This window comes from Apostichopus japonicus, chromosome 2 (genome assembly GCF_037975245.1).
Source record: "Apostichopus japonicus isolate 1M-3 chromosome 2, ASM3797524v1, whole genome shotgun sequence".
Classification (NCBI taxonomy): domain Eukaryota; kingdom Metazoa; phylum Echinodermata; class Holothuroidea; order Aspidochirotida; family Stichopodidae; genus Apostichopus; species Apostichopus japonicus.
Genome location: NC_092562.1, coordinates 17824401 through 17968579, shown reverse-complemented (window position 1 = coordinate 17968579; position 144179 = coordinate 17824401). Strand labels below are relative to the sequence as shown.

The following is a 144179-nucleotide window of genomic DNA, read 5'->3' as shown; positions in this document are numbered from 1 at the left end:
TCAATATTAACCCCTAGAAATTTAGTAGTTGATACTTGTTTAATTACTTTACCGTCCATTATTATGTCATTACTCCAGTTAAGCGTTCCTCTTCCATTAAATACTATATAGTTAGTTTTGTCTGCATTAAGTGATAACTTATTAGCAGCAAACCAGTTAGTAAATTTAGTTAATTCAGTAGAGACAGTATCATGTATTCTATGTACGTTTTCGAACTCGAAGAAAATATTGGTATCATCAGCAAACAGTATAGTCTTGGCAATTTTTGACACCTGGCAAATGTCATTGACATATAATGAACAACAGTGGTCCTAATATTGAGCCCTGTGGAACACCACAACGGGTTACAGCGTGTTCGGATTCAGAGTTTTTATATGAAGTATATTGATGTCTATTGGATAAATAGCTGCTGAACCAGTCAAGGGTTGTTCCCCTTACACCATACAAAGATAATTTACTTAGCAAAATGGTATGGTCAATAGTATCAAATGCCTTGGAGAGATCAAGGAACACTCCAATACATATTTTGGTGTTATCAAGACTAGTACATATTTTTTTCAATGGCATTTGCCAAAGCAAGTTCTGTAGAATGCTTTGGGCGGAAGCCATATTGATCATTGCACAGGATATTAAACTTGGTTAGAAACTTATCGATATGATTGTACATAAGCCTTTCAATAATTTTTGAAAAACATGATAATAAAGAAATAGGACGGTAATTTTCATATACATCTTGGTCACCTTTTTAAAAATTGGTATAACCTTAGCAATCTTTAGTTTATCTGGAAATGTACCAGAAGTAAAAGATAAATTACAAATATAAGTCAATGGTTTGGCGATAAAGTGAATAACATTTCTTATTATATCTGGTTTAAAATCGTCATATCCCGCTGATGTTTTTGGTTTCAGGCTGGAAATAGCAACTATTGAAAGTTCTTCCTCACTGACAGGATTAATGAACATAGATTGACTGTTTCTGTTATTATTATGAATAAGATATTCTGTACTACCTTTATTTGTAATGTTTCTTGCAAGTGAGGGTCCAATGTTTACAAAATATTTGTTAAAGTAGCTGGCAATGTCATTCTCGTTGCTGATTTCTCGATCACCAGTTTTAAAAGCAGCAGGATATCCACCTTTTTTCGGTTGGTGTTTAGAACTTCGTTAATTGTTTTCCAAGTTACACTTACATTATTTCTATTATTTTTGAATTTATCATAGAAATACAATCTTTTAGAAAATCTAATAATATGGTTAAGCTTATTGCGATAATGCTTATACGTAGCCTTGTTAACATCAGTAGGTGCTGTTAAATAACTTTTAAAGAGCATGTTCTTTCTTTTGATAGATTTCAACATTCCAGTTGTAATCCATGGATGTTTCTTTTTACGTCGTTTCCTTTTGCTTACATAACATATTGGAAAACAATTATTACAGGTGTAATTAAAGGAATCAAAGAAAGTGTCGTAAGCAGCATTAACATCAGTTTGGCTTAAAACATCGTTCCAGTTTTTGTTTTCAATTTCATAGTTAAAACACCTGATGTTATCTGGTTTATAATTTCGCCTGTACATGAAGTTCATTGGTCTGTTATTCTTGGTAGGAATCAAAAGGAATATTGGAAAATGATCACTAATATCGGTTACAAGAATTCCTGGTATGGTTGTGGATTCGATATTTGTTACAATATTATCAAGTATAGTTGCTGAGGTTGCAGTGATACGAGTGGGTTTAGTAATTGTAGGATTGAATCCGGTAGATTACAATAAGTTAAGAAAACCTGTTGATTTGTTTACATCAGATAAATCAATATTAAAATCTCCCATTATATATGAATCATAATTGTGATGACTTATTATATTAGATTTATGTTGTACATTGAAATTGAAATCGTCAATTGAACCGCTGGGTGGTCTATAAATACAACCAATAATCAGTTTCTTCTTAGTATGCGTTTCAGTTACTTCTATAAATATAGATTCAATACTCTCATTAAAAATGGAGAGATCTACCCGCTCCTTAAAACATAAATTATTATTAACAAACAAGCAGACCCCGCCACCCCTTCTCTCGTCACGGTGATTTTCTACTAGAGTATAGTTATTTAATTGAGTAAGGGGGGAACTACGTTTATTGAACCACGTTTCTGTGAAACCAATAATGGAAAAGTCGTTACTTAATAATGAGATAAAAGTTGTTATGTCGTTGAAATTTTTGATAAGACTTTGGCTATTATGATGGAATATCGTGAAACCGGCTTTGTTTGCTAGACATAACTTGTTAAAAGAATCAATATCAAAGTATTTACATGGAGTATGTACCAGATGGTTGACATCTGGATTACTCCGTTCAATGTTTATGTTATCAGCGGGTAATGCCATGGCAATTTGAAGTTAAACAAAGACTTTGGAGCTCTGTGAGCTGTTTTCTTTTCTGACGAGCAATGCGAGTACCCTGTCGAACGGCAAGCAAGCATTTTAGTTCTAGTTTTAACACTCTCCCACCAATCACCTAAAGCATTAAAATTAGTATTCGGAGTAGACCATAGCTTATAGTAAGCCCGTAATTCTTCCATATTGTCCTGGACAGGTCTATGGTCAGAATAAGGGATCGGCGACGTAGTCGCTTTGTTAACAACAAATTCTTTCGGGGAATAGATCCGATCAATTCTAGGACGTTGGTGGTGGGATGAACATCCCTACAACAATCAATAAGATTATAATTGGCGTTAAATACCCGTAAAGTACTGTTATGGGAAGAACAACAATGGCGCTTGAAAAACTCAGGATCAGCCCTACATGACATATACAGCACATATACAGCCCTACAACAATCAGTAAGATTATAAGTGATGTTAAAGACCCATAAACTGCTGTTATAGAAAGCACAGCCTTGATGTTTAAAAACACCAGGTTCAGTACTAACTGGATTATACAGCACTACATAAAATAAACACGACATGTACAGTATGATATTAAATTTAAAAATCTTGGTCCGTTGTGGAATCTGTGAACATTTCTGGTTGTCCCGTAGTCTATTTACGTTGAGTGAAACAAAAGTAGTCGTTGTTAATGAGGTACGCTCAAACTGAACAAGATGAGTGAAAATCTTTGATTTGTTCAGGCATTCTTTAAAAAATACCCGTCGAAAAATTCTGTCTCCTTTTGACTCACAAATTGTGGGTGCTCTTCAGCCATGTGCGTGATCCAATCCCGGGGGGACTCACACGTGAACTTACATGACTTTAAGGCACAGGGATACTTTGCAGGTTTCAGCTTAGGGTGGGTTTTGGACGCGTGTTCTATCAATAAATCATACCTGGAAAATTTTTCCTGGCACCCCTTCGCATAACACGAGTGCCATGGCTCGTCCTCTAAGAAAATTTGAGTCATCTTTACACTGTCGCATGGGTCCTCGGCGGGGAAGCGAAGGCTTGACCTTGATCTCTCCAATCTCTTGACTGACTCAGGTTGAGAAGCACTTTTTCTCTTTGTTCTTGAGCTGGGACGGGAAGAGTTAGCTTCAACACTGTCCTCTTGTGACGATATTTTCGGTGGTGGTTGACATTTCATTCTTCCACTGTTAGATTCTTCGAGGGGTTCAGCTTGGGGGGTGGCCCAATTACTTGAGGCTGATGACTTAGATTCAATTACCTCTGCGTTTTCGAACAGATTCGTCTGACTTTCTGTGATGGGTAGACTCTCTTCTGTATTTTGTGGGTCCTGGGTCATACCATGATCATCGTCCATATTGGCATTGGTGTCGAGGGATTCAGCTTGGGGGGGGGGGGTGGCCCAATAACTTGAGGCTGATGACATAGATTCCGTTACCTCGGCATTGGTGTCACCATCAGATCCTTTTGCCGTTATCTCATCACTTTTTTCGGCTGTTTCTGCTTCTTGTTGCAGGACAGCAGGGCCCTTAACCCAAGCTCTGGCGGTAGGGCTGATCTTACTTGCAAATGAAATTAGGCAGTTACGAGAAGTGTGCCCCGACTTTTCACATACCGTGCATTTGACTTCTGTAGTACAATCTTTCGCTGTATGTCCAAATTCATGGCAGTTGTAACATTTGATCTGGTCGCAGTTCTTTGCTTCGTGACCATTTAATCCGCATTTCAAGCAGGTTCTTGGCTGGCCTCTGTATCTAACCCAGCAGTTCCTTCCACCGAGTCTTAAAGATGAGGGAATATCCTTTGTTATTTCCACCTGGTATTGTCGAATCCCATTAAACACCTGTGGGTAGTCGGCGAGTGTGAGGAAACGACCGCTTACTACTTTACCGTATCGGCCTAGAACGTACCTCACAACGTTGACCCCCAATTCATACTGTACATGTAACACAGTAACAAGCGTCGTGCAACCAGTGTACGTAGTCGCAGTGCAGCAATCTGCGCTGGACAGAGCAGGCCAAAACTTCTTCTTCAAATCTACGGTTTTGAAGGTTACATCCCATACTCTACCTGGTAGTTCCTGAACCGCCGTAAGATGCTCTCTTGGATCGATGAATCTCTCCTTCAACAGTTTAAATAGAATTGACTTTCCTTCACTGGAATCTAAGTGAAGCTGAACAGACGTGTCTCGACTAAGAGCAGCCATGATAGCCATTGGTTTTCAAGCCAGGTTTTCAAAAAGCATGGCGCAAAAACTATTAGACGGAAGAAAGCGATTAATCTTCTTTTCATTCTAGTTCGTTAACACACCATTTAATACTTTAATTGTTTCATTCCTTTCCTAGATTGGTACAAACTGGAAGAGGTGAAAATGAGAAATTGAGAGAGGCTACCAAGTAACGCAGCTTTGCAATAGTGAAAGGATGTCTTTGGCTTGGATGATGCACATCAAGAATGTGATTGTAGCTGTTTTTATGAGAAACAATTTGATGCTTTGCATTTCAATTGATCTCTCTGTCCACAATTGATAATACCTGTTGGTACAACTTCAATGAAACTTGCATAGAGATGGCCTGTGATGAAGAGACTTGTGGAAGTGCTCAGGAATTTATGTCGAAGGTCATTTAGGGGTTTGGTTTGGTTAATTGTTTGGTCCACGGACGGACATGTGGATGTATGCAAAACGTGATCATAATTATGGTCATTCGGGGTCGGAGTATCACAAATTTCATGTTCAAGGTCACTTTGGTTTATACTTTAACTACTTAATTGTTAGCTCAAAATCTTTTCAAATTAATCTTTCTTGTGATTATAATAAGCTTAACTTACCACTTTCTATTGGAGTTAAAATAATTTGCACAAGTACTGTATGTGAGGTCCAACGATGAGCTTATTACTAAAACATTAATGGTATTGTTGGAAGCCTAATTATTATCTTGCAGATGTTCGGTTTGCCTGTGCAAAGTGGTAAACATAATTGTAATTAAATTAAAAATATGAATTAATTACCAATAAGTAAATAATTAAATTAAATTTTTTTTTGGTATTAGGTCATCCTTATCAACAACAATGTGAACAAAGATCTTTTAAGACCTTCCTATCTGGTTTAATGGTAGTCAGTATATGCCCCAAATATAGCACGCTATAATGGCAAGAAGTTTTCAAAAAGCACCTTCCTATGTTCTCAGACATTTTTAAGGTACACACAAGATGACTGAATGGGAAAATTTCCTCAAAGGGTTGTAATAAAACAGTTTAAGAATTCTGACCAAAGGTGACCACATTTGAATATCTAGCATATTTGGGGCTAATACAGCATACCTTTAAAGAAAAGAAGCTACTGACACAGGGCTGAATTTTGTCGTAACAAAGGTTATTGGGAGAGAGGCTTTGATCAAGTATTTCAAGAGACAGGTATAGGGTCCATTTCTTGTTCTGTACTGAAAACTGTTCAAGTGATTTTCAAGTTGTATCCTTGTGCAAAAGTGCTGATCAAGGGCTTGGTATCCCTGCTACATTTCACAGTTGATGTCGAGCAATCAGAGCTTCAGCATGTGACGATGGTTATGCTGTAAATATGTCCTCAAAATTTTGATTTCAGTATTGCATTTCTTATATTAATTCATTGTATTAATATCTGAGGAATCAAACTAAATTGCAAAAGTTCACTTAGTACTCAAAATTCAAAAGTAATGGAGATGCAAATAAAGTTAGCTATCAGTAACATTGATGATGTTGTTTTATAATTTATGTTTTGCTTTTTCTCAATTTGAATGCATTGCAACTTAAATGGAGAATAAGGTGGCATATTGACAAGGAAAGAGGTGATTTAACCAGGAATAAGGTGGAAAGTCAGCTTAATATTAACCAGGATAATGGTGACATCAACCAGGAAATGTTTAATTTAACCAGAAAGGGGTGGAACATTCTGTGATATTAACCAGGATAGTATTAGCACCAACCAGGAAAAGTGTGGTAAATTTGACCAGGAAAGAGGTGAAATATTTCATGATATTAACCAGGATAGTATAAGCATCAGCCAGTAAATGTTGGTTAATATCACAAGGAATGAGGTGAATACCCATGGATATTAACCAGGACAGTGTCAAAATTTCACCACGAAATTTAACCAGGCTTTCCTGGTTATATCTACCAGGATTTTGTTAAAGTCTCATTCACCAGGCAACTTCGTGAAAACAACCAGGATATATAAGGTAGCATATAAACGCAACTCCTGGTAAAATTTCACCAGGTTGGTTTTAGAGTGTAGGCCTATACGTAGGCCTACATTCGTTATAATTATTAAATACGTACGTGATAATCACTACATAAGTACGTAGTAATTATTACGTACGTACGTAATAACACTACGTACGTGCGTAGTAATTATCACGTACGTACGTAAAACATATCACGTACGTACGTGATATTATTACGTACGTACGTAGTATTATCACGTACGTACGTGATAATTATTACGTACGTACGTAGTATCATTATGTACGTACGTAATATATTTTTTTAACCATGTCCTCTCTAGATCTTCGTATATTTGCAACAGGTTGGTTGATCTATTTTGTTTTGATCGCCGATCTATGTTGTGTCATTCTCATTCTAAGAGTGTTTTTTGACTCTCCAATGTATTGTTAGTTACAAATATTGCAGTATAAGGTAAATGACATTTTTGGATAGGCAGTTAATTTTGTGCCGAATTTGGAACGTGCGTTTTGCTTGGTTGATCTGAAAGGCCCCAATCGAATCGACAAGTAAGCACGTTTTGCAATTTTGTGTACAGGGCGATGATCTTATGGTTTCTGTTGGGCTTTCCCCTAATGGGGTGTCATCCCGAAAGGATGCCCGAACTAAGATATCCCATTGGTTGCTGGGTCTTTTAAAAGCGATGACAGGTAATTCTGGGAAAACTGATTTCAGGCGTTCGGTGCCTTGAAGTAGATGAAAATTCTTCTGAATGATAGCCAGTGGAGGGAGACCAGGGTGGAATTCAGTAACCAATGGTACCCTTTTGGAACTGGTTTGACGAGTTTTTTAAGTCAATATTTCGGTACGGGGTTTGCTTTTAAGCTTTAGCCTTTTTGATGGCATTTTCAATAGTACCCTGAAAATAGAAGATGTTGTGACAGTTCTTTGGTGAGGGAATCAAAATCGACTTCAGAGGAGCAAATGAGTCGAATGCGCAAGGCTTGACTGTACGGAGTATTTCTGGTACAGTGACGTGGATGGCAACTGATTAGTAAAATGTTGTTGTGCTTGTTCGTGGGTTTATTTAGCAAGTGTGTTTTGAGTGAACCATTTTGTAGGGTCACAGTGGTGTCCAGGAAGTGAACGTCATGTACAGAAGACTCTGCAGTAATGTGTCATGAAACGAGTTTATGTCATGAAGAGTTTTAGATTTGCCTCGCCATGGGTCCATATCATGAAAATATCGTCAATGAAACGTAACCATGCACGTGTGTGGTTTCAAGTTTTCTCTAGGTTTCTAATAAAGATGTTGGCAAACATCTTTCTATCTCGACAAACATTGCAAAAAGTAAGAATAGTTTAACAAATTGAAACACATGTGGCTCGGTGAGTCAAATATAGACTTGATCAAGTCTTCAGCCCTGCGTGTGAAGAATCATTAAAATATGTATTATGCGGTATGAGATACAGCTCCCTGGAATCTGAAAACTTACTTCCGTCTTCAGTGTGTTTAAATAAAGTGCTCTGACTTTGAACTGAGTTCAGGTTTCCTGGTTCAAATAAAGTTGATATTTTCACCATGAATGGCATTGACAGCCTTTGTAGCTAATCTATCCTTCCTCATGTATGCATGTCGTTAGTCGAGCTTAACACGTGTAATTGACTCGTGATGAAAGATAAAAGCTTCCTTCAAACCAAATTTAAAAAAAATACGGTTCAAATAAGGTTCATATTTTCTCCATGTCTGGCATTGATAGCCTTTATAGCTAATATATCCTTCCTCATGTATGCATGTCGTCAGTCGAGCTTAAACACATGTTATTGACTCGTGATGAAAGATAAAAGCTTCCTTCGAACCAAATTTAAAACAAAAATTGTCCAATGTTAACTGCTAACAAATTGAAACACAAGTGGCTCGATGATGTCATATTTAGACTTGATCAAGTCTTCAGCCTTGTGTGTGAAGAATCATTCAAATCTGTGATATCTCCCAAAGAGAATCATATCTTTGGGTGTTGAGTTTGTGTCTCTTTTAAAGTAAAGCTCCATCAGAAAAATGAACAAAACAATTTCAATAAAATGAAATAAATACAACATTCCAAACTTCAGCTTATGTGGCTCAAGTTGTAACCTCTTAAGTTCTGTATATGAGTTAACATTAAGAAAAGTGTTGTTTCTAGTTTGTTCAGGTGTTCATCAAAATCGGTTCCATCCTTAAAGTTAGTGACAATAGCTGGGTGTGCTTCTTTTTTAGTTTCTTTAATCATCGGCGCAGTGCCAAAGTTTAACATTTACAATTAGATTATTCTGTGTTTCGAACAATTATTTGTATTTCTCTTTACCTTTTCGAAACATAAAACCCTGAACAAACCTGAGTGGGCTTGTTTGAGTTTCTGTGTTAATGGTTGCTATACACTTGTTTTTCAGCCGCCTTTATTGATGTTCTTAATAATTGCGATAGATAATTGCGCTTGTTCCAACACAGTTGCCTTGTATGCAAATTTATGCGATCAGTGAGCTATGTTCAGGTTCCTGGAACAAGTAAAGTCCATATTTTTAGATGAATGACATTGAAAGCACTTTTAACTCGAATAATAATAATAATAATAATGATGACATACCGTTCTTATAAAGCGCAAAAAACATTAAAAACATCTCGATGCATTCCTCGCGTGTGTATCAAGCCGTATGTCGACTTTCAAAACATGTAATCGACATATGATTTAGCCACACAAACCCTTTTTAAATCCGGTTTTATTAAACTAAAAATAATCATCGCCATAATCATTATATTCAATTCCATGGGAAGCCAAAGCCGACAAATATGCATTAAAAAATTATGTAAACCTTTGTCATTATGTGAACACAAAGTTATCGCCACATCATGACCAAGAACAATTTAAGTCCTTATGTGGCACTAATAGCAGCCCCACATAAGGACTAACGATGTACGTGAGTCCTTATGTGGCGACATGCAAGATCCCCACATAAGGACTATTGTCGGTATTGGCGGTCATTATGTGGCAGAGTTAGGATCGCATGATAAGTAAAATGTTCTTGTTCATTATGTGGAGGTGCTATTAGTGCAATATAAGGACTTAAATTGTTCTTGGTCATTATGTGGCGATAATTTTGTGTTCATATAATGACTTAGGTTTACATAATTTGTATCTGCATTTTTGTCGGTTTTGACGTTCCATACAATCCACGTTAAAGTTTCTAAAGGTTCTTGAGTGAGGTCACTGAGGTTAGAAAAAGTACAATAGAAGGTTAGCGGGAATACATTACAGTAGGCTAACGGGAAGACATTACAGTAACGTGCAAAGAGGCAGACCCTGGCTTGATGAATGAGGCGATGTGGCCTTGGGGTCGTTTAAGCAGACAAGGGCGTAGGAACCGGGGGGCTGGGGGCGCCAGCCCCCCCACAAGTGAAAAATATGGGGGGCGGAAGTATCATTCCGCCCCCCGCTCCGCGAGTCAGAAAACCCCTTTTTCATTTCCAAATGAGAAAAAAAATCTCATTTGGAGCACCAAATTGCATCTATAAGGCCAGGTGAAAATGCAAAATTATTTACAAAATGGATTGGGTGTTGAAGTGTGCTATATTGCACCAAATTGCATCTGAGGCCACCTGGAAATGCAAAAAAAATCCAAAGGGGAGGGGGACACCCCCTCCCCTTAGACCCCTCCCCCAGGCCTGCCATCAGTCTTCAGTCCCCCCCCCACTCAAAAGTACCTTCCTACGCCACTGCAAGCAGACCTTCACTTGAAGAAGGAGGAATGGGAATGTTTGGGATCTTTAGGAAGGACGTCCAATGGAAAGTTTAAGAGGAGCTAGGATGGTGACTCTGACATAATAAACGCCACCCACGCTTACAATTTCTTACCTTTACTTACGAACAAACCTTGGCACAATCGCTATTAATAAAAGTATATACGCCCCTATTGGTGTAGCGGATAACAGCTGTATTTAGTATCAACATGTTTTGTTTTTCTTTAGTACCGGTGACCTATGGTTGATCTTGGGGATTTCCGAGAAGTATGATGGTACAAAGATACCAGGGTCGATTTGGCTGTTTTTATATTATTTATTTGACAATAATATGTGTTTCTATAGGTCCCAGGTACCCAGCCAGCGTCATCAAATCTTTAATAAATCCTTTAAAATGTTGAAAACTAAATATAACATGGATCCGGTCCTCTGTTAAATCACTTACGTCAGGAACACATGTAACTAGGATTTTAAGAGAAAAGTAAGCATCTCAGAAAGGATAAAAGGAGCTGGGATGGTGACTAGAACCTAATAAGCGCCAGCTACACTTACGAATTCTTCGCCTGGTTAACAGTTGTGCCAAAAATCGCTGCAAGATATTTCATCGCTATGGCTCAAGAGATGCGAGGAAAAGATCTTTCCGTGGTGATGGATTCACCTCCTGCGTATCAGGTAAGGAAATCACTCAAGCTTTTCTCTTATTTTCTTTGTTGTTTCAATTGCAAATAACTACTTCAAAGCTCATTCAAAATGTGTTTTTAATTGATCAAGCCAACTCACAGCCTTTTGTAGATTTTTTCACCACTCGGATGAGCGTTAAATATTACGAGTAATGAATGTATACTTTTTCGATTAAGTAACGTTTTCGTCGTCCAGACATTTTATCCGTGTCATAATCAACACTTGCAAACTCAAATCTGGACTATTTACAAGTTTGCTCAATATGTAACATCAAAATTGACAAGTAAATTTAATGAATTGCATTAATTATTCAATTCAATTTCAACCAACAATGTTCAAAGAATTTACAGTGATGTGTTCAGACCAGAGATTTAAACATAATAAATGGTTGAAGGGATTACACAAGGAAGCTACTAAAAGCTTGTGGGATTTCCTTGTCAGGTCATTTTGTCGAATCCTTCATTCCCGCCATGGAAATGCTTATAAACTCACGGCAAGAGAAAGTCGATAGATGCTATGCCGTTTGAAAGATTAATGTTAGTTCAGACAAAATTTTAGTACTTTGCTTATGCCTAGATGAACCTCATTGTTCTTGTCATCAGAGGATCAGATTTTATGATCTGATTGTGTCTTTAAAGGCGACTAGATTAAAGCAAATAAGTGAGTAGTAACGAGAGGAAAATTGTTGGTTAGTTGAATGGCATCAGAGTTGCAGTCCTAAACTGAAAGCGATTTTCTCCCCTCCATTTAGTTATGTTCTGTTGAAAATAACAGCTCATTTTCTTATCGATATATACATAGAGAAAGGGTAGGTTACAATAGACCAAAAGGGTCTGAGTATAATTTAACCCAAACAAAACTTATGATATAAACAGTACAATGGTATGGATGAAACTGAATGACTACCATAATTCGTCCCCGTTCTGACGAATATACAAAAGGTGGTTTTGAGAAACACACTGTACCATTTTGACTTCAGTATTTAAATATATATATATTTTTTTATCGATATAGCAAATAGAAATTTGAATTCATTAATATTTTATTGCCGATCGCAAAATGCGGGTAGCATGGAGGGTCGGATGGGAAGGCAAGGAGGGCCGGTTGCTGACAAGTAAATGAAGAAGTTGAAAGCATGGATATATTTTAGAAATCATGTTAAGTTAACGCCTTTGTGAAATCCAGTTAATTAATATATATAGCTATCCCCTGATATTAGTAAATAGTAGATAATGATAATAGAGTTGATAATAGTGATGATAAAAGTGATAATAATATTGATGATCATGATCATGATAACGACATAGGATGCCGGTAAGGGTAGTGCTTGCTTCTCCTTAACTGTCCTCCCTACGGGTACCGGCATCAAACAATAACATTAAGCGGGTCTAATCAAATTCCTCCTATGCTTGGAAACAAGTTTTCGAAACAAACTTAAAGTACAAACGACTTGTTTGAGATATTATTTCTTTTGCTACAGTTGAGTTTTTGCCGAATCAATTCTTAGTTGTACAGGAAACATAGATATTGTAACAATGTCACAATGATTGAGTTTGGTTTCCGTAAAACTGATATATCGTTCCCCAACTGAGCTATAGAAATGTGTAGTTGTCGCGTACTGTAAAAAGCAAATACTTTTAGAACACATTTTCAGATTTTTTAGATTTATCCAGCATAATAAAAGTAACATGTCAACTAATGCATTAACAAGTGATTTTCATGTCTTTCCACTGTATACAGTCACAGGAGCCGAGTAAGACAAACCTCTATGTTATCGCCGTAACAGTGACAATTGTCACTCTGTTGATGTTATCGTTTGGTGTGTTCTACTCAGTGTTTTCTGCGCAGAATCCAAAGGTTGTGAACAACTTGACGACGGGAGATGAAGATCAAGTAGTTATAATCAGGGTAAGTCAAAGTAAAGAAAGCTAACGACAATTAAGTGCAAAACAATATGTTATCGCCGTAACAGTGACACTTGTCACTCTGTTGGTGTTATCATTTGGTGTGTTCTACTTAGTGTTTTCTGCGCAGAATCCAAAGGTTGGGAACAACTTGACGACGGGAGATGGAGATCAAGTAGTTTTAATCAGGGTTAGTAAAATTCAAGGAATCTTAACGACAATTAAATGCAAAACAATATGAAAAGTAAAGGAAATCAATGTATGTGAACAACTTGACGACGAGAGATGACGATCAAATCGTTATAACCAGGGTAAATAAAGGAACGGTCTTCCGTCAATTCGATGAAAAACAAAAAGAAAGCCGAAAACAATGTAGGACTGAAGTCATTTGCTGTCTGGACGTGTTAATCAAAAGTTACTTTTACATCGATCCATGAAAACAATATAGTGGAAGGGATATGGGAATGTACAAGACATGGGTTATTTCGTGCCAAAACATCGTAGATATCATTCCAATATGAATTAAATAAATTGTTATCCTTACAGGAAATTGCTTTTGAAATGTATGATGGTGTACCACGAAACGAGAAAGTGACGCTTGAGGGAAATATTCTGACCGTAGAGAATGTGAATGACGGATACACCATCACCATAGACTATGAAAAGGTAAAAAACGTTGATGCATGTTTTGTTTGGTCGGTATCTGTACCGAACATAGCGATATAACTCAAAATAAGATTCACTTGAACAAAGTAGGATACTCGATCAGAAGTTTAATTCATATTATATTAAATGGAAATTGATCCACAATACAGTGCCTTCGATTAGAGACTTTGTTATCAGTTGTTATCAGAATTCTTGTACGGTGGAGGAAGGAGAACAAGTTCCCCTTTTCACCAATTACATCTGTTTTTGGCCGACAACATATAATATTTAAATAGCGGAAAAACATGCTGATAAACCACAAAGTTGCATATCTCATCCCAACCACCCATCATCAACAACTGATTATTGGATACATAATAGTACTGAATGAAACGATGGTTAACTGTTACCACCTGTGTGCTGACCTTAGTCGTCATAGTAACCATGTACTTTGATAATACTTAACTTGATTACGTTTGTCGTTGTATACATAGCAGAAAATAACTTTTCGCTCATCCCACATTTGACCCCAGTCTGACCTTTCATTCTGAAGGTCTTCAACGCACACTTTCCTATCACGGGACACCTTCCTACCAAAGTTGGCGTTCGATATATTTGGTAAAGTTGTAAACAAGATTGTTTACATATATCAGCACATAAGTGATGCATTTTGGCATTTGACGTCAGTTAGCATGGCATCTTCATATTTCAACGCGCAATACGTGATACCTTCCAAAACACCGTTCATATTCATGGTATTCCTATTTAACTTGTGAAGGTTGCAAGTCACTTTAAGTAAACTAGACAAACATCCATTTTACTTAACTTGACCTAAGACCTTTCGTTTTTGAAAGTCTGCCAGACTCAAGTTTATAGCAAGGGGTGTCTTCCTACCACTGTGTCAAGTTTGAGGACAAGCGACCGTTCAGCAAGAGTATAACAGAAGCACCCCCAAAACGCAACTACACAAACGCACAAACGGGCAGCTTTTCACCTCTCCTGCAAGGCAATCGTTGCTATAGTAACTGATATAACCATAATAAACCACAATGACCAAAACATTAAAATGTATCATTTTCCATATAGAGGTGGTGAGACAACAAATATAGTAGATGAGAATTATTTGTTCATCAGCCTATAGAGTTTATATAATCCCAGGTCTACATCACATCTTCAATGAAACTGCTGGTGACCTATATGGCTAAATGTTCACATTGTTTTGACTTTATTCATTTAATATTCAGTAATTTTATCAACATTGATGCACTTTGAAGATATTACTACTAATTGTAGACTTGTTTACTTCAATGTGGAGCTGGAGTGGGAGTAATTTAACGCTCTTATCTCAACCAGCTCCTTTAAGGAATGCTTTCTTAAGAAGTTTGATAATGTTCTTCTTCTTCTTCTTGGTGTTTCTTTCTATTATAGAATATGATGATGATCAAAAATCTGACAACGAGCGCTTGCTACTTCATCTCTCTTGACAACATACCTGTAGACATGGATCTGGATAATGAAGACCAAATGCTTCCCATGTTTTTCCATGAGGTTTATGATCCATCCGATAAGGTACAGAAAATCCACTTATCAGGAAGCAGGGGATAGAGAGGGAAGTGTTGTATCACAACGGCTTCCCTTTGATTCTATTTTGTATAATAAGATTTGCTGACGTGGAGATGTTAGAGTTTGATTTTTTGACTAAAATATTTTGGAATTTGAGTTTTCTTCTAAAAATAGTTTTTAACAGTTTCTAGGCTCAATTTGGTTTCTCATTTATAATTTTCTCTAAAATAAAAGTAGCCGACAACGAATGACTCAGATTTTTTAATTATATATTTCTTCAATAATAGCTGCTGACCCATACCAATACAACCATAGTGATGATACCAGCTGGTGACATCATGACGACCAATACTGATCAATGTATCGATTCCATCAGGATTGAGCCAAAGAATAGTCAAAGGACGCGAAAGGTACGAAGAGATTCTCGTGACCAAGAAGAAGAAGAAACAGAAGATTGTGGCACTTGTATTATCTTGATTTCCGGTAGTCGTTAATTAATATAACAACACATACTTGACTGTAAGGTTAAAGAACTGAGACAGGATTTTTAATCCTGAAAATATGGTTCTTCTTCAGTTTGTAGAAGATCATTTATCTGGTTTAAATATAAGACAACATAATTTAAAACAATTCCGATGGAGTGTAAATTGTGTGTACAGATATGGGATTGGGGTATCGCTAAACCTTATTTCAGGTTGTTTGAACCAAGTCTATATATTAATAATATTCTAACAATTAATTTCTTCCTTTTCTTTGGGGAGGGGTGGGGTGATGTGGGGAAGGGGTTTGCTTTCTTTGTTAACTGTCTTATTTTGCTCACTTTTTTGTTCTTGTTCTGCGAGTAATCTATGGTCAAGCCCACAAGGATATTTTAAAGTTCCTTTTTTTCAAAACGATTGCAATTTTCAGGGTAACACAGTGTTTCCTCATGAAACGGTGAAAAAAGGAACATTTTAGGTTAGGGTGATTTTAGGGAATGATCTAGTATCAGCTTAGCTTTTTTGATATGTAGCCATAAAAGTCACGAAACATGTATCAGGCAATAAATGCTCTCACTGACTGTTCAAGTATGCGGTTATGTTTCTGTCTTTAATACTTTTCACACTTTGTTTACTTTTTTGTATTTCCTAAGCTGTGTTTGTTATGTATTATGTGAAAATGCAACACCAACTAAAATACTGGACTAAACTGGATTAAGAGTAGATTGAGAGAGACAAAAGTTATCATGACACGTGGATTCAGGTAAATGCGGTTAAACATATGTAATATGATAAGAATAAAGTGGTGATGGCGGTAACCTTAAATATAAATGAATGGAGAATAAAAACAAAAAGACCAACAATAGTATAGTATATGCAGGGACGTATCCAGGATTTTCTAACCCGGGGGTCGCGAGTTACTATCTAAGCGGAGCGCCACCATCAGTTGGCGCGCAGCGTACAAGAAAATTTCTGGTTTTTGATACCCCCTAGATCACCGGAAACGGCTCTTCTCGGGCTTGAAATGACCAACAAGATGTACACTTTCCCCTGAGAACCAAGAATTTCCCAATATTTGTTTTTTCATCCATAACATTTTTGGAGATTGTCACCAGTCACACATCATGTTCGACCTCATCGCATCTCCAGTGGATCATTGCTTTATGCAGGTGATTCTACGTCGCGGCCCACAATACCCGTAAGCCCCACTTTTCTAGGTTTTTAAGCCCATTATTTGTTCAGAATTTGGAAATTCACAATTCTCGTGAATAAATTAACTTCAGAACATACCCATCATGTTGCAAAACAATTTCATCTATGTAAAACCAAGATAGAAACACCTCCTTCATCCTCTAACAGACCGGTCAAAGTTGCACGAGCAGAGGGAAGTATGATGAAGAATGGTGGTCAGGGAATTTTCGAAAATTCAGACACAGTTAATTTATTGGTGTACAAATATTAAAACCTCTTATAACGGCTATTATAAAACTTCGTTGAAGGAAATGAGAAAATAGCAGATATTTCCGAAACCGAACACTACACACATCTTCAGTTTGGAGGCTGTTCATCCCTGCACTCCTGGCCCAAAGGGCCCCATATCTGTAGGTCTGTAGGTCCAAGGGCGTGCGCAGAAATAGTTACAAGGGGGGGGGGGAGATCAGTAGGTCATATAGGTGTAACACACCAAATGATACTATCTAAGCGGAGCGCCACCATCGGAGCGTATGACGATTTTTTTGCCAACAAATACTCCTTGATCGTTGTAAAAGACACTTCCTGTTCAAGTTGCATTTACACATCGGTTATTTTGAGATCTCATGTGTTAAGATTTAGACTTTCAATAATTTCAGTAATGCATTATGGGTCCGTATGCAATGAACATAACTAGAGAACTGTTGCTAATTGGTCGGGGAAATCATTGAAATGTCACATGCTTAACTTTTTTAAATTTTTTGATTTACAAGAAACAAAAACAAAGCCAAACAAGGGAAAAAATAAAGCACTATAGACAGAGCAGGATGCAATATGCTAGGTATTTTGTCTCATCATGTTTTCGCACACTTTAAATACGTCATTCTTGTTAGAGATAAGTTTGTTCAAAGAAAGTAAATGAAGTAAAAATCAAAACATGAAATTGAATAATAGTCATGCATAAACATAATATTCTGAACTTATATCAGACTGGGCAAAGAGTGAACAAATGCTTATACATGGGATCGGGGGGGGGGTAGGAGCCGGGGGTGGCACTGTCTGCACATGATATTTTAAAAATGGCATAACATATGTTTTCGTTGCACGGTTAATAATGAACAATCTCAATAAATAGTATAGATAGCATACTAACACATCATGTATATTTAAATGATATGGCCGGTGTGTATCGGTTTATAGCATAACGAGTGGTGGTTGTGGAATGAGAATGTGTCCCTCTGATGATGTGTGCCAAACCCCACATCCCACCCCCTCCCTGCATGGGATAATTCATGAGTGAATTTAACTGGAATGAGGACTCTCTCTTTGTAGCTCTGATGCAACTCAAGATAATTCATGCTTTCTAGAGCATCCTCCAAGAAGGGAGGTATTACAGATGTAAGATAGTCAGCTCTTACATAAAGTTTTCTTTTGTACCATAGTTTTACTTGTTTATTAGTGCACTATGCAGTGCTGACTGTACAGAGGGCTATACATTTGTACAGTATTTTTGTATGTTGTCTTGTGGTAGTGAAAGGGGGATTAAGATCTCTCCTTCTGGGTTGCTAAGCAACTATCTTTGTTCTTCCTGGAAATTAGCCCTCACAGGAAATGGGGTCTGTGTATATATATTATAGGAACAAAGGAGTTTTGTGAGGGTATAGAGAGTTGGCAGTTGGCCATAAGTATTGGAGCAAGACAGTTGCAAAAGAGGAGAATAAAGTTTTAATGCTGGATAGTTTGTTTTAAACCTTAATTTTCAAGTTCAATTTACTATAGTCCTTATGATTTTATGGAAGGAGTGATATTCTACTGACAGTCTGGGACATTATTTACTATAAAGAATATTATTTACCTAGAGGATATTATTTTACCATAAAGTATATTCCGAGACACCATTTGTTATAACTGACATTATTTTACCACAAAGATATACACATTATTTTACTAGAGGATAGCCTGGGACTATATTGCTTATTAATTAAAGGATACTATTTTGTTGGGATCAGACAATCATTATATATACGTATATCTAATCTGCTGTCACTGTAAACTATTTAGAGTCTTATTATTTTGTAGGGTCTTATTCCGTGTGATGATAAATCTTGACTTAGCATCCTTATTGACTGCAAATTGTTGAGAAATATGAAATATGTGTGACATCCCTGATATGGAGAAACAGCTAAATAGGAAAACTGACTATAATTTGTTTTAATCATTACCACGGTAGTTTTAGCCCGAGGAGTGTGAGCTCAGTGGTTATCGCCGGTCTTTCAATCATAAGGTCCCGAGTTGGAGTCACCCCAAGATTAATATATGTCGTCCTGTTACAGAGTTGTTGACAGTTGACAATTCAAAATCGTGGACGTTAAATATGAATGTAAGAGACTGACTTCGGTCAGCTTTCGGCTTTGATAAGCCAATGAGGCTTCTTCGCGAGTTCCTGCTTGCATGAGGATCTAACAATACAAATACATACATACCCCTAATACTGCCAGAAGTATATTAAAAAACAATAATGTTAGTCTAATGAACTAGCCTGTGCGACTGCAGGGCATTCTCATAGAGTGTGAGAATCTAGTACTGCTGAGATCATTGAAGGAAGGTCCAAAACACAATACCTTCTTTTGCAATCGAAGATGATTTTTATGACAAAATATAATGACAAACTAAGGACGACATTGGTAATGTTTACACTTCCTTTGTAAACAGCTGAAACTTTGCTATGTACACTGTGTTGTGGGTAATGACCGTAGCTGCATGTTTTGACTCTACACTATAGTCTAATTACCATCGGTAGCAAGCTGTGTGTGTATTTTCTGGGATCGATGGTGGTGTAGGCTAACACTTCTCTTACACCTCATTCTAAACTAGGTCAGATTATCAGCATCAGACGCGCGGTTCTTCAATGCCTTTAACTTTGATGTAAAAATGTTGAATATTCTTTATCATTTTATGGTACTTCTGATCTCTAACAAATTACAGAAAAATTTAAGAAATTGGACTTGATTTTATAATTGGTATTAATGTTGAGGGTTCTTGTTTTTTAATTTAATGAGTTAATCTTAGAGGTACGAAATGTTAAGACAGAATGTCAAAGAATGAATAAAATATATGACAGATGCAATATAGTTACAAACTTGTCCTGTTGATACTTAACAGTTCATTGGAATGTAATTTTGGGCTGATTATGTTTGAAAATCTTTTTGGGTGGGTAAGATATAGTTGAAAACTGTAAAACTGTATATAAAAAAGGCATTATTCTCGTAATTCCTAAACCATGGTTGAAAGAAACGAAAGGAAGCCTACATTACTTAAACATAATATATTATTTATTTCTATCAAAGTTGCATCAAGAGCAATGAAATGTGACATATACTGCACAGAAAAACATTGAGACGTTAAAAAATTGGGGTGTTCTGAGGCATATTTAGACTACTAGTTGGTCCATCGGAAGCTCTAAAAGGTTCTGCTAATAAGTACCCTGGATTGTTTGTGTGTGGTTGAAAATTCTTCCTCTGATGATGTGATATTTATTCCAACTGAAACATTTTCCCCGACTACGCACACCACTTCATTGGAGAACCAAGAATGTCATTGGACACCAAAATGAAACTTATCACTGCACAGGTCCCCGGTTCGAGTCACTCCAAGATTAATGTATGTCGTCCAGTTTCAGAGTTGTTGACAATTGACAATTCATAATCATGGACGTTAAATATGAATGTAAGAGACTGACTTCGATCAGCTTGCGGCTTTGATAAGCCAATGAGGCTTCTTCGCGAGTACTTGCTTGCAGGAGGATCTAAAATACATACATACATACACATCACGTTTAAGCATGGTTGATGCACTTTATAATTAGCCCTACCTTCGAATAAAACATCAAATATTTTCTAGAATATTATTTACAGGCAAGTTAGGTCAACACATTAGCTAGGTTCACCCCAAAGTCATTGTTGATACTTGGTTGGTTCGTAAACAGACTGACGGCGAGGAGCGTTTATCTCAAGCCAGAACAAAATGGCTATTGTGATCTGCTGTGGTGTTCTTTCACATTACACAAAAATGGATTTCTTTGGAATTCATTGATATGTTAAACAATATCTTCCCACGTACAAATCCTATGTAAAAGACCTTGAATTGATTCTGATTAATTGTTTACACTGCATGAACAAGAATGGTTGTTAAGTTTTGCGTGATCACCATATCTCTGTTTTATTTTTCTACGCCCCCACATGATTACCATTTGAGTTTTTGCTTGTTACTTCAGCGAGACTTCAGCGATACTTGAAACTATCGCTTGAACATATTATTGTCAACCACGTCTTACCAGGGAGTTGTTCCAGGGTGTTATTCTTGTGTGTATTTGTGATTAAGATCATTATAAAGATTGTTAGGATTGTTTATTAAGATTATTAATTTCAATTAGCGTCAATTCGATTATTTCATCATTGTAGATGCTACTATTAACTTTTCTTTTTCTATTCTTAAGTTTTTCTTTCTTTTTTTCTTTTTGGGGAGTCTCCTACTTTGTTAAGCCTTACAGGCTTTATAGGAGACTTCCCTTCACACTGTAACTTGTGATGAAACAAATAAATATACAAATACAAATAACAACATCCTGATCTTACGTTCCATCCAAAGTACTGTAATGACTATGTAATCCATTAAATAGAATGTTGAGTTTCTTCGATATTACTTAAAGTAAGGGGAAGAGATTTGGTGAATATTGTGCATTGGAGTTACTCGCTTCCTCCTCTTTTCTCTACTTGATTGCAAACACAATCCTCAAAAATCATTTAAACAAATCAGAAATTATTGACTGTGTTTTGGCCTCAACAGTCTCTTATCAGCGTCGATGCATCTTCTATTATACAAGAGCTTGGCGGGTAAATTAAACTTCACCCTGTAGTGAGAAAAACATACCAAGAGTGTTAAAATACCTATATATAACTATAAAGAAGAGTACGCAACACATTAACAGTGCAACAGTTACATATCAAATGCTGATTCTTAGCTGTAGTAGGGATGGAATGTTACGCATGGCATCTATTTAGTTGATTTTACGAAGACCGCACAGTTTGGCGAATTACCATAATTTCCAAGAATTAGATGGAGTCGTTATCAATTAAACAATATATGATTAACATAACTCAAAGAACCTAGTCCTACAAATTAATTAAATGTAATGTTAATTCAGATGAACCTATCAGCAACATCTACTTTAATTTTAAACGAAAGCAACCTCAACTTTTAACTTTATACCTAACCTAACTGTAGAAATGCTTATGAAATACCTCTCCGATACCTATAAGAAAAAACCCAAAATTTAAAAAGGTGTAATCGACGCGGGATTTAGCCAGAAAACCCCCTTTTAAATCCGAGTTTAAAGAAAAGAAAATACTCATTATCACAATCATTGTATTCAATCCACGTAACAGTTTCTATAGGTTCAGAGTGAGGTCGCTGAGGATAGCAATAGTACAATATTATAGGTTACCAGCAATACCCGATAACTTGTTTGTGCAATGTTTTTTTTTCCATTAACGTAACGTGCAAATGATTTCAAATAAAAAGGTTGGGGGGGGGGGGGCACTATTCCAAAATCCCAGATTGATTTGACAAGGGCAGGAAGATTTATTAAAGAGACAGAGAGATCCTGGTTTGATGAATTAGGTGATGTTGCCTTGGGGTCGTTTAAGCAGGCTTTCCCTTGAAGAAAGGGGACTGGGGATTTTTGGGGACTTTATACAGGGGAAAGGGGGGGGGGAGGATAAATGTTTATACGTCCAATGGAAATGATAGAAGGAGCTGGGATGATGACTAGGACATAATAAACGCCACCTACACTTCTATTTCATGAAGATTGGTTACGAACAACCCTTGGCACAACCGCTATTAATAATAATATATTTATGTCTTATATATATATATATATATATATATATGTATGTATATATATATTTCATTGACAAAGAAATCCCTAATTAATGCAATTCACCAACTTTACTTGTCAAGTTCTATGTAAAATATTGAGTAAACTAGTAACTATTCCAGATTTGAATTTACAAGTGTTGATTATGACAATGATAAAATGTCTGGACGACGAAAACGTTTCTTAATCCAAAAAGCATTACTCGCTATGTTTAACGCTGATCCAAGTGGTTAAGAACATAAATCTACGACGCTGTGAGTTGGCTTGAAGCTTACTTTTCTCTTAAAATCATAGTTACACGTGTCACTGACTTAAAGGTTTAACAAAGGACCGGATCCGTCTTACAATTAGTTTTCAAGATTTTAAAGTTTTTATTAAAGGTTTGATGACGCTAGCTGGGTACCTGGGACCTATAGAAACACATATTATGATAAAATAAATTATTTCAAAATAGCCAGACTTGTATTCGACCCTGGTATACCATTAACGTCACGAAATGCCCCTGAAAAATAGTTTTACAATTTTCAGGCAAAAGAACCACCAAAGGTCACCGGTACTATAGACATACAAAACATCTTGTTATTAAATACAGCTGTTATCCGCTACACAAATGGGGGCGTCAACTAGTTTAAACCGCATGTCCTTTTGTCGATATGACACAATGAGATATATAAGAGTCATGAATATATTATTATTAATAGCGATTGTGCAAGTGTTGTTCGTAAGTAAACGGTAAGAAATTGTCAGCGTAGGTGGCGCGTTTATTATGTCCGAGTCACCATCCCAGCTCCTTTTATCCTTTCCATTGGAAGTCTAACCATTAATTTTATTTTTTCCCCTTTCTAAAGACCCCAAACATTCCCCTTTCTGCAAGTGAAGGTCTGCTTAAACGACCCCAAGGCCACATCGCCTAATTCATCAAACCAGGGTCTGCCTCTTTGCACGTTACTGTAATGTATTCCTGCTAACCTACTATTATCTATCGCTAACCTCAGTGACCTAACTCTAGAACCTATAGAAACTTTAACGTGGATTGAATATAATGATGACAATGATTATTTTTCATTAAATAAAACCCGGATCTAATAGGGGTTTTTGTGGCTAAATCATGTGTCGATTACATGTTTTTAAAGTCGACAGGTGGCATTATACACACCTGAGGAAGGGTATTCCAGTTAAAAGGGCTTTCAATGTCATTCATCTCGACACTTTCATAATATGGATTTTACTTGTTCTAGGAACCTGAACATAGCTCACTGCTCGCTGAAATTTTCATACAAGACAACTATGTTGGAACAAGCGCAATCATCTATCGCAATTATCGAACAACATTTCCCCCGACTGACATTCCCCGCCCCCTACTCTTGCGCACACCACTGTTACAGTAAACGATATAGGCGTCGTCGTTCAGTCGTTGTTAAAGTTGTTATAGTGGTTTATTGTTGCCTTTTTGACCTTCCTTCTACAATGAGATTACAGATACACCCTAACTCACGAAGTCACTTTTTCACCATGTAGGCTATTTCAAAATCATAGGTATAGTAAAAGGGATAACCGTTTCTTGTTTTGTCCACCGGACCCACAGCTAATTCCGTTAAAAGAATAGATGTCATAATTCAGTCGTTGTTAAAATTGTTGTATTTTTCCTCTTTTGTTTTTGTCTCATTTGTACTTGACCTTCGAACATGAGGTCACCGATATCACAGATGCATGCATTCTTCATATACAATTTCACTTCATCAGCGTGAAGGCGATTTCATAATGACATGGTTTATCATGAGGGAGCTGGTATAGCAGTATATGTAACAACCAAAACCTTGTTTGTGCACTAAGACTCACCATCTTAACATACTTTTAACTGACACGCTTTTAGCAGTCTTCCTTACTTAGACATTTAAGTATCTATTGAAACACTTATCAATCGTATCTGAGAATAACGTGAGAGATCAGACACCTGCGAGAAATACTTTTGGAAGTTTTCAAGGATGTTAATTTGCTAAAACTTGGGGGCCGATACTGGTAACCTTTGACTATGTTATGTGTCCCATGGAAGCCTCAGATTGTTGTACTTTGTTGTTGACCATGTTGGTAAGTCGTGACTGTGATGTCCTTCTGTAAACGTCCTTAATTCATGGAATTGTTGTATGAATATTCTAACTTCGTTATGGTTTATTGATGCAGAAAATATAAAACCAAAAGTATGTATAATTATACATAATATAACTTAAAAGATAAGACAAGAAAAAGACTGTTTCCATTTTAAGGTCTATAGCTTACGTACTAAACATTGTTTTGGTCGTCCTAGGCAACCAATCTCCGTCACTAGATATTTCCTGTATCCGGTTTATTGTTAAGATAGAAAAGGTTCAAATGTTTGATTAAATCACCTACGTCAGGGGCATTCAAGATCAAGGGTGCTGCCAGTCTTCAAAAATGCATAAAAGGGCGACGGTACGGACACTGCGACCACAAAATCTGACGTTCCTTCTATTACCACAGTTACAGTTCTTCTGCAAGAATTCGACTGCATTCGATTTTCATCGAGATGGCTCAAGAACTGCAAGTAAAAGGAGCTCTTCCAGTGGCCATGGGCCCACCTCCTGCATATAAGGTAAGCCAACAAGGATTTTAAATTCTTTTATCTAGATTGAAAGTAGATTAAAAACGATTTTGAGAGCAGATACCACTCGTTCTCTAACAAAATCTTCAAGCTGAACGGCTCAATTCATAAGGACATCATTTTCGAGTGGTGATGGGAATAAGAGTTTGGAAGGGAGGGGGGGGGGGGGGGGGAGTGGGCGGGTTGGAGATGGTATACACATATTTTTAAGTGCTAGTACCAATAGCAGTGGCTAATACTACTTGAAAAAAAAAAGTTCATCGAAGGATGAAATCAACCACCATCTGTGCTTGAACAATGTTTTTAAAGTGTTTGTGTAACGGGTTGATTGTGTTCAAAGCAAGTGTGTTTGGAACAAAATCATTCAAGTGTTCTAAATCATTTGAGTGCAATCTGTGAGGCGTTGACGTAATCGTAATTATATATAAACTTGCTTCTCCAGCCATTATGATCGATTATTCTACTGCAGGAGTTCTCGATTAGGAAGGTCATAGAGCGATACTATTTGGAGCAAAGAGAATTTCTGGATAGTACAAGAAAAATGTGTTTCATCTTCAATAATAATAAACTTCTATTCATTTTTTTTAGTTAGAGATTATGCATAAAAAATAAAAATGCAAATTGAAATATTTTTCTCGAATCATAGTTTTTATTTCCAGTTATGAATGCTTATTGACTAGTTTTAACGGTTCTGGCATGCTCAACTTTATTGACATATGAACAATTAAACGCAACTTAATATCCTTATCGAAAGTTAACATGAAGTGCACTAGTGTCAAGAGAAATATAATGTATCAGTACTGCTAGTTGCAACTCACTGTTTGCTTAAATAAATTCACGTTTAACAGTTTTCCACATGGTTTTTTGTTTGTTCTCCTTTTAAACTCGCTCTTTTGTATTATTACGGTTAGTTAACAGCAAGTCAACAGGAGAGTATAATGTCTGAAACCATTATCTGTCAAGTATGTTAATTGGGAGATGTCCTCTTATACCCCATCCCATACCATCCCATCATTACTCCCTCCCCCCCCCCAACCCATCCCCAACCGTTAAACCGAATACAGTTCATGTCCATTGAATTTTTGACAAATTTAGGAGAGGCGGATATAAAACGATCAATAAAGAGTGTGTACACAGACAATCCCAAGGGACTACCCTATCCATGCCAATCCCTAATAATAAATAATTGCGAAACGAAACACAGAACACATAACACAATAGAAACAAATGTATCACTGATGTGCTTTTAATGTCATATTGCTTTATTATTTGCTGTTCATTTATTGATGCAAGAAGTAACAACCGTACCGAATGATCTGGGAACTTAGGAACAATACATTGAGTAATGGTAATTTGAAAGTGGAATATCAATTTCCTTTATAGGTTTCAAAGCTGTTTCGTATGAGTTGAGATATCTTTGTTTCGCTATGTTTCTCATCATTATAATGTTACAACAAACGTCTTCAAATGGTTACTTGAATTTAATTTTCCTCTTCTTGTTGTTTATTTGCAGGAGACGAATAAAACGAAACTCTATGTGATCGCCGTGACGGTTACCGTTGTCACTTTGTTGGTGTTATCATTTGGTGTCTTCTATATTGTGTTTTCTGCGCAGACTCCAACTGTCGTCAACAACCTAGCAACGGAAGATGACGATCAAGTCATCATAATTAGGGTAAGTAACCAAAATTATATGCGGTTATAAAAGTCGAGTCAATGATTTTGGTGGTGGGATGCGCGCATATCCTGTTTTCGCTTGCAAGGTTTGCATTCAGATTAAAGGAAAATCAACAGGAAATGCCTAAATTTATGAATAGTGATGTACACGAGGAGCAGACTATTCAGAACGTAATTCGAACAGTTCGCGCCAAACCTTACTCTTCTGTGAAGTACCAAATCATATATGGCCTGCTATTGTCACTTTTTTTGTGTCCAATTAGGTCAAAACATTTCTGAATCTCGTCTAGTATAATAATAATAATAACAATAATTATATTATTAATATTTTTAAATAATAATAACAATAACAATGATAATAATAATGATAATGATGATGCTGATGATGATGATGATGATGATGATGATGATGATGATGATGATGATGATGATGATGATGATGATGATGATGATGATGATGATGATGATGATGATGATGATGATGATGATGACGATGACGATGACGACGACGACGACGATGACGACGACGATGACGATGACGACGACCACGACCACGACCACGACCACGACGATGACCACGACGACGACAATGATAACGATAATAATAATAATACATTTTCGTTTTTTCCCATTTTATTTGCATTCATCTCTTCTGCACAACAAATTATGTAAAAAAAGAAAAACCAGTTTATTTCATGACATCAAAAGCTTAATTTCCGTTATCAATAGTGCAAGGAATCTCTTAGCAGTTTGATTTCTTTGTGCTTTTTGTCATTAATAGGTATATACAGTTCAACTCTCAAGAAAAATGAAAGCTTATGCTTGAAAGTATCATAATTTGGAAAGCTTTTGTTATTCTACAAAGTTAAATGTAATACTTGGCGTAAACAATTGTGAGGCTCTACCATTTCATTTTGTTCTCATAATCATAACCAAAACACATATGTTCGTACTCGACTGCAACTTTTGAATTAAATATTTCGAGATATATTTTATTCCAAATATCTCCAACTGCGCTGCAACGCCAAAAAAGGGGGTCTAGGGTTTCACTTAACTCGTCACAAAAAAATCAAACTTGGGTTATCAATAATCTTATTTTTACTAAGGAAACTTATAGCAATTATACGATGGATAAACTTATACTAAAAGTTTCTTATCTGTACATTGGTCTTTCTTTTAAAATTAAAAAATAACAAAAAGCAAACAAAAAATATTGTTTATTTCTCTTACAGGATGTTGCTTTTGAAATGTTTGATGGTGTACCAAGAAACGAGAAAATGATGGTCCAGGGAAATACCCTGATCATACAGAACGTTAATGATGGATATACCGCTACATTTGACTATGACAAGGTAAGTTACATATACTTTGGCAGTTTGAGGGCTTAGACGGCATTTTAACAGCCAATCCAAGTCTATGGCATTGTATCGCTAGACTCCAATATTCATATATTCTTATAATAAGATATTCTTTCATAGCAAGAAATTGTTTGTGGTACTTATAGTGTTTTCACTTAAATAAATTATAAATCTACGTTCCGATTTCCACCAGAGACGATCAATTAACCAGAAGAAGGAAGTCTCTTTGAGAAATGTATGAACTTAGTGTTTTTTCTTTCCCTGTAGTACGTAATTAATTATAGCGCTACCATGAATGGTTAATGAATGGTTAATGACGAAACATTCATTTATTGCCCAGATTCTTATGTACGCAACCTAGAATAAGCTTTGATACATCCGACAAGTGATATTAAAATATAGGCATGAAAAAAAATGACTCGTTTCATTGCTCTGTAAACATACACACTTTCTTTCAGATAGCCTATGAACCAAAATTGGCTGTGAATAACACTCCAGTACATTTTAAGCTTTCACGTATTTAACCTTGTGTAAAAACGCTACTTTCCAAACAGAAAAAACACTCATTAATTTTGTTTATTCTTTCTGATACAGAATATTGTCATGATGAAAAATCTGACGACCAACAGTTGCTACTTCACCCCTCTTGACAGCATTCCCGAAAACATGAACGTCGAAAATTTGGATAATATTCTCCCGTTCTTCTTTCGCGAGACTAATTTAACGACAGACAAGGTATACGGATAAACATTATCCGGCGTTGCTGGGGAAATGGGAGGGGGAAAAGGGGGAAAACATGGTTAGATACGCCTATATAATCTTGCTGACATAAGGATTCATAATTTAGTACTTATGCACTCTCCCCCCCCCCCTCCCCTATCGTGTTCTTCCAAAAGACGGCGCCAGTATCTAACAAGTTAGGGAAGTTTCACCATTAGTAGAAGGTGGGACCATGGGGCGGGTAATGGGAACTGATGAGAGACTTTCTTTATATGAGTACCTATTATTTCATCCTTTAACATATAAAGGTGAATAAAATGAATAGAATAACAATGTTCAGAGCTTTTTCAAAGTATAGTACCACACATACCAGGAGAGTGTTATGCGAGGAGTGGTAAACTTCGATAGAAACCTTTCACTTTTTTAGTAAATTTTATTCCAAGTAAAATATTAAAAGAGTATACCTGCCACTTTTTAATATATCTTAGTTTGGTAAATTTCATGTGTTTGTACCCCACTCGACATATACATTTAAAGTAACTAGAATGAGGAATTTTCTTGTTCCCCATGACTGGAAGTTTAGTTTAGAATTTAATATTTATTATAAATGAGTATTTTTTTTTCAGAATCAATTTTCATGTGAAGTTGTGAATCGATAAAATTCCATAGCAGTGATAGCTAACATATGGTGGTTTTATATTGATGGTTGTAATTTTAGTTATATTCATTTGTAAACATGCATGTTAACAGACGAGCCTTAATCGACACGTCCTACATTTTTGTTTCCAAATTAGTTGTTGAATCATTCCAATGCAAGGATCCTTGCTACAGAAATTGAGCCGATACCAGCTGGTTACGTGAAATTGACCAATACTGATCAATGTATTGATTCCTTCTGGATTGAGCCAATGAACACCGAAGCAACAAGAAATGTACGGCAAGCAGCGAGTCCGATTGGACGAGAAGTACAAGAAGTACAAGAAAGACCAGAAATAGCATCAAGAGCAGTTTGGATAATAGTAACCGATTGCGAAATAATCATTATATTCTTTTAATGAACGTTTGTTACTCATTAAGCAAATTTGCAGGACTCTTGTTGAGTCATAAATTCAGTTTCAATAATATGATTTCAATCCTGGTTAACTAAATGTAAAAGAAAATATCGTGCTCAAATAAAATTAAAGGAATTATGGTAAACTTTCAAATTCCTCAATAATATATTACAGTCGGTTATCATCATTCTTCGATTCTCCTACATATGTCTTTCTTATCATTATCACAGGGCGCTTTCGGTTGTATTTAATAAGTTAGCAAATATAACTCTCAGACAACTTGAACCATTCGATGTTATATTAAATAATCATGGTGAAATATTCTACAATTGTTCTGTCTTTGGAGTACAGATTTGTGTTCTTGGTAGATTTAAACATTGGCATTTATCCTTTGTAATAGCGCTTTTCTTTAAACTAAGGTTAACGTTAACAAGCTCCTGTAGTACAGATCGGTAACCGACTGCTGCCAAGTCCTTTGTGTCGTGATTCGACTCAGTAAAGTAGTGACGACACAGAAAGTTACATTTTATATCCCAAAACCAATGACGTAACTAAAAAAGATCATAAGTTTACCGTTGAAGCCGTGCTGCAAGATACAGACTTGTTCAGGATACATTTACTTGACAATAACGGCGTTCCATGCACTATTTGTGACATGTTTGCGGAACAAATGGTTGCTGAAATTAATAAAAGTTCTGCTTTTGATATTTCTTTTCTTAAAACCCATGTGTGTCAGTTCGTATTGATGTGTATGACTGTTCAGGTTGGAAACAAACACATTTCTTTGTTCTTCCAAATTTGATAAAATTCAGACTTCGAGATAAATAAAAGTAGTTTCTTGTTATGTAAATTAGATTAAGGATTAAGAAGGCCCTACCTTAAATACTAACACTTCATCAGGGCCGCAATCAAGATTTTGAAATAAAGGTAGTGTGGTCATGAGGTCGTTGAAGCTGACTAAGTAGTAGTGGCGCCTCATATCCCACCCTGGATACCTGTTCATGCGATTTGATGATGGTGGTGGTGTCAACAAGAAAGCATAGGGGAGGGTGTTTCATTACACTTATTTTTAGCATGTTTTATTTTTATACTTGTGCGTACCTAACTCATGTACCGGTGCAAGATGAATGTTTTGATGTAAGTTTGGTGAATAAATTTGGTTACACATTTCATAGACATTTGGAAATATTTCCTATTTTTGTTTGGGGGAGTATAGGGGGGGGGGGGTAATTTGACTCATCATAACAATGATAGTCCAACGAATGGTACTGATTGCATACTTTTCACAATCTACATTTATATCACCCAAATTAAAACGTAAACATCAATTCACAAAATTATCACTAGTCGAAGGTTTATATCCCAGGCCCACAACTGCAACAAGAATGAGGTAATGGAGGCTGTTGGACGGGGGAGGGGCGAGGGGAGGGGTGGGGTGAGTAGCCGGTAGCCCCGGTACCAAGATACCGATTGAAAATCAATAATACCAAAAGTTTGGTAGATCCAATCGTGAAAACTGTCAGCCAGATTAATTTGTGAAAACCGGAAAAGGTTTGCTGTGTCCGGGTATGCTGTGATGTGAACCCTTTCTGCACTGCTTTCCCTATCCTCGGCCCATTTGCGCAATCCGTGACTCATTCGGTCAATAAGGGGGGGGGGTGAGGAAGGGGTTGGAGGGGAATAAGGAATCTAAATTGCCGACGACCAACGGATAATAACGAATTAATTTCACTGAAGTTACTGCAATGTATTCAGCAAGCGTTCCCTTTATATTTTCAGTCCGTTAATTGGAATGTAGGGGTCCTTAATCACTTTGTTATAATTGTTTTCCTGTCCTTATTTGGGCGATTTGAAACGACTTCATACGAGAATTGTTGATATCAACATTTCCTGGATGTTTTCTTTTCCACCAGAAGAATTAAAATAGGTATCGAAAATGATGTATTTTACGTTTAATTTATGAGACTATACGTGGGGTACCGGCCGTACACGACCATCAAAAGAAAGAAAAACACAATTTGTTTCATCAAATTCACCCAATAGACAAAAGTCAAAGCTTCGCAAAGATAAAATGAAGATGATAGAACACAAACCTGGAGTATAATGACGTATATACCTATAGGACAGATCAGCCATGTTTTTTTTTTTTCCATTTTCACGCGTAAATGAGTTGTGTCCAACTGAGGGTTTATACTCTCCGTTTACTACATTCCGTATTGTGGGTCTGTTTTCAACCTATACGGCCTTCCCTCCCTGCCTTCTTTTTTTACCATTTAAACGGCACATACCAAACAGATACCAAAGATACATAAGAGACATTTAAAGCATGCATAGAATACAAAGGCGTGTAGATTGATTGCGTCACAAGTGTTTATATACCATGGATGGATGTTATATACAACAATGTAATCGATACTCGAACTTTTGGCTATAAGATTATGTGTAGTATCTGATGGTTTCTAAGGGAATCATGACTATGAACACACAGTCTCAGTCTCGATGTCAGGAGGCTGGTGAAGTTGAGAATGTATCAGTAGTTTGGTTGTTTGATTGTTTGACTAACGTGCGCGGGTTCTTTCTTGGGTGACTTTTCTGACAAAGGACCTGTAGCACTACACATACCGATTAGCTAGTAGATCACTAGGGTATCGAATTGAAGGCGTGTATTCTTGGTTTGGTCAAAGTGACACTAAGTAACGACATAACGTAATTTGCAGCATTTACGAGACAAGTAGTCCTGCCTCTCATCGTTTGGAGTCACATATCAAGTTGGTATTTTATGATGATTCAGCCATTAGAGTATATACGTGTTCTTCTATAACACGTTCGAAATACATGTTAAGTATTTAAAGGGATTGTCCAAAGGAAATTTGATCTTTGACTGACGAAGAAGGAACATATTTTGAGCATAATGCAAACTTTCAACAAGTACAAAATGACGTTTACAATACCACATGTTACTCTTAAACTGTAACATATACAATGTAACAAAATTGTATACACCAGGTATAACAACTGTGTTAAAACCTGTTAATTCAAATCATGTTACTAGAACGGTAACATATATCGTAACATCACAATATATGATAATTACATGAACGGTATCGACCTAAACCTTAAAAGGATTGTTCAGAGGGAATTTGGTTATTGACTAATGAAAGATGAAAATGTTCTTTTCTAAGTATGATCCTGGTAAAATTTTCAAACAAAAATTCCTATACATAGCTTTATCGAGATATTGATAATTAAATTTGTCACAGATTATACAACAAGTGAACTTGAAGCAAACAGGTGTGATGTCATACTGTACAGTAATTGCACACTGGCAGCAAAATTTCTGTTTTTCTTTATTTTTTCACTTTATTGTGTTGACCTCATGGATAAGATAACTTTATCCAAACTTTCAGGGGATTTAAAGGAAATAATATATCAATAACTGTAGTGTGCATTGATGTAGATCCCGGTTTTCTTCGTAGGGAATTGGGATGTTAATGTTAAAGGAAAACATGCATGTAATATATCACTGTGCTTATATTAGACATTATGCCTGTGTGCTTCAAGTTTATACATTGGGTTGAAAACGTGTCAACTTCAAACGTATCTTGTAATCGATACGCAGAAATTGAATCTAAAATTCCAAATGTTTGCTTAGATTATGTTATTCCTCCAGTATAGGTCAAAATCATATTTTTTCTACATGTCAATGATTACTTGTCGGGACTGCTCGAATACATTACGTAGTACAATAATACCAAATGAAAATTGAATGGCAGATGTTAAAATATTTGTTCAAGACATTTAAATGGATTTATCATTGCTACACTAGATATATTTTTTTATATGGGGAAGAACACAAGGCCTCCACAAGGACATCACAACGATGAAAGAGCAAACACAATGACGTCATCTATTTACTATGGAAAAGGCAAGGAAAGATATTGGGAATTGAACTATTATATGTTGTTAAGAGTATACAAGCTTCTTGCTCTTTTCATCAAGGAGTAAGACAGAACGCAAGATGAAATGTTCTAATTGCCAACTCACACCAAGCCAAGAAGTGTCCCGCTGTACCTTACATTGTCTTTTTTTTTTTTTTTTTTGGAACCGTTGGCGTTATGACCTTTCAGTGTGAATACATCCCACCGCCTTTTGCAGCAAAAGCAATAAGGCCGTTTATACATTTTCGCTAAGTTTTAAGAATCTAAAATGTATAACTATATGTGAAAGTGAAAAGAAAAATCAAAATATTACATCAGAATGAAGTTTCTAGAAAATATTAAACATACGTGTTGGAATAACTACAATTAAATCTTGGTGACAAGATTAGAACTTGATAGACTAAGCTTAGACTAAATTAGGCATAGAAAGTACAGCCTTGGTATATTACGAATCATGGCAAGTGTATGTAGGCTGCACGGCTTCCACATAAGAGCTGTGTGATTATTATCCGTAAATAAACGTTGTAAAATGTGACGACATTCTTCATCTGGTGATATGCATGGACCACGAAACAGACGAGAACAAACATGGTTCTCTAATCCCATTGAATTTTGATGTTAACATGAACACCTACGACAGTTAAGTCTATTTCAACAGTCACATCTCGTCGAACAAGTCCACCATTTTGTGGTGTCAGCCAATACGACTCACCACCGCTGCAGAGACTTGAAACTGCGAGGCTGTTAGTCAACTTCATGTAATCCGTCGGGATCGGATCTGATTGCTCAAAGTTAAAGACTTCGACTGATGGATCAACATCAGACATCTACACATAAAGCAAGACAAGGGAACATATAGATAAGTGTTTATATCAATGTGCTTAATGTAATCTCTAGATGTATTTATGATTTCCAGCCTTGATCGTTGTCATATCTTATTCCACCCAATAAAATCACCATTATGACAGCTGTGCGGCCGGCTTAGATGACATTTAACAATAATTTCTAAAATGTATCATTGTTACCCTATAACAAAACTACAGTTGTGATCATTATATCTTACTTACCGAATCTGATCCCAGCTCTATTTCTCTAAAGTAGAATGGATGAACGTTATCCATGTCATTCATTCCCATGTCAGGAATTTCGTCCAAATGACTAAAGTAACATCTAGAAGACGTCAGGTTCTTAAACATAGTTATTTCCTGCAGAAAAAAATAACAGGAAATATCTTAGATATTCGGATTAATTTTGTTCATTTTATGAGAACTAAATGTTTCACAACCGGAAACAAAGTGTTCAGGTGGAGAAAAGAGGACCGTTTTTCTGACTGATCGAAGTGTGATTACGACATGGTGGGGAAAGGGGGGGGGGGGTCATGACTCCCCCGAGAGAGTCCCTTTTCTCCTTTCCTATATACTAGTAAAGGAAATCATTAAAAAAACCCATCAAAGCATTTACTTAGAGATGACTTCTGAATCATAAATAGCCCGAAAATTGTAATGACTACATACCCTTACACCCCCTCTCACTCTCTCTCCATCGCATAATATACCACTTCATAAACCCCAAAACTTGCTTGGTTACCCTTCCATGGTCAAATATTGCAATAAAATTCTCATCAAGACTCTGGATGGTAAGCATATCACCATCGGCTGTCGTTTTCTCCCAGTGTTCCACACCATCACCCATGTCGAACGATACACTCTGAAATAAAGGAAAATAGATAGCAGTAAAATTTCCAATCTACAACTTGACTTTTGATAGATGCGAGAGATAGTGACAATGAATAGTCGGATGTGCCAAATAATGCACCTTTTGACTTCCACGATTTTACTTTTTGTCTGCCGGGGGCGAGGGGGGGGGGTCGGACCCCACACCTACATGTGAGTGGGCTTCAACGATCCCATGTGCCACACTCCACCTTGATAAGTCATTGACTCGCCTCTGGTCCAATAATAAAGTTCACCTAAATCAGTGGGAGGAAATTTATTTTTGCCCCTTTTCCCCCACCTTTGAAATCCTATGCACGTCACTGTACGTTCGGACGACACCGTGTAAGCGTGCACTGAATTGTCGATCACATACCCCTCTTCTTCCAGCCCTCTCCAACTGCCAGACTCCCCATCAGGACCCTCATTCACACTGTGATCATGGTATACTTACCCGTGAAATGGGAGCTGGGGTTTCGGATTCGACCTCATTTGACAAGTTGTTAATAACCGTTGGTTCTGGTGCTGATAGCAGCAAATAAAATACACCAAAGAATCCCACCAGGATAGTCACAACAATGACTGTTATGGCCACCACGTACAGCGTGGTCCTATCCTTACCCTAAGGGATACAATGAAAACGTTCCTTTGCATGAAAATCGAATGGTTATACAGACTGCCAAGATTTTGATTAATTCTTGCAGATCACATTAGGGTTCACCTCTTCCGGCTTTGACCCGACTCCCAGTTTCACCACCCGAATCCCCTTTATGGTCATCTCAATCCTCTGAAAATCGCGAAAGAATTGGTTAAATTCTAAGGGATCTTTTTTCTGCAAAAATAATCCATTGTTTCATTTTCTCACTTTTTAATTCTCCCCTTCCCCCCCCCCCCCCTTAACCTCAACAAACACAAAATTCACGCACCAGCACACACACGCACACCGAGAGATAGAGAGGGGATGGGGGTAAAATTTAGAAATCGTCGGTAAATCGGGAACCAAAAGATGATAGCTTGAAATTTGCAGCAGAATAATTTAAATATGGACATTTCCCTCCTTTGACTAATGTCTAATAGAGACCAAGTCATTCAGTGTGCATGTACATATCGTATTGTGTGACGTCACCTAATAACTTATCATTTATTAATTTATTAAAGTAAATGTATGCATTTCATACGGCCATATACAACTGTATTGCACCACTGAAATGTCCCTGAAGAGCAAGATAACACAGTTACATATATTTATATGGACAGCCAGTTAGGACAAGTTTTCAAAGCTAATACCACGCTATATATGTGTCCTCTCTTATCATGCTTCAATACACAACGTATACTGACAATATGAACAATTACTAAACTTAATGTGATACAAACATGATGTTCACACTGTCAGTACAATGTTTTTGAAGCATGACATATAAATATATAGTCGTTACAAAATTGTCTCTACTATTTTTATGCAGCTGCAGGTAGGGTATATTTATTTGACATGCTGAAAGATCAGTGCAGCTGCAAACGTCTCCGAAATGCAACGACATTTAGATATAATGACAAATCTGCTCTTTGGAATTTGATTAGAATCTATACGACACTATCTTACATGATGATTAACAATACGTCAACTCGGTCCGGTTAGGCTTCGAATCTGCGGTATCGGTCAGCTGTTCGACCGTACGACTCGCCGCAGTCGCGGCGGAACGGAAAAGTTATTGGGGGGGGGGGGCTAATGTGTGGAGACTATCTGAGCGGAGCGCCACCATCGGTTGGCGCGGAGCGTACAAGAAAATTTTGGGTTTTTTCAAACCCCCAGATGGCCGGAAACGGCACTTCCCGAGTGTTTTATGCTTCGAATACCTAGCCCTAAAATATGGGTCTCAAGCCTGCAATTTCTCAGATTACACGTAAAAGTCTGTAAAAACATTGTTATTTGTATATCCGATGGTGTTTTAAGAGAGTAGCTATTACTCGTAGTGTTCTCGCAAAGACGTTTTTTGAGTGTAGTAAGGGCAGTGGCGGAGCTAGGGGTATTGGTCGGGGGGGGGGCAAGAATGGTCTGTAGGGGCACTTTCGACACTATCTAAGCGGAGCGCCACCACAGGTTGGTGCGGAGCGTACAGAAATTTTTTGAGTAAAGATACTCCCTAGATTGCAGGAAATGACCCTCTCCGGGCCTTGCTAATTTGCAGATAAACGGAGAATAAATAGGTGTCATCGCCATTTTGTCGGAAAATTACACCAACAGAATATGACAAATGTCAATAGATAGATGAGAGCGCAATCAAATAGTCAATAATCGCGAATAAGTTAAAAGTAGTGAAAAGCTGAAAAGGGCACCAGCAGTCTATTTGAGTCCGTCAGGGGGTGGGGGGGGGGGGCATCCGCCCCTGACTGTATGGACGCTTCGCCACTGAGTAAGGAGATGTTGGAGAACTGGCTGAAATGAGGCAAGTCATTGGCCTAAGACGAAGTTGTGTTGAGCTTACCGGTACTCACACTCACTGCTTCCACTTTTCACGGGGCGTGAAGAAGCGGTTGGGGTGACAATGTGGTCTATAGCCAGGGGACGGGCCGAGGGTCCCCCAGCATTTACTAAAATTATTACACTTGTATAGTATACGTGTGCATCGGACAGATCGACAAGTATGCATTGAAAAATGGGCAGATGCACGTTTCGGAGCCTTGGTAAATATTGGGGGGGCTTATCATGCATTTGCCCCCTCAACTTTTTTATTGGGGGCTGAGCCCCCCCCCCCCGGTTCCGCCGCCACTGACTCGCCGGCGATTGCGCTGCACGCAAGGAAGCAAGCATTATCATTTCTTCTCTCCATCAGTCGGACATATGGCTTCATAAAAATACATACCTTGTATTCAAGTCGAGGTTCATGATCCATGGTAAAGTCTGCTTTTTGCATGTCTTGAGTCTATCGATGAGAAGTTTCAAGTTCGGCCCAAAAATAATTCAACTTTGTTTTTCTAAGAGCGCAATGATATTATTGTGAGAGATTCACATCCAGAACGCATCCTTTTAAGCATTTGACTTTTCAATAAATCTATACGATGGTTTATTTAAATTCTTTGATCCCGGATTCAGTCTTATCGATGATTGTATGACCTATGTATGATTACATGTTATATATAGAAATATAATAAAATCATCATTTATTACTTTATTTACATAGGAAATCTCCATTTATGACTTCATTTAGGACTTCGTTTAGGACTATTTATGACGATCAGTAACTTGAATATATATCAGCAAAACAACGTTGATTTTAAGAGGCAAATACGTAATAAAGACGTACTTATCAGTGTATTACGTTTGTATAAGGCACAGCAGGAAAGCCCCTTTTACAACAGTACTCAATGAACCACTTAAAAGATACAATACTAATATTTCACAGTGGTAAAGGTTATGTGTAGGCTACTGCGTGCCTTTTCCCTTCAAGCAAAACCAGAAACTTCTCAAGTAGCCTACATAAAATCCTTCTTTATTGGTTTATAACGTTTATCACATACAATCATTAAATATGTGAACGAAGCCGATATGCTTTCTACATCAGTTACATATAGAAACATGTGGTTCACTATTCCCAACACTCCTACATAACTCGCCCGACCCCGACCCCCCCCCCCCTTCCTCTCCCCAACCCTGCCCATCTTCCTCGTGTGAAAAAGTGTACAACTCTATACATTCTGCCAGTGTTTTCTCTTTTTATTTTGACAATCGAATGGAATCACAGTATAAAATCGTTCAACGTTCAATCGTTTAATCGTACCATCGTTCAAGTAAACAACGTTCAACTATTATAGTGATAAAGAGATGAGCGAGTGTATTTAGTTCTTCAATTGCAGTTACGGCTGATAGAATATGCGGTATATGTTGTCAGTTATAAATTGTCAGAAAGCTTACGAGCAATGATATATATCACTTTGTAACTTGCCATTTAACTATCACATAAAACTGTTTCTACTGAGCTAACTATATTTTCCAGCTGGTTTGCAGCCAACAAATTATCTCTTAACATAGAAAAAACTAACTATGGTGTTTAATGCTAGTCACTCATTCAGATGGGATCACAATATTACCATGAATGATAAAATTATTAATCGGGTTAATACTACTAAGTTCTTGGGTGTACATAGACAGTAAACTTAGACAGTAAACATAGACAGTAAACATAGACAGTAAACATAGTACATAGACAGTAAACTTTCTTGACGTGATCATATATCAGCAGTCTGTAACAGAGTGGCTAGAAATACTGGTATTATATGCAAATTAAAACATTATTTACCTCCAAATATCCTCAGAACACTTTATATAACTCTGATTATACCCCAATTAACTTATTGCACGACTATTTGGTCAGGAACCTATTCTACAAATCTTAATCACCTATGTGTCCTCCAGAAGAGAGCTATCCGCCATATTTCACATGCTGCACCACGTGATCATTCTAGCCCACTATTCAAAAGATTAAATTTATTAAAACTAAATGATTTTATAAGAGTCCAGCTTGCAACATTTGCATATAAAGCATGGGATATATTGCTACCCGAGGCTTTTAAAGATTTTATTTATAGTAATAGACTAATCCACAACCATCAAACACGCCATTGTAATAACGCACATGTTTTATCCCATCGAAGTACTATGGGTTCTTTAAGCCCTCGTATTCGTGCCATAAAAACGTGGAATAATCTCCAAGATAATGTTAAGAATAAGTCTTCTTACTCTGTATTCAAAAGGAATCTCCAAACTGAAATTATTTCTCACTATTGATGGATTTATTCTTGTGTGTGTTTGCGATTAAGATCATAATAAAGATTGTTACTATTGTTTACTAAGATTATTAATTTCAATTAGCGCCAATTCTATTATTACATCATTGTAGATGCTACTATTAACTTTTCTTTTTCTACTCTTAAGTTTTCTCTCTCTTTTTTTCTTTTAGGGGAGTCTCCTACTTTGTTAAGCCTTGCAGGCTTTATAGGAGACTTCCCGTCACACTGTAACTTGTGATGAAACAAATAAATATACAAATACAAATTTAGAAATAATGCATGTGTTTGTATCATTCTCTTGCCAGTATAGAGGTTGTTTCAGAAAGCATTTGACTGATCGGCTTATCAAAGCCGCAAGCTGACCGAAGTCAGTCTCTTACATTCATATACAACGTCCATGATTATGAATTGTCAATTGTCAACAACTCTGTAACTGGACGACATACATTAATCTGGGAGTGAATCGAACCGAGGACCTTATATGATTGAAAGGCACCGGCGTTAGCTAACACTCCTAATATAACATACAAGGTTTCATAAAGAAGCCTCTATCGATAGCCATTATTAGCCGACTGATTGCGAATTTGTCTTGGCTTAAAGAGAAACTTTCCCGTTCTCAGTATTTTTATAAAGTTGATTCGGTGAATCTAACCCCCTTCTTTTGCCTGTTTGTATTATATATTTACACCAAAGGTAACAAATACCGTGTTACCCCGGGGATTCGGGTGACCTAGGTATGAGCCAATATATAGGCCACCTGAGGGGTAGAAAGGAACAAAACTCAGAGCAAAATGAATAGTACAGCAACACAATGTCATATGGTATATCAATGTGTATTTACAACCCTTTAATCTAGAACATAATTGTCCTTTACAGCTCTCTGTTATATCATATCAACCTCAGTGCAACATCATGCATTTATTGATAAACAGATAAACCTAATCAACCTACAGATAACACACACTCACGCATAGACCAACAAACATATCCACCAAACTAACTGACATGACCCACACAGCTGCACTGAAGTGTTAATATTTATTCTAACATCTTAATCCTCTGTGCACCCCTAGACTAGCAACATTTCCCTGCATGAACTAGGGAGCTAGCTTACGACTTATTATTAAAACAAAGGTTTCAATATAGTTGTACCCACACACTACCACAGCACAGGCAGTATACAGCTAATAAGAACAATATCTCTACCTGGTATAGGATTGCCATGGTAACCTAAACAGTTCCACCAATCCTGTGCACCCAGATCTCTGTAGGGGGTCTACCCTATGCAGCTTGCTGTGTAGCTACTTTAATCAACCCCTCTTCCAATAGAACAATCCATCTAAGTAGTCTATGCAGCACAGGTTATACCTGCTAAGTAATTTGACACCATGGAACCACCTCGTTCCTGGGCGTAGCTGCAGTGGCTTCACCATATCAAATAACAATGTACCATACAGGTAACATACAGCTTAAGGCTATATTAAGAACATATAAAACTACTAGCATTGATAAAAAGGTGCACTTCAATTAGTGTTCAACCGATTATGCATAACAGAAAATACCGATTACCGATTATTTTTTCCATAATCGTACCGATTCCGATTCCGATTCCGATTATTTGAAAATGCGAAAATATCGCGTATATACGAAATCGGCAATAAAGTTTGACAGAAACAATAATTGTTGTGATTTTCCCCTGTTTCCTTTTGCTACGTTATTATACAAGGCTCTAAGGTATCATTTTGTATGTACCAAATTACCTCTGGAGTTTCTCGGAAAGAAAAAAAAGTTTTTTTTTTTTTAAATTTCCAAAATACGGAAATATGACATCCTACCTAGTCAGTACTGTGCTAAGCGAATGGCCTAACCACCTCGACGTGAATGTCACCTGTTGATGGCTTGAAATGGGCTAAGAATAGTTACTCAAAATATCCATCTCAAAAAGTATCTCAGACAAACCATCCATCTTCAATCTTTACCAAAGTGTAAATTTTAATGACATGTTGCCTTCATTCCGACATTATTTTCTACTTATTTTCAGTATTATACTGTTTATGAACAAATAGAAATGTTACGAACTTCAAGTTAAACATACCTATTCGTTACCTATTTAACTCTATTCAGGTTCAATTAGAAAATGTAAGCTTAGGCCAATCAAACTGAAAAGCAAATTGTACCATCGTAACTTGTTTAAAATTACTCTAAAATGTAATACCAGATTGATGTAAAGAAATAATAACAACTAGAAACTACTCCAATATAAAATATAACATTCCCTCTATAAGACATATCACTTACAGTACCTTCCAAACAAATGCCGATTTCCAGCAAATTTAAAGTTTGCTGCGCATTTTTTTTTTTTTTGTGCAAACCGATGGTTAGGCTACATTTCTCATTGACTTAGTGTGGTTGTTAGGCTTACATGTGGTCGAAGATTGCAGTTTCCGTGGATATTTTTATTTTGTATTTGCGACACAACTAGAGCGAATAAAAAGATGGCAAGGTTAGATTTCCATGCAGTTGACTTAGTGTGAAGTAAGGCTACCATGTGGTCGGAGATTTGTGAGGATTTTAGGTTATTTTCGCTGGTACTGAAATTGCTTCGTGCACGCCGTAATTTTCCACGGTAACTCCCGGGGATTGTGCGCGACCCTACCGCACTGCTTCAAATTTGATGCGAGATGTGAAAACTGTTTGCGCGATTCGCGCTGCAACTGCAATTCCTAGCTAAAGCAAACGCATGTCACAATTAATTTTACATAGACACCTGATATAACGAGGGCGATTTTCTTATATTTCTTTTTCACACTCGTAATTGTGCTTTAGGAGGGCTTTTTAGCACATCGCTCCCGCTGATTTTCGACCCTGTCAAGCACATTCGTTAATTCGCGAAATTGGTATTGCTGCTATGCCTACTGTGCCAAGAAATTTGAAGTCACTAACCAAGAGGGAAGCAAAATCGGCGACCCTGGCAGCGTAAATTGATGAAAGTATACACTGTGAAAGACGTATATAGAGGGTGTCTTATTTTAATATTTCGTAGTAAAAGAACAAACCTAATACATTAGTTGATATTTTCAACTTCCATATGTTTTTGAATAATGATATTTTCACCTTCCATATGTTTTTGAATAATCGGTATGAAATAACTGGTATTCCACGTAATTTTTACCGATTCCGATTACGTTCCGATTATGCAATATTCGTACCGATTCCGATTCCGATTAGGTTAATCGGTTGAACACTAACTTCAATATCTTGACATTTCTAGTGAAAGCCGACCATGAATACTAATAAGAATACATCAGTTAGATCCTTTAACTATTAAAGATAAGAGTAATAAGTACAATAAAGTAAAAAGAACATACCTGAGGGGTAAAAAGGAACAAAACTCAGAGCAAAATGAATAGTACAGCAACACAATGTCATATGGTATATCAATGTGCCACTGACAGGTCATTTTCCCCTAACCTCTGAATGGCTGTACCACTATCTGTGAAGGTAACTTAATAAAAAATTATAGGGGCCTCTGTTTTGTTCAAATCACATTCCTAACAACCGTAACTTAGTATTTTACGGTTCATGCAGGGAATCCTGTACCGTCACTAAATCCACAACAGGTCATATTTAGGTCCGATTTGACATTATTAAATCTCCCCTGAGTATATTAACGGAGGAGGGGCGGTGTGTGCGTGTGAGGGGGGGGGGTGGTATTATATATAATTAAGCTTAAAACATTCTAACGGATAAATTACCTTCGTTGTATAATACCTTCTATATACTCAGTGTACAAGGCATGTGATCAATGTTGTCCAAGTTCCCTAAACGGAAAGAGGTAAATTTAGACTTCATTGATAATCTTCTTCGGTACAATCGCGACATTAGATTTCCGATGTGATGGCTGAGCATAGTGTGTATATGTTTTGCAATTAATTTGCACAAAACCCACCATCAAGTAACGTAATGCATGGATAGTAGTAGAGAAGTTCCTGTGTGCTACCTCCACAAACCAGTGACTTTCATAGGCTAGATATAGCAAGGTACACAAACAATTAAACTATACGAGGTATATACGTAGTTCAAAGTAAGAATGCACTGTAGTAATTTAGGAGAACCATTTTCATAACGAGTTTAATTGGTGACTGATTCCATTAATGAACAATGTATTGAGAAATTCCGTTTCTCTGCACTTCCGTATTTTATGACTTTGTTAGAAAAGAAGAAGAAAAGAGTATTATAAGAATGCGGAGGTGGGGAAAAGAAACTATAGGAGTAAACATCAGAACCAAATTCAAAATTTCTCTCCTGACTGCATGATTAAGGCAGGGCGTGGACCTTAATAGTGAAATAACCTAGCGGAGAATCAAGGCTTTTCTAAAGGAGGGGATGCCTCTTGTGCGGCCATGTCTAATAGAAAGCGTTGTTACTACTGTTTAAATTGAAAGAACCTTTCAGGGAACTACCCATCTAAGACCTAATGAAATACATTCCAACAGTCTTTAGACACCAAGTTAACTGATTACCCCCCTTCCCCTCCCCCTTCCTACTCTCCAATCCACACCATTTGTCAACAAAATGACATGTTCCGGGCTTGAGTGAGAGTAAATTATGATAATAATTAAAGTTACTGATTTTCAACTTAATTCAGTTGCTACGCTCATTTTATTTCACAAGGCTTCAGAGTACAAGATGACTTATATGAAACTACAGAAAGAACTGTGTGATTGGGTATAGGGAGGACTGGGGCGGGAGGAAAATGTCAAATTATTTTATTTGCAGGTGGACTGAAGTTGATTGTTTTATAAAAAACATTTCCAGGTACCAAGAAAATGGAATGCAATGAGTTATTTACTTGACTGATATCAATATCATCAACCTATTGCATTCACATTTGTATCAAGAATGTCGATATGGCTGTTATTTTATTTTCAAGTGTAACTTTTGAATGACGTATGAAGAAGTCTCGGGAAGTCCCCTTGTTCTAACAGTACTCATTGATTTACTCAGAAGATGTAGTACTAGATTCTTGGTAGTAGAGTTTATGTTTACTGCTTAGCTCCCCCTCCAAACAAATATAAATCTCTCGAGTACATAAAAACTCTTTCCTTATTGGTTCTTGACGCTTATCACATGAAATCTTTAATCCATTGTGCGACGTCGTAACATCACTTGCGCAATGAAAGAAACAGTTCCTATAACACGTTCCTCAAAGCACTACCTACCCCAACCACTTCAACTGAACCCTCCCTTCTAATCCTCAACTGACAAAATTGATAATACGGCCTAGTATAACATACCGTGACAGTGGGGACGATATTAAGAAATCAATAAAAAATAGGGTACACGATAACAATACATTTCAATTGATGCAGAGAGGGAAGGGGGGGGGGGAGTAAAACAAAACTGGTTTGGTGCCATGCAGGTAATCTTTGGTAAAATTGTTCATAAATGACCACCAAATGAAGAAAGTTTAGCTCCCATCATCAGTTTAAAGCAGTCTGGGTTGTCTTTGTTGTGTGAATTATCTTGTCAACAAAAGGGATTGAGGAGACACTATACGTGACTTGTTTGTGTAGCATAACTGGTAGACCACACTATCTTATATATTTATGCATAGGTACTTAACTTAGCCTAATCTGCATATACTATTTTCTGCATCTTCCAAGAAAAAAAACACATCCTCGACGCATTTTGTATGGCGAAGATGTGATTTCTTTTTAAATTTGGTGGTATAGTTTGGGAATGCATCTGGCAATAGCAAAGTGAATTGTGTCATCACGAGAATTCAGTGAAAAGCTGTTTTGCTTAGTTTCTTTTAATAATGTTTATCTCACTAGAGGAAAGGGTTATAAATACAGAGAACCTTGAAGGTTCCGCAAACATGACCAATGCATCAGGTTTCAAAGATAAATCATCAAAAGATTATTATAATATTTTATAATATGAAAGTAAAGCGTTTGAAGAACATTTGCCGTAACAACATCACTGACCTTCCAATGTGATTAACTCTATAAGGAAGAATCGAGGTTTTAGCCAGTTCCACTCCAATCAACCATATTTTGAGTTAGGAATATGGTATTGTGCTGGAGTTTTCAACTTAAATGTGTGACATATTTTTGTTCCACTTTCAATGTATATGTATCACATTGTATGTCAATCGGAGTATCCCTTTAACTATACTTGTCAGTGTTAACAAGCTCTTGACATTTTACGCGTTACTGAACTGCAATAAAGAAATTTCGACAAAGCAATGTCCACATTAATTTAAGTCCCAAACACTTAACAAACAGTGATGCAGACGAAAATAATATTTTATGACAGTATTTAAGGAATTACTAAGGAGGAGTAACAAAGGTTATGTTTCCAGCTATTAATCCCCACCACGGCTGGGCACTGTGATATCATAGACAAGATCCTGTAAACTATTTATGATCATTAACTGAACTATACGTGTTAATGTTAACAACATCTTGACACTATATGCATGTGTGTTACTTACCTGGAATGAACGATGGTATACACAAAGATGTCAATGATTGATTTGCTTTAAGTCAATAAACACTTATTAAACAGATCAGAATTAGTGTCTTACGTATGAAGTGATGCAGCAGAAAAAGTTATCTTATAACAGTATTAAATGGGTTACAACAATATACTTAAAGTTACGGTATGTTTGCAGTGTAGTGTAGTAGAAGAATGTCCAGGCTTGTGTTACCTGTGAAAAAGCTAAATAAGTTGTTTTATTTAGTGTATTACATATATATTGGTGAAGCCAAAACAGTGAATAAGGACTAAAAGATGCTGTGTTCAATTCCGATATATGCATTATGCTCTGGTAGCGTGGTGATTTCCATGTAGCCTACCAAGAAAAATAATGGAATGCAATGAGTTATTAACAATGATCAGTAACCGTGACTGATATCAATATCATCAACCTATATATCACATTTGTATTAAGAATGTCAATATGGCTGTTTTTTATATTTTCCAGTGTAATTTTTGTATGACGTATGAAGACGTATCGGGAAGTCCCCCCTTTTCTAACAGTAGCCTACTCATTGATTTACTCAGAAGATGTAGTAGTAGATTATTTGTAGTAACGGTTATGTTTACTGCGTATATAGCTTCCCCCAACAAACATACTCTCGAGTTCATAAAAACTCTTTCCTTATTGGTTCTTGACGCTTATCGCATGAAATTTTAAATCCATTGTGCGAAGTCATATAGCATCACTTGCGTAATGAAACTATGGGACTATCTAGCTATCGCACTATCCTCAAGCCCTACCCACCCGCCCCTTCCAACCCCTTCCATTCCTCAACTGACAAATTTGATAACACGGCCTAGTATATAACTATTCCGTGACAGTGGGGACGATATTAAGAAATCAATACAAAACAGTGTACACGATAAACAATTTCAATATATGCAGGGGGAGAACTAAAACCAAACTGGTTTGGTGCCATGTAGGTAATCTTTGGTAAACTTGTTCATAAATTACCACCAATTGAAGTAAGTTTAGCTCCCATCATCAGTTTAAAGCAATCTGGTTTGTAGTGTGAATTATCTTGCCAGCATAAATTTTTTGAAAAGAAACTATATACGTCACTTGTTTGAGCAGCATAATTGGTATACCACACTATCTTATGTATACATCAGAAGAAATTAACCTAGCCCAATCCGCTGACACGATTTGGGACAGTCGTTATAGTCATTATCACCATAAGAATCGACTAATTGCGCGTTTTGCGAAAACTTTCACAAACGATTCACAAAACTTTGATAAAGTCTCTTTGGTAAATCTAGCCCAGCCTTAGTGTGATATGGTTACAATGATGTAATGCAGCCTGTCACTTCAAGTTAAGCATTTTATTACCCACTGAAGAGGGAGCTCTCCCTTCACCAAGTTTAAAAGTGTCGTATTTAGGTCCGGGATTATCTCTTGTAACACCCGATATACACACAGAGAACACATAGTAACTACTGTAAATCTTAAAAGTTTTGTTCCAAAGTTAACACTGGATCGTATTATAAATCGGTAGCATGTGCTATTAGGTTTACAGTAATTAACTGAGGATAAGTTTAATCCCAACAAATCTCGTTTGATGCATTTGTTGGTAGTACACATATCCTCAGTTCTTACTGTTAACCTAATAGCACATGATACCGATTAATTTGCTTTATCAGCACGATCCAGTTTTAACTGTGGTACCAAACTTTGAGATTAACAGAATAGTTGTAATCTCTGAGTGAATAGGTTGCTTGCAAACACCGTTGTTGCTTCTAGCTATCACCTAAACCATTATATATAATCTTATAATGCAAATTAACCGACCCAATAATAAATGAATACATTCCATTGACAATACCATAAACATTTACAGATCTTTACGTACTAAACAAATGCTGAAAGGTTAAATACTACCTATTTCTTTTTGCATGTAACGTTACAACAGACCCCGTGCCTGATGACAGGAATTGCAGAGGTCCGTGGTGGAAAATTTCTTTGTGGTCCTCGAGATTTATTTAATATGTGGTGGTGTGGGTGGGATGCAGAGGCTATAGAAGGGATAAATATCTATAACTCCTTACCGGTTCTACCAAGGACAGTGACGTGCCCAACCGATGGGATTTATTTTTTAAATGTAACCAATACGGGTGTCAGCGCCCAGGTGACGATAACAGGCGCGGATCCCGGCCGAGTGTTGGGGACTTTACACCCCCTTTTAACCTCACACAACATTCAATAGTATTCAGTACATTGAGCCTCCTCGGAAGGAGATATACCCTTAAGGTTATTCAATATTGACTCAAAAGTTTGGTCGGTGGATTCTAAGTTTGCTGACACGGTGTTTTAAAAATACCTTTCAGGAGGACATGTCTTTTCACTGGCATATTATTCTCCGACATTATATAATATTCAATCAGACACTCGAATAGGCCTATCGCAGCGAGGAAGAATGTTAATAGGTTAATAGCAAAACATGTGTTCAACTTTTGGACATGAGCGACCATCATACAAGCCTGTCACTGCCCTGTCTTTCACAATCATGAACGCGATTTACAATTTTCTAACCCCCAAAATACATAGTGATTATTGTGCAAATTCCAACCGCTATACATTTGGGGTTTGATATTTAACATCTGAACGAATATAAGCTAACTAAAGGTAAATGTTCCGCTATTATTAGCGCTGCATAACAAATGTCATGATTTCCCGTAAAACTAAGTGGATTTCCCCCACTGCCCATATCTGATCCATAAAAGCTGATTGCAGGATAACGGCAAACCTCGGAACTGAAAATTAAGTCCTCTAGCCTGCCAATATAGCATATTCTTGAATTAAATAATAGTCAAAAAACTGACATGGGTTTCACTCCGATTGCGTAATTGGCAACGTGACATAGGTTTTGCGGAATCGGTTCCAATGATATTTAATACTTTGCGGTAACACTACAGTACAGTAAGAATATCTTTGTACTCTCAGGAAGTTAGTAGAGTCGTAGAAACAACCTTTCCACACAGAAGACAGCTATCGTAAGAAGGTTCGCATGACGTGAAAATTGTTAACATTTAAAGACGAATATCAAATTAAAAGGACTAGTCTAGGTGGTCCATGTCTATCAAGTACACCTACTTTGTTATAATACCATAACATACTTAGCCTAGGCCTAGCCTATTTCCATATTGCACTATGACTGAATTTGATTCTGAAGTTACACTTACATCACGGCTCAATTTACTCCTACTATGTAATGCTTACATTCCATATTAGCAAGTTGGTATGCAACACTACTGCACATAACAGAAATATACACTGCAACTGTAAAGCAGTCTTGACCTCTGTTACAGCCTTGTACTGGTAGTCAGCTACACAGTCATTTGATGGGGTAAGCATTTTGAGGGGTGTTACTAAAACGAATGACAAAATTTGGGGTACACATAACGAATGACAATATGTTTTACACACTAAAAAAATGCGTTGACTAAAACGAATGACAGTAATGCCAGCACAGACATTTGCTTCAACCGGATATCACAGTTCAGACTTCATGGGTATCTAGATCTAGTATAGTACGGACAAGATTAAAACGCACCTTATATTAAGCGAAATTGTCAGTTAGATTTTAGAAAGTAAATTTAACGTCATTTTTCCGATATTAATTGTTAGAAACTTACAATACTATAATCTTGAAACGGCTTCAGTTATATATAAATCTACAGAGGTAAAAAGCACAGCACTCAAGAGCATTCTCACACAAAAACTTTCCCTGTGGTTTCTATCCGTAAATTACACAAAAACCCTGCAACCACGTAACATGCAATTTTCCTCAAATCATTTTTACGCAGAAAACTGATAACCGCATTTACTCCACTCCGTTAATCATTCTATCTCTCCACTCAACACTGTCCTTCGTTGTCATTCGTTGTCATTCGCTGTCCACTGTCATTCGTTTTAGTTTGTCCCATTTTGAGGACTTACACATTAGCCTTCACATACATCATATGATCACAAAAGTCCGGAGGAAGTTTCTTGTGTGACTACACTGTCAGCGTTTGCTGCGTGGTCATGGTGCATGAGTGAGAATTTAATACTTGTAGTAGACTTTGTTTTTCTTGAAAAAAAAGAAGTTCAGTCAAATGGGTGAACACATTATCAGTAACCTTTAGATGTATTGTGAATTGAATTAGTGCACATATAACTTAAAAATCTCTGACATAATGTTAGGTCAATTAAATCAGGTGTATCAAACAGTATATTGTAAGTCTCCGTAGGTTTGCATTAACGTTGTATTTTTTAATCAAGTCCACATTGAGTTATGAAAAAAGGTGTGTCTCTCATTTCTAATTTGGATGTGGAAACATCAGTGTTTTCTTTTGTATGAAAATGCATGACAGGTGAAAACTGACACAAGAATGCTACAATTGGCTATGTGGTCATGGCTTTATAAGCAATGCAAGCATATAGTGCAGTAGTATTTATTAAAAAAAAGTTCAAGCATTGTGTGACTATGTTTGGCTCCATGGTAATAAATTCATGTAAAATTAAATTAAACTTATTTTAAGATTGATTCAAATTACCCTGAGAAGTGAATTGAATTTATTCCATTATGTATAACTTACAACTAGCATAATAGTAGATCAGTTTCTCTCAGCTATCAGGTTTTAAACATTTATATATGTAATGAATTTCCTATCATTAGGTAGAGATGATGGCTCACTGCCAATCTGGATACTTAAAACAATCACAAATATGACACAGGAGGACTCAGTCATGCATTTATATGTAGTATGACCAGTTTGAATTGAAATACTGCATGAAATTTTTTTAAATTAATTTATTTTTAAATCCTAATTACTGTTTAGTTCACAGATTGAAATTAAGACACTCAACGAATACTTCACCAAAATGTTTCGAAAACCGTTTCATGTGAAGTCAAATACCAACATGAGGGGCTCTGACAGGTACTGTATTTAAGATATTAACTAATATGGTTTTCATGTTGTTTTCTTTGGTGTGGCTGTCTCTTTTTCCTCTGTTTATTGTGTGTGTCTATAATTGGGGACTCTAATATTGGACTCTAATACTGCAAAAAATGGAAATGATATTATCACCTCATCTGTGGATTGGATATCATTTAATATTTACAATTATACTTTTCTTCTCTTTCTTTTCTTTTATTTTAATTATTTTGATATTACGTACTGCTTGAAGTCACCATCATGTACACGTACATATATGGAGATTGGAAGATATAAATATTCACCACTTGTACTTCATTATATGACACTCCGATAGTCAAACTAATTACCTAATCTGCAATGAGACATTGGTGTGGCATGGCATCAAAAAAAGGTTATCAAAATGAACCCAAATGCTGCTTTTAAATACAAACATTGTTTTTTACCTCTGAATGTTCTTTGCTGTCAACATATAAGTAGAGGCCCCACAAGATGATTGAAACAAGTGGCGAAAAATTCACTCGCCATTGATGAAAGATAACGAAAAAATACTTTTCTCTTTTAGACGCCACTTGAAAGGAAGACTTTCAGAATGCTTTCCGGTCCTGACTCCCGAAGTCATGGCTGATATTCTTCCAAACAAAATGACTGTCAACGTGATGAAGCTCACCACGCATTCAGGCGAAGACATTCTGGTTTACCTCCTCGAATCTCAACCTCTCTTTTTCGAGTGTAACGAGCGACTCTATCCTACTGGTGAATATCTTCTGTTGACGTTAGAATATTTTGCTTTGTCTTTTGTAGCAGCAGTATCAATTAAATCTACATATTATGCATACCTACCTTACTGCAAGCAGGTTCAACTGAAAAAAGGGAGAATGTTGTATAATTGATCAGATCTAGATCTATACCAAACTATTGGCAATGTAGGTAGAACTACAAGGTTTAATTCAGTGGAACTTATTCTCTGAATAGACAGCTTATTGTTGTTAATTTCAATCATCTCTGTCTGGGTCGTGTTACTTCATCGTGCCCAGATATTGCTTCTCTGTTCCCTCCAAGGCCCACTGCATGGATCCACCTCTACCCCTCAGCATTATCAAATAATCCCCGACCTTCCCCCACCCACCCTTCCAGCCACCCACCCGCCACGGCTCCCTCTTGTCCGATTACCCTCCACTTTCAACCTCTCCTTGGCATATACTCTTCACTTTTTTCATCACATGTATGTATGTGTTTTTCTGTTACCAGTGTACATCCTCTGGTCACTGCCTGATCTAGTTCCATCGTTGAGCACGTGGCCGCCAGTCTTTGAAAAGTTAGCCAAAGGGGCAGGTGAGTAATAGATTTGGAAAGTGTTTTCTCACAGAAGAGCAACAGTCATACACTAAGTACTGTTAACTTAGAAATATGACAGTATTAAGGCTGTAATGTCCAAACAGAATGCAGCATGTACATTCAATTTGACGCATTTGAAGTTTACAAATAAAAAATAAAATACTTTCTGAGTAAGGCTAGATTCCCCAAGTGATACCACCAGAAACTCTACTTTATAGTGTAGATGCTTAGTTAGAAATTAGTTAGAAATTGTAATTGTCATATTGTAAGAGTTCTCATTCACAAGTTCAAAGATGTAACCTCATATCCTCATTTTGTGGATCTGTGATGAAAAGAGATTAATGTAATGCTAGTGGTTTCAGGTGCGTAGCCAGGAATTTGCCAAGGAAGGGGCGAAAATGTTGGCAAACTATCAGAGCCGTAGTTACGGCATTGTTAACTATCTAAGCGTAGAGCCACCATGGTTGGCGCGAAGCGTACAAGAAAATTTTGGCTGAAAATGCCTCCCAGATTGCTGGAAATGGCACTTCCCAGGCCTTGTAAGTCATCTCAGCATTTTCTCTTTTGAAATTACTAGCGATATCCTAAAAACATAAAATAAAAAAATAAAAATATGCTCAAGGGGAGGCGGCTGCGCCCTTCGCGCCCTTGGCTACGCGCCTGAGTGGTTTAATGTCTTGTTTTCTATCTTGCAAATCTTATCACCCTCTAGATTGTGCAAGGTGCTCAAAATGACCACGCAAACCCTTCCATTGACATGAATCAAGTATGGCTCGTCAAATATGCTAATGGAGGTTTTACATCAGTCATTCAATTGAAATTTTAGGGATTTTAATGTTTTCGTTGAAGCCTTGAAGATAATTTGAATTCTGACTGATATAAAATACTTTTGTTTCTCTAGGTTAGGGACAACATTTGTGGGAAATGTTTACACTGATGTTCATTGTTGTATTTGTTGTTTAATACTTAAAATACTGTTGACATGCTGGACTCACATCCCAAAGAATTGATTCTATTAGCAGTACGTGTAACTTTCAAATACACTTGATCAAATATATATTGTAAGTGTGTTGCACCAATGCCACAACAGATTCATATAATTTTGTGAAGTCCAGTGAATAAACTTATCCAGTTTTGCATTGCAATATGCTACACAATATGAGCAAAGTTGCTATACAAACGCAAAGATGTATAGCAGGTTTGTACACAGGATCCATGATACTCTATATGAGACAAAATTCAGAGATTAAAAAAACTTCTGTAAACACTATACACACAATTTGAGCATTAAATTAAACTCTCCAGGATGTTCTGCTAAACCTCAGAATTCACAAACACACTTCTTCGTGATAGCAGATATCAATGTATAGATAGTTAGAAGCATTTCTAGGTCTTCTGCTTCTTTTCTCATCCAAGTCGTGTTCTGTCATATTAAGCCCCGAGTTTCTACTATTCTCTTTTGAATATTTATATACAATTAACCTTATTTTCTGTGTGTACTTTCTCCATCATGGAAAAAACTAAACATGACAAATGTTGTGAGTATTTTTTTAATTCCGAGAATCCTACAAAAAGCATAATTTTGTTTTCAACTCATAGATCTAATGTTACCTGGAGTGGTGGTTCCGGATACCGGACTGCCCGAATTTGTGAGAAATCGTCCATGTGCGGTGAATCTGGAAGGCAATGCCGCAGCCATGGCTGTGGGGAGCACGTCGATGGCAAGCGGTGACATGACCAGCTGTGGAATGAAAGGCAAAGGGGTTCTTGTCAAACACTGTTTCGGAGATCATTTGTGGTACGTTTCTTGTTCCATATGTATATATTTATACAAATCCTGACTTGGAATCTCAGAGTTTTCAATTTGTCACAAGTAACTACTTTATGTATACTTCATGTATCGTTATCCATTTCAGATGGCAGTGAGAGATACATTAGACCCCCCCTCATCCCCTTCCCTCCACTCCCACTCTCCTTCCTCCCCTCACCTCGCTTCCCCCTCTCCTGACTTGCAGTTACTTTGAGTGGGGTTTTTGTGTCCAGTTCTAAAAGGAGGTAGAAGAAAAGTCTCCTCAAGTTTGCATTTTACTTTATTGTTTCATCCACAAAGTCTGCAATGAGTGAGGAAAGAAGGCATGTTACTCGTTTCAAATTTGGATGTGGCAATTTTTTGACTATCGCATCGAATCATATAATTTATTTTGGCATGGAAATACATATCTTTGGTGAAAACTGACACAAGAATGCAAGTTTTCACCCTTTCCCTAATATTATTACTCCTTTTTTTTTTCTTTTTGTAAGAAAAAGTGTGGAAAGACCATAACACTGGCCGACACAAAAATCTCCAACAGACTGTGACAAAATATCCAATGCATGACTAGGTGTGAACTTGCCCCAGAAATTGCAGACTTATTGTGTGACACAGAATTTTCAAACAATTTTTTACTGCATGTTTCCTTGAGTAGAAACCCATTGGGCTTACTACAGATATAAACACACACTTTTTCAAACTTTGTCACAGGTTATCCATACATTTTAACATGTTATTGAACATTCCAGTTTTTGAACATTCATGTTATTGAACATTCAAGTTTAAGTGTGAAGTTGGTTCCAGAAGTGTAGGTTTTTTCACATGTGTTCTCATGGGTAAAATGGACATAGGTAAGGGTTGCCACAGCCTTTTTTGTGTGCAAGGGGTAAACCCAGCACTTCCACCTTCCACCCCCACTTTCATTATGCATTTTCATCTTGTTCATTAATCCATCCCACAAGGAAGTGGGAAATTTTACCATACCACATTTCCTTTAAATCATATTTCTAACCTATTTCACAAAAAAAAAAAAAAAAATAGTAGGAGATGACCGGAAGACCAGCACATTGCATTGACTTTTGTTTTGTATAAAATCCTATCTTTTATAGGGAAGCGGGAGATAAGTCTACCCCGCCTCACATTCCACCAGGAGATCTCAAAAGCCAAGAGTCAACCGAGAGTCCAGAAGCATCTCTAACTGACAATTTGGCAGAGAAGGAAGAGTCTGGGGAACTTAAACTGGATTCTCTATCCTTGGAGAATAGAGTGGCCACTCAGGAGGAGGCATTGGAGAATGCAGAACAGCTAGCTAAGGATGCAGAAAATGGAGAGGAAGAAGAAGGAGAATCCTTATCACCAGTCGGTAAATATTAATATCAATTATTAAATGAAATTTCCATTATGGTGTCACTAACAGTTTTAGTGGTGTGATATCTGCATGTTAAAAGGCTAATAGAGGGATCTTCTGGTGGCAGATTATGTGAAACTTATATTAAAAATGAAAAATATTCAGGATTTTTAATGCCTGACTTGATATCTTGTCCCTAACTGGAGGTATGGTTTATTGAATGTATATATATGTTAAACTTTTCCCTACTTCAGGAAGTTCCTCACAGTGAGTGATCTGTGATGTCATCAGGGAAGATATTCTTCATAAGTTTTGACTTATGCTATTGTTAATCTTCTTGATACCTCATAACATTTGCAATGTTTGCTGTCTCGAACAATGATGTGAAGACACTTTTCAATGCCTATGCTGGAAGGTTGTTTATTTATTTATGTATTCTTTTTGTTTGTCTAACTAATGTTGACTTTTTTTTCGTCACTTTTTTGTTGTTGATTATAATTCTGAGTATGTATCATCAACTAATTAATGTGGAGCAGCTGTTATCTTCTACACAAAGAATTATTGTATTTAATGTGTAATGTGACAGGAGGATTGCCTCTCATATGGATTGTTCATGCCCACCATGTCAGGTTGAAGGTAAATGTACTTATGATTGTTTTCTGTATAACTTGCCTATGAGTAATCACTTTGAACTTGAACTTAGAAACCATGGAAGAATAAAAAAACTTGAACTCACCTCAGCCTACCTCAGCCCACCTCAGCCCACCTCAGCCTACCCCAGCCTACTCCAGCCCACTCCAGCCTACCTCAGCCTACCTCAGCCTATTCCAGCCTACCTCAGCCTACTCCAGCCTACTTCAGCCCACCCTAACTGGGCTCATCTCAACTCAACCACAATTTGTATCTATGCTATTTTTGGCATACAAAAATACAACCAGAGGGATTTGCTTTTAAGATGGCAATAATGACACAGGGTGAACTGTAGCCAACCGGACAAGTGTTTATCAGTAAACAGCTCATGAGTAACCAAAATCCAATCCCCGCATAAGTTCCATTGTTTTTATTTTACTTCCAGAACAAATGGATGCTTTGTTCTATCAATGCCTCCTTCATAGTCTGAAGACAAAAGTGAAAGCATCGGATTTACCGATGACCACCATCATCTTATACAGAACACACATGAGATCTGTTTGGTAAGTTAACCTATAACAGCAATACCTTGATATGACCTAGTACCTCATTATGATCAGTGACCAGAAACGAATCATGATTCATCCCTTGCCTCTGCTATAAAGGGTTCAAAGTTGTCAACAATTGCAATTTTTTTCCCACAAAAATCACCCTAAAAGTTGCTAAAGTATAAAATATTACTCTTTCTCATTTATCTTTATCTGTTTTCTTTTTTTCTTAATACAGTCCACCATCGATGAACTTAGATGTTAAAAAGTCTAGTTACAAAAAGTTGAACAAGTTTCTAGGGTACGCAGAAAGTAAAGGCTTGATTGAAGTTAAAGAAACGTCCAGAGGTGTTGACAGTCTTGTAAACTTTGATCGTAGACACAACGAGTAAGTACTTGTTTGCCAATGATTGTTGGTTACTATTATTTTATTATTTTTGTGTTTGTACCTTTTTTCTTTTCAATTTTTTTTTAAACTAGCAAAACTGATATATAGCAAATAGTAAACGTCACATTTTCTTTAAGTTTTAACTGCTCACTTTCATTTGCTGAAGAATGTACTCTAGATAAAAAGATTTATTTATTTTTTAACTGTTTAAGTTTTTCATTTATCACCATCCGGAATTAATAACTCACCACGGTTTGCAACAGACAAAGAATAGAACCTGAGATATGTTTGCTGGTTATCTGTCACTTGTGAACCGTGGGGGTTTCACTTTATGTCAATGACATGATGAAACCCCTGAGGCATCGTCGTTAATTAAACATACTTTAAAATATTTTTCTAGATAAGCATGTGCCTGACAATAACAAAATTCACATGAATGTCACCACTCCCCACATGAATGTCACAAACTCATAGCAGTGGCAAGATGCATATGAATGTTACACAGTCACAGGAATGTCTCAAGACTCTCAGGAATGCCTCAAGACTCACAGGAATGTTGCAATAATAATAATAATAATCAACAGTTATTTTTTTACAATGTTTTAGGGACCCCAAATGTGGGAGAAGCCCGTAAGGGCTTACGGATTACAACTTACATGCCTGGTGGGTTTCAATTCAACATTTTATCTCAAATTTGGAGACTCACAGGAATGTCACAAAGTCACAGGAATGTCTCAAGACTCACAGAAATGTCACAAGGCTAACAGAAATGTCACAAGGCTAACAGGAATGTCACCAGGCTAACAGGTCATCCATTGATATCGATTTAATTTTACTGAATTTTTCATTCAAATCCCTTTCAACCTGTTAAGATGAGAGATAATTTAGCTATTCACACATCTTGTTCCTTTTATCTTCGTGTCTCTACCAATAGCTTGCTAGAATTTCAAATTCCTGAAAATGTCTTTTCGGAAGATGTGAAGGAGGAAAGAAAGTTTCATATACCCCAGGAGGCTAGCAATGACACCAAAGGTAGTTGGCAAGGCACGTTACACCAGATGTACAGCGTAACCTCAGCCATGGCCCGTGTTCTTGAACCAATGGGATACAGGTGAATGGTCCTTCCACATTTCCTACCATGTCTGGCTGCACAATCTTGCTTTCTTACCGAAGAGTATCGCTGTGGCCAGGAATGCGTCTCTGGAATACTGATGTATCTGGTTTTCAGCCATTAACAGTATTCCACCTCTGCTCCTCCAGTTACTTGAGCAATATACTTTACACAGTCGAAGAAGTTTTCCCCAGATGGCACAATTAGTCAGTACTTTGCATAAACATCAGTTACCCTTCTGTATACAGTAATTTACAGTTAGTAGTCTGAGGGTGAGGAAGGATGGAGGGGGGGGGTTCAGTGCAGGGGTGACTCTTTTGCCTGAATGAGAATTAGTTACCTTTCTGTTTACAGTACTCTACAATTAGTAGAGGGGTTGGGAAGGGGAAGGGGGGTGGGGAATTTAGTTGAAGGATTAGTGGTTTCCCTGACCGGATAGTTTCTATACTAAGGAATGTAAGAATATTAAAATAAATAAGATGCAAGCATTTGGATACTCTTTAGTATTTTATGATAATTGCTACATAATCGGTTAAACCTGCAAACAAGGTGTGTTGCCAAAGCTTAAATATGACAAGGAGGTAGTTGGGAGGGAGAGTGGGATAACTTTTTTGGCTTTCTCTGAGAATGGGGTGGGGGGGCGGAGTCTAACACATCGGTGAAAGTAGACTGGTGAAGATACCATTGACTGGGCAAGAAAATTGTACAAATGAAAGTGTTCCATACTTGATGTTTTCTTCTCCTTTTTTGTATTTATTCAGGAAAGGTTCGTGGATGAAGGCAGAAGAAGTTAGATCTGCTGTGACAGAATACGTAAAAAGAAATGAGTTGGTTGATCCACTGAACAGAAGGTAAGTTTACTGATTATCTCTCATAATTACTTACTTACAAGCATAAAATAGTACAAAGAGAAATATTATATTATTTTTCAACACAGTTTACACTGTAGAACTGATAATGCAATCAATTAAGTCACCAAATTCTAGAGACCAGATGCTGGAAATTAATACTAGAATGTAATATTGAGGATTGGGTTACCTTCAAAGTGAATTTGAAGTTATTTGTCTCACTAATTATTTATTCAAATCAATTTTGTTGGTTGCAAAAATTTCTCAAGAATGTTCAAGATATCTTTGTAGATAGCCCTTATAGGGTTTGGATTAGGTAAAGTTGTCTAAAGACTTATTGCTAGTTGCCACTCGTAAAGAAACCTAGTACTTATTTACAGATTATATTATGATATGGTGTTGATAAAAACCTATTTTTTCCCTACTGTCTCATTGAAATTGTAAGAAATTGAGTTTCTCCTGAAATTATATTATATTCACAAATGTAAGTGTTAAGTAATTATCTCATTGTGTTTATTCCCCAGTCAGGTGATCCTTGACCCTCATTTACATGATGCGATCATGGATAAGTCAGAAGGTTACATAACTCATTTACCTTGGGATCAGGTGTTTACAAGGTATGACAGACAGACAGGTCAATACATTCTAATTCAATTATACATCTATTTTCTGACCTTTGACCTTCAGTTTCCATATCTATTCTATAAATAGTACTGTCAGATGGTTATGCATGTAAAGTTCTATTTACAGGGTTCTTTCACTGATAATTTTTGCTGATCGTTGTACCTCCTGGTTTTAATATTGTAGTAGCATGCCCAGTAGTACTTAAAATTATACCAGGGCTTCGTAATAACTGACCAGCGGGTGTATTTCTCTGAAAATATTGCTCTTAATCCTTTATTTATTATTTATTTATTTCTCACTTTTTTTGTGTCTTTGGGTATTCCATCATCAGGTGTTTTGCTAAAATGAGTTCTGGCTACCAGATGTTACCTTCAGAACAGGCTTCCAATAGACCAGTCATCAAAGGCAAACTGAAACCAATAAGTCTGAAAATAGAGAGAAAAGCTGGCAACAAGTTGGTAGGAATAAACATTGTTTCTCTTTCATCTTTCCTCTAGAATGTATGGAAGAACAAAAGGCATGTCTCTTAACATTGTACAACATTTTACAGATGTTCAGTACAACTGGTTGTTCAGGGGACAAACAGCATTAGAATTTGGAGTCTTCAGAATCATATAAGGTTGTGGTGGTGATTATTGTTATCTCTGAATGTTACCAAGAAAGCTATCTTTACGTAAAAAATATCCAAGGAATGTGAGGAGGGTTCAGTTCCCTTCCCATCCCTTATTGGACCTCACATGAATTCTCCATGAGATGGTTCCCGCTGTATCAGACCACACTCCTGTAGTTCTGTGGTAGGTGATGGCACACCACACATATAGTTTCCGATCACTCCAGTATAGCCATGATCACAATTCATTAATTATTTCCAACTTTCTTTTAATTTACCATTTCCTCTGACTTCTCCCTTCCTCATTCCCTTTTCACAGATGACGGTCATCCAGAATCTCGATCCGTATGGTATTGATATAAAAGATTTTGCCCATCGGCTACAGATAGGGGTCGCGGCCAGTGCAACCATCTCCCAAGGACACGGTCAAAAGTCTGGCCAGGAGGTCAGAGTTCAGGGCAACCAAATCAACTATTTGAGCAAGCTGTTATTGGGTGAGGTCCAGCATCATACTTATACTGTTGATTTTTTTCATCCACTCTCAGTCTGCAAATAGCATATGTAGTCAAACATTTTTTTGCCGTGAAGGTCGGCCTTTCCATAAAGGGCATAAGGGATATTTTGGCGGTAAAGAATGTAACATCTATCGTAAAGAGAGAACTATTCTATCTTGTTTGCTGAAAACCCAATATCTTGTTCTGAACTCAAGATATGGTCGATTGATTCTAACCTATTTTGACAAACTAGCTGTAATATTCTCTAATACACTAAGAGGTGGATGGCAATACAGTACATATTGTAGTTTGTGATGTCATTATGGCAGAAAATATTCAGTAGTTTTACTTTTGGATTTGAAATATATTATCCTTGAAAATGTGACATTTTTGGAATGTTCGTTTGGCAATCATTGTTCTAGAAATGCAATTCTTTTTGTAGAAATGTTGTTTTCCGTCTGTGGACGAAGGATCGTACATATTTGTCAGGAAAAACAAAATCATTTTTGATTCAATTGCTATGATAACATCTTCTACTCTGCTGCTTACCAGCAACTAAAAAAATTAAATATTTCCTGCATAAAACATGGCATCAGCTTTGACTCTTGACCTACTGTTACAGCACTTTTGTTATTAAAGCAATGAACTTCAAACACCAAAGTATCCATCCCTCTTAAAGAATAATGTATTGAAAGGGGGGGGGGAGGTAAGGTGTAGCATAAATACATGTTTGGGATGTGTAATGTAACCTTCTTGAGGTAAATAAGCTATTACAAACCATAGCAAAAGACTGCTCAAGGTATGTTTTGTATGTATGTGTTTTGTATGTGTGTGAGAGACGTTACCATGGAGACAGAACTTTGACTTCTTTGACTAGTGCGAGTGAAGATGCTCGCAAACGAATTGTTACTCTTTCCTTTCTGCATTCACAGAAGAGTACGAGATTCCAAGAAGGTTCGTACAAGGTTTGGACTTAGCACCTAAGAGTAAGAAGAGGTGACCTTAACAACAAATAAACAACTCAACCGCAAATCAGATCGGCTTTTTTTTGTTTTTCCATCTTCCGTTCTGAAGTGTATTGACGATGGCTGATGATGGAAGAATTGTGACTCCACATATTATCCAATTTTTTTTTTTAAATTTAACTCTTAGTTTTGTCTCTATAAGGGATTTGACTTTAAATATCAGCATTATTACATTGAGTTATATTGAATAATAATCTTTGAGGTAAAATTAATATTTATGTGTTTTGGTTGTTTCTTTACACCTGGTATTTCAGACTGCAAACAATTTCTAAATGAGTGAGTAATAAAAGATCTAAAACCACTTTTACTTATTTTTTAGAGTAATTTGAGACACACCCCATCACCACACCAGTGGTATAGCCACGCTCATAACATCCCCTGCACCAGTGGTATAGCCATGCTCATTAGTTTCCCTGCACCAGTGGTATAGCCATGCTCATTAGTTTCCCTGCACCAGTGGTATAGCCATGCTCATCACATCCCCTGCACCAGTGGTATAGCCATGCTCATTTACATATTTAACTATTCCCCTTTCACCATCTCTCCTCCCCCCCCCCCCCTCCACTAATGACAACATCCTACTAACCCCACTGCTGTTGGTGCTCTATCTTGCTTTTGACAGAGTATGAGGTTCCAGAAATCTTGGTCTCAGCTCCACCCCTCCATACATTTCAAAATAGCCTCCTTCATACCTGTCTTAACTGAAATGTATTTTTATCGTAATGTCATTGTAATGAATGCTAACAAACAAAAAACAAAATCAAATAGAAACTTTGAAGATTCTCTGTCCCTTTATATTTACTGACGAAAGCATTCTGCATAAAGATGAGCCTTTACAGAAATTAACTTCAGCTCATTAAAGATCATAAGTACTAGCCCATTGCCCATTATATGCTAGAAAGTCCAATAATGGTCGCCCATACTCCAACTTCAACAACCATTTTACTACCACCCTCAAAGTATTTATCCTCATTCAAACATGAATGTCGAAACGACTAAAAAAAAGCCTCTGAGAAAGGTCCAGAAACGAGATTACAAATGGAAAGTTACTTAATAATACAAAAAATCATTCTCAGAGATTTCACAATGAGCTGCCGGATTTGAATATCTTTTGTAAGCTGAATTCTTGCCTTGGATTTCACAAATGTACTGGAAACATACATTGACTCCTTGAAGTCTCCAATAGATTGCCAATAGATTCATAAATTAATTGATGCAATTGTGTCATAGATTTTTCTTTCTCCTCTTGGACAATACCACCCACTACCCCTCCCCCCACCCAAAAAAAAAAGAAGAGATCAGGCATGGTTACATTTGCTATTCAAAAAGAACTGCAGGTCTCCGATATTAAGTTCTTGTACGTTTTGTAGAAGCAAACAGATCCCATCAAAAGTTGAATAACGACATAAATGATATACCGTATGCATAATACAAGTGTATCTCTTTCATAGCTGTTAAATTCCATCCACTTCCAGCCAATATAACTTTTATTATCATTATTCCATTCTGGGGGTTAAATAGTTTTCATTCCTCCCAAAAACTTTCATCACTCCTGCATACTGTCTAGGGTACAGTCACAGTAAACTGATCTTCCAAGTGAGCAGCACTGTCATATATGTTCATAGGTTACGTATGACAAGTTTATCACAAGAAACCTGCCTTGCTTCAAACTTAGTTCCGACACATGAAAATGAATCAATTCTTGACTGTCTCCTAAAAACATTTGTAACCGTCCTCCTTACACTGACATTATTATCTGCCTTGTCATCAGTGACGATGAGACTTTCTGTGTCTGAAAAGGGAAAAGTAAAAAGAACCAAAAATTGAAGTATATGTCACAAACTTGAAAACAGTCACAATTAATGACAGTCTATGATTTTTTTCCAAGGAGAGATTGGAAAAATACTGTTTTATCAAATTGGAAAGGTTTTACTGTACAGTCTAACAGTGCTGGATTCATTCTCATTCATATTTCATTCTCAAATAACCTTTTGACAACAGTACCATGACAAAATCACTAAAAATAACTTTTTGACGACATTCATGACAGGGGTTTAACCTAGGACATTGCTTTCAAATAATAATGGAAAAGAATGAAATGACTCGTTTGTCTTTGTTTGTGTGCTTTATACTGATATTGAAAAGTATCTGGCTGAAAAAATGTCTATAGTAAAATGGTTTCATTGAGTGCTCACAACACCAAGGTTCGTTAGTTGAAGAAATCTGGGAGGGTGCCTTGCAGCAGGTTACAAATGTTTTGCTCTTACCTGTCGTTTGGTGAGGTAGACCGGTGTCTTCTACGATGATGGTCACTATCTCTGACATCTCTGTGCCTATGATCTATGTAAATAAAATAAAATAAAATAAAATAACAAGGATGTGAAAATACCATTAAATTATACAAAAATATCAGACTTGAATGATGAAATTGGCACTGGGTTATTACACTGTAATTATTGATTACCGACTGACTGGCTTGCCTCTCATACTCACCAATTACAACTGTTTACTCAAAAGCTCTCTCATCAGATCTGCTCAAAAGGCAAACAGACTAAATGCAGAGAAAAATATCCACATTTCTGACATGGAAGTGGTTATCTGCTGATACAAAGTCACTAATAATGCCAAATGTGGAGTTAATGTTATTTAAGGAAGAATTCAATCAAACCCCCCCCCCCCCAACCAATTCTTCCCCATCACAATTGTACATTATCATCATGATATGTTTTAGAGACTGAAGCAATGTTTGTGACTTAAAACTGTTTCCAATATCCAGTGTGTTTCACAATCACTAAAATTTCCATTTCTAAGCAGTTGATGGATTGTTAACCACTGCCTGTGAACACACTAATTGACAAGGGAAAAGGCCTGAATTCACTAAACAGAATCATGAGTCCTGTATGTGGTGGCAATAGAAAAAAAAATCAAGTGTGGGGGCTTCCACTGTTGGGCTTAATGTGCACCTGTCAGCTGAAATATGCCACTATCTTTTTTTACATTAGAACAGCCACTTGAGAAGAGAAAGTACTTCAATTTTCCTGCTTTCTATGTACCATATCCTTTGACAGGGGGTGAGGGTAGGGGGGGATATCAATCTCATTATAAGAAGACTCAGGTCAACTTTAAATTATATCTCCAAGATACAAGTTATCATGGACATGTTAATAATATCTGTAAGTCTTCTGTAAATATGAAATCTGTAAGAAACTCCATCATTTAATGTGAAAAACATGCATGCCACCCGGGAGATATAAAACAGTCATATGTAGTTATGACTGGGGTTTTCAAAGACATTCTCAGCATCTGTGAAAGTAAAGAAGGATAGAATCGGACAGAAGGGGAAGGAAGATAACTTGCCAAGTGCTTTATATCTCACGCTTTCCTTTCACCCCCCCCCCCCCTTTCTAGTTCTAAAGCAGACAATGCTGTAAATTTCTACTTACCTGGTGATCTGGACTTTCTCCTCCTCTCACGATGAGGACTCCTGCGGCGTTTGGGTGATCTACTTCTTCGTCTTTCTCTTCTCGGGGAGGGACTTCTTCTTCTGCAAACAGAACAGAGCTCATCTTTCTTTACACATTTACAACCAAAAGAGAGAGCATTGCAGATCTATTTTTGCTCCTCGCAATAAAATGAAAGCTTTGGAACAGTATCAGCAGATTGCAGGATGCTAATGTATGGAGTGGATGCGGTTGGATTTCCAAAGAATGACATATATCAACTAAGAAACTATGAGGGTCAAGTCCTTAAGGTCGTCTTTGTTCTGTCACTATTTCAGAATTCATCAACAAATTCCTATGCAATTCACAAAATGGAAAGTCTAGATAATATTTTGTCCTATTGAAAGAAAAAAAATTAAAACTGCACTATGAAATTTTTCTTGAAAGGTAATGAGAGTAGTATTGAAGAACTTAGCATGCATAGACTCCGGATATGTGACCTGATAAATTCACTTTGGCCTCGGCTTTGAGTACAACGTTTCTGTATGCTGAAGTGTTGAACGAAACAAACCGTAATATTAATTACCGACTTTGCAATCCACCTTATAGTCATAGCCAACTTGCAACCTGTGGTCCCCCTTACAATTTGCAAGGTTGGTAAGAATGACTCCATAGATTTCCCTTTCAGGAAACTAAGAAACAGGAAAATGTGTTTTAACATGATCTTACTTTCGATGTGGCGATCTACTTTTACTTCTCCGATGTCGTGGCGACGCACTCCTTCTCCTTCTTTCGTGATTTCTCCTCCGCTCTGGAGACTTGTGCCTCTGGAGCTCCTGTAATGAAAATTTTAATGATTTACATTCTTCTTCTTCATTTTGAAACCTGTCCATTATATAAATCGTAAAAAAAACGCGGAGAGATAAAAATCCTTTTTACTTTTGTTGGAGTAATGTCCAAAGATATGTTTAAGCTTCTTGAAACATCTGCTACTTTTTTTTCTTCTTTCAACCTGAACATGGGGTCAGTAAACAGTTAAACTGTAACGTTGCTATGTAGTTTATAGGTTACTTTCAGAACACATGAAAGCATCCGGAATTATATTTTTTAACCACGTTTGCGGATTACCTCAAGTTCCATTTCTTCATCACTTGACTCTTCCACTTCATCCATGTCCTCCTCTAAGGCATTGACCTGGTGAGAAATACGAAAAAGAAAACATTTCAGCATCAATATATACTTTTGCGATCTTTCAAGAAAAAAAAAGGTAGACTAAACCTTTCGAATTAGCTTCTTAGTAAGATTCTTGAACCTACACGAAGCCACAATTACTATTCTAATTCCACCTGTAGGACAACGCATGAAAGTTAGCTATCATAAAATGAACTTACCCTGGTTTCCAGCTGTTCATTGTCTTCCAACACCTTTCTCTTCTGTATACGAGGGAGAATGACATCGCATACTCGCTCCTCCCGGAGAATTTCGTCGATGAATTCATCCACGTGCGAGAGCACAAAATCTGTTAGGTCACAACAACGGCAGAAATGTGAATTTGACAAAATTAACCCATGATGGCAATAACCTACTGTACGTACACAAAGAGGTGTTTGCTATCTGAACAATATAAGTTACTAACGAGGCATTGTTCTTATTGACTGGATAATAATCTAGATGTAACACAGTTTAGGTCAAATGAAAAAAGAAAAATCACTTCATGGAAGTAATTTAGTTGGTATAAAGATATCAATTCCCTGCCTGCTTCCCCATCCACTTCCCTGGTTACCTTCCCTTCCCCCTGCCTCACGCCCCTGCCTCACCCCCTGCCTCATACCCCTGCCTCATGCCCCTGTTCCCTTTGGGATTTTTCTTCTCTCACTACAGTACTTGAAGATTTCTGCTAACGACAATTATTGAACATAGCAGCAGCTAACACTAGCAGCCTACTAACTTAAATAATATAGGGGTATTCTTTAGACTGAGAGATCACAGTACCTCCTTGTTTATTCTGAGTTCTTATTTTTCTGTAGTCCAGATACAACGGTTCCAGATACTTATAAACATCCAGAGATTCACCTACGATCCTCATATAAAATGCTCCTAGTAGACGCACGTACCTAGCAAACAGAACATCGAAATATCATGATGGTTTAGCTATGAGTTGTAAACAACAACCATAAAATAATACAATTGAAAAAGTAATGTAAAATAAGGTACTTCTATTGTGCAAACATATAAAATAAAGGCTAATTTTCTAAAATAAAACTTTAAGCATTTCATTTCTAGGGACAGGTACTTCAAGGTAGAAGACTGCTTTTCAGCCTCATAATAATATTAATGACAATAAAAATAATATATAATAATAATCATGACAAAACTGAAATCAATATAAGAGAAACAAGAAATTAATTTCAAGTAAATTATTTTCAAATAAGTTACCTTTTCTATTTCCTACTTTTAATAGCAGCTTTAAAAACACATTTATGAGTTTGGTGGAAAGTCAGCCAATGTTACATACATTAACCTCATTATCAGGCTCAATTATAGATTTAAATATAACAAACTGAATCTTCCTACTTTTTTTTCACAGGTAAGATTATTACAGAACATTGTTTAAGAAGTAACACTTGAAAAAGAGCACTGCCCTGAATACTAGCAATACCTTACCTACCAAAACAATTGATGGAAGTTTCAAAAACTTACTTGAAGTCTTCGTTCTTGATAAATTCAATGATGATGTCCTTCTCGGGTTGAATTTGTAACATCTTTAGTATCAGACAAAGGAAAGGTGTTGGCTTTATGTTGCCTCCAAATGTACCTCCAATGTAGCGAAGTTCCATCGCTTTGTCTACCAACAATTCAGCTGTGAATGTGTGGAAAGTGTTACATAGCGTCAATTACCTCTTTAGACACTGATGCCAACATTACGAGACAAAAAATAATCCCCTTTATTTATATGTCAAGCGAAAAGTATATACCTGTCATTATACCAAAAAGAAAAGTTCTTGGTGTACTCATGAGATCGTAAACCTTTTCAAGTGATTAATGTTAGACTTACTACTTAGGCCTAAGCTAGGCTTGTCTTGCTGGCAACCACATCCCCTCAGTCATTCTAACGTTGCCAAGTAACGTAGTTCAAATTTTATGTTTTTGTCAGAGTTTGTAAGAAATATCTGGAACTCTCATCTCATCTCTCATGTATCAGTACAAGGAGTTGAAATTGACCCTGCCTTCGAATTCCCCGTAGAGTGATCGCAAAATTCGCATAACTAGGCTTCGCCCACCCTTACTACTGAGTGAAACCTATACGACTAGTGCAGCCTAGATTACATCAGCGGTCCAAACTAGGCTTACAATTTTAACGTCAACGCAACAATTATTTCTAACCTGCTCGAACTTGAAACATACCTGTCAAAGCAAAACATTCTTCTTTCCAATATCTGCATTCATAAATTCTTGAACGTGTGATTTTTTCGATCAAATATTGAGGGTTTGTACCCTTCACACTTTTGGCGTCCTTCACTGTGCGATTCGCCATTTTGTTTGCAACTTTGACCAATTCAACGCCGAAAAAAAAGTAGTCGAGCTCCCTCTTTCCCAGTTCAGTCCCTAATATTAGAATTGGAGGTGTTCCGTATTTAGTGCCTAAGCAGGCCTGACAAGATGGGATGAGAGGGGCTACAGTCTGGGGGACCAGGGTAAATCAGGAGGCCTAAGGAAAAATGGGGGGGTAAATAAACAGGCTCTGTGTCTCTATGGGGCCATATTGAGTCCGTATGGCTTTGAGTCTGTACAAGAGCTATTGCGCCATATATATATTCTCATGTGAAACCCGGTCACATATAAGTTTGAATGTCTATGTAGAAACGGACTCTTACTCGCTTCCTGTTTTATATGTTATGATAATGATCCAAACCTACCTAAAATATATGTTTTATATTGTTCTGTCGTGTTGGTTTTTAGGTTCTAACTTCAATTGGAATTATCACTTTTTAGCATTCAAGTTGTAGATTTTGTAGTCAATCTGTTTTATCGCTTTTCGCTTCACAGTACTTTTAATAGTTTTTCGATCTCATATTCCTGTTTATATCTGTTTTATATTGTTTTGTCGTGTTGGTTTTTAGGTTCTTACTTCAATTGGAATTATCACTTTTTAGCATTCAAATTGTAGATTTTGTAGTCAATCTGTTTTATCGCTTTACGCTTCACCAGTACTTTTAATAGTTTTTCGATCTCATATTCCTGTATATTTCTGTAGATGGTATATGTATTTACTGTTTTTTTTTCTATTTATTGTTTTATGGCATTGTATTTTCTAGATTGTTTGTAAAGCGCACAGTTGCATCGCGCGTAGTGCGCTATATAAGATTTTATTTACATTACATTACATTACAAAATCGGGTAATGTATACCCTCCCCTGGGCCCTTTCTTAAAAAGGTTAACAATTCTCGGATTTCTAAGAAAACACAGGCCTCATCTCCTTTCCTATAATTATGTAGGCCCATTTTGCAATTCATGCTTCTTTTTCTTGAAGATGCGGATGGCAAGTTGCTTTACGCTACACTGAACTGGGATGGTGGCCATGCAGGGCTCTGCAGGGGCCCTGGAACAGTCCAGTAAGACAGATATTTCATCATCTCTTTTGGTAATTTACAAGCAAATATAGAAGGAAAAAATGCTTCGAATTGCCTTTTGTATGGATCTTAGTGTCCAGGCTGGAGTCCACGGTGGAAGGCTCGTGGCAAGCAGTTGCAGCTTTGATATACTAGTTTTCCTTTGGTAAAATTATTGTCGTTCTTTTCTTCTTTCTATATGACTTATACTTTATACGGGCTATTTATACCACTTATTTTCGTTTCATCGCCCAAAATGTCTTTGCTCTTTTAAAATTAATTCCCAATTGCACAGTCAGTATTCGATTGGTTACGATACCTTAGAAAATTGCTAAACTAAGTTGAAACCAAACACACAAACCAAACACACAAACCTCTAAACAGAATGGAATCGACCAACAGTGTTTTGTACCACGTGCTTCATTTCGCGCGAAGCATGAATGACGCCGCGGCAACACTGAAATAAACAGCTGATCAATTTGTTCACTTGCAATACTGTGTTAAAATCTCTAATTCGAGGTGAAGATATATTTTCCTCATTACCCTCAGTTTGGTTAGGGAGCATTCGTTTATTTGGAATCATGGAAATGCAATACTGCTGGAAAGGGAAGTTCACCGTGGAGGGAGCTTCAAAGCGTAGATCGAAGAAATATTACGAGTAAGCACTAAGTCAGTGTAGCCTACATAATGCACGTTCAATTATTGTAGATACGTAATAGCCTTGTTAAACGTAAGTTAAAGGGATATTTGCATACATCGAATATATTTTACTAACATAACAGTAATGTAACGACAGTTAAACATAAGGCCGCATCGCCAAACTGATTCTAAGAAATACAATAGATTATACATAGATCAGCAAAAAGGATGTTTCAGGGCCTATAGGCCAAGGCCAAACCAGACATGCAGGGCATGCGATACACAACATGATCAAATTGCCATGCTTTGTTTTGCAGCTGGGCTAGTGTGCTCAAAAATTGTAGCTATGGGCTTTTCAAAGGCCTATTAGTGATGTCTGTAGACACTTGCATTATACTCTGTTCTAAAGTATACTTCATGATAGACAATACATTTGTCAGTCACTATCCATGAAATTCCAAAACTGTGACTTGTACCTGATAACATAGTCCATCAAAATCATACCAACATTGATGAAACAATGATGAAACATTCTCAAATGAAAATGTAACACATTACTAAAAAAGGACTTAAGTACTCAACCATCATTATGATGGGTGTTACTAAAACGAATGACAATTGCGTTACACATAACGAATGACAATATGTTGTACACACTAAAAAAATGCGTTGACTAAAACGAATGACAGTATAATGACAGCACAGACATTTGCTTCAACCGGATATCACAGTTCAGATTTCGTGTGTATCTAGATCTAGTAAAGTACGGACAAGATAAAAACGCACCTTATAGTAAGCGAAATTGTAAGTTTGATTTTAAAAAGTAAATTTAACGTCATTTTTCCGATATGATTTGTTAGAAACTAACAATATATACTATAATCTTGAAACGGCCTCAGTTATCTTTCTATATAAATCTACAGAGGTAAATGTCAAAAGCACAGCACTCAAGCGCATTAATTCTCACACAAAAACTTTCCCTGTGGTTTCTATCCGTAAATTACACAAAAACTCTGCAACCACGTGACATGAGATTTTCCTCAAATCAATTTTGCGCAGAAAACCAATAACCGCATTTACTCCACTCCGTTAATCATTCTATCTGCACTTGATCAACACTGTCCTTCGTTGTCATTTGTTGTCATTCGCTGTCATTCGCGAATGAATATTAACCCTGTACAAAATCAATTGTCATTCGGTCATTCGCTGTCATTCGTTTTAGTTTGTCCCATTATGATTGCTCAACCAATTAGTTGTAATTTGTAACTGCATATTGAGGGCTAACAAATTATGTCTTAATGTTATGTGAATTGGTCAGAGTGAAGCAAAATTAAACTTCAATGCAAAATCCATGATTCTTTAAGGGTCACATTCAGTTACCATTAAGGACAAATTTGTTGATATTTCTTTCCTTCTTGTAGAGTTCCTTGGTCAGTACGGTAGGCTAGTAAGAAGTATGATGCGTCAAAAGATATTCTGCATAGTTTTTGTAATGACCGAAACACAGGTTCATGTTGCTATGCGGTGTATTTGTACGGTTAACAAACAACAAGTAAGAAATAAAAACCCTGCAAAGACAAAACAAAAGGATCATAAATACAAGATTAAGGTAATTACTTATGATGGATAATTAATGTAAATTAAATGTGCAATGAGAACCAATACATGAGTGACGAGGAGTCATAAACATTGAGTATTGTTCTTACTTGATTAAATATTGTCTCATTATTCTCAGATGTTGGTCATAGCGAAGCACTAAATGAATCCAACAATCTCAATTACTACAACAAAAAGAATTTAAACAAATCACTTAAGGAAATAAAAAGAATAACAAATCAGGTGACATGTCATGTGACCAACTTCATGTTAACAATTGGGTTGCTAAGGAGATTATATATAATACTAATTAACACCTTCACCAATCTCCAGGAATCATGGTTAATAATTATAAGTTTGATCATCCATCACTGATTATGATAATGACGAAAGGGATAAGTATAAGCTTAATAGTATACAACTTAGCAATAACATGAGGTATAGCGCACATTGTGACAAAGATCTTATAATGTCAAGGCCAAGGCCCCACAACACACGTGCGTTAGGATAGCACGGTGGTGTACAGCGATCTACCGTGACAGCTAAGTTACTTAAGTTACTTAATTGACAGCAATTTCGAAATCAAATACACTCTTCATCACTCTGCAATTAAATCCTATCACACAATCATGAATTAAAGCTTACCCTGAATATCAAATGATCTTGTTAAGCACAAGAATGGCTCTGTAAAAACGGAATAGAAGACCATTCGCAAAAAGTAGTAATAGTAGTGACAATTGTCATAAAAAAAGTAGTGAAGTAAAATAGATGGCGCTCGTCGCCTTTTACCAAGTCCATCGGTAAGGGTTACCACTGTTACATTTTGAATTATGTAAATTACTATTTTCTTGTTCTCAGGCATTTACAATTACCAGACCAAACCATTGTCAGTACAGGGGATATTGTCGTCATTGACAACGTTGATGGAGAGGACTTTGTGGCTGTGGTTGAACACTTTTATGATAATGGTTAGTAAACTTGTTGATAGTGTAATAATAGCAATGGTAAAATTTATATATTTATAATGTCATAGATAATGTTACACTTATCTCCTTTTTATTGAAGATATACTTCAGGGTTTTGTTTAAGGATAATGTGAAAGAAAATGTAACAAGTTTAATCTTGGTTTTATTCCCTCTCATTCCTTCCCTTTTTGCCAAAGTTAAAACTTTGACTTGATGTTGTAACCAGCCTGTAATTATACCAACATTTCTAGTTTTCACCCCATGGTTTGATTCCTTCCACTACTGTTCTTCTTAAATTTTTGATATAAAGGGACCAAATTATGACTATATCAAAATTTTATACAGTGACCGTGTATATCCTTGGGGGGGGAGGGGGGGCACTGCCATCTGTAATCGACAACCCTGCTGGCCAGCATCAAACAAAATAATTTAGGCTATTAGGATCTATAGGTGTTCATATGTGCAACTGAATCATGAAATTTTATACATTAATTCATAATCATTACCCAATTAACCTGACAAGATTTTTCCCTCTGCTTGACTCACAGGTCAAGCTATGGACAGTAAAAGGGCTAAGGTCCAATGGTACCTGAGGAAATCAGAGCTTCCAGCCCTTGGGGAACTCCGGATGCCCATGGTGGCTCATGAACAAGAGTTGTTTTTGTTTAACAGACCAAAATCTAGCATAGTGGAAGTTGATATCGATGCAGAGACTATCATTGGTCAATGTATTGTGAGTATTGTAAAAGGAGCTTATCAAGTACATGCTTAGCAAGTAAATATGTGTAAATTAGTTGTATGTATATAATAAATATCTGATCTCAAGAGTGAAACAGATATATGTCACCAATGAGCACTAGCTAATATTGTTCGATACAGGTGGGGAGAGCCATCTAGTGGAATGGCGATGTTTCTTAACTGGTTTGGAACCTCTGGACATACAATCAGTGTCCATAGTCTACTTGGTTAAGGTGTCTGCATATAGCATGAGGCCAGGGTTCAAGTCTCAGTACAGGCTGGAAGTTTGTCAACATTCAAGATTTGCCAACTCATTGCTGTTTCATACATACGTACATATACTTGATTAGCTTTCCCCATTGTCCATTTAAAGTGGTATAAATGATTAATCTGACAAAGATAGTGTATGGTAGTTCATATGACCATTAGAAAGGAAACAAACCCCTTTCTTGGTGGACAGGTGTTTATTTGTACATTGGGAATGTGAATGCTTGCATGGAAATCTTTAAATTGAGAATTTCCCTACACCAAGACATCAACTCTTACCTTCTCTGATTAGAATTTTTCTTTTTTCTCAAATCTTTTTCAGGTTGAGGCAATATATACAGATGATTCTATACCACCCTTCAAAACAAAAAATAACCGGCCATTTTACTTTGTCCGGTGGACTTTTGATGGGACACAATTTTTGCCTATGTTCTCCGATGACATAGCAAATGCTAAATCGACCAAGAAAACACCAAAAGCAAGGAAAGATGTGAGACGAAGAGATGAAGAGAGCTCTGATGAAGAGAGTGGGGATGAAGAGGAAAGAGAGGCAGGAGGGAGAAACAGGATAGCAAGGACTCCGCCTGCTAGGCGGACGAGAGATAAGGCCGCATTGACTAAGTCTTTACCTCATAGAAAAGGTATTTGTGATGTATTACAAGTGTAAAGATTTCAAATTTTCTCTCTAAGACCTTGGTCTGAAAAGGTTTAGGCCCTCAACCCCAAGGGTCTTCCATGATGACTCAAAATGCATGAAAGCTAGCTTAGATGATGGGATTGATGTTAAAGAGAAAACTTAATCTATCTCTTAGGCAAGCTAAAAAAATGTGACATTTTTGGCCCCAAAAATAAATCATGCACCATACAGTTAAGTACACAGAAGGATCCTTCACAGTATTTCCAGTGTCAATTGAAGCTACTAAGATACTCAGTGTTGTAAAATCTCAGAGCAACATAACACCTTTAGTGTTAAAACTGCTCTGAGAATGGGATAAAAACCATTTGCTAAATTTTGCTCCTGCCTAACAATCATTTGACTTTCCATCATACTTACTTAATCTTCCATAATTTCAATATGAACAGAGAAAAAAATAGTGTTGATAATGTGTCAATATTTGATCATGTTAAGAACTTGAAATGTCTTAAATTGTCAACTAGCAAAGCCTGTATAACTAACAGAAACTTAAAGATGCAGTAATTAACATGAAGAAGTTAGGCGCACAAATGATTGCCTCCATCTGATGTAAGTGTCAAAATCAAATTGGATGATGATGACAATTGGGTTAGTTTCTCCTTTTTATTTGGTAAATTACATTTTGAAAAAAACAAAACATGCCGATTATAATTGTACATAATATTTCAAACATCTCGGCATTTGTAATGTCATCAAATGCTTGAAGTCTCAGAATTTTTGTCTTCTATTCTCAGCCAATAAAACCACTGGTAGAGTCTCCCAAGGTAACATGGACGTGGTAGATGCTTTGGACCTGTTTTTCAGCAGCGGAGATGAGTTCACCCCGAAAAGTAAATCGAGATCAACCTTCTCCAAGAAGAAGAAATTTACGTCAAGCAGTGTGACTTTTCGGGAAGATGACATTTGCGACCTAGATTTAGATAAAACTATTTACGACACTGTCAAAGGACGGAACAAATCTGTGACGGTCTTGAACGGTCTGACAAGAAATATTGCAAATTCCGGGCAGAATACAAAACCGAAATCTGCGGCCGCCCCGAGGACCACGTCCAGACTATCGACTAGCCAAAGAGGTGAAAACACACCCACTAGGAGGAAGAGCGTACGGATCTCGGTCCCTCAGTCGTGCCCTCCGTTAGATCGTGGTAAAGGCCAGAAGCACAGAGACCCGACCAAGACTAAATCCCAACGAAACAGAAAGCTCGTCTTTGAGGACGTCGATTCCGATAGCGACTCCTTGGTCGAAGATGAAAATGAGGACGAGAGGTTAGCGAAATTGAAGAGGTTGAAAAAGAAGGTGATTGAAAGTAAGTCTGAGACACCTAGGACCACTTCAAAGGTATCTGTGAAGAGAAGGAAAGATACCCCCCGTCAAGCTGTCGCCAGTAAAAAGGTCCCCCAGTCGTGTCCACAGCCTGGAGCTTCAAGCAGGAGATCATCTCTGAGGAAGACTCCTAAGAGACGGATCAACTTCTCATCCATAAAAGAAGAAGAAGACGAAGATGACGAAGATGAATGGGATGGGAGCGAGAGCAGCAGTGACGATGAGGAGGAGGAGAGCAACTATCGTCCCTCGAGAGCGAAAACACCAAAGAAGTCAGTGAAAGGAAGGACTGTGGCTACCCCAAAGGTCTGTTTAATTATGAGTCAAGGGATTGTCTATTTTCTTATTGTTTTCTTTCCTTCCTTGCTTTTGTTTGTGATGGTTGACAGGGATGTATTTGAAGAATCGGTGAACAGCAAAAATATAGAAAAATTACAGTTGAAATGCATTCTTCACACTGCAATCTTTCATCACAAACTAAAAGCAAATAAATTAATAACATTATTTTTTATTTCATGCACTATGTATTATGAGGTGTGGATATGACATTGCTAATAATTTAATAAACGTACACAAATTAAAAATAAAGTCCTGAATGTTCATCATTGCTGGATTTTAGGGATTGTCCAGTGTTTAGGGGTTGTCCAGTCATTTAGGGGTTGTCCAGTGATTTCAAATGACTCGAGTCTTTTGTCATACAACAAAAGCGTCCCCTGCGGTCATCTGAGGAACAGTTAGTTTATTTACAAATTCTCTCAGTCACAGATTCATTTTGCTTTGTTTAACAAGCTTTGCTGTTCAAGCCTTGAAAACCTCTGTAAGTAAGGGCAGGTTGTCTGATTGGAAATGAAATGTATAAACTTTTCAGAAAAGAACTACTTTTTTTTTTTTTTTTAATGGAAGACAAAACTACTTCTTTTTTTTCACTGTCATAGAACAAATTTTTGCACCATTTCTGGAACAAATCCTTTCTTTCTGGAAGTTACTGAACTTTTCTCCCACATTTTTCCTGACAGGTTAAAGTCTCCGCTAAAGCAGCAACTCCTCAGATTCGGTCAAGAAAAACTCCTAGAAAGACACCATCGAAACCACTGGAACAGGCTAGAGTCAGGTATGTATGTATGTATATTAGATCCTCCTGCAAGCAGGAACTTGTGAAGAAGCCTCATTGCCTTATTCAATCCGCAAGCTGACCGAAGTCAGTCTCTTACATTCATATTTAACGTCCATGATTATGAATTGCTCATTGTCAACAACTCTTTAACTGGACGACATACATTAATCTGGGAGTGACTCGAACCGGGGACCTTATGATTGAAATGCACCGGCATTAACCACTGAGCTAACACTCCATAATGTTCTTGTATGTTCTTCTGGATATGTTCTTCTGGATGTATGTTCTTCTTGTATGTTCTTCTGGATGTATGTTCTTCTGGATATGTAATTCTGGATATGTTCTTCTGGATATTCAATATGCCTTAAAGAAAGCTTCATGTAACATATGTCAACTACGAACAAGAAATGAGCTTTCACCAAAATCAGTGGCGTCGGAGCCAGTACGCACCAATATTCATGGCGCAAAAAAAAGTAGGACAAAGAAAAAAAAATGGCAAAAAGTAAAGAACCAAAATGAAACACACTTCAAAAATGTTTTTCAGAAGATTAATCGGGTACAAAAACAGACAAGGGAGAACGCATCTGGGAGGTATATTTTTCAATAATTTTCAATAATGATGACGGCAAGTAGGCTAAATGTGACTACTCTGGCATGGCAGGGGTCTTGTTTTCAAGCTCGGGAAGTGCCATTTCCTGCAATCTGGGAGGCATTTTTCCAAAATTTTCTTCATTAACGCTACGCGCCAACCATGGTGGCGCGTAGCGCAGTTTGACCTACCAAACCTCCCCCCGATAATTATGATAGATAGGCACACTCTGATCTGCTGTATCAATCCCAAATAGCTTCTGACACCCCTGACAATACTACAAATATTACTACAAATGTGTAAGGCTGTTGAAGGAGTCTCACTGGTATTCTGTGACCTCTATATTTAAAAATTGTTGTCTGCCTACAGAAAATCCAAATCCAAATTAATTCTTCTTTTTTTGTACTATTTTTTTTTTATTCACCATAGGACATTTAGACAAGAGATGGAGCTCATATGTAGTCTTTATTATATTAAATGTAATGTTTTGATGCATTTTAACAAAATGTTGTTGAAGACTAACATTCCTTGTCAAAGTGAATAGTGAAAATGTCCTGTAAGTGATCAAAGAGTGATTAAATTGAAAAATGAGTTTAAGTGATATATATATATTGTTGTTATATATTGCTGTTATAAGTTTTATCGTTATTCTTAACTTTTATTCTCTGTCTCCCTGGAAACTAGACTTCACGTTTCGGCAGTACCATCCAGCCTGCCGTGCAGGGAAGATGAATTCACCGACATATTTTCTTTCGTCAAGGGCCACTTGATTGACAGACTCTGGGGGTAAGTTGAAGCAGGTTTCACCCAAACCAATTGTCGAGAGAGAATGCTGCAAGAGGTCTAGTATTGTGGGGTTGTTTTCATTTATGTAATAAACATTACTAATAAACAATATTTATTAAAATACTTATAACAATAACAATACTAATATACAATACTAATAAACAATAATTAGTAGAAATGTGTTATTTAAATTTTATAAATCGTTGGTCAAATTACTTGAGCACACTTGAAAAAATGTTGTCCTTTCTTTTACAAAATATTAACTACATGTGTCTTGGTTTCCTAATAAACCTCAACCCAATCCCTCTCCCTCATCTCTTTCTTTGTGGGTCTTGTCATCACCATGGTGACCTGTAAAACATCAGCAGTTATAGCTTTGATCCATGTAAAACTCTGCTGGATTTTATTTCTAGTTCACAATTACTTTACTTCCTCTCACATGTCTCCTCCCCAATCCTGCACTTTCATCACTTTTCCCACCTGTCAGAATTGTAAGCATGTCAGCCCTGTGTCATTGCTGACCTTGCTTTTTTATTTTAATGTCTGTTTATTGAAGATGTCTGTACGTGTCTGGGGTCCCAGGGACTGGTAAGACAGCCACTGTCCATGCTATGCTGGAAGAACTAAACACAGAAGTACAGGAAGGTGAGATACCGGCCTTCCAGACAATAGAGATCAATGGAATGAGACTAACGGAACCCCATCAAGCCTTCGTTCAAATTCTAAAGGTAGGTTTATAGATGTGTGATTAATGATTCATTCTGTGGTCCCTGGCAGTTTGATTATCTATTCCTTGCTAACCATGAATTGATACCCATTACGATACACCCCCCCCCCTCCACCTTCTTCCATTTCTGTTTGTGAAAATGATCCATTTCAATACTGATAGGTACCCTTTCTAATGCTAGAATAGTTAAGTATTGCACCCTTCCGCCACCTTTAAATATTCAGAATTCACATCCTTATTCATAATGCATTAGCTTGAAGTCATAAAGCTTGTAGCCTGGTTTTAGCAAGGTGGGCTACACATTAGTGCTGATAGCCGTAATTGATTAATCGCCAGTTGTCCGGATTACATTTTGGAAGTTTGATTAATCGTGCTCAAAACCTAAGTTGGGATTAACTCGACTACAAACTAGCACTACACAAAATCTGCTTTTGAAAAATAGCTTAACCTACCAAACACAACACTAGAGCAGTTTGACAGCAAATATTGAAAAAAGTACAGGTTCTAATAATGCTACAGTAGCACTGTGCTGTGTTCAAATTTGACAAGCACCTGCTCCGGTTTGATGCATGTGTTTACTTGTCAGTAATAATCTTGTTCTGCAGTGCAACATTCAGCCCTAGCAATGATTGATCATTGCCCATAATTGCAAGTTTGTAAGTTATTAATATTTTACCATTGCCAAATATTTGTCATTTCTTCAAACATGTTTACAATTCATTACTGGCCTGGTTCACATTTATCAGATGTCTGATCGAGTGTGTCGATTACGGTGTAGTTTAATTTCAATGAGCAAAATATGTGCCTGCTATCAAGCTACAGAAAAGGCATGCACACTATTCATCACACCGCTACAAGGTGTTACATCTATTCATTGTTGCATGTTTGCTTTTATTAGTGTTAGTAGTTGTAGTAGCTTCGTAGATTCATTCGAAAGTTTATGAATTACTATGAACGATTTAGGACACATTTAAGATTGAAAATTGTTCACAGTTTTTATTGGTGTTAACATGATTTAGACACCACACATTAAGACACAAGAACAAATAAAGGCAGTGCACCATGGAGAAAGATTTGTGTTGACTGTATTTCTGCATTGTAAAAATGTGATGACGTCATAACTGAAACCGAGTAATCGCGAGAAGAGCAATGCGATTAATCGACTACAAAAGTAAGAGTCAACTATCAGCACTACTACACGTCAATACTCTTTTCTCTTTATTAACATATTGGGTCACACTTAAATTATTTCTGCTAAACTAGTCTAAACTAGGCAGAAAATCAGTTTTCTTATTAATCCACTTCTATTTCTGTTTTTGTTTTATTCTTGCAGCATTTGACTGGTCAAAAGGCAACTCCACAACATGCAGCCTCTTTGTTGGAACAATATTTCTCTTCGCCTCGACCGAAGTCTAAGCCTGTAGTCCTGATTGTAGATGAGGTAAAAACCTAAGGCATAGATCCTCTCATATTATTAAGGAATGTGTCTTCACTATGTTATTAAATGTGTAATTCTTTATGTTGGTGTGGTTCTGGTTCTAGTCATGGATAGTTTACTCCCCTCAACATCCCCACCCCCCCTCATATTGAGGATTAGCATCAGTTACACACAATTACGTTGAGGCAACTGACTTCTGCACCGTTTTGATTTTGCTAAACCATATGATCATCACAATGTAATTAGTAGGTTTACGTAGCTTAAGTTAATTTCAATGAGGGAAATATAGAATATTAGTTCTTTCATAGGGAGTGATTGTTCAAATGATTGATACATATGTTGTATAGAGCATCCTTGTGAACAATTTATGATGTCAGAGCAGACAAAATTGACAATTACCAGCTCTTTAAGTCAAAATACAATTGAAGAGTTGTCTTAGTTTTGAGTGATCAGTAGTAAACATATTTTGAACAGTGTTTGTTTTTTTGTGATAATGTTGATTAATGTCTTAGCAATTGCTTCAATTGTTTAATGACTATAAACACTCCATACAAAAACAGAAATCATACATTAAGTTACACTGTGTTTGCAAATTGCCAAGTTTTTCTCAAAGACATATGTTAGACTTTTGGTGACTTGGTGAGGACTTTCTGTTATGCAAACATTGTTTGAGAGGTTTGAACATATAATCATATATGTTGGTCTGTATGTAATTGTTACAGCTTGATCTCTTATGGACAAGAAAGCAGGACGTTCTTTACAGCATTTTCGATTGGCCAACAAAACCAAAATCTGGACTGATCGTCGTGGCGATAGCTAACACAATGGATTTACCGGAGAGGATCATGATGAACCGGGTTTCCAGCAGACTGGTTAGTATTCAAAATTTTGTATATGTCTCTGAGATATCCGTTGTTTTACTTTTCTTGTCATGTTTTAGAAGGGGGGAGGGTGAAGGGATAATGCCATATTCTGATGTTCTTCAGTGACATGCTTGTTGAAACATTTTAATGTTTGCAATGTCGCATGGCATGGATCTGGATTGCCTGGTTAAATTTTATGGTCCTTCCTATTTCTCTTTCCCTTGTTCTCTGTTTCAGTGAATGACATTATATAAAACTCATACATATTCCTATTTTCATATCTTTTAACAATTGTTACCACGACAACACACTTTTCTATTCTTCTTCTTTTGTTTAGGGTTTAAGCCGAATGACGTTCCAACCCTACACCTTCAAACAGCTTCAAGAGATCGTCGAAGTCAGATTACAGGGTCTACGTGCATTCGATTCAGAAGCCATCCAACTAGCTGCTCGAAAGGTACGTAAGACCTCTGCATATGACACAACAGATAACAGACAGAAAGCATGTGTGTTCACTTTAAAGGGCTAATTCTAAACTTAAAGAGCCATTTAGTATCTGACGCGACCATGTTGAACATGTCATAGCTTACAGGTCAAGTTCTAAAACAGAATGCTGGTAGAAAATTGCCACATGTAATTAGGACTACACAAATTTTTGGCTAGAATGGGATTTCCCAAATATATATATCTCACTGCCAAAAAGTTGTGTGTAAGGAGATTTACCGCAGCTACATGCAGGTGAAATAAGATTTACACTATCATGCAGGCGACTATGGTTTTTGATATGTATATAATATTTATACATATTTATATAATATATTAATATAGTATATTATTATAGTATACAATAATACTGATGATGTGCTACTCCACCTAACAGCAAATAAAATATGACTTTTATGGTGTCTCATTCACGGTGGCGTAACCAGATGGGGGCAGGAGGTGGGACCCCCAAGTGAAATGTCTTGCCCCCTCCGATTGCCTCTCAAATGACATTGGTGGCCCCCCCCCCAAAATATCCCATATTAATCAATATTAGGCTCATCATATGCAATATTTTGAACATTTCTTATAGAATTTTACATGGCTAAAATCTCGGCCAATTGAAATAAAAATTGAAGCACTGAAGCCTCTTAAGTCCACCATAGGCACCAGGGGCCCCCATGGCAGTCACCTGGACCCTATGCAGCTGGCACAAAGCTTTCTTGTTGACATGTCAATACATTGGATATGCACCGCCCCCTACGATGAAATCCTGGCTATGTGCTTGACGTTCTTTACAATGTTCATATTTTAGTTGGACTATCCCTTCAACAATTTAGCATATGTAACTCAGGAATGAATTGTTCAATTTGGGTAAAGCAACATTTATAACAGTTCCGATACCATGGTTTCAAGTATTTGGGAATGGGGTTTATGCAAAAGTACCTAACATGACCGAACTGGTCGCGCAAGAAACTTGAGCCCCCCACTCGCACTCTTTGCCCACCCTCCTTAGCCCCCCCCCCCCAGATAAGCAAAAAGTCTGGTAACGCCACTGCTTGTTCACAAATTTGCATGAGAAGAGAATTTGAGTACAATTTTACACCATGCTTGTTGGACACTCTTATTTGATAAATTTTTGCAGCAGTTTATAAAAACCCAAAAATACAAAACGGATGCAAAGCCAAGTTCCATTGTTGGGATATTTAAGTCATTTGTAATCCGTACAATAATTAAACTACGAATAATAATTCAAAGAAAAAAACAAATATGAGATGGTCTCCATGGTAACACCAGCTGAAAACACTGCTGAAGTGGGAAACGATGCAGAAGTTAGTACAACACACCGACAATGTATATTTTGACAGTGTTGATATTTCTTTGCATGGCGTTCCTCTGTCTACGAGAATACATTCTATTCTGTTGTTCAAAGTGATATGAAAGAGGTTAAGGGGATCTTCTACTAAATTTTATTTTCATGAAAGCAAAACTATTTTGCCTGATTTCATTTTGTTAGCATCAAACAAGATAGAATATTGCTTTAATTTTCTGGTTGTTATAATGTTGCAGCTATCTCATTCTCTCTAATATCTGTTCTTTGTGGTTTAGGTGGCAGCTCTCTCGGGAGATGCCAGGAGGGCCCTAGACATTTGCAGACGGGCCACAGAGATCGCCGAGAGGACCAAACAGAAGGGTTCGAAAGGTACCGTTGGGTTAAACCACGTCGAGTGGGCGGTGGAGGAGATGTTTTGCTCTCCAAAGATTATGGCCATCAGGAATGCTTCCGAGCAGGAACAGATCTTCCTCAGGGCACTGATATCAGAATTCAGACAGACTGGACTGGAAGAAACCACTTTTGAAGAGGTGAGTAATACTTCCTCAGATGCAATAATTATGAGAATCCAACATGAGTTGTTAATGGCATTCTGCTGATCATTAAATTAGCTGGTTATAATATCATTAGGGAAAATAATTTGTATTCTACTTCCAAAGCCATTGTATTCCAGTAACTAATGCATTGTTCTTCAAAATACTAAGTATTTCTGAACCCCCTCCCCCAAGAAGGTTTCAATTAAATGCTAATTGACCTTACAACATCTAAATGATTCTAATGTGTAAATTATATACAAGGTTCATATTTTTGGTTTATTTCTAAGCTTACTGTTTTATTTTTATTTAACTCTCTTGAAGTTTAAACAACCCGTTGTTAATCTAATAAAAAATAGTAACAACTAAATTTCTTTAGCCAATGTTAATATATTTATCCTATCTATTGCAGGTGTTGAAGCAACATGTCTCCTTATGTAGATTACAAGGTAAGCAACCGTATCCACTTTGGAAGTGCTTATTTGGCATTATCCTCTGTTTTGCATTGGCATTATCTGTTTTGAATTGTTTTGAGTTGGCTGTTGGCTGAATTGGCTCTGTTTTGAATTGGCATTATCCTCTGTTTAGACAGATAGGAAGGGGGTGGGGTTGTTGGAAAATATATTACCATAGGATTCTGGTTTTGGTTTTGCACCCCCATCCCTCTTACCCATGGAACAGTCAACTCCAGTTTTACAATTGGTTGCTTTGCATCATAAGATACCTTGCAGACTAATTATCATATTTTCGAATTATAAAATATGTCACCATGAAGCTTTTCATTTCTCCTTTTCTCCTTTTTAATGTGAAGTATGACTCTGCAAAAAGAGACCTGTTAGGATCAAAATATCAATTTCATTCACTTTAATCAATTTTTACATACACATGCCCTCTCCAGTATATTGTTTAGCAGTTTATTCACCATTTTGTTTCTCACTCTCTTACGTATTGTTTCTCCACTAGGTTTCACTCCACCCAGTGTTTCTGAGATTTGGTCTGTTTGTGTACGTCTAGCATCCTCCAAACTATTGCTACTTGAAGCTGGTTTTAATGAGATTGGAAAAAGAATCTTGCTCAATGTCAGTCAGGATGATGTTAGGTTTGCTCTCAGCCAATCAGAGAGTTAGTAGACAATTAGGGCTGAAAGTAGGTGCGAAATAGGTGCAAAGTACATCTGGCAGTCGGTGTGGTACTGCTTGGATAGAGACTGCAGAGTTTATTTATCATCATCGTCTGTATCAACGCATCTTGATTTCCTATCAGTTTCTATGCAAGAAAGAGGCCATTAGATGCCGAGATATCAAACGCAGTGAGAGAACCAAGTTCAACCAATATATGAATGGCGCTGTGAGCTATTTCCATATTTAAAACATGAAATTTCTACCTGCTATGTTTAAACTTTCATATTGGACTGACATTGATCTTTTAACTCAGGAAAGAAATATGGAATTGTTTTTGCATCTAGTTAATTTCATTGACAAAGCAAGATTGTCTCTTTCTCTCTCTGTTACTGCCAGTGAGTTATAAAATTAAATTGTAAGAGGATGAAGATTATAAAATGAATGGCATTTTTGAATGAATGTTTAGGTATTTGTTATTGTTATGCATGTTTGAGGTTAAAACAACAATACTTAGGGTTTCTCTATAACCTAAGGTGTCAACCAAAATAACATAAACTGCATTGAAAATAAGAGCAGTAGAACTAGGAGTAGAAGTTTTGAACTAATCCTCCATATTTAAAGAAATTCCCTCTTCCCAACTTTTTGCAGTCCATTGTGAAAACTGGTCAACCAATTTTTCCTTTCTTTATATAAGAAATTACAATATAAATATGTAATGTATTGCAAGCCTGTCTTTGAGGGCACACAAAGATTTTATTTATCCATTATTCAGTTTTGTGAACCTAATGTGACCTAATGGTCTGTGTATAACACTTAAACTGATGAACCTCACTTGATTATAGGGTCATTTCTCAATACTTAAGTGCTTTGAGAAACCCACTTCATACACTTAGCCGTGTATCTTAATTGTTTGCAACATATCAACAATTAAGATTGTTCTTTAATACCATTAAAATTATCTCTGTCAGTAATTTTCTATGGACCCTGTGTGCGATTGTGGTCAAGTTTTACATCTAAAATTATTTTTTTGAATTGCTTGCTGTCTAAATTTTTCCACAATTAAGTTTTCCTGTTTAGATGCTACAAATGGAAATAGATACAACCAGACTATTAGTCATATGAATAAGGTCATATTATAAGAATATTTGACCCAAATATTTTTAAGTCATATCAATTCTATTATTTTGCACCCTGCAAACTGGCCAAAATTGTCACAGAAATGCAAAGATGTGTAACACCTTTAGGGCTAAAAGCCCAATCTTTAATGATCAAATGCATGAATCTCAAACTTGCTCTGGAAAATATGTTTAGTTATTATTCTTTTAAAAGTGTTAATATATTTTGTGGGGAAAGATTGGGATTTGTAGGTGTAAAGAAAAATGGATATCGACATTCTGTCTTCAAGTAGGAAGGAACTTGAAAGATACATTACAGATACCAAAAGTTCATTTAATATCCATCTTTTGTTATTATGACTTTTTCCCCCTCTCTTTGTGATAATTCTTTCTTTTTTTCCCCCACAAATATATCAAGTTTTGTTCTATGTGAATCCTGCTTCATTTTTTTAGTTCACAATAATTGACAAAATTAATTTTCTTCGATCTCAAAGGTCAATCTTTCTGATTTTAGTGGAGAACGAATAAAAATTGGAAACGACTAAAATATTCGTACAGACTTTAACAGCTGTTATCAATCTTAAGCCCCAAATAGTTTTTTTCCCCCTCTAATTGATAACCTCCGCATTTTTTCTTCGGAAGTATTGCAGCTTGTTCAGTGTTATATTTGTTTTTTTTTACACAACCTGTTTGTTTCCACAGGTTCCAAGCAAACTTTGTTATCTAGTCTTGAATTTTTTTTTTTAAACTGTAAATCGTGTTGGATGTATTAACAAAGATTAATTGAACATTCCATTTTACTTAAACACTTTTCTAGTCTATATTTTCTTTAGTTTTGTTTCATATATGATTAAAAGAAATTTATATTCCTTCTTAATTAGATGTGAGATATAATAATAATTGCCAAAGTGATTGGAAATTGTTCAGATTCACTTTGATTTAGGAGGAATGACAATCAGCTTAATAATTTGATGGTCTTGTATATTTAAGATATCACAAGACATGTACAGGGATATAACTGTGTAGCACCCAGCTAGCATCCTATTAAATGAGAAGTGCCAAGATATTAGCAAACCGCGTGCCATACGATTCTCACTTACTTGCACTCAAATACTTATTTAAGAATGCCATAAATGGTCACAAAAGGTGGTATTTATCTGTTATTTAGTCTAGGTTCTCTGGAAGGATGCATGCGGTACTCAACAAATGGAACAACATAATACATCATAATTTAGGGGGATACCTGGCTTCAAAAAGGATAGAACTGTTACATAAGAATGACTTTGAGACACAACAGCAAAGAAAAACAAGATTTACAAATATAAATTTGTCAAGATTTTACTTCAACAAATCATGAAGTTATAAGTGGTCATAGTACTGCTTTGATAGTATGCTACAAATGTTCCAAGCACTCCAGGGCCTAATCTTCACATATCAAATCACATATATAGATATATACATATTTATAATAGGCAAGGACTATAATAATAAAGCTTATAGACTATATGGTGTACAGGAGGAATATTTTAAAGCTTTGAATCTTCGATAGTTTAATATTCATCACCATAATAATATATAATGATGGAGCAAAATAAGAGGAAAATTAAAGAGTTGGTATATACTTGTCTATCACTGGATAACCTCCAACTTGGCTTTAACAAATGGGGGCGGGGCTGGTGGGGGAGGGGCTTACAGTGGGAGTGTCTACCAGCAAGAACAGGAATGTGCACAGCATATATGCCGCATAAACATGAGTAGAACAAGAATAAGTGGTTTCTTGTTGTGCGATATCTGTCGGGATCTACCTAACCATAACTCTACCAAATCAATCGCACCTCCACCCCCCCCCCCCCCTCCTCCCTCTCATACACACAACATGAAGTGACATTGTTCCTAACAGTTGAGCAAACAAATACCTACTTCAGTAGAAGTTGTAGAGCAGCACCCTGTGCATTCCCAGCTGTCTATTGTGTAAGAGATGTGTAAGAGATGTTCTACAGACATTACATTCAGGACAGTAGCCAGACTACTATGCCACACCTCACACCCTCCTTTGTGCCACGACCATGTATTGTGTACAATAACTCAAACAAGTTGTAGCACACAAATACTGTCCCCTTCCACAACCCCAACCTCCCCCCCCCCCCCCAGCTCCATCCCAATTCAGAAATCCTAGCTATGAGCCTACAACAATCTATTGATCAAAATTTGTGTTTACCTGTATAAAGCCATGTATGAATTAAACTGGTACGTTCCACAAATATTGGACTGTCCTCCAGGGATGTGCACTGGGATATTCGAGTGCCAGGCGGATCTGTGCGGTAGTGTGATCCTTGTCCCGTGGGAGGGGTCTGAGGGGTAGAGGTCCCTCCCCTTTAGGAAAAGTTTTGCAAATGATCTATGCTTAGGTGGCAAATCTTTTTCCAGCCGCCCGGCATGAGCACATCCCTGGTACACCTGATATAATTATAACAGAATTTGTAGCTTGACGGTGAAACACACATAGACACATAATTGTGTAATATCAATTGGCCATTACATGTATACACCAGGGGTTCTTATCAGATTCCCCACAGGCCAAATTACACTAGTAAAAGAGTTCAGTCTGGCCCATGAAAGAAACTAAGTAAAAAAATCTGCCTGCAATATTGCACTCATGGGGCGGGGGGGGGGATGGTCCCTTAATTCAAACCTTAGGCTTGAGTTGCCTACCAGCCTTCGATGAACATTATTCAATCTAGCTGTTATAAGATCTCTGGCCATTTGCTGTGAACTAATTCTCCTTTCTGGTCCAAATTAAATTTGACCAGTACAAGAGATTGGCCCAAACTTGGACAGAAAAGGGCAAGAAAATAAAAATTCCATAAAGAACAGCATATATAAAGAAGAAAAAACTTTGTCAAGGGAAAACAATTTTCTGAGTAAAATGAAAACAACAGGGTCTTTCCTTTACGAAAAAATTAAAAACTAAAAATGGATGGTTTCACAAATTGAATAAGTAAATCACATTTCCATAAACGATTCTATTGCTCAAAATTTTAAATTATTCACCTTTTCTTTCTCCTGCTTGTCCCCTCACTCTAAGGCTTTGAGAGCCATACTTCATTCCCCCACCCCCTCTTATTGAACCCAAGCAGAAGGATTGTAGCCTCCCGACCTGCCTGTATACCCCCCCCCCCCCCCACAAATCATTCATGTTTCAAAACAGTGAAAATTAAAATTGCACTGAAAGTGATCAAGGTAAAAATGAAATGAACACAGAAGAAGAATGAAAAAAAAAAGGGAAAGAAAAACAAATTACAAGCAAAACTAAAGAACTTGGCAAAGTTACAAACAAGAAAGATGGTGAAGGCTAACAATGGTTTTGAATTGGGTTACGTAAACAAATTTATGAATTAAATTGTGTTTCCTTTTTTTTTTATAACTTTATAAAGACTGTTTCCTTGTATACCAGCCAACTGGTGGTTCCATTACCAACAGGGAATAGTATGAGTTGTATAAATTATTGTAATCGGATAAAAAGTAATATCAAACACCCTAAATGCCAGACTATACTGACAAACTAAACGGTTAATCTCGTAAAGACAATGTTTTGACTTTATTCTCTCTACTCCTCCCATACCACACAGACCCTACTTGATGTTATCATCAGAAATTCAGTGGGGGGTATAAAGAGGAATGTTCAAGTTGCAATATAGTCCTGTACAAATTATAAAAACATTTTATACTTTTATTATTAGTTGTCCAGAGTTGAACTAAAAGACTTTAAAAATTGACCAATGAAAATGGGCAATTTTCCAATTTAAAAATAACAATCGATGTCATCAAATAGTGAATATTCATTGCACTCCATATTCCAGTTTGTCAAAACAAAATAGCTAGTCCAAGATTAACTCCCAAAAAGACATCAGGGAAGGGGAGGGGGAGGGGGAGGGGTTAGGATAGGGGGAGGGCAAGACTTCTCAGATGGCATTTCACTTTTTCTCTTTACCTATTCAGTTGGGGAATACACCTTATAATCATGTGTTAGTATTCAAGGAATTTGTGTGATCACTGAGACCGACCAAACAACAAAACATCCGACTGCTTCCCAGTTCCTGTTGCATTCATATAGACAACCACCTCAAGTATTTAACAACCTAGTTTTACAGGAAATGATGAAGCTAATTTGTATCTACAACAGCGAGTTTCACATCGTGGTATTCCATGTACAATGGTACAACAACTGCTGATACTAATAACTTTTGTAATACTTGGCATGCCAAGCAGTAATGAACTATTGTGGGTCAACATAAAGAGGAACATAATCTCACTGACTTGGCAACTTGCAAACAATTGACCTCCAAAAACTGTTTCTGTGCAAGTTTAACTTTCACTTGAATGAAAGGAAACAGGTACTTTCTTTACTACAGTAGCAGGGAACTGAGAGTTTTAACCTTTAGGAGGAGTACGTATATAGCTCTCTTTGAATAACTGTTGAAACTTGTTTGCTTAAAGATGTAAAGGCTTATCGATAGTACTTCTACCTTACTTCCTCATAAAGGAACACTGTTATCTACATTGATACTTGTCAAATATCTGTGAGTTAATTCTAATGAATCCAGCTGATAGGAAAGTGTTCTCTGAATATTTTATCAAGATTTGAGCACTGCCCAAAATTGTCAAATCCTGCTAGGGTGAAAACATCTTAACTTTCAAAAATTATCTACATAAGCTTTTTGTTATCATAAATGAGCAGGTTTTTTCATATTTTCTTCCCCCTAGTGGTGTATAGAAACATTATCTACATTTGATCAAAAACCTTCAACTGCTATCCTTGTGATACAACACTAGTAAAATTAAGGATATTCTGCACTATAGTGATAATGATAACTAAAACAACTGGATAACTAAAACAACTGAATAACTAAAATTATCAAATATTTTTGCATAACCCCTTTCTGAAAAAATTATAAAGTTAACAGAAAAAATTTCTCAAGTTGTCATTGAATCATTACATTAAAATAGTGCTCAAGATTAAGAGTTGTCAATCAGGTGCATTCATTTTTGCAAGTTAAGCATTGCAATTTTATTGGAGATGGACCTGCCAAAAAATTGTGGCCCTCGAAAATATATGTTAAAGAACTTGGCTCTGTAATTATGTAGATATCTAGTCATGAATTAAGGCCTCATCTATATGCATGTGTTTACATATAAATATCTACATATATTTATATACATTTATCTATATAATAAGTGGAAAGTAAGGCACTGAAAAACAATCAAATCAAAAATGCTGATTGAATTTCATTTCTGATAGTACAGATATAAAACATTTGTAGATATCCTGTACATACATACACATATTCTAGCATGCTACACATACTCATCCTTACAGCTTTGCAATGCAGTTGGAACTTGTACTTGGGGGGGGGGGGGTGGGGAGAGAGAGCGATTTTGAAAATCTTGAAATGGATACAAGTAAAAGATTTAAGTTTCACACTCAAATGGAATTAATTCACTTGACCAGGTAGGACTGATCTCAAATAGTGGATTAAAAGTTAAAAATTTTGCAATTTTTCAAATTTTGCAATTTTTCATGTTTAACTCTTGTTTTTTATACTGTGTTAAATGTAACTATATGCAAAGTGTCCAGATGACAAAAACGTTCAGGATCTAATCAAGTTCTTTAATTATTTTTACTCTTGAAGCTTCACTCTAGTAGAGTGTCTCTGTTTAATCAATTGTAATTTTACTTGGGTAAGTTTTGGGGAAAGCTGCTGACCGGACTTTGTAAAAGGTTTCTTTAAGCTCTAACTCAATTTGAATTCTATTTTTATCAGGTTATGCTTCAGAAAGCAGTGAACCATTAAGTAGCTGTACAGCCTGTACATAACCCCTTTCTTCGAACTATTCTATAAAAGAATGTTTAAGTATTCTCTGATAACTTATTTCCAACTGCAGTAAGGCTATTCAAACTACTAAAGTGTTAACTACAAACATTCTTTGACGAGATTCTCTTGAACTACACAGAATCGTTGAATAAGTTACACTTGTTTACACAAGTGGTTTTAGAGTTCATTGTAAATTAAAACGGTTTTTAAAGAGCTAGTGTGTGCGTAGAGCATCGTGTAAAGTTTCCTTCACAGTTTTATGACTTCTTCTACCTATTAATTTTCTTATTGCATTGATCAAGGGCTTGGGTAACTGTGAAGCATTGTTTAATGAGAGTCATTTACTACTTCTACTACAGTGCACGGGCTATAAACAGTTCTTGAAACAAAGACACATTATTTCGCACTTGTACAAACTAAAATTCCCCTTATTTTTTTTAGAGTTAACTAAATCACTTAAAGCAATGAAATATGTTTCAATGAATATAAAAAAATTGTAGAAAATTGTATACCATGTTTTAACAGTCAAATTTGTTGTAATTACTAAATATTGTGCGCGAACTTTGTGATTCGGAGGCATTGCTGAAAGGTTACAGAACAAAAGGGGACTTTAGTCGGCAGGATTGCATTATTTGATGTTCCTTTAATTATACTAAGGCTAACTTCAGACTGACTGCTTGTAGTAATAAAAGATTGAACCAGGAAACAGCAAAAAGTAGCAGTAACCTAGACAAGACCACAACAGGCCATCAACAGACTCTTTTATCTGATAACCTTCAATGCTTTGTTTGTTTACTTTACAGAGACCATCTTGATAGGTTATATTTTTAATCCACTCAAGTAAGTGACAAGGAAGTGAGCAGACCCACCTCGATTATCAATAGCCCTGGTTGTGATATTGTAAACCACAACCTTGAAAACCATGAACTTCACACTACCTGCATTACAAAGTCCACCTTCTAAGATATTAACTAAACAGAACCATCATTACCAGAGACCTTCAACCTTCATTTTGTTTTATCAAAGGGGGCGGGCCATCTACAGATCAACTGTCCTTCACACTTCATCTCCTCTGCACAACCAACAGGTTAAATCTATCCCTGCCCAACCTCTCCTCTACATCTCTATACGTGAACGAAAGGAAAGACTTCGAAAGATGAAATGTCATTGGTAATAACTCGATCCTCACCCATGATTGCATAGCTCTACAAGTTGTGGTCAGACTTCTGTCCGTACAAGCATTTTAAACTTCGTCCTCGGAATGTCTACACAGTTTGGACCACCGCTTGTCTATAGTTAGTAGCAGCATATTCAGTTTCTTTCCCATTAACTAAACGACAGTTGTTCGCTCAAAAGATAATGGTGAAACTTTTTTTTCACCCTTTTTTTCCCCTGCTTGGTTAATGATATACAAAAAGTCTAACAATCTCTCGGCCAAAATATTTCACGTTGTAACTTCTGTAGGTTTTGTTTTCTTCTCCGCTGGCGGTCTCTCAATTAAAGACTCGTTCAAATCCGGTGCCTTCTTCTTCTTCTTCATTTTCTTCTTCTTTGGTTTATTATCTTCCTTCGTTTCTTCCGTGCCGTTCATTTCGGGTTTGGGTGAGACGACCACGCCGCTGTCACCGTTACCACCATTTTTACCATTAACTTCAGAATCAGATTGGTAGCCGTCATTGTCTGAGTGAGTCATAAACCGAAAGGACACAGACCAGAAAAAAAAGAAGAGAAAGCAAAAAGGATCAATAACTTTTGTCCTAAAAAGAACATCAGAAATAATAGCAAAGCAAAACAATTTTATTTCTATTAGTACCAAACACAAAGGCATATTTGGCTCTATCAAAATTGTAACTCTTGATTGGGGGCAGGTGGGAGGAAAACATATCAACATCTCTCAAAATATGTTTTCTATTTAAAATACCTTGCTAAGGTTAACTTGGCATCTCCCTGTTCACTGAAGATAACCTAAATGTACTGATTTATGAGGTCATCACAGAGCAGAGGTGACCAAATATTTTTCAGACAGCAAAAATCAATCCTTGTAGCTGGTGATATTTGAACAACAACAAATGGAAAACCACTTTTTTTTTTTTTTTTTGGGGGGGGGGTATTCCCTACAATAACTGGGTCACAGCATGGTAGGTGTGAATCAACCTAAAGGCAATGTTGCATTTGGAATCACCTGCCTAAGAACTTTAATAAAAAGCAAAGATGTAGTGTTTGTCAGTCAATACCCTCTTGTACTTTAAGCCTATATTTGTGTCTTTGGTATACATACATGAACAAGAGTTCACAAAAACTTAGAACTATAAGTTGTTGCCACTGGAAATTCCAGCCACAGCAACAGGAATGCAGCTGGTTTTATAGCGCAAACCCCATCAACATTTGGAAATTGACAATTACATAAACCTTGAGTCAAAATCAGGTTCAAGGATACTCTTGTTCTTTAAAGGAGAAATGATAGTAGTAAAAGATGAACCAGTGGTGATAATGCAATGAAGAACATGATGCAAAATCACATTCATGAATAATAATTGATAAAATGGTTATAAATATATTGATAAACCATTAAATTAGTTGATACAGACATAATGGTATGTAAATGCATGAACAGACCAGATGTTGAATAATGCAGCAAATTGTATAAAACTGAACATTGTCAGCCAAGCTCCAATGCGATGAATGATAGGTCAAAGGTCATAACAATAAAAGAAAACAGTAGTTCAAATTAAACGTGCATTTAAATGATCCATGCTTCAAAATTAGGACAATTGCATGGTATTAAACATAAATGTTGATTTGTGTGTTAATCAAATGTTCATGTGCTTCTCGTCAGTGATTTTGCTTGAAATTTGTGCAGCACTTGGAATCTGGTGATAGTTTACTTGTAAGATACTGTTTAAGAGAACACAAGGTGGGAAAGCCAAGTGGGAGGCGGAGGGGGAGGAAGGATCTAGTTTCTACTTCATACAGTACTTTACTAGCAGAGTTATTGTCTCCTTCATAAAAGCATGTTTCGAAGTTACACTGATCACATACAAGTGGAAGAGGAATGAATGGGGAAGAGAAGATGGGAAGGGGGCGGGGAGGGGACAAGTCTCTATCATCATTTACCATTTCCTTCCCATGCCGGTTTGGTGGCAGGGTACAGTTCAACAAAGTTTCCATCTGGATTATGGAACGTCCCCGAACGCCTCTCAGCGGCTGGCGAAGGACTATGACCGTTTACTGGTGTAACGGTTAAGCTATGAACGCAAACGAGATTTTAGAATGAATTACAAATAAATTAGTAGAAATGAAGACATGCAGTAGCAACAACTCAATGAGAATAATGAAAGAGGAATACAACAAAGTGCTGAAATTCCCCTCGCACTGTTAGAAGAACAGCGAAAATAAGAAAATGACGTGCTGCCATAACGTGATGAGAAAAAAAAAAAAACCTAGCAATATCAAAAAAATGTGTATCCTTAAATAGCTCTCATTAACCTGCAGTAATGTTTTGTATGAGTAAACATTGTAACTATAGTCACATACTGTATGAGATATTAAATATATGTAGGGAAAAAAGTTGGACTGATTAGTGGAAATATGAACATGTGAGTTTCCATTTTTTTAATTAAAATGTGGTCTCACACAAAGCTAGCTTGAAGAGCACTCACAAAGGACATGACATAACTTTGATTGTTATGATCTCCTTCTTGATATTAGTTGTTAAGACGAGTGATTCCAGCTCACTCAATAACGATAGTGAGAGTGCATATTTCTGTCTTTATAACTGTACTCATTTAAAACAGCAGTATCCACGATAAACATGCACAAACTGATCTCTCAGGAAAATGGAAGACTTCAACCAGCTGCGTAACTTTTTCCCCCTCCCCCTCCCCAACCTCCTCCCCCTCCCCAACTTCCTCCCCCTCCCCACTTCCTACCCCTCCAATAACACATTGATTGTCATGATCTCCTTCTGGATATTAGTTGTGGAGATGATTGATTCCAGCTGGCTTAATAACGATAGTGAGAGTGCACATTTCTGTTAGTGAACTGTACTCATTTAAAACAGCATTATGTAACCCACTATAAACATACACAAACAGATCCCTCAGGATAATGGAAGACTTTTTCCCCCTCCTCCACTTCCTCCCCCTCCCTTGCTTCCTTCCCCCCCCCCACCCTGGGCCCGACCAGGCTTTCAACACCCCCTGATCAAGATTGAAATAATTTAAGTATAACTGAAAAAATTGCTCTATGGGAGGTTTTACATTACAAACAGTTCTCTATAATGAAACCTTAATTCAGGCAAAGGAGATCTCATGTGACTTAACCTTGTGACTTCCACATAGACTGGCACAGAAGTAATATCACATGCATACAGAATAAAACCCTCAGAGAGAATTGTAGGCAATCATCCTGACCTATAAGTGATTGAGTAATGTTATTTCATTTCACCTCCTCATAACCTTGCATTCTTGCTTTATCACCTCTCTCTCTCTCTCTGTGGGTAATGTAGGAACCTGATTCACTCCTAGCCGCACTCTCAAATGTTAACGAGGCCTATGAAAGTTTTTGCCAATCGAAATGGTTAAAGCAATCATATGATAAAGTTAGGAACAAGGTATTGAGATTGGGTTTTCAACAAACTGGTGTACATATGACTATTCTTATCTAATAAATGGAATATCCCTGCTACCTGTACTGCCCCTCCAACAACAAGACTGCTTCAAATTTTGTATAAATTACACTTCACAAACTCACATGAACCCTCACACAAAATGACTCACAGTTCAATAGTGTACTGATGATACTGTACATGCCACGCCTGTTCGAACTCATGACACTTTCACCAAATTTGAAATCAATATAAAGAGGTTTTGGATATATCGAATAACATGAATTCCTTTAATTTTTAGCTGTGACAGCCAGACAAATCTTCTGTAAATGATAAATGTCTATGTATAGTGGTGTCATGTCACTCCCTAACACAGAAACAGGCTTTGTTTGTGGGTGTGAGTGAATCCATTCAGAAAGAATGCAGGGTTATAACTGGTATATATACTGTTACAGTAACAATAGACTTATTTGTAAACAGCTACTTCCTTAAAAGCCATCATTACTGTCCACAAATTTAAAGGTAGGCAGTATAGGCCCCCATATTACAGCATGCTATAATTGCTAAAAGTTTCCAACAAGTACTTTCCTGGAGGTTTTTACTCTCCAAGTTGTTCTTAGACATTTTTTTATGGAACACACAAGATGAATGAATGTCCCAGTAAGGAAAATTTCCTCCAAGTTTGTTATACAAACAGTAAATTTTGACCAAATATATTCACCTTACTGTATATGAATATCTAGCATATTTGGGGCCAATACAGCATACTAAGCAGACTAAATATTCTTTTTGGAGTTCTTTTCAGAAGCTACTGACATTCTGCATTATTCCCGGATGTTGAGTATTCTCAGAGTATTCAATTAGACAATTGATTGTATCAGTGATCTGGAGGCAAAATCCACTGGAGATGGCAGCGCCATGCAAGTGTGTTTGTTGAATTATCTGATCATGCATGACCATTGCTTGACTCTCTAGCATATTTTCTAGCACTATGACTTGTAAACAATGCTCAAATTGACACCCCCCCCCCAAAAAAAAAAATGAATAGAATTGGTTTTGAAAACAAAAGACCAATCCCACAAGTTTTCAGCCTGTTAAATCATGTTTTTCTTTCCATTTAAGGTACCTCTTTTTTCCTGTATTAATATTGTAACTTTTCCTGTGGAATGTTTCTTTTTGTCCATTTTCACTTTTGGCTGACAGACAACAAAAGTCTATTGTAGCATATATCTTTATGACGAGACTTTTTCCATCTTGTCACTTGTTAGTTCTTGCACTATGCATTATACCGTACGGTTGGAACTCGGAAGGACAAAGTTTCACTTTTTGTTAAGCTGAATTAATTTTATGTTTGCAGTGATTACGTTGCGACAAATGCCACATGTTTTGCATACTCATTCTGTGATATTTCGCACAAAACAGGATATCCTAATGTACACTCAAACTTGAGAGATCCATGCAGTGATCCTCTTTATAACTACTAATTTTTAACCCCAATTAATTCAAAGAAAAAACTGTAATGCCTATATACATTGTTTCACTTGTAAAACATATTAATTGGAAGTTTAAATTCATCATTTCATTGCAAAATTCAATGCACCAAACCATCTATGAGAAATTTTATTTATGAATTCGATTTTATGAATTTATGCATTTCTTTTGCATACCTTCGCTATGATTGTTCCCCTTCTAGCACAATCATGTAAAAGAAAAGACAGAACACATTAAAAAAAAATTATATTAAAAAAACAAAACAAACCAAACGTTCAGTGTTTCTGAGGCCCAAACATGTTCAGAGTGTGTTGCTCTATCTTGAGTTACCATGTTTACATGCTGGACATCACATACACGCATACACTCAGATACAAATAGATACATACACACACACACACACACGCCATCATGACTGTATGCGTTTCTCTTTTATCGAAACCAAAATGGTCTTTTACAAAAGACAAAACATTACTTTCTGTTTTTTTTAAGTTATTACTATGCCAATGCAGATCACAACACTGCCAACATTCACAGAATGTTGCAAAGATGTTGTCAACTTCAATATTGCAATCAACCCATTTGAAAAATCAATATTACCACGAAAACTACAAAAATTCAACTGAAAATGCAAATATATCACCTCCCTCACTGCAAATTAGAAAGGATTTATTTGAGGGAGTAAAGATGAGGGGATTTCCGAAAATATTTTCCAGAAGACAAGAATCAAAGTAAATTTTAGAGTTTGTCCAGCTGTAATGCAACAAAAGAATTTCCTAGACAAAACCATTTGGTTGCCTAGTAACCACCTGGCGTAAATTTCTGCTCATTATCTTCAACTTGAAAGAAAAACCAAGGTACTACATGGCAGTGATGGTACTAGTTAATATTGCCAGTATACATTGCTACATGTACAGTATACCAGTGAATATCCCATTCTTGGCTACCAAGGCCTAAGATGACCATCAATGACTACTGGTCAGTTAAATATTAAAATACCTGGTATTGGATACAAATGAAAGGCAGCTGATCAAGGACAGGAAAAAAAATTGATACAAAACCTTGTATTTGATTAAAAACCAGTGTCCTTTTCCCCCTGCCTCCTTATTACCAGCCTTCCTCTAGCCCGCCCTCCCAAACTATTCTATTTTCTATTCTTCTCGTTGCTCCAGAATTTCAGGATGTTTCGTACATGTATTCAGGGATGTGCCCAGGATTTCCTGAGTGCCGGGTATATTGATCGCCGTCCTGGGGCAGGGGTTTAAGGGGGAGGGGGTATCCCCTCCCCTTTCAGAAATTTTTCGATTTTTGAAGGTGCTCAGAAGCCAAATGCCGGCACTTATGTAGCTTTTTAAGCACATACACAAGTAATAGTTTTGCTAACAATTTACATTTTTTAATTTTTTTTATAGTGAAATATATTACCTAACTGGTAAAAGTTATTAGTTTGTTTCAAAGAAATTTTACAAGGGACCCATTGAGAGCCATAAGTTATGTTTTTTTCGCATGCGTATGACTGATGCATTATTTGTCTGTATGATTTTGGCATAGGCTAGGCCCAATTTAAGATGAATATGTTAGAAAAGTCTGGAGTTTAGATGAAATTAGTGTTGGGCAGGATTCACAATTTTTAAGACAGTGCTGGGGGGTAATTTTAGTGCTGGGCGGAGCCGCCCAGTGTGGGCACATCCCTGGGTATCTATAAAGGTAAAACTGTAAGCGAATAATTTGGTGGTAGCAAATCACGGATAAACATGCACTTTTTTTCTGGTTCATGCACTTTGATTGAAGACGCAAGCAAGAAAGGGAAACAGCCATTGATTCTGTATAAACAAAAACAGTTATTTCAAAGGTTGCCAATATTTGTAGCAATGTGTCCATTTCACATAGCATTTCGCCATGAAATACATGACAATTTATAACCAGTACATAACAGTTAGAGCTGGAGAAAGGAGGATAAACAGAGCCAAAAACTGATAACTATGGTTGAGCATATATATACAGTATCTATCTTTTTCCAGCTTTTATTAATTTATTTAAAATATTGACATTTTCTTCTACAGTGAAAAAATGGAGACATTTTAGAGCACTTCTGGTGAAAAATTAATTGCCCTTATGTTGGGACAGAAAATGAAAAATTAACTGCTGTTAACAGCAGATAGAGGAATAGTTGCAGAAATGAGTGGTAGGGGAGGGGGAGGGGGGTAAAGGGGTGGGTGGTACAGGGACCTACTGGCTTTCTTTAAAATGACACACAAAGTTAAATTCAAATACTGTGGTTTGCCCTCATTCCATCTCTCATTACCATGAAAGATAAACACTTCAGGGATAGGAACTAACCACTTATAATTGCTTCTGTAAATATAAATCTATTTCCAAATCTGTAAAGAGGTAATTACTAACGTGAAACAATCAGGAAATGAAAACTTTAGTGGTTCCTATGTCTAAACATACATAAATATTAATGAGGTCAAAGTTGTTGATGCAAAGAACATGTACATACTATGTACTTAAATTACTTTTTCCATTATATCTACTGTAAATCAGACATACGGTTGAAGAGATATTTTACAAATTTTACGTAAAGAACCGTCCACTCATTAATTGCATAACAGCCTCACCACAAACAATAGGCATCATCTACTGACCCTGACCAACGTATAAACAAAAGTATGACGTCAATAAATACAGTATATTTCCTTCTTGAGATACCTTGTTTCCAAGCTAGGGTGTCACATACATACACGTACACACGCACGCACACATCCACACAATATACGCAAAGCATCACAACTAAAAAGTAACTTGAGAAGCCCTGCAGGAAATCTACATCCAATGACTATGTCCCTTTTGCTTTGTTTTGTGTTGTTCTACTAAGTAGCACAGTGCATTAATAGCTACTGCTAATTACCTACAATATGTAATTAATGCCATTCAGATGGCTTCATACCTTCCTTAAAACTTTCAGCATTCAGCAATTGATTCAAAATGGTAACTATTGTAAATAATGGTATAGATACCAACGTTTAATAAATTATAAATTACACTCTCCCTTAAAATGTCCATTCCGAATGGAATATTTGAAGTATTTGAACTTGAAATCAAAAAGCTATTTCACAGATGACTTTCCAAAAGTGACCGGGTTTTGATATTAACAAGTGACGACGATGGAGGTCACCTGTCTTCTCCCCATAATCGCACACTTAAAACTTGAAAAATATTAGATATTGACTTTGTTTCAATACTATTCAAGATCTTTTTAAGCAACAGAGATAACTTAACAGAAAAAAAGCTTTTTACCTCAAACTTGAATTGTCAAGCTACAGTACTGTAATGAAACTGCATATTGCACCATGTATGGGGGAGCTGGGACTGTCTAACTCAAAATCCTTGATAAGAAAAACAATCTTTTTAAAGTAAGCCATGAACTTTTCAAGACAATGGAGTCACAGCAAGAGTTCTAGTACTGGCTGCTTTGTTTTGTCTTTTTTGAGCTTGTTTGTTGTTAACTCAAACAAACAGTCAACGGATTATTGCTTAAATCTTAGTGTAAGTCTAATTAAACTACATCACAATAGTACACACATCAACATATTTATCGCCTCAATGGACACATTTCCCTTTACCCATCCTGTTCCTGCTCATTCTGTTAACATTTATAATAATTTTAACTACATTTGAATGACTCATTTAATCAATAATTTTAAGCTGCTTTTTGTACTGATTTTGGTCAAGTTTGCTCGTTAGTTGTTAATTAGCACTATTACTGTGGTAATGATGGAGTCTATCTGGTGGTTGCATGCAAAGTTTAGTGTCAAATAATGTAAGAATAAGGCAAAGAGAATTTGAATCGAACAGGGCGAAGAGAATTTGAATCGATAGGCTCCTCTTCTCTGTTGTCGAAATCAATGAAACTTGAATATCAGAAAAGGTCTTGATATGAAATTTTTGTAGAAACTCACACTGTCACATTCAGTCTAGATGTTAAAGTTAAACAAATTACGTAGAAGGATGTCATAGTTTGATCAATTAAAACCTTACATTATGTATTTTTACTGTATGTTACATGTTAAATTGTGTAAACTTGCTGGAAATTGGCAAATCAATAAAAAAAAATAAAAACTGACAACCCAGCACCAGGTACCCATTACATGATATACAGCTCTCCCTACAGTACTGTATACCAACACATGCTACAGTATATCTACATCAACCTGCACTATAGCCATGCATACATGCTGTAGTATATTCTCTACCTGCACCACTGTATACCCATGGATGTGCTATAGTATATAAAAATATATACCTGCACTATACCCATACATGCTATGTACAGTCAATATCTACCTGTATGGCAAGCCATGTGGGACAAACACTGCATAATATATCCGCGTATTAATTGGAATTTATACGCGTATTAATTGGAATATATATGCGTATATATTATGAGCCAATCATATGGTGTAAATATATCCACGTATTAATTCGAATATATCCACGTAATAATTCGAATATATACACGTATTAATTCGAAAATATACACGTATTAAATAAAATACATATCGAGATTAAATCCAATATATGCACGGATTAATTAGAATATACACGAAAAAACAATTCCGCTCTTGCTGTGTACATATACCAACGATAAATGTTTTGGCGGGCTCGCGAGATCGTTTCATAAAGCGGAACTTTACACATGTACAACACATATATTTTCGAATTAATACGCGTATATATTCAAATTAATACGCGGATATATTATGCGGTGTTTGTCCCACACGGCTTGCCATATACCTGCACTATACCCATACATGCTACAGTATAGATACAGGAGCTATCCATACTAGAGCTCCAATACAGTACACCCATAAATGCTTTTTCTATAATCTATCACAGATGACAGACATGATAAAACCTCAACAAAACAAACATGAAAATGCAGTGAACTGTTTCTCTCTGGCCCAGCTCATGTAGGACATTAATTGAGAACTTCTCATGTTCATTGTAAAGTAGAGAGCACAGTAGCACATTGTACATTGCTTGCATTAAGTGCAACTCTTTATATGTATACAGTGCACAAACACACAGTGTTCAAATCAAAGCCCTGTTTTCAGTTAACTACAGTAGATAACTAGGCCTATCAATCTTTGGACAGTATATATATAAAGGTTGATTTGAAACAAGCTTTAATTATTTTCAACCCTAGTATAGCCAGCTCTCCTTTTAGACTACACAATTACAGAATTTGATATATATTGTACTACAACTTAACAAGATTCTAGGCCTTCTTCTTTTTTTTTGTTCTTCTCTGATTTGAACAGCTTATTCTTGTGTTGGAATCGGACTCTATATTCTAATTGCGTGTCCTTTGTTTTTCTTGGTATAATGATTAGTGGCGATGATTGAAAACGCAGTGAAATTTCTTTAGGATGTTTTCACATTTATGTTTTAAAAGATTCTTCACATGCAGCCCTACCTGTCATTTCCTTACCCACCAGTACAAATATTATTATGCTCAAATTCATTCGGATGCCAGTCTTGGTTTCCTTGTTTACATAACTCATAAAAAATGATCTACTGGCATACCATAGGTAGAGAGCTTCAGTTAGGGTAGAGTAATTATTATTATAACTATACAGCTCTCACGCTAAACGAACCCACAATATTTAGTGAGCAATCTGACATTCTGGCCAATGTAAGAAAGCCCTCCCTCCCGGGTTGGCTGTAAACATCCTCTAATTAGGTTCCTTATTGGCTTCAACCCAATTATTATTAACGACTGCTTATCTTCACATGTTTCCTTGTTTCTCAACAATTTTTCGGCGAGAGACAAAGAAGGCTAATGAATCACCATAGCAACCAGAGACAACTTTCCATATCAACTGAGCTATGATTCGACACTTTGTTAGATTAACATGTTGCGATTAAAATGTCCCATGAGTTGCACCACTACGAATTTGCTTGAGTTCCCATACTTTTGTAAATTATATGCCCTCTCAATACTATTGAAGCACACAATTGTTTTATAAAGGGAAGTCTGCTCGAATTTCTTTTTTTCTGTCGTGGTTGTTCAAACATCAGCAGAGTTGGTTGTCCATGAAACCTGATAAAATGGAAGGGTGTGGCAAGCATCCTACCCCCCATTTTCTCTCCCTCCCCTCCCCTTCTCCCACAAATTCCTGTTTGCTCTTCTGATCAGGCAGATACCAACTCTGGCAAACTCAAGAAAGGTTTTTGGCGCAAAAATGAAAGTTAATTGTGTCGGCGTAATAAAAGTAGTGTAAATGTATCAGTCTTGCTCTTAGTGTTGAAGGAGCCTGTAGTAACTGGGAAATTTCCAAAAAGTAGACCAGAATTGGACGTGATGTCTGAAAAGTCATGTATGAAAAGATTCAGGGACACAGATCTTGGCTTCTAATTCCTGATATACCACACCACCAGACAAGAATTAGGTGTACACTGCAATTTGTGGTGAAACTAGTCTAACTAGACTATATATCGAATGCAAAAACAACCCCCCAACCACCTCTCCCCTCCCTCAAATAAAATGCGCTCTGTCCAAATCTGGTGCTACCCAACTGGCATCGCCTGCTTAAAATCTTCTCTCTTTCTCAGAGTGATCATTGCATTTAAATAGCAAATGAAAATATGCTTCTCATGCAAATGAATGTTTTTTTTTTTCTTTTAATGAGAAATTATGCATGCAACTATGAAGGCAAGAGATATTTAATTCAATAATGGCTAGCTTACTCTGCAGTATTATTCATAGGTAGTTCAGGGTTCGGCCTGCTGAAGAGAAACAAGTTGAAAGAAAGGACAGTAAAATGGCGAGGGCTCCCCAGAAACAAACCATTGAAGGGGATAATTCTTTTGCTTCCCCATGCCTGCCCCCCCAAGCCCCTAAGAACATAATAAGATTAAAAATTAAAAAAAATAAGCACTGAGTGAACCCATTAGGGAATGTTTACAGTAGTTAATTTGTACTAAAATTTGTTACTTTTAGACAATTCATTGGATCCACACATACACTCACACAGAATAAATAATAAAAATAACATTAGTAACATTTAGTCTATTATAGCAGGGCACTGGTTATTTTTACAATGTAATTCCTCCGCACACGTAAACATGTTCCACCAACTTAAAGCTACCTAATCATGGGTTGTTGAATAATAAGTTCTCACTTCTTCACAATGAATATCAAACTATAAAGTGAAGCCAAAGAAAAAAAAAGCTTTAATTGACATTTAATTACAAGATTCAACAAATGGAACCTTATTCAGTCAATATTAAAAACCCTGTAAAATTGTGAATATTTCCAACGATGAAGCTCTCTGATATTTCTATTGAGGGCACTTTCATATCGGAAGACCTAACGCGCTTCGTACTATTTACAGATATTTGAATCCAAGTAACATGATCGCATGAAAGAGCTTGCAAGCATGCCAACATGAACAGGAAGAACTTGGGCACAGAGGTGCTGGTTGACTGACTGTAGTGCAATGTTCCACTTATTGTGCAGTCTGGTCGAACCAAGAGAAGTGCTTTGGTAAACACAAGGTATGGTACGTGCTTCAAACGGTTAGTTTAATTGACTTGAAACTTTGTTTCAAAAGATATCATCTTCCATAATTACTAACAATATTTTACAATATTATTATACTACTACTGATCAACCATGATGAGCTGCAAATCAGATGCAGCTTGTTTCAAGTTTCATGGAGATAGGCCTTTAACGACAACGCCCTCTGTAGATTTTTGGGAATGGCTGAATGGCCCCATCGTAACATTGTTTGATTATCACGCAGCTAGTAGTTTGGAAACCTTAACCCTAACAGACACCGATTGTAACAGCATTCATATGAATATCACGCAATGTGTTAAAATGTGTTTTAAGTACTTATATGAAGGTGTGGCCATCCTAGCATATCCAGCAAATTTTGTTGGCCCTTAAGCACTTTGACAGTAGAATAGTTCTATATAGCACCTATACCTTAACCTAGCCGACTTGCAGAAACTGTTACCGAGTGACTTAACTGGTAACTCAATTAAAATCTAAATGGTAATTTTGGGTTGCAAGAAAATATTTGTACATCTAGCCTTCTAGGACTCACAGTTTTGCACCTTAACTACTAAAGTGGGGAATATGTCATTTTGGTATCTGAATCCACAAACGACTACTTTTATAGTGACATCATGGAATAACATAAAAACAAGATTTAGTTACACTTGGAGAAATAATAAATGTGAAATAGAAAATGTTTATTTTCAATAATGACTTAAAAAAAACACCTCACATCACACTGTTAGAAGTAGACATAACTTTGCATTATGAATACACAGGTCAAAGTCACTTGTAAACGTGGAATATTGAAAAAGATTTATCTTTCCCAAATCAGGCCAATTCAAGACAAAGGATGAACATAATATCCCAAAAGTCATACAAATCACTGAAAAATCACAAATTACATAATTGACCCACATTTTATAATTTTTTATACAAAAATGAGAACAAACAAGTTACTACTGTTGTAGAGCAAGTTTTACAATAACATGAAATGTCAAGTACTGTAGCAACCACAGACCAAAATGTCTCCCTTTCTTCTTCTTTTTAATTTTGATGTCACTTGATCATTCTCTGAATATGCATGAGATGGTATAGGGTAAACTTCTTTTACTTTCCACATTTGCACATATTTACCTCCTTGGTCATATTAACCATTTTTCTATTATAATCGCATACATTTTTACTTTTCCGAAATCGGAAATTTCAACACACGTAATTAGGAATGTAAACTTACTTTGTTTTTTTCTTCTTGTAGTAGCGGTACACATAATATGTTACGCACACTACAACTGCCAGGACGAGGAAGCCAACACAAGAAAGAACTATAGGGAGAGTTTTGTCATCTCCTGTAGGTTGAAACAACATACACGATAGAGTCAAAATATGAAGAAAAAAAATATTAGTTGTTCATAATTGTAGTTGATCATAATTCAGGCAAATTTCAATGATAATCTCTTTCACTTGTATTTTAAAGAATATCTTCCAATTGTCAAGTGAACGGTGGTGGGGAAGCACTACATGAAACACATTTCATTTCATTTCATTTCATTTTGTCTATACATGATTACAATAAAAATGTAGAATACTATAAACAGGACACTAGAAAAACAAGGAAAATTTATCGAGCTAGCGACCAAATGAAGAACAAAGGAAGAAGGAGAAAATGAAGTAGGAAAAAAGTGACGAAAAAAGAAAGAATTTATGCGACATAAGAAGAGAATCCATGCTGGCTGCAGAGGTCACAAATTTACGGTGCGGCTGTAAGGAAAATGAAAGGGAATAAGGAGGATGGAGGGAGGCAGGTATGGAAGGTATGGAGGGTAGGGCAGATAGAATTTTGAATCGGGAAGTACGTCATCTGTGACAAGAGTGCAAGTGTAATACCTGGTGAGTCCTATGTACATATGGTTTGAATATTTGGTTTGGTATGGCGGTTACAGCTTTACAGACAGATAATGAGAACATTCTATAACATTGTTGTAACTACATATACATACAATTTATCACTCTCACCCATATATAGAACAAGTTTTGACGACCAATTGAGTATGAGAGGGGACAGAGTAAAGGAGGAAGGAAGGGGTACCATGCCTATTGATTATCATTTCTAGAACAACTAATGTTTACTGCGACTGCAGCAAATCATCAATTTACAAAAAAAATAATGAATGTTGTGATCATGCAAATGCTGGGATCATGCAAATTTCGTGATCATGGAAATGTTGCTATCATGTAATACAAACATATACTTGCCGCACGTGTGTTTCTACTAAAAACGATGTTATCTAATTGTGATCATTGTGTAACTGTATGTTCTGTCAAGTCTACGGGTTACAATCCAAATTTGTTAGTATGTATCATTTAATATGCAGTTTTCCGATTCAATGGAATAGCTGCCCGACTTAACCATCAACTATCCCTTCCTTAATCAGCAATGTATTTGAAGCGACTATCATGAATACCAACTTTACTTCGGAAATGTAAACTAGTTTCAACAATTTTCACACCCTTAACATGCATCAAAAACGGTATTTTATGCTCCATTTACATGCGTAAATGGACGAAATTGGTGTATACGTATTAAACATTAACCATTTCTGAATATGTTTGTATGAAGAAAGCCAATAAAATGTTATTAGAAATAAAGACTCAAGGAGTGGCAGAGTAGTCAAACTAATGAATAAAACTTTCCACTAAATCAGCTGATATGAATTTGGGATGAGTATTTAAGGCGAAAGAAGACGGTCGCATTGGTTGGTCGGTCGGGTAGGATTTGGGGGGTGAGGTATAAAACACCACGGTGGGATAAAGATGGGAAGGGTAGAATGAGAAGGGTAGATTAAGACCACAAATTGTCATTTACCGTCACGACCGTTCACATTTACTACTACCAATCAAAATTCTGTGCTCTATAATTGAGGAGAATCGTTGTAGTGTGGGCTTTTGTCCAAGTCATTACTTTAAAGGGTGTGAAGACTCACGCAAAAAGAAACGCCTAATGCCGGTAATCTGACCTACTTTCGAATGAGGTGTAACAGAAGTGTTAAACACCACCATCGACCCCAGAAAATACACACACAGCTTGCTACTGTCGGTAATTAGACACTAGTGTAGAGTCAGTACATAGAGCTGCGGTCAATACCCACAGCACAGTGTACAAACGATACAGCGATGGACATCTCAGGTCCAGCTAAAGATAACAAGGTATCACATTTCATTACTGTCTGCATTTTGTAGCGACACAAACAAAACGTCACTTGCAAGCCACAGAAAGGTAACTTTTTCAGATGGCCGCACGCGGTTTGGGGCGAGTCTTCAATGCCTTTAATGTTGTGTGAAGGACCGACAAGAGCCAAGATCAGCAAACTTATCATCGGTTATTTACATTCATGAAAGCTGCGATGCCTTTAAAGATTTACTCATTAAGATCATATCCATATCTGTGATACATCAAACACTCATTGTGCATAACAGACTGTCCCTCCATACCGCTGTCAATGAAATATCATAAATATTTGAAACCTCATTAAAACTGTAACAATTCATATTCCTTTATATCATTGCCATTATTATAACCCAGCAAGGAACCACACATATTATAAAACAGTGTCTCTACGTCTCATAATTCAAATTTGTAGCAGCTAGCTTTAATGACATCCCCCATGGTCTATTAACACTCAGCTACAACACCAACAACATCATACTCTGCTAGGGTGTTTTGACATGGTACTGCACATTCCTTGACATCATGTGTGGTATGTCTGCTGTGTGTAAACACAGAATATGACTGACAGATATACAGGCCGTCTACCTATCGACACACAAGTAATCGGCATGGCTTACATGAAATGAGCTGAAGAAAGGATTTTTAATTCTTAATGTAAGGTCACTTTTATGACTAACAAGGTCACGACACCTTTAACAGACATGTACAATTAGTAACCTAATTAAAAATAATTAATGCCAATACCATTTTAAGTTTTTAACCAATCAAATTAATGCACTGAAGATGTACAAAAGAAATGATAATTCCTAAGTCGAACCCACCAGCATTTTAAAGCAGACCGAAGCTATAATCGCAGACACCAGAAGCTTCTAAAAATTAGTTCCTATCAAAATGTTCAAAGGTTCCAGACACTGCTTCTTAATCGATGATTTTGCCTTTGGTTGGAAATTATATCAAACCTACAGTACCTCACTTTACAAGAGATTCTAATATACCGTATACAGATAATTAGTGACACAGTCAGATATTTTTTTTTGGTAGCAAGTAAAGTTCATCAATAATAATGTAACAATTTTGATCTGACTATCCTCAACATTTTATCTCCTAGACTCTTTCCTATACCATATATAGTAAAAACATGTACACGTTTTGAAAAAAAATTGACTTTTTTGCTACTTCATTATTTGAAATAATATTTGGCTATAAGAACTTATGACCTTCATCATTTATAATGAGCTACATTAATTGATATAGAATAAAAAAATGTATCAAAATCATCCCCCCCCCCTCACTCAATAATAAAAAATATATGATTGGTTTATAATGGATCATACGATATATTTAAAGACATTATCATTGGCTCTTTTTGTTTTTCGTTCTTTTATTTTATCCTTACATCTTTATATAGACCGACTCACCATTAAAAGTAGTTTATAGGAACTTGATAGCCCCTTAAAAAGAGGAACGGGTCAAAACTGAAATAACACAGCGATAAGCAAAGTCTAACAGACTGTCAGAAAACATGTATCTCAATTGCATACTTAAACTAGCTATGCCATATATGTACACTATAATACAATGTAGTTTTGAAGAACCATCGAGCCACCAGCATATCTAACACGAGGCATCTATATACATGAGCTATCACTGATAGGCTCACCATATTTACATGAGAGAGTACACACATGTATGACTCATCAATGAAACTTAGGACAGTGTTGAAAGGACTAGGTGGAGACTACTAAGTTAATTTATATTACATGATTTTATATGTAGAAGAAAGCCTTGACATGTTTTGATACATATATATATGAAGTCCATCTAGAGGTTGAATAATAACATGAAAGCAACATGAGACACACTGCATATATTGCCGCACGAACACCATAAAGGCTGAATATGAATAAGATAAACATTGCAGCAGCTGCTGATGCAAATGTAACAATGTATGGCTGCAAAACTACCATCTGTTGAATATGCATATATATCATAAATAGTGGCAGTAGCTGAACATGTAACAATGTATGGCTGCAAGAATACCAACTGTTGAATATGCATACGATCAAGAACTGGCACAGCTGCTGCATATGTAACAATGTTTGAAACTGATCGTCTAGTTCGGGCGATTTTGTTTATGCTGATTTTCATGTTCTGCTTCAAAGCAGTCATTATGAACTGACAATTAACAGTACAAATATTAAATGCCATGCTGCTGGCAGATAAAGGTAAGGAACTGTTTATACTGTCAGTACGAGTGCTTCGAAGTATGATATTGTAGTACTGTACAGTTTAGAGTGGTATTAGCATTAGCAAAATGTCCCAACTGGCTGAGCAGATACTACAGCATATCAGTTACTACTCAGGGTTGACCCTGCCATAATGTATTTTTATACTTTATGTACCCCTTCAAGTCAGGGAGCTGATTGTTTAAGTCTCATTTCAAGTCAGGAACCTAGCTAATAAGGAGTCTCCAAAATCTATATATTAATTTATGATGCGTAATTAATTTTAGTGTTGTTAAATATGGTATATAATTGATGATGTTAGAGGTTAGTTTAACAAAGGATATCTGAATAATGTGAATAATTTTTTCATATAATGTAATTAACAGACAAATTCTTTGTCTTTATGACTGCATCATACTGTTGCTCCAATTAAGATGTGAACCATCCCATATTATCTCCTAGTCCTGGCCTGTTACATAGCAACCTTACCCCATATTGTTACTCAGATACTCAACATACAGCTCCCTGTAATCATCAGGCAAGTGAAATGTCATTCAAAAACACAAAACCCCAGAGTCAACCCTGTCTAGACATAAAACACAATCATGACTGGAGAGATATGCAGAAAACTAGGCTACCGCAGATGAACATAAAGCATCCATTGATAGGCTCACCCACCGTTGCCCGAAAATGGGGTCAGAGTTTTGCTAGAAGTCACAGGAGACCGCGTAAGATCAGCTGAGTAATAATTGTCCTCTGTTAATGGCGAAACAATCTCCGTTGCATCTGAAAAAGGCTCTGTGTGATATTTTTCTGACGACAGCTCGGTCCTAATCGATCCTGTGGACATGAGAGTGGAATCAACATCCTTTAGGGTTGACCATCTGCCATCGCTGGGGACACCCAACTCTGGGCTGGGAGGGACCTTTGTGTCACTTATAATCGTTATATCCGTAGGATGGCTGAATGATTCGTAGTGGGTCGATATGACCGGATCGGAATTTGCTACAGTGGAGCCCTTCCTCTCTGCTGTACCAGTTACGGAGGGAGAAGATGTGATACCACCTAAGCTGCTGGGCACGTCACTCTTGGCTGTCTGAAAGCTTGTCTGAATATAACTTGATGATCCAACTGTCCTGATATCTGATCCACTTCTAGTTGTGACGGGATCACTTGCGAAGGTTGTCGAACCCTCTGAATCTGTCGTTAAACCAGCTGACATTTCATAATTCAGTTGATCGCAATTGTGACAACTGCTGTAAAACATGATTCATCATGACACTGATTCGAAAAAAAACTTTAATAATTAATTGATGACAATTAATTAACAAAAGGTCTGGCGAGAAGATTACATATAAACTTGCTAGAAATATTGACCCATTTAATCTGTTCACCGTTCTGACTATTAAATCTATGAATATATTTCCACACACATTGGATGCCACAATCTTCTTAAGTAATCGAACTATTTGGCTCATAGCAGCTACTCTGGGTATACTGCTAGTGTATCAAAAGAATTTAGTTGGCCACAAATCTGATGTAATGTTCGTTGTTTCATTTGCAAACTTTTGACGTTGACGATAATTTTGGGCTTCCTCGTGTGATTCTGGAGGGCTAAAGTTACATTGGTCTTCAGGAGCCAAGCTTAGAGTACATTTCTTTGTGCAGCATACAAGAAACGTCTATACCATTAATGCTGACTGACTATTCTAAGCTGGAGAACTCCCATTGAGCGGCAAACTGACAACCTCACGCACAGATGCAAGATTTCACCGCTGTTATTGCCAATGTGCTTTATCCAATCTAAACATGCCCTGGAGGAACAGGTTGTAGTAAAACAAATTGTCTTGGCTTACCATGTGACTTTTCGTTTCCATGGCAGTGATAAACAACATATGCCGCTAATTGGGGTCTCTGGGGTAACGCTCACTCCCACATATACAAATTATAATCCTACCTCTCTCTCTCTCTCACTCTAATTTTCATATTACTCATAAATGTCATGCACATATTGTATAATGGTTTTTAATGGTTTTTAAACAATAAACTATCTAGAACATCCAGGTTGTTGTATATCAGTTGTCTTTTGTTAATTGAATTGTAAGCCACCCGATTCATCGGTCGCTCAACACAAAGTACAATCACTCCCGACCGACTGTGCGGCGTGCCTAGATAACAGAAACTGAGAGCTTCATAATGCTTTCAGTCTTCACAGTCTAATTAAACATTTCTCTTTGTTTTTTTTGGTACCAAACTATATTGTAGTAACTAATCACACGCAATCATGGTCTACTACATATGCAGTTATTGATCATAATTGTAACCCATTTGGCAGAGATCCAGTGAATGAAAAAATTCAAATAAAAACATCCTGTGTTTGTTTACAAAATCGACAACACCAGAACACTCACTTAATGCATGTGCAAGCAAAGTTTCTTCTTTGCATCAGTACGTAAATATTGATAACCGATATTGGAGAACAACATACATAAGCCTAGATACAGTTGGAAAACTTTCATTAGACTCTGCTACAGTCATGGATGCAACTATAATTAGCGAAGCAATTCATTAGTGAAGCTAAATATTATGTGAAGCAGTTAATTGACTCGATCACTGGACTTTGCCAAGCATGTCCTTATAGAACCACACCCACAGGAAGATGAGTAAAAATACTTTACAGTTACAGATTGTTTACCTTAATTACACTTTACTTAGGCACTAATTGACTATCATTAATTTTGTAAATCATCAACCCTTCAAAAGAGAGCTCCACGCGGTTAAGAACCTGCATTGGCTACTATCAATAAATGTTGATCAATGATGAGCTTAACTAAATGTCTCATCATTTAATAAGTGTTCATTAATTACTAGGATTGATTGCCTCAGTAATTAAGCAAGATTCATCAGCCGCATAGCTCACAAACACACACTGAGCAACGAAAAATTAACGGACACGGTCGAGCACAAATAGTGAAATGTATACGACTGAAACCAGCAGAGGGATACCTTCTTTGATTGAGAAACATACAGCTATCTTTCATATGAGGAATGTGCTACTTAATGTAACACTCATGTTCAATTTTTAACCATCCAGGGTATAGAAGTCTGAAGTTGAGGACAAGGTATGTTGGAGGTCAATTTTGTTGAAGTTGAAGGAGGCTAAGCAGACTTTTCTGACAAATGCTCTGCCGAGTGAAACTGATTCAATTGTGTAGAAAAGTAAACACCAACCAGGGAGTTGTTATGGAAGCAACTCCCTGCACCAACGCACACAGACCTTTGCACAGCAAGAGGATGCTCTGAGCATGGAGCTATAAACAGATTATAGCTCCATGCTCTGAGCAATTTACATTTCACATTGTAAGTTGTGTGGTTTGGAAAGAAGATTCATAGCGACTGCTCGAGGGCTCGATTCTTTCTTCTTTCTTATTTCATCCCGTAAAAAAGAGCAAACAGGAAACAAGATAGGTCGTAGAAGAAATTCAATAACTGTTTACGAATAGCGATGTAAACAGACATATCACTTGACAACCAAGACTAGAGAGAGATGATAAAATTAAGAGAGACATGATTGTAAGATGTTAGTTTACAAACATCATGAATTATTCATTATGGCAAAAGTCACATTGCTTTCTAAATTGTGATTCTGAGGATCTTTATGATAATTACAACTTCAAATACTGAGTGCATGCGGTTGCTGTGAAATTAAGACTCACCTGGGTCGAGTGTGGTATTGTCAGGATAGTAACTAGTGCTCGTTAATTGGTCTGCAAAATCTAAAAACATGCCAAGGTGCGTGCAAAGGGAACCGGGAACCGCAAGACATACCAAAACAAAGGAAAGTGTATAACACGTATGGGTTAATGAAAAAAGTGCAGAATCGGTTACATTAAAACCAACAACCCCTAATTAATGCCAATGTTTTCATACAGTCGGCTGATTCTAGAATGATGTTCGATCCAGCCCATGTCGGTACCAACAAATCTTACCATTGATGCAGAACCAATGTATCAAAATTGTTAAGCACATTTCATGTATAACAAACAAGAAATTAATGTGTGTTGTATTTTAAAGTCTTTTTTTTTGCATTCACATTACCAACAGTTTACCACACCTTATGCATATTTGTACTCGAAATAAAATTATGATTTATCAAAATAGGATGCATTCTGAAATTGTTTTACTGACCAAATGAAGGTGAACTAAGCGAGTAACTAATAACAACATTTTAACCATCTCCAGTTCATTCTTCAACTTCAAAGATATTTTCCCAATTCCTTCAGAATCCCTGATTTTTATGTTGAAAATGTTGCCTAATTTTCCTGATAATAGTAAAATAGCCATTGTATGATAAAATATTCTCCAATTATACACCGTGTAAGAACTTTTCACTATTGCACACGGTTTTCACTGCCAAATTATCATGAGAAATTTAGATCACACTCTCTAACAAATATCATCTGATTGGCACTGTCATTAAGACATGTTGTCTCATGCATAAGCCATTGCCATGGTTACTTATTGAACATTTCAAAGAACTGTATGAATAGTCTAACTTCAAGTCAACATTTGTATGTCTTTAGAATGGTCGATACAGTAGGGTTCAACTGGAGGCTCTGTCAATAACAACACTCGTCTCTGTGGTGATGAATCTCCACTGCAATATTGTTTGTTTATAATTTTGTAAACTAACAGGATTGAAATGGTAAAGCCTGTCATTTTGCAATGGAGATAACCATGTTCATTACTGATCAACTTGCTTAAAGCTGTTACTTGCAGCTGCGGACAATTGCAGGCAACTTGATCGACTCTGCCAAGCCCAATTCAAATTAAGATCGCAATCGAACAAGCTACCACGATGCAGCCATCTGCATCGTTTTCTTATCGAAACTAACATTGAAAATAACAGATCTGCTCTGTAATTGCCAATAAACATGCACAAAATTATGCCAGGCATTCTTTTCTATCACTGATGAAAAAGTTTTTTATCAGGATATGTTTCTCAAATGATGATAGATATAAATTACAGCAAAATATATATATTTTTTTTCCAAATGATCCAGTTCTGCCAGCTTTATGGGCAAAACGCTTTATAAGAAAGTACCCAGTGATCGAAAAGGTTTTAAATTGGAAAGTATGTCATATATGGAGAAACTAAATAGGAAAGTATCAAAGCTTAAGGGCAGTTTGCAAAATTTGCATACATAGATTTTTTGGCAGTTATATACAATATCCTGATCATAAGTACAGTATGATTAGGCATTTGTGAATTATTTTAGAAACATACTTGCAGGACTATTCAGCATAAGGTTATACCCTTTCACAACCTTTATTCTACCTGTCAGTACACCAAATTCAAACAGAATTGTAAAATGACTACACATGTCTCCTTAGGTATCCTCCACCAAGTTTGCCACTCGAGTTGAAAGTTAGTATTTTTAAATTAGTAAGATGAAATCGATGCACGATTATGTGTTAGAAAGTGCGTAATCCAATAAAAAAAAAAAACAGGGATTTGTTAACATGTTATTCACAAAATACATCCAATCCATGTTCCATGTGCATGTTTTGATTTTCTCATTATTATTCATTGTCAGCAAACATTTTTATGACTATCCCTCAGATTGATTAATCAAGGATTCACACCCTCGCTAGGGAATATCCATAGAAATTTGTTGGAAAATGTTGGAAATGAGGAAATCTTTTTCTCTGTAATAAGGATATATGTGAAGGACATGCATTCTAGCGGTCACAGAATTTTCAACATGCACTTCCTTTCGGGATTATCCCAAAATGTAATGGTATAAATCCCAAAAAGAAGTGAAATATTCCCATCCTCCTACAAACCAAACCATGCACTATAGATAACACAAACAATTATGATCTAATAAAATGCCCAATGTCCTACCCTGAAGCAGTTTTGAGATCCCCCTTTACTTTAAGCACACACACAAATTATTAAAAACACATGTTGGGTATCAAAAAGTAAAAGAAAAAAAAAACACCTTTTGTGGAGTAAAAGATCATATAATCGAAGCATACCGGTGGTTCTAATGGAAACATCAGGAGTATCAGGAATAGGGTTCATAGGGCTCGTAGGGCCCATACTCAAGGTAGAACCTGTGTGCATGGAAAATACATTGAAAGTGATAATTCCCTTAATTGGATTCTTTAGACTGTAGTGGGATATAATTCATATCTGTGCCATCCTAGGACCACTGATGACTAACATATATGGAAGCCAGCAAACGTTCTTGTTGTTAATTACAATCTTTGCTGTTCTTATTGTTGTTTCCGAATTCAATAGAGCCAATCCCTTTGATTTCCACACATTTATCAAACTACTGTTGTATCTTACAATAACAATGAATGAAATTTAAAATGATTATGACAATAACAATAGTTAACAGCAGTTTCATTTAGGGGAACCGATTTCATTTGAATCACCACCAAACAATGACTTATACTTTCTTTTGTTTATGGATTATGGGTCCATCAGATGGTTTGTATTCAAAAAACATATATTCAATTTTCTAACATATTAACATCAATTATTCTGGTCGACTACAGTCAGAAGTCGGCAGTCACAATTTTTTTAGCAAGTTTCATAAATTTGTGAATTTTTGTTTGGACTCGTAGATCATGTAGTTCAGAAAGAAGAAATGGTTACACAACTTTTTCATCCGAGTAACAATTAGTTCACGTCGCTTGGAATTTCTTACTTCTTAAATACCAGTTACTACTAGAGCAGCAATGCAACTGAATCTGAATTCTGATAACAACGTATTAGTATTGCTAGCTGATTGTATGTACTACTGTAAGCTAAGTGTTTCTGTTGCAGTCTGTAATTTTGTGACATGTAGAACAGCCATTCATCATACTCAAGAGCAACGATGCTGTCTGTGCGTGTTGCCACCAAACCTAGTATTGTATTCTGATGGTTGCTAGGGGGAGGAAGTCATCAAGAAAGATGAAATATCAATAATAAAACATTATCTCTTTAGTTTTGATTAAAACACTGACGTTCATACATACATATACGTTGTTTACGTCATAAAATTTTGTAGGTTCATAATTTCATTGCAGCATAATCACAGAATGACACATGCAGACATTGCACATTGATTCAAGGTGGATATTTGACGTACAGTACATGTCAACGAGGAAATGCTTTTACAATTCCACAGAATTTAGCAGGAACTAGCATTGCTTGCCATATGGTACTTGTTTGTCAATATATTTTGATGGTATAGTCAATTGATCCTTACAAGATGAGTTTCAATGATGGAATTTGATGATGTCTTCATGCAAAGAAAGGAAAACAAACATTCAACATTCAACAATAGTGGACGCTGCTCCTCCCTCGTAGTGATAGCAATAATGCAATTTATACGGTGTTTATATGGTGTTTAATCAGTGTATATACGCTGTTTATACAGTGTTTATATGGTGTTTATATGGTGTAACTTGTTTTATTACATTTACAGGTCAAGAATTAAAAATTTTGAGCGACTTGCTTAAATAACTACAAGTTCTTTTGATAACAATTCTACTGGTCAAAATTTCAAAATGATTAATGCAATATATTGCCCCATGGATTCCTGACTATACAAAAAGCAGGGCTGCTATCACATGTATACCCAATCCAATTTGACCAATCCTATACATTATCCCATGGATTCCCACATACTGTACAACAAGCAGGGTTGTTTAATAATTCACCTACCCAATCCAATTTGACCAATCCTATACATTACCCCATGGATTCCCAAATACTGTACAACAAGCAGGGTTGTTTAACAATTTACATACCCAATCCAATTTGACCAATCCTATACATTATCCCATGGATTCCCACATACTGTACAACAAGCAGGGCTGTTTAATAATTCACATACCCAATCCAATTTGACCAATCCTATACATTATCCCATGGATTCCCACATACTGTACAACAAGCAGGGCTGTTTAATAATTTACATACCCAATCCAATTTGACCAATCCTATACATTATCCCATGGATTCCCACATACTGTACAACAAGCAGGGCTGTTTAATAATTTACATACCCAATCCAATTTGACCAATCCTATACATTACCCCATGGATTCCCAAATACTGTACAACAAGCAGGGTTGTTTAACAATTTACATACCCAATCCAATTTGACCAATCCTATACATTATCCCATGGATTCCCACATACTGTACAACAAGCAGGGCTGTTTAATAATTCACATACCCAATCCAATTTGACCAATCCTATACATTATCCCATGGATTCCCACATACTGTACAACAAGCAGGGCTGTTTAATAATTTACATACCCAATCCAATTTGACCAATCCTATACATTATCCCATGGATTCCCACATACTGTACAACAAGCAGGGCTGTTTAATAATTTACATAACCAATCCAATTTGACCAATCCTGTACATTATCCCATGGATTCCCACATACTGTACAACAAGCAGGGCTGTTTAATAATTTACATAACCAATCCAATTTGACCAATCCTATACATTATCCCATGGATTCCCACATACTGTACAACAAGCAGGGCTGTTTAATAATTCACATACCCAATCCAATTTGACCAATCCTATACATTATCCCATGGATTCCCACATACTGTACAACAAGCAGGGCTGTTTAATAATTTACATAACCAATCCAATTTGACCAATCCTATACATTATCCCATGGATTCCCACATACTGTACAACAAGCAGGGCTGTTTAATAATTTACATAACCAATCCAATTTGACCAATCCTATACATTATCCCATGGATTCTCAACTGGTATGCTAATTCAGCATCAAACGAGAAAAAACAATGACCCATGTCTACAGCTTTTAACATGACCCTGTTAGCTAGGATTTGAACCCAGTTTGTGTCTTAATTTTGTTAAAATTGAATATGAAAAACATTTTGCTCATGAACGGATACACTGAATTGTCACTCAGAAGGGTGACCAACGCTATATAAGCCAACGAATAGGCTAGAAGGTGAAAGGATATATTAGTGAAATTCAATGGCAACGAATCAAGAATGCAACTTGTTGGGTGTGGTTTGAACTACAGGAAATAATCATTCCTAATGTATGAACAAAACCATGACAATTATGCAAAAAACAATACTACTAATACATTATTTTAGGCTTGTGTTTATTTTAGGTTGTGTGGGATGTATCATTTTTCCCATGCAGCTGCTATAGGATAAGTTTAACAAATTATATTTATTTAGACAGAGGATGAATTTTGCAATATTTGCACTATTCTTGCACTATTTTCTGTGACTAATTTTGCACTATTCTTGTGACTTTAGCAGATTGTCGTTAGTACATGATAAATGAGCAATGTTGATGGATTAAACGTCGATTATGTAATTCAAACATCACCAGATGGATATGATTCCATATGAATATTAGTCATTCCACATATTTATGTCCCAAATGAAGTAACCAGGTGAACAGAATGTCTGAAATTTTCTGGTTGCTTCATGGATAATTAAGCCACACTCTAGAGCTTTAAATAGATTGATGTAGTTCTCCCATCATAGCTGGGATAAAGGGAGGGTGGCGGCGAGGGGGGATATATTGTGTACACTTTACCACATCAACAGCTTGGTAAGCTCCACAAAGTTTTATAACATTGCACTGATCATCAACAAGGCGAACATGACTGATTTATGTATGACAAGAATGAACCAGCTGATGGGGGTAATGTCTTTCAGAATTCAGACTGCTGCAGTCTGTAGGTAATGAACCTTATGAAACCACATTCATAATAATATTTAATAATACTGCCATAATGGGAAGCCCTGCATTTAATGCCCTTGTAAGGAATGGTATATGGGAGCTATACAGGTACATTCTATAGTACACCAAGTTATCCTCAATACGAAGAGGTAAAACAAAAATGGGAGAACTGAATCTAGGTACAGTAATCCTGAAGCATTTCTAAGCAAAGAGAAAAACTGCAGAGAAAACCAGAGCACAGTAGAAATGTTACAATCATGTTTTACAGGATACTGATACACATGAAAACTCAAGAGAAAAGAGAGTTTACAAAACAACTTGCTAGAGAAATTTGTACACGTAAAAAATGTATATATACAAATTTATGTAGAAGAAACATAACATTGAAAGCTGTATTTTCAATGGGTTGATTATTGTACATAGTGCACATGCGCGCTACAATATTGGGATTACTAGCCCGCTCCACCATCTACATGGCTGGCTGGTATATGCCAACTGAACATACTGTACGCTCTTCATAACAATCTCAAATTCACAGGTTGGCCACGCAGGAAAAAATCCAGACTCAGATTTGCAAAGAATTGTGGCCGCGAACAGTTAATTCTGCACACGTTAATTTAAATAGATCTCCTTGCCTAGCATACTTCTTCAAAACTATACGTAAAATTCTCTACTTTGGTTCGTTATTCTCGAATTGAACAAGACAGGTATCATTTGAACGCATTTGAATTAACAACATCCTGCAAAGTAGCTGCAGGCATGAAATGTTAATTGTATTTATCCGCAACGACTCGGCATTATCTGTACTACTTCAGCTCTTGCAACATAGGTACTTGTAATGTTATTATTGTGCCATGGCAGTATATGGTCAATTCCATGGTGACTCGCGTGACATTTTTACTCAAATTCCTCTCTATTTGATATCATTTAACAAATAAAGAAATTACCTGGGAGAAAAGCATTAATGTAGCAGTGAATGTTCGCCTTAATGCTTACAACAGTAGAGAAAAAATATTTATACCTCAAGTTTTGGGGGTGAAATTGGCGAAAAACTAAACGTGACTCGCGTGACAGTTACTATTAGCAAAAATCAGAATGCACACACAAATGTTCGATTTCTTATGTCTTATTAAAATTTTTCCAATCACTTTTTATAATCATACCGAAGTTGAAAAACACCTCTACCTCAATTGCTATGCAACTTTGAAAAAAAGTTGTAATGCATGAAAATAACGATGAAGATGTATTGTGACTCGCGTGACAAGAAAACGTGACTCGCGTGACAAGTTCACTTTTCGGATAGTTCTAGACCAAATGCAGTAGTGAATTGAAGGTACAGATCTTGCATAGTGAAATATAACATTCATTGGTCTAGAAAGTGTCCAAAAGGTACTTCCCTTGGGAATGTCCAGATAATATTAATGTCCCCGAGTTACCTTCATGACTGCAGACAGTAGGTAATATACTGTACGGGTAGTACAGTTGTTCAGGCAATATATTTTGTCAATTAATATTTATAACAATATTAAGTCTGTTGAAGTCACTCATTTGAAAGTTAGAGAAGAAACAGATCTATCAAAATGTGATTCAAATTACCATTCTCATTTGTCATATTTGAATAAACATAAAGTGTAATATTTGAGAAGATACATTCGCTCATAGGATTTTGGGAATGATTGAGCAGTTAAGACCTTAAGGTTGTCAAGTCATAGCACATGGCATTGCCAGATACAAATATAGATTATGTTTTAGTATAATACTAAAAAATCAATGACATGTGCTAACTTTCCAAATGTGGTGATAAAATAGGCATTATATTGCGATTAAATATTCATGATTTAAATTCTGATATTTCAAATGAAATTATGATGATTAGTTGCATTATGTGTGCCCATATTATTCAAGTTGCCTAATTAAAGGGGAATGCATATATGATATCTTTAATCAGTGATTCATTCATCAAACTAGATAACATCCCTGTAATTTTCACACAGTAAATAGGTAGAAACACTATCTTGATTTGACGTGACCTGTGTGACGTGACTCGCGTGACATTCGTAAAGGGTGATTTTTTGCAAAATTTGAATATCTTCTGAAAAGGAAAATTCAGTAATCCTTTTGGTATCTATGTGAAGACTTGATATTCATTATTTGGAGTAAAACTATTGTGCAGGCAAGGAGAAAAAAACAAAAACAGTCAATTTTGTGACTCCGTAACAGTAAATCGAGGGTGTTTACTGTTTTCTATTACCACTGTTGTCTAATGCCTTGATATCAAAATAAAATTGAAGCTATTAAGTGAGCACTATGCTATAGCAAATATAATTAGTCCAACACACAGTAAATAGGTAGAAACACTATCTTGATTTGACGTGACTCGCGTGACGTGACTGGCGTGACATTCATAAAGGGTGATTTTCCGCAAAATTTGAATATCTTCTGGAAAGGAAAATTCAGTAATCCTTTTGGTATCTATGTGAAGACTTGATATTCATTATTTGGAGTAAAACTATTGTGCAGGCAAGGAGAAAAAAAACAAAAACAGTAAATTTTGTGACTCGCGTGACAGTAAATCGAGGGTGTTTTCAATTCACCACTATTGTCTAATGCCTTGATGTCGAAAAAAAATTGAAGCTATTAAGTGAGCACTATGCTATAGCAAATATAATTAGTCCAAAAAACTGATGATATCTATGATTACTATGTACAAATCTGCACAAAATGAAATTTCACTGTATTTTTCATAATTTAGTTACAACGGGAACCATTTGTTATTACCGACCCCATAATCAAACAAATGATGTTTCGGGGGTGAAAAAATTATTTTTAGTAACTACAAGTATTCTATTTATTGGAAACTGGTACAATTTTAATGTACAATGATCTTAAATTTTTGGGTATGATGTTGACCTTATCATGGAATTAACCATATACTACAGCCGTGTATGGCATATATTACATGTTTTGGATGATGATAAACCAGGGCCAGGAAATCGACCTAGCAGTTTTAAAAGACCTGAGGGAGTTACATTTGCAATGATAGACTACAGACCTACGTGTATTCGTTAGATTAATTGTCCATTAATAGGCCTTCAGATGTTACGTATGTTTGTAAAATTTCAACAATCAGTGTCCAGGACTCTGTGTATTCTCTGTCACGTCCGAAATAGGCGTGATTCCTGATTGACAGCTTAGTTCTGATGGTTTTCTATAGTCATCATTTCCTCATTTAAATATATACTGTATTGCAGGCACAGCTAGAATACTGTTTTTAAACATTACACAGAGGTTTGGTCTACCTTAAAGGACCAAACGCTGAACTTCCTTCTTCGTGATCGAAATAACTTCAAGGGTTGCAGTAGAAAGACCCCTCCATTGAATATGAACAACTAGAACTATGTTTGACATTCACCACGCACTACAATGACAAGTGTTGACGGTGGCATGTACAGTATATGTATATATATATATATAAATATATATATATATATATATATATATATATATAGTTTAATCCCCTCAGTCAACTTTAGATACCGATCAGTGGTTAGGACCATTTGACTGCTACTCGACGTGGGACTGGCAGTTAACTTCCATTTTGGTCTGATACAGAAGACATTGTGTCGCACAAATAAGGAACTGAAAATTTAATTGTTTCGTTTCAAAATTTTGCACAATTTCTGCCAGATTTGATCTACTTCATGTGTGATTTTTGTGGATTAAAAGTAGCAGACTACATATGTTTTCAGCTACTGTACTTCCAACAATCCTCCAAACAATGCAAATACAGACCATCTGGGAGCAGCTACTTCAGCTCCTTTGTGGCAAAGTCGGTACAAAGAGCAGCTTGAAATACCAGCAGAACAACACAGCAATGAGTGGTAGATTGATCGATTGATTGATCGATCGATCGACTAAATGGTAAGATGACAGATTAGGTTACCGTCATGATCATGCGTTGTAACTCTGGTGGTGAAGTTTCTGGTAACATCAGCAGTAGAGTAAGGATCACTGGTGGAGCTTTCAAATGTGGTACCCTCTACCATTGTGTGGTGACATTGGAACATACATGCAGGTAGACAATGAGGGTGAAAAGTCAGGCAATGGTTTAGTACAAGTCATGCATATTTTAGTTAATCTAAATGTTAATCCCATATCTAATTGAATTAGGCTGTTCATCACACTCTCTACCTTGCTATAGAGTTTGTTGGGACTGATCAGCTCACACTGTACACTACATAACATAGTTACATAATGGAATGACACTTAAAGCACAAGTGATTCAATTTTAAATTTATATATGCTTGTCTTAAACACTTCAAAGCCAAGGCGTTGCGTATTAAGTGGTTTATAACAGTATGTGCAGTAACCTACCATGATATAAATAACAGATGGTGTTTGGAAAAATAATAAAAAATAGATTATAAAATTGCACAAAGTGTTTGTAAGTGTAATTTGCAAAGCGTGTGACCAAATTTAAATGTAAGCAAGCAGAGAAAGTGTACTTATATAGAAGCATTATAGAGGCATTCTAATTCATATTAAAGCATACATCTTTTCTACATCTTTTTCTATCAGCACACATTTACTGCATGTACATATGTATGCTATGTTTTGACAACACTACTCTGGACCTTGTAAATTATAGCTCAGTGACTAAATTTGTTTACTTACCAAACTACTAATACTTGACAAACTTCATACAGTAGTACTGTTGTAGTTATACTGTACTGTCTTACAGACTGTACTATACTTTAACATGTACAGACAGACTGTAATGTACTATACTATACTGTAAGTACTGCCCTGCATTGTATTTCATTGCACTGTACTGTACTATGCTACACACTGTACTGTATTAGTACAGTACTATACTGTACTGTAAAGACTCTACTATGTTAACTATACTGTACATTACTGTGCTGTGGGTGTTTGTCCTACAGTATTAATCTCTGTTCAAATTTAAGTTTACCCATCTATAATTTATACACACACTGTACAGTACCTTCCAACTTATATAGGACATACCAACATGTCTATCACTGGTGATCTTACCTGTGGTAGGGCGCTCATCAAAAGCTGTGGAAGAAAAAGAAACAAAAGAAAGATAATACAAATATGATTAAACACACATGGAAAGTAGGAAACCATCAAATTTAAACTCACTAAATTAAAGCACTGGCCATTTGGGCCATCACATTCTAAAGGATGTTCTAAACTACCTCAAATTCACACTTCAAACACACTCACACCTGTATAGTGTGGCATTAGTGAGTCTTACAGATTTGGTAAGCTGTCAATGCATACTGTACTTCAATAGTACTGTAGTATCAAGATATTTTCTTTTAACTCTAAAATTAAATTTGTTACAAAACTATGTTACAGTGTTTAATAAAAGTTGCAAGAAAAACAAGAGCCCAACAGACACTGTTCCTTGTTTAGTGGAATATATTAAAGTGTTTGTAGTCTTGAAGATCTCACACAATATAATAAATAATATTGAGGCCCACATGTACCAACTATTAACCAACAACTACTGTATATTCTAAGTTTGGATTCAATCTGATTTAAGGTTGCGTAGTTATTGGCTTTTAAAAATTTTGGCCCATCCCCAATAAATGAGCCCAATAATAGTTTGCACCCAAATGGGCCCAAAAATGGGCCCCACAAACTTGGGCCCAAAGAATGTGTCTCAAAATGCTGAGGTGGAAGAGACTGGGGCCCACCCAGCCCAAAATGGCCTGGAATTGTTTTCGCCCAGATGGTCCCAAACAATTTAGGCCAGATACAGTACAAGCACCAGCTCTTAACCAGCAACTGGAACCAAAAATGCATGTCGGCTAGCTTAATCCTGATCCCAGCTAGCTGCCTTAGCTAATTCAAAGCAAACGAATCACTGAACTTCAGTGAAACAATCAGGTATGGTGTATACCCCTTGTCCTTGACCAAATGTTCACCAAATGTTAAAAGCACACTCTCAGCTAGGAAATTTTTAGAGGGCGGGCCAATTTCATAGGTTTGGATGGTTCACCGTTAATCACGTGACACGGTATTTGTAATATACTGCCAGTGTACAGTGTAAACCCTGTATGTAAATATACGTAATGTATAGCACAGTTTCATGCAGTGGTAGCATAATACACGTAACGTGTATATTGCGGCCGCGTCGCCGTGCTGTTGAGGTGGAAGGCACAGGTTGCTTTATTGTGGGTCCTAATGCCAAAAGCAGTGAGCGACAAAACGGACATGAAATGAAAAGTGTACTTGAGCTGGTGCTACGTACGTGGACTGGGTCTCCAAAAACGATCTACTGAAACAGAGATCGGGGATCGACAAAATGACCAATGCTACCTTCGCGGAGCATTTACTGGCATGGCAGATCATACGAGAAGGTAGGCAGCAAATTATGCTAACGACTAACGTTATATATTTACTATTTAGGCTACTGCATACTGTTTTCTGGCCGAAGTGTTTGGTCTGCCGTAGGCTTCATTGTTATATTGTTCAATAGATCATGCTAGCTAGGCCTACTACTACGAGTACTACAAACTAAGGCAACTAATACACCGAGAGACATAGGCTAGTACAGTAGTAGTATAGTCAGTTTTGCGAAGTTTGGAACACTGCGAAGTTCGGACACCCCTAAGAAATACGCGATTTCACGATAAGACAACCTACAGCAAGAGCCAATTGCACGAAAAACTACGAAGCTACAGTTATTTTCTCTCCAAAATGACCCAACCATACCAAGTATAGTTTCAGGTGATTTATACCATGAGAAATAGTTTTGGTGTGTTTTAAGGCTTAGGTGTCCGAACTCCGCAGTGTCCATGCTACTGCAGTGCAGGCTGCTGTACAAACTGTAGCCTAGCCTAGGCCGAACATTTCATGAAGTGTTATTTATGCTTTTCTACTTAGGCTATATGCGCCTACTAAGCATGATCAGTATGGAAGTGTGCGGTATCATGTGTTTGGTTTATGATTCGGTAGCTTTGCAAATATGAATAGGACTAAGCCTACATTAGTGTAATATGGATTTGGTAGGGAGATCTCCCCACAAGAAAATTAAACTCGAAAGAAATGCAACTTCTCATGAGCGGAGCAATAGCAAAAGTAGGACTACTGTAGCCTAGCTTCAGGCCCAGATTTATAAAATGATGCACCATGGAGGGCCTGCCTCAATTTGATGGTTATTCCTGTCAAGAGCATTTTTGATATGTGCATATTTCTTTTGTAACTGTAAGTCTAGTATGCAATGGGGAAGTGAGGGACGGGCCTATACGCAATAAAGTAACTGTTTTCATTTCCTACTCTACTTTACCAGCACAATTATAGAGTTCCTAGCAACAAATAAATTAGTCTGACAACTTGAAAATTTACTGCATATTTGCATGCATGGTCATTCTCAGTTACAGACTCCTAATTTGTGTAGCCATTTCAGTTTTGTCTTTTTTTTGTCTGAGAATGGGTTCTTAACTGGTGAAATAACCTCGAATCTGCTGAGCAACTCCAAGATGAATTAAGTTACTAAGGCATTGGGTTCTTTTACTTTTTTAAGTCTAATATGCATAGGCTAGGATATTTACTTTGCCTCACTTGTTTGTCAATCCGCTTAAACACTTTAGCTGTGGATGATTCTCCACTTGCAAAGAAAAAATGTACGCATTAATTTAAAGGCAGTGGCTATTCTTACCACTAGTCGTAACAATTATTTATAAACTATTCTTACGACATCGGCGAATTCATGCGCAGTAAAGTAAATAAAGCAACTGCGCATGTAGTAGGGGTAAACCTAACCCTAACCCCTAACCCAACCCTTAACCGGAAAATATTGTTACTCCTAGTCGTAAAAAGAGTACTCCTACAGTAGTCGTAAAAATAGCCACGTTAAAGCAACTGTGCATGCGTAAAAGGGAATTCTTGTTACGACTAGTCGTAAGAATAGCCACTTTGTAATTTAAACTCTTTCACCCAAATTAGAGTTTGCCTATAATACTCCCAACTTGGTATAGTAACTTAAAAAAAACGGTAGCAGCTTTTCCTGTAACTGTAGTGTAAAGTGATAACTGATATTACTAAGTTTTCCAAATTAATTCAAAACTCAAAAGCCTTCTCAGAAAGAAGCTACACTAGCTCTACGGGCTCCTTTGTTGAATTAGTGAAGGATAGTAGATATTGTTCACATGTTTATGCATTCATAACATGATAGTTTGCTATCATCGTTGTTTAATCATAAAATCAAGGACAACATAAGCAAATCAATGTCACCAATAATTGTGAATGCCACCATTTTATGTTCGACAAAATTTATCACATTTAATTTAAAGGATACACCATGCATGGCACATTGACGGACACTGAAGCACATATTGTAGTTGTAATAACGCACCAAATATGCGCTTCATCGGACATGACGCACCATGCTGGGGGTAGTTGAGTCCGTCTTACAATAATTGATAATTTGATCATGATATAGAAATTAAAGACATTTGCCAAAATATAACAACATCATAGGCTTCATAGCTCTACACATAATCTGATCATGCAGTTCTAAAAATTATACAAAATGAAAATGATACTACTGATTTGTGAGAGAACTAGAATGGTCACCCATTATATACCATATCATGTTTCTATAGTTTATATCTTTTAAACACTTCATTGTTTAGGGCACACCTGTAGAATATTCCGTAATTTTTAGTCTTGGAAATAAGCAAAGCCTAGCTATATTTTTGAAAGCAATTATGCATCCCTGAACATGATGAAATTTGGTGACATATTAGTGTATGAGCAAGCCTACTGGAACATTGCCATTGTAACATCAAACGTTATGACATTTAGTGTATGTAAGGTATTAGTAGATAAGTTATAATACTGCAGGTGTATACTACTAACATAGAAATAGAAATATAATGGAAATTGTTGCACATCACTAGTTTAGGTTTGCACTATGTTAGTAAATGGACCATTCTTGAATACTTGCAGAGTTGACACTTTACATACTGTAAATCATAAAGCAGATGTGATGAATTTATGTTGCCAATAGCAAAGTTCTGTATTAACTAGTAGTGTTATTACTGTTCTGTGTTTGCAAAATTGATTTGAATTTTTGACTATTTAGTGAAGGGCAAAATGTGGTATTCAGTAATTTATGTTGGAAGTTATATAATTCACTATGTCAGGGATTTGCTCACACTGGGCAGCTACTGTACTGTATGCCCAGCAGTTCTGAATGCCGCCCCGCACAAACAGTATTTAACCTTTTTCGCCTAGCACTTTTTAATGATAATTTAATAAGTTTTACCATAACCAAAATCTGGGAGAATATATGGCACAGAATAGGAATATAGCACCACCTAAGCATACTTCATGTGCAAAATTTGTCCATTTGGGGGGGGTACCCCACCCATGAAATCCCTCTCCCAGGGTGTGGATCACACTACCGCCCAATCTGCCTGGAACTCAAATATTCATGAGCACTTCCCTGCTTTGCGTACAGTATGCATACTGATATATTATTTACTTTGCACATCCCGGTATTATTTGACTTTTTCAGTTGAAGGTGTGTGTCCAATTAAGAAACTCGAGAGGTTGGTATCCAAACTGATCACCAGAAAAGATAACACCAGTTCCTCAGTGAAAGGCCATGCCCAACAGAGGCTGATGCAGCAATGCACTCCAGCAGCTATACCCCAGTGGAGACTGGTAATTTTTTTATTACATACTGTAACCATTCCATGCTGTAAATTAGTCTACATTTTAACTAGGTCTGCAGTCTACTACTGTAGGACTGTATATGACTAACCAGATTTAGGACATTGGACACATTTATTCATTTATTGTATTATGTTATATTAATGACATAGACATGTAGTGCTAAATATGGTGCTAATACAGCCACTGGAGGTCTGTAAATGTGCGGGACCCAAAAATGTTCAAACCCCACAAGTTAATGATAACTGTACCTGTAGTATTTTTCCTTATCTCTGAAAAAAAAAGACATTTACCTGAAGCACTTTGTGTTCAAAAATTGCACATTTATTCTTTTCTCTTTATGTTTTCTTTTAATGTTTCATGATGATGTGGCATCATTCGTACATACAGTACAGTACTTGCACTGCTTAAAGATAGTTACTCTTAACTGCCTATACTGTAGTTGTCATCTGATCAGGTTGTCATGTGCATATAGTTTCATATCAGCAAAGACATTGACATTTTTGGCAAATTTTGAGTGTGAGCTATATTTCTAGTTTAACGTGTTAGGGGCATCATTAAGGGGTCTACTTTCACCCAGATTTGAACAATAATTTTTAGTTATTACAATGAGTGCAAGTTACAATCTCAGTGAATAAACAAACATAACATTTATGCTGGCTCCAACCCAGTTACCTTGGCTATGAGCCTGAATGTCTCTTTTGCAATTAAAATCAAATAAATCATATCTTGGAAAATCATTTGAACAGGTATATCTTTGTGACACTTCTGTCCTCACACAATGCCATAAATATGTCTTTTTTCCATTTTCATTTCACATTACAGATGTACAGAACATCCTTTAGAGGAACAGTACAGCACAGCATAGCGTTATGGCATGATGGATGTTTTTCAAGCAGATATAAGGGTTGGAACTGGAAGTATTTGTGTTGGATTGTTTCATTAATAAATGTGTTCTTCTCTACTTCACGTAAGATGATTGTCATATTTCTTGTTCTCCAGTGAAAGCTATGGATTTGCATAGTGAACGTTGTTAACATGGATACGGACAATTTTGAAATAGCTGATGTCAAAGCAGTTTCTCAGCTTATTTAAATACCATACATCAAGGACACAAGAGTGGACAATGGGAGTAACAAGTATCCAGAATGTAGATATCACAAGGCTTCAAGACAATTGAACAAACTGTACCATAACAGACAACAACAAACATGGTGTCTCAGTAAAATGAAGTTACTAAGCTAGTGCAATGTATCATAAGAATTTATCTTCTCCATGGTGTCAAACATTGATTGTTGCATTCAGTGCGTTATGTATCCTTCTCCTTTCTGTAGTATTTAGCATTGATTTGCATGTTCATTCATAGTGTAAGTAAACTACATAATTGATGTCATCAAAGTTACAACTGTGTCATATTAAATAAGTAAATGATTGAAATATTGGTTTCACTACATACTTGATTGTACACTATTTGGCTTTCCATGATAGCAATATCTGATCTTTTTAATTACTGTAGCTTGTTCAGTCATACCAGTAGTTCTAATGTGACATTGATCTTGGGTTATTTATTGTTGGTACAGAATAACTTGTCTTTATTTTGTATTGTGTGAGATCAATTAACATATTTTGTGATGTCATAGAGTGTTGAAGAGGTACTCTAACTTGCAGCTAGTAGTGATAAAACAGTTCATTCAGTGCTCTCATGATAACCCCAGTCGGGCCCAGTGGCAGATGGAGATAGTGGCAGATGAAGATGTTTGAAATGCAGGGGACATTATAGGGTCTTTTGAAGTTTTGGCAAAAGTTCTTTTGCATGTGAAGCTGCTATACTTACTGTATCACAATGGAGGCATGGCGTCTCGTAGCCTTATTTGGGTATATGTCCTTGCATTCCGTATTTGGAACACTGCCCTACTATTGTTTGTATTGCTTATTCTAAAGTTAGGTAAGTCAGTATTGTAACATGTTTTTATTTTTAACACATTGATTGCATCTGTACAGTTCTTACATTTGAGTTCAACTATATACAATAACCATGAGCAGGGAAAACTTACCACTATCTCACTTGCATTTCTTAATGTTCAAGTGACCATATTCATACTTTAACCAAAGCATTTCTTCCATATTAGATAGTGTTTATCCAGAGTAGGCTACAGGATATTTTCAAGGTGGGCTATGTAGTATTGTCCCCAATTTAGCATGCTATAATTGCTAGAATATTTTTATATGTTCCTAGAGGTATTTACTTCCAAATTGTTCTAAGGCATTCTAATTGAAAGCAAAAGATGCCTGAATGTCCCAGTGAGGTAAATTTCCTGGAAGGTGGTAATAAAACCAGTTTCAAAACTTTGACCGAAGGTAACCATATTTGAATATCTGGTTTATTTGGGGCCAATACAGCATACTCTGGTCGAGAGTTGGCGTGGAAGCCACCATATGTTTGTAGTAATGCAGTAAAATGTAGTAAAGGCAGCTGGAGGAGTCCAGTTTACCCCTGTGCCGAAGGTCTTTCATCTTTTAGGTTTTTTTGGAGAACACTTTAACCTTCCCAACCACAGAGCTCCCAACTGACCCACAATTCGCGGGTTGGACCCGCATTCTAACACCCAAAGCCTGACCCGCTCAAGCATCCCAAAAACCTGCATTGTAATTGACAAGTATACATAAAAAAATTGCATCAAATTTGGACTTAGCAACCATCATTTCTTTAGCATTTAGCATAATAGAGTATAAAACCTCCTTTACATAATCATTTGAACCTCAAATTAGGCTATATTTCATTTCATTGGGGCAAGCAGCGAACATTTTCATGCCACGGGCAAGAATGATTTATCACCTACTGTACTACTCAATTTATTGATATTACACACAAAAAAATGCATATTTCTCAGAAAATTGTGGGTGACAAAAGCCTTTCTAGGTGCCACCAGTTTACATGTAGGCATCACCAGGATTCCAAAAAAAAATAAAAAGGGGAGGGAGACACCCCCCATATACCCCTCCCCCAGGATGGCAATTCGTGGCATGGACCAGCATTTGCCTTCTCAAGAGTTGGGAGCTATGCAACCATACCATTAACGACATGTCTCTATAGGCCCAGGGGATTGAATCCTTAGGTAGCCGTCCTGAGCTAGTGCGAATCAGCAGAGAGAGGTTGTGGATGCTACGCCTTCGCACCATTCAACCTCATGGGCTCAACATTCAGGAAGGACATGACTAACTTTTCTTCATTCCCCCTTCTTCTCCCCTTGCCCCCCTCCCCCATTACTCCTCTTCTCATAGCTTTTTCCACCCCTTTTTTTCTCCACACTTTTCTGTCATTGTCCTTCTCCAGTTTATTCCCAACCCCTTCCCTTAATCCTCTCTTTGTCCCTCCACTGTTTATCTCCTACCTATCCTCTTCCCCTGTTGGTTTTTATCTTTCATTCTTCTCTCCATTCCTTGTCTACTAATCCCCTTACATCTATCTCTTTGTGTTCACCATGCTCATTAACCTGTCTGTATTATGTGCGTGTTTTTTCTACACAGGCTCTCTAGTGGATAAGCTGTTTGCTCAGTTTTATTTTATTTTGAACTCAAGTATTGAAGAACGTTAGGCCAGAAGCAAGTCGTTTCGTCAAATAACAGTACATAAGCAGCACACATTCAGTCACATGTTTATAGAGAATTACACGACGAAACTATTCGCATTTTATTTCTTCAGCAATTTCTCCAACAAAAATCGGCAGCACGAGATCATACGGCCCGTAACAACTACCTGCCCCTACGAGCTGGTATAGCGTTTTCCCAGCAGTACAATATGCACTGTTCCATATAGCCAATTGAAAAATTGCGTAACTCGCATAGCACACAGTACAATTACACAGTATGCCTATAGGTTACGCAACACTGAGAGGCAGATTATAATCTTGGAAACGTGATACCTTCGCGGTAACGGTACCCATTTGCGTATGCTGTTTATAGCTAAGGATGAGAATGCCATATTAAAGAAATTAATATGTTGCCTCTGTGAGAAGAGGGCAGCATTGTTTTTATTTTTTAATCGGGGAATACGTTGAGACAAGATTTTTGATTTTAGCAATTTCCTAGCTAAGAGTGTGCCTTTAACCAAAATTTCCGAGAACGCTAGCTTTTAGCCTAAAGTACACTCACCTTGAGTGCGAGCAATAACGATGATCTCAATTAACAATACCGGCAACAATGTTATAAGGCCTAATATTATGGCATTTTGCAGCCATTGAAGCAATGTTCAAATGTCCTGACAGCAGCGTTCCAAGGAATCAAAGTAACCAAAGACAGTTATACACCATATTTGACTAGCCGGCGTCAGAACATGAGTGCATCCAGCGAAAGGGTTATACCCTGTTCCCTTTCCCTACCCTGTTGCTGGACGCACTCGGCCTACGGCCTCGTGCCTCACTTGTGTTGTACCCCCATTCGTGCATTATGCTGCGATAAAAGCATGGTAGGCCTAAGATCGTTTATTAACCTGTCATTATCATGCAGTACATATATACTGTACATATTGAAATACAACTCTGCAATCATAGACAAAATAAAAATTCTCACAATTTATGAACATCTGTTCTACAAAGTTAATATCGCCCTTGTGGTAATTGCAAAGTCCATACAAATATACATGTATGGCATGTGATACCAATACAATTTACTTTGCAAGTTACATTCAACTGTCTAACACAGGCAAGTTGTACAGCATCATACCGTACTGTCCCAAGTGTAGGCGATATGCACTCTTTCTGACAACAGCATTAATTCTTTCAATAATAATTATTGATCCTGTACTTGTAAGTTTATTCGAACTGGCAAACACACACACCAGCTGTCAGTTACTGTCAGATAAGCATTTATAACTTACTGTAAGGTAGAAAGATAAAACAAAACATTTAACTGTGTTGGACAACAGTATTAGTGTTGGTGAACAGGTACAGTACTTCTAAATTAATATACTACAGGCAATACAACAGTACAGGCCATCTACTAAAAAACTGTACTTAAGCTTTGCTTCTGTAATTAGACTGTAAATTAGGGGAGGGTACAAAATATGTTTTGCAGGACATAGTGAAATATTCTGTACGCATCATTATGTTATTTATGATAAAAAAAAAAAAGTTTAAGAAAAACCCAGAAAGCCAGTTGGCTTTGTGATTCCTTGCCATACAATTTGCTCAAAATTCCACATTTAACTATGTGACTAATGTAGAGTTAGGTGGTTAAATTTGTCCAAGAACTCAGTGAGAACCAGAAAAGATCAGAGATTTCCAACTCTTATTTGTAGCATTCCCTATAGAGCCACTTCAAAAAACTATTTACTGTTCAAACTAAATTTGACCAAATTATGTTCACCAAAACAAAATCATAGCATTGGAGAGTTCACAAAGTAGTTGTAGTTCTTAAAGTTTGGAGTACACATGTTTAAAAGGTTTTCAGACTTTGATACAGGTCTGTGAGTTATCCAGTAAATGTTTACAAAAGTTTCTGACTTTGACATCTGTTGACTGCAAATGACTATTGAACAGTTTCACAGAAAAGAATCTGCGTTCTTGTACTGTACTCAATAAGACCGACCCTCATACAAAAAACGAAGTTAATCAAACAAAAGCATAAATTTGAAGTGTCACACAAACACGCACACACCATCACCATTGCATAGATTCCCTGACTGCCCCCAAACAAATAAAAAATACATCACATTGGTGGGAATGAGAACCAGGTTGATGCCCTGGAAGAAATACTTCACCTGGTCCCCTGTTGAAGTCTCCATAAATTCATGATACATTTATGAAAAGCAAAAAATACAATATTCTGAAACCCCCAGTTTTCCAGGCATCCTAATTGGCCCAGAAACCATGGTTTGGGTCAATTAGGGCTTCAACCCCCTCCTCTCCTTCCCCTCCCCCTCTCATTAAAATGCTTAGCTTTCTGCTCATATCAATTACTACATCTGCACATTTCTATTGAGCTTAAAACACTGTGCAGTTATGTTTTGTGAAATTCCAGTAACTCTACAAAAAGTGGGTGTGTATTGTACACTGTGTAATATTGTCTACATAATTTAAACCATGTACTGTTTGTAGCATTATTTGTTACTCAATGGCATTGAACAATTGCTATATTTAGCAATGCTAAGGTTCTACTATCATTTTTGTCCTTGAAAAGTGTTCTAATTATGACTGAATGGATTCTGACATAGTGCTAAAATTCAATAAAGATTTCACTTTCAATTCAGTCCTTCACAGTTCACACTGAAGCTTCTTAGGAGTATGTACAGAAGCTGTAACTTGGGAAAGTTGTCCATTGCAAGTATCTCTTAATATCACATGCAACAATGATACCATGGTTGGGTTTTGCTTTATAAGTCCTTTAACACTAGACAGAGTCTAGGGCTGCAACCAGCATCATTTGGTTATGTGATTGATGGAGACGCACAAGGGATTACCAGCTCTTTCCAAAAAGAGCGAACAAAACAGAGGCAATATTATTATCATCTGTACCTTTTGTATTAACAGAGAAGCTCACTGGTGAACAGTTCTCTACGAGAGCTGTTAAAGCAAAGCTAACCAATACCAAAGCGACTTCGCGATCATTATCGTGACATCAAATTGTGAACCCATGCTGAAACTCATACATGGTTATTAAACATACAGGTTGATATCCTAGGTTTGGAGAATAAATGAGGTTTATACAGAGTATTACAAACTTCATGATTGGGGATGTCCATACTTCTGCAATAAAACATACATGCCACAGCTTGAATATGTAGTGGCAAAGGTGCCAAAGACAATTTTCATATTTTTAAATCTATTTATATGGGGGGGGGGGTGGGTAACTTTTCCTTCAATAAAACACAGAAAATGTGGCAGATAAAGACAATCAAAATCAGACTAAGATTTCCTCCTTTTCAGGATTTGAATCAATTTCGAAATATAGCTCTCATTTTTTAAGTTCAAGTGCAGATGACTCACCGACACGCACATACATGCAAGGACTGGCTACACAGTAGTCAATGGCAGTATTAATATCTCATACACCTAGGAGGAGACGAGCTTCGTTATTACACGACAACACACCAGACAGGAAATATCATTTTCTGTTGTTTTTTTTACCAAATTTGAATTTAGAAAGAGTAACCTTTATAACCAAAAGTACTAAGCTGATCAATACTCACATGGTAGCTCTGGCAATGGTGGCAACTGCTGGGTTGTACAGCATTCATTATCGGCATTACTAATAACACAGTAAATTGGATTATCGGCTCCAACTTCTTCTAGGACAAGCTGAGGAGTCGTCATTGCTGTTGATCAGAAGATGGAACAAAATGTGAAAGGCATCAAAATCCTCATCACTCTTTGAGAGAGGTAGCACAAATATGACCTCCAATAAATTGTGCCTCACTCTTGAGTCATGGGACATGGCAGAAACATCTTCTCATGGAGGGGATATTGTTCTGCCAAATCTATGACTTCATGCCGATCACACAAAATTGTGGGCATTCAGTTGTAATTTACAAGTTGTGAAAAATATGCAAAATAGTCACTACAGTATATGAAAAGAGTCCTTTTGAAGTTTTAATAAGATGTGTAAAAGTAAGTTGGCCTGACGTTTCGAAAAGTCAGGCCAACTTAATACTTTTACACATTCTCTTACACAGGCCCTTAAGTGTATAAGCAGTTTGCTGATGATCGAAACGTCAGGCCAACTTACTTTTACACATTCTCATACACAGGCTCTTCAGTGGATAAGCAGTTTTGCTAACAGTTTTATTTTGTTTTTTGTTTTCATAAGATGTTTACTATATCGTATTCGCATCATCAATGTAATGTAGAGGTTTGTGGGCGTCCACTTGGAATGGCTTCGGTTGGCTGGTGCGGTCAATTCCACTATTCAGTAATTATAAGCGGAACAACTAAATAGTAAGTTTCTCTTGGCATTTCTTCTCATTAAGATGTTCGGGCAAATGTTCCATTAATCTTTGTTTTCAAACATTTTTTGATTGGTCCTATTTTACAACATGTACAGGTGTCATGCTTGATATTTCATTATATTAATATTTTCATTATTTATCATGCTTGATATTTCATTCATTATATATTAATATTTTCATAATTTATCTTATATCTTGAAAAACATGATCACTCCCCGAATACTCTCACCACCGACCCCTATGACTAGAAAAATAATTATTACTATTAGTACTGTACTGAAGTACTTGTCCAAACCTAAAATACTATGAGGATAAGAGAGGCCCCTCCTCCATTCAATTCCTTGTTCACATCTGGTGTTTTTTTTGTGTGTGTAAAGACTGGGATTAAGAGTGAATCAGGCTGTTGGTTTTTCCTGCCCAGAATCTAGTCTTATCTTATCTTGGTTGACTAAACAATTCAAACGCTACCTTAGCAAGAAAATCAATAAAGGGGCATTCCCATTGACTCTGTGTTACCAGGAGGTAATGAGAGATGCTCTTTGCCTAAGACACAAACACCAACAAACCCTGATCGCAGTCTGTGGCCCAATGCCCTTACTTGAACACAAGTACTGTAAGCAGGATGGAATTTAGCAAAATTTATGGAAAGTAATATGCCGAGGTCACGGCAAGCTGGTGGAAGGCCTAGGGCAATGATTATTCATGGACAGCGGGTATGGTCGAGTTCAATCCACCACTGGAGGAGGATTGAAAGACCCGATCCTGAACCGTGTCCCACGTTAAAAATCACGAGACTCGCCCGAGCTGAACTCAGAGCGCAGAGTACAGTAGATTCGGGTAACGGTGAGTTCCTAAGAACACAATATAAAGACTTGTGACAACATCCTTGAACTTATTTTTATTTTTTTATTATTGTAATCTTTAATGAGGGTAGTCCTGCTCAGTGCAGAAGCACTAGCTGACCAAATTATGCAAACAGATACTTATATAATTTGGGAAAGTCCCCTTGCATATATACAGTCCTTTCCAGCTCTTATATCCATTGAAGTGTACAAACAGTATCTTGACAGCAGGCTGATAACTGATAACTGAACTTAGGTCTGGGTAAACACTCTGTGACTATATGCAATCTTTATATGGCATAATTACATTGCAACTTTTAAATTTGTATCTGTCGGATAATCTGATAGTAGTAAGGAAGTAATTCAAGTAAATGACAGTGTTTGTACTATCTGTAATTACCAACCTTTACCAAGAAACCTTAAAACAGGCTTGATGGATTTCCTCATTTGATTTTCACATTCAAATATTGACTTTTCTGTCAAAGTGCAGTACCACACAATGAGTGATACTCTATTAAATGATATATGATATACATCCCTTTGAACGTTACTGACGAGATGTTCATCCTTACCACATTCAATAAGACGTTCTATCAATTTGTCCTTTATTTGATTCCTTAATTTGAAAGAATGAGAAAATTATTATGACAGTCAAATTTTTGAATCTTCAGAGTCTGTCAAACCTCCAGAGTCTATCAAAACCAAGTTTGAATCAATTTTTGAACCAATTTGAGCCAATTTTTGAATCAAACTTTTGAATCAAATTTTTGAACTTTTGAATCAATTTTTTGAATTTTTGAGTCAATTTTTGAATTTTACGAATTCGAATGTTACGAATTTGAATCAATTTTGGAACCAAATTTTGGAACTTTTGAATCAAATTTTTGAACTTCCGAATCAATTTTTTAATCTTACGAATTACGAATTTGAATTTAACAAAATTTTTGAATCAATTTGAACCAATTTTTGAATCTCCAGAGTCTGTCAAACCAATTAAAATAGCTATCCAATGAAGCAATAAAACATTTTTTGTATTCTGAGTCACTTTCATGACCAAAGGATTGATGAAAATCACTTAGATAAAGGATAGGGATCAAGTTTCTTACTTCCATTGTGGGATTGTTTCATTTTTAGTTGGGGTATTTTACAGACACAAAGTTGTTTGTCATTCTCAAATTTGGAAATGACACCTCATATAACTTGTTTATCTTAATACCATTGAATCTATGTTAGAAGATATTGTTACACAATAAGAGCTCAGTCAGGGATTGTGTCAAACAAGTTTGTTATAATACAATACCCCCCAAAAGTTAATGGAACAATCCAATGGACCAACGAGGAGACTTGATCCAAACGATAGAACTAAATCACAGAGAAACATCACAGAGAATGTGATTACAGCTGACCTTTAAGAAGAAATGTATGCCATCCTAGCCTTCATATATGGGTTTTACGTTTCACTTAAATCTAAATCTACAAGTGGTGTTCAGCAATAGAAACATTACCAAAATTCCACATCGAGCCGATTCTCTTGACCTACCCTAAACCTGCTGCAGTGCAGTGGTAATGTGCAGAGTCTTCCGAGGATTTGGAATTTCTAGTTTGTGAACTGGAGGAAACAGTTTTGTTTCAAACAACTTTGTTCGTCATGGCTGCACTGCAGTGACGTCGAATGGGGTGCCTTTGTCTACAGTACCTCAGTATGTTTGATAAAGTGGTCAGATGCTGGAGTAACTGTTGGATGCAGACGTTAAATGAGTCCTGTTAGCAGGAATGGGGGCAAATTCACACCCCTGCCTTGTTAGCCTCTGAACACTTATTGAAAAAGAGAAGGCTTGAAATAAGCCAGTGTTCATCCAGAGTCTAACACAGATAGGGTCTCAAATAATTAGCTATTGTAAGGCTTCCTGATCCTTGGGTCTCTGAACTAATTAACATGCCTCCTTTATTTGCCTAGGCCAGGCCTTAGGTTTGCTTCCAAATCATAGGATTAATAATTTTGACCTTAATTACTGTATAGGCCATCAGGTATCATATATGGATTTTCTTTACCATTATGGCATTAGTTCTGTGATTGAAGTGTGAAGATATGCTTACTTTTCTATACTACTGCCTGGTTTAGGTCCAGTACTGGTGGAACGGTCGGTCGACCTTACAGTTACACCTAGGCTGGATAGGCCCGAACAATTTAAGAAACACATGCTTACACTACAAAGACAACACACTTACAGTTGCAATTGGACAAACATGTACTAGGGCCTACAGTATGTAATATTCATCCTCCTACTACTACTAGTCCTAGTATAACCACAGTATGCTTCTCACGGATAGGAGGCCTGTTCCATAGCCTAGCTAGCTTCGAATATCTCGAACTTACCTTGGTTGTTGGATATCTTACATTTTAAGACGTTAGCTCTACATTGATTTAGTCCTTTCGGTACTTCTAATGTTTTGTTGCGTTTTTATATAAATGGTAAAGCGACAGGTATCTGATGAGAAATGAAAGACGACATATGTTGAGCATTGCATGCTAACTGCACTATCGTAAATCCGTAACGTTAACGACGTGAAGCGATTGTGATCGTGAAATGTGTGTATAATCAACGAGGTAAATGAGCTCGTTGTGTATAATATGGAGATCTAGTTGAAAGAGAACGTACGGAAGCTTAAAATCCCCATCAACGTAAGAAAAACTTTGCCCCATAGATTGACATTTTTCAGTAAATTGTTTAAATAACAAGATAATATCTTATCAAAAATCAGAAAAAATTTTGGATTGCTCAGTTGCTTTAACTGAGCAATTGAACAATTTTTTCTGCAAAATTTTTAGTTGACAATTTATCGTATCTCGTCAATTCAACATTTTTCTACAAAATGTTCAATTGTTCACTTCATTCCAACTGGAATTTGGAACCACTTTGATGCAAAGGGCTTATAACTTAAAAGTTGAAATGGTATCCAATTTTACATGATTGTTATAAGGCTTTTTAGAATAAAACAAAATTATGTATATACAACGAACCCAAAATGCAATTTTAGTTAAGATTGAATACACGATAATTGATATATATAGTAATGCGGGACGCAAAAAAAAAAAAAAAATTGCTGAATTTCTGTCTTGAAAGGGCCACCGTAGTATATTGAACTGTTGAAGATGATCGCCTTTGAGATGTATAACCTCTGATAAATCTATATGCATCAAACCATAGTTAACAGAAAAATCCAACTATGGTAAAAAAATATGATAAAAATAGAAGCTGAATCATAACAGTGTGAACAGAACCATTCATGTTAACCAAATTTGGAAAAGTCATGAAGAAAAGGGGAAGATAGACAGGATAACCCGACAGTCTTGCTTTGCTCTGAAAGTCGCGATTATAAAACTTATCACGTTACCATGTACCTTTCAAATTTGCACGTCAATTTAAATTCATTCAATACCAGAAAAGCTGTAGGAAGCTAGTCAGGAAAGGGAGAGTAGGTTGCGCGGGAGCGAAACTAATTATTACCGCTGGGTAGTGAAAGAAGAAAAAGAGAGAGGTGACCTTTAATACGGTTATGATGAATTTGTCAATCGCCTCCTTGTTTTTTGCCAACTTCAGCTCTTTTCCTACTTTCAATATTAATTGTACACGAGCTACCAGTTTACTATATGTTATCTCAGTGGGCCGCGTAGTGTACG

General features: G+C 36.7%; 8 protein-coding genes and 2 long non-coding RNA genes across 35 annotated transcripts in view; 6 read left to right on the top strand and 4 right to left on the bottom strand.

The window, feature by feature from the left end:
* LOC139980635 (uncharacterized) overlaps positions 1-6725 on the top strand; it is a 9967-nt gene extending 3242 nt beyond the window's left edge. The window contains exon 3 of the long non-coding RNA XR_011797604.1: positions 4738-6725. This is a non-coding gene — a long non-coding RNA (uncharacterized lncRNA). The remainder of the gene's footprint in view (positions 1-4737) is intronic.
* Positions 6726-10738: 4013 nt separating this feature from the next.
* LOC139980627 (uncharacterized) lies at positions 10739-16227 on the top strand. The gene is made up of 5 exons (XM_071992420.1): positions 10739-11036; positions 12786-12953; positions 13496-13615; positions 15023-15163; positions 15445-16227. The coding sequence occupies exons 1-5, from the start codon at positions 10974-10976 to the stop codon at positions 15649-15651; spliced, it is 699 nt and encodes a 232-aa protein (XP_071848521.1). The 5' UTR covers positions 10739-10973; the 3' UTR covers positions 15652-16227.
* Positions 16228-25217: 8990 nt separating this feature from the next.
* On the top strand, positions 25218-31364 carry LOC139980595 (uncharacterized). Its single transcript, XM_071992350.1, has 5 exons — positions 25218-25376; positions 26899-27060; positions 28295-28414; positions 29015-29155; positions 29935-31364. The coding sequence occupies exons 1-5, from the start codon at positions 25311-25313 to the stop codon at positions 30193-30195; spliced, it is 750 nt and encodes a 249-aa protein (XP_071848451.1). The 5' UTR covers positions 25218-25310; the 3' UTR covers positions 30196-31364.
* Positions 31365-32544: 1180 nt separating this feature from the next.
* Positions 32545-44170, bottom strand: LOC139980603 (uncharacterized). Of its 3 annotated transcripts, none has more exons than XM_071992379.1 (6): positions 43999-44170; positions 38707-38766; positions 36297-36464; positions 35718-35837; positions 35198-35335; positions 32545-34957 (listed from the first exon to the last, which is right to left on the bottom strand). In XM_071992379.1, exons 2-6 carry the CDS (start codon positions 38755-38757, stop codon positions 34727-34729), a joined length of 708 nt encoding a protein of 235 aa, XP_071848480.1. In that variant the 5' UTR covers positions 38758-38766; positions 43999-44170; the 3' UTR covers positions 32545-34726. The 3 variants fall into 3 exon arrangements, with proteins under 3 accessions (XP_071848480.1, XP_071848472.1, XP_071848463.1); XM_071992371.1 differs by lacking the exon at positions 43999-44170 and adding an exon at positions 41388-41664; XM_071992362.1 differs by lacking the exon at positions 43999-44170 and having other exon boundaries at positions 38707-38877.
* A 5845-nt stretch (positions 44171-50015) lies between these two features.
* LOC139980570 (eukaryotic translation initiation factor 2D-like) lies at positions 50016-64161 on the top strand. Of its 3 annotated transcripts, none has more exons than XM_071992309.1 (14): positions 50016-50175; positions 51998-52096; positions 52659-52849; positions 53345-53428; positions 55031-55229; positions 56351-56604; positions 57665-57782; positions 58006-58155; positions 59090-59266; positions 60028-60117; positions 60639-60731; positions 61070-61196; positions 61668-61842; positions 62775-64161. In XM_071992309.1, exons 2-14 carry the CDS (start codon positions 52041-52043, stop codon positions 62840-62842), a joined length of 1782 nt encoding a protein of 593 aa, XP_071848410.1. In that variant the 5' UTR covers positions 50016-50175; positions 51998-52040; the 3' UTR covers positions 62843-64161. The 3 variants fall into 3 exon arrangements, with proteins under 3 accessions (XP_071848410.1, XP_071848418.1, XP_071848425.1); XM_071992317.1 differs by having other exon boundaries at positions 50017-50167; XM_071992324.1 differs by having other exon boundaries at positions 50024-50175; positions 52005-52096.
* A 435-nt stretch (positions 64162-64596) lies between these two features.
* Positions 64597-69870, bottom strand: LOC139980589 (pre-mRNA-splicing factor 38A-like). The gene is made up of 9 exons (XM_071992338.1): positions 69713-69870; positions 69008-69167; positions 68300-68421; positions 67699-67826; positions 67436-67501; positions 67037-67143; positions 66311-66411; positions 65135-65207; positions 64597-64659 (listed from the first exon to the last, which is right to left on the bottom strand). Exons 1-9 carry the CDS (start codon positions 69840-69842, stop codon positions 64635-64637), a joined length of 912 nt encoding a protein of 303 aa, XP_071848439.1. The 5' UTR covers positions 69843-69870; the 3' UTR covers positions 64597-64634.
* Positions 69871-71419: 1549 nt separating this feature from the next.
* Positions 71420-88049, top strand: LOC139980472 (uncharacterized). Its single transcript, XM_071992097.1, has 14 exons — positions 71420-71576; positions 74012-74121; positions 74667-74851; positions 75446-75764; positions 76552-77447; positions 78158-78252; positions 79529-79630; positions 80187-80358; positions 81691-81798; positions 82518-82667; positions 82996-83115; positions 84750-85004; positions 85420-85456; positions 85971-88049. Exons 1-14 carry the CDS (start codon positions 71500-71502, stop codon positions 86132-86134), a joined length of 2790 nt encoding a protein of 929 aa, XP_071848198.1. The 5' UTR covers positions 71420-71499; the 3' UTR covers positions 86135-88049.
* LOC139972971 (uncharacterized) lies at positions 73066-73976 on the bottom strand. Its single transcript, XR_011795101.1, has 2 exons — positions 73799-73976; positions 73066-73125 (listed from the first exon to the last, which is right to left on the bottom strand). It is a non-coding gene; the product is annotated as an uncharacterized lncRNA (long non-coding RNA).
* Positions 88050-88565: 516 nt separating the features above from the next.
* On the bottom strand, positions 88566-143090 carry LOC139980478 (uncharacterized). 21 transcript variants are annotated; one of them, XM_071992146.1, is made up of 11 exons: positions 142875-143089; positions 142038-142231; positions 138900-139025; positions 127055-127078; positions 125943-126038; positions 118277-118354; positions 115951-116010; positions 108018-108129; positions 105967-106005; positions 96231-96361; positions 88566-94796 (listed from the first exon to the last, which is right to left on the bottom strand). In XM_071992146.1, exons 3-11 carry the CDS (start codon positions 139021-139023, stop codon positions 94561-94563), a joined length of 900 nt encoding a protein of 299 aa, XP_071848247.1. In that variant the 5' UTR covers positions 139024-139025; positions 142038-142231; positions 142875-143089; the 3' UTR covers positions 88566-94560. The 21 variants fall into 21 exon arrangements, with proteins under 21 accessions (XP_071848247.1, XP_071848255.1, XP_071848239.1 ...); XM_071992154.1 differs by having other exon boundaries at positions 142896-143089; XM_071992138.1 differs by lacking the exon at positions 142038-142231.
* On the top strand, positions 127085-137965 carry LOC139980562 (uncharacterized). 2 transcript variants are annotated; one of them, XR_011797592.1, is made up of 3 exons: positions 127085-128761; positions 131556-131704; positions 132539-137965. XR_011797592.1 is itself a non-coding variant. In XM_071992293.1 (3 exons), exons 1-3 carry the CDS (start codon positions 128337-128339, stop codon positions 132716-132718), a joined length of 384 nt encoding a protein of 127 aa, XP_071848394.1. In that variant the 5' UTR covers positions 127085-128336; the 3' UTR covers positions 132719-137965. The 2 variants fall into 2 exon arrangements, 1 of the variants encoding a protein (XP_071848394.1); XM_071992293.1 differs by having other exon boundaries at positions 127085-128391.
* Positions 143091-144179: the final 1089 nt, after the last annotated feature.

Excerpts from the sequence above, each read along its gene's own strand:
- LOC139980472 (XM_071992097.1), top strand. The coding sequence starts at position 71,500 with ATGGAAATGCAATACTGCTGGAAAGGGAAGTTCACCGTGGAGGGAGCT. Across the intron at positions 71,577-74,011 it reads AGATCGAAGAAATATTACGA|GCATTTACAATTACCAGACC; the intron begins GTAAGCACTAAG and ends TCTTGTTCTCAG. Across the intron at positions 74,852-75,445 it reads CTATCATTGGTCAATGTATT|GTTGAGGCAATATATACAGA; the intron begins GTGAGTATTGTA and ends AATCTTTTTCAG.
- LOC139980589 (XM_071992338.1), bottom strand. The coding sequence starts at position 69,842 with ATGGCGAATCGCACAGTGAAGGACGCCAAAAGTGTGAAGGGTACAAAC. Across the intron at positions 67,144-67,435 it reads ATGAAGAAATGGAACTTGAG|GAGCTCCAGAGGCACAAGTC; the intron begins GTAATCCGCAAA and ends TTTTCATTACAG. Across the intron at positions 64,660-65,134 it reads TCTACCTCACCAAACGACAG|ACACAGAAAGTCTCATCGTC; the intron begins GTAAGAGCAAAA and ends TTCCCTTTTCAG.
- LOC139980570 (XM_071992309.1), top strand. The coding sequence starts at position 52,041 with ATGTTTCGAAAACCGTTTCATGTGAAGTCAAATACCAACATGAGGGGC. Across the intron at positions 52,850-53,344 it reads CGAGCGACTCTATCCTACTG|TGTACATCCTCTGGTCACTG; the intron begins GTGAATATCTTC and ends TTCTGTTACCAG. Across the intron at positions 53,429-55,030 it reads AAAGTTAGCCAAAGGGGCAG|ATCTAATGTTACCTGGAGTG; the intron begins GTGAGTAATAGA and ends TTCAACTCATAG.
- LOC139980627 (XM_071992420.1), top strand. The coding sequence starts at position 10,974 with ATGGCTCAAGAGATGCGAGGAAAAGATCTTTCCGTGGTGATGGATTCA. Across the intron at positions 11,037-12,785 it reads ATTCACCTCCTGCGTATCAG|TCACAGGAGCCGAGTAAGAC; the intron begins GTAAGGAAATCA and ends CACTGTATACAG. Across the intron at positions 12,954-13,495 it reads ATCAAGTAGTTATAATCAGG|GAAATTGCTTTTGAAATGTA; the intron begins GTAAGTCAAAGT and ends TTATCCTTACAG.
- LOC139980595 (XM_071992350.1), top strand. The coding sequence starts at position 25,311 with ATGGCTCAAGAACTGCAAGTAAAAGGAGCTCTTCCAGTGGCCATGGGC. Across the intron at positions 27,061-28,294 it reads ATCAAGTCATCATAATTAGG|GATGTTGCTTTTGAAATGTT; the intron begins GTAAGTAACCAA and ends TTTCTCTTACAG. Across the intron at positions 29,156-29,934 it reads CTAATTTAACGACAGACAAG|TTGTTGAATCATTCCAATGC; the intron begins GTATACGGATAA and ends TTTCCAAATTAG.
- LOC139980562 (XM_071992293.1), top strand. The coding sequence starts at position 128,337 with ATGACCAATGCTACCTTCGCGGAGCATTTACTGGCATGGCAGATCATA. Across the intron at positions 128,392-131,555 it reads ATGGCAGATCATACGAGAAG|TTGAAGGTGTGTGTCCAATT; the intron begins GTAGGCAGCAAA and ends TGACTTTTTCAG. Across the intron at positions 131,705-132,538 it reads CTATACCCCAGTGGAGACTG|ATGTACAGAACATCCTTTAG; the intron begins GTAATTTTTTTA and ends TTCACATTACAG.
- LOC139980603 (XM_071992379.1), bottom strand. The coding sequence starts at position 38,757 with ATGCAAAAAGCAGACTTTACCATGGATCATGAACCTCGACTTGAATAC. Across the intron at positions 35,336-35,717 it reads CAATATTTGACCATGGAAGG|GAAATAACTATGTTTAAGAA; the intron begins GTAACCAAGCAA and ends TTTTTTCTGCAG. Across the intron at positions 34,958-35,197 it reads TAGAGCTGGGATCAGATTCG|ATGTCTGATGTTGATCCATC; the intron begins GTAAGTAAGATA and ends CTTTATGTGTAG.
- LOC139980478 (XM_071992110.1), bottom strand. The coding sequence starts at position 113,501 with ATGTTTTACAGCAGTTGTCACAATTGCGATCAACTGAATTATGAAATG. Across the intron at positions 108,130-112,912 it reads GACCCCATTTTCGGGCAACG|GAGATGACAAAACTCTCCCT; the intron begins GTGGGTGAGCCT and ends TTCAACCTACAG. Across the intron at positions 106,006-108,017 it reads TACAAGAAGAAAAAAACAAA|CAGGCCGAACCCTGAACTAC; the intron begins GTAAGTTTACAT and ends GTTTCTCTTCAG.